This window comes from Lithobates pipiens, unplaced genomic scaffold (assembly GCF_037356315.1).
Source record: "Lithobates pipiens isolate NorthernLeopardFrog02 unplaced genomic scaffold, aLitPip1_a1.2 Scaffold_1, whole genome shotgun sequence".
Classification (NCBI taxonomy): Eukaryota; Metazoa; Chordata; class Amphibia; order Anura; family Ranidae; genus Lithobates; species Lithobates pipiens.
This window is the reverse complement of record NW_027507685.1, coordinates 191,883,217-192,027,395: the sequence shown is the minus strand read 5'-3', so window position 1 is coordinate 192,027,395 and position 144,179 is coordinate 191,883,217. Positions and strand designations below refer to the sequence as shown.

General features: G+C 43.1%; 1 protein-coding gene across 9 annotated transcripts; it reads left to right on the top strand.

Moving 5' to 3' along the window:
* The first annotated feature begins 35,847 nt into the window (after window positions 1–35,847).
* VSIG4 (V-set and immunoglobulin domain containing 4) lies at window positions 35,848–123,483 on the top strand. Of its 9 annotated transcripts, XM_077479247.1 has the most exons (12): window positions 35,848–35,981; window positions 47,239–47,589; window positions 55,545–55,595; window positions 60,123–60,179; window positions 76,671–76,736; window positions 78,807–78,875; window positions 83,074–83,145; window positions 83,430–83,495; window positions 110,846–110,977; window positions 117,240–117,341; window positions 120,394–120,415; window positions 121,988–123,483. In XM_077479247.1, the coding sequence occupies exons 1-12, from the start codon at window positions 35,909–35,911 to the stop codon at window positions 122,163–122,165; spliced, it is 1,239 nt and encodes a 412-aa protein (XP_077335373.1). In that variant the 5' UTR covers window positions 35,848–35,908; the 3' UTR covers window positions 122,166–123,483. The 9 variants fall into 9 exon arrangements, with proteins under 9 accessions (XP_077335373.1, XP_077335389.1, XP_077335406.1 ...); XM_077479263.1 differs by lacking the exon at window positions 55,545–55,595; XM_077479280.1 differs by lacking the exon at window positions 83,430–83,495.
* The last annotated feature ends 20,696 nt before the right edge of the window (window positions 123,484–144,179 follow it).

Below are 144,179 nucleotides of genomic sequence, written 5' to 3'. Positions count from 1 at the left end.
CGTGCGCTGGCAGAGGAGCAATTCCCACTGCCAGAGAAGTAGTTGCGGGTACCAATCCAACAGCGCCTGCAAGAAGAGGCCGGTTTGAAGATGTGTTGGTGACTTCTGATATGAGGTCATTCTTTCAGCCGACCCATCGACAGGTGTCATCCGGATCCAGCATCAGGGCACGCCTAGACCGCCAGGTGTCCGACTACATCGAGTTAACGGCCGATGTGGACGCTCTGAGGAGTGATGAACCCCTGGACTACTGGGTGGGCAGGCTTGACCTCTGGCCAGAGCTTGCCCAATTTGCAATCAAACTGTTGGCTTGCCCCTCGTCCAGTGTCCTGTCCGAAAGGACGTTCAGTGCAGCAGGGGGGATCGTGACCGATAAGCGTACTCGCCTAGCTCACGACAGTGTTAACTACCTCACATTTCTAAAAATGAATGAGGCATGGATCTCGGAGGAATTCAACACATGTGACCAGTAGACCATGCATATGTCTAGAAATTTTTTTTTTAATCGAGCACACAGACCTTCTTTCTTCATTTGGCTCACTTCCTTGTCCAAAAAAAAGCACACCGTACTATATGCCCGTACCCTCCTGTTTGAAGAGGTTGAGCGGTGTCATATTTCTACTGGGGCTGCTTATTATGAGGGGCTCTCACCATCCCTGTGCTGTGCTGACTTCCTCCTGGGGCTGTACCTCTGCTGTGCATATTATGAGGGGCTCCCACCATCCCTGTGCTATGCTCATTATGAGGGGCTCCCACCATCCCTGTGCTATGCTGACATCCTCCTGGGGCTGCTTATTATGAGGGGCTCCCACCATCCCTGTGCTATGCTGACATCCTCCTGGGGCTGCTTATTATGAGGGGCTCCCACCATCCCTGTGCTGTGCTGACTTCCTCCTGAGGCTGTACCTCTGCTGTGCATATTATGAGGGGCTCCCACCATCCCTGTGCTATGCTCATTATGAGGGGCTCCCACCATCCCTGTGCTATGCTGACTTCCTCCTGTGGCTGCTTATTATGAGGGGCTCCCACCATCTCTGTGCTATGCTGACTTCCTCCTGGGGCTGCTTACGGTGCGGGTGTCAGTGCTTTATGTCACGCTGCTGATGTCAGTGCTCTCTATCACGGTGCTGATGTCAGTGCTCTCTATCACGGTGTTGGTGTCAGATCACTTTATCACGTGCAGGTGTCAGTGCTGTATATCACGGTGCTGGTGTCAGTGCTTTATCTCACGCTGCTGATGTCAGTGCTCTCTATCACGGTGCAGGTGTCAGTGCTGTATATCACGGTGCTGGTGTCAGTGCTTTATGTCACGCTGCTGATGTCAGTGCTCTCTATCACGGTGCTGGTGTCAGATCACTCTATCACGGTGCAGGTGTCAGTGCTCTCTATCACGGTGCTGGTGTCAGATCATTCTATCACGGTGCAGGTGTCATTGCTGTATGTCACGCTGCTGGTGATCATCTCCTGCACCCTCTTCTTTGCCTACCCTGACCTTCCCTCTCCTCCATTGCCTTCATGCACTCCACAGTCCTGAATTGTCACAATTTCACATATAAAAAAAGAATGCTTGTAGTTGTCGATCCCAGTTTCACCTCATACATGTGTTATGCCATTGGGAATGTGGTGGGACTATGTGTGCACAGCTAGTAATTATTTTGTAGCTGCAAATATGACCTGTAGGTTTGTAAAGTTCGCCTCCCATTGAAGTCAATGGGGCCCGCCGCGAACGTTACGGTTCGCGAACTATCGGCCGCGTTCGCGGTTCACGAAACGTCCCATCGGAAGTTCGTCCATCACTAGTTAAGACCCAGATATCCCAACTTCCACTTATTTACATATAGGTATGCTTAGATTGCACAAATGTGCTTTTCATTCGCACAGTAGCAGGGTGTTTGGCTGATTTATACCTATGCTTGGTTCTTTCTACATTGTTACACTTGGGGATTGTATCTTCCCTGTTATATATAGTTACTGAAGTATCATTTTCTATCTGGCACACCCTCACATATTGCCTGCTGCGCCCAGTGCATGCCTGCTACTCGACCGCCCTTGGATGTGATCCTGCAATTTTTCACGCAAATATTGAGACCTCCCCCTTTTTATATACATTTATGTTATACATAGACGATTATAAACTGTCAAAATTATTGACTGCCTATTTCTCTCCTTAGAATGCTTATCAAGCTCCTGAAGAAGCGTTTTTTTGGCGAAAGCCTATGAGCTTACAGTGAATGTTATTATCTTTCTAAGTCATACATGTCTTATATGGCATGATTTTGACATGTAAAGTCCATATTAGAGACGCTTAGCTGTTGTTGTAATTAGTTTGCAGTGTTTTAAATGTTTATTGTTCTGTAGTAATTGTTAATAAAATATTACTGTTTATTTTTTTATGATTGGTGCCTGGAAAGCCCTTTTTTTTTTAACTTCTTTTATTCAATTAACACTGCTCACCTGCTGAAAGAGGAAGATAAAATAAGCATTGTATCATTCTGTTTATTAATTTACAGATCAAAGGTTTGAATTCGGTCTGCAAATTAAGTCAGTATAACCCTTTCGCCGCCAGGTCCGTAGCAGCCACCGAGATTGAGTGTGAAACCTTTTAGGTGAGAGCATTCAGGCGGCTCTGCTGCCGCATGATCGCTCGCACACACCCTCCATACCGGCACTCCCCCCCCCCACTACCGCCTGATCGCTCGCACACACCCTTTGTACCAGCGCCCCCCCCACCATGCTTACCGGGCTCCGCTTGCCCATGGCAGGTGGAGGGGAAGAAAAAGAGCGGACACACATTCGCTTTCCTCCCCTTCTTCTTATGATCTGGAAAGCGACGTCTCTGAAGTCACCTCCGGGTCAAGCTCTCTGTATTTCCAATGCGTCTTGCCAGGAAAGGATGTTTTGCAATGTGATCTGCATTGCAAAACATTTAGTGGAGTATATAGTTACATAGTTAGTCGAGTTGAAAAAAGACACAAGTCCATCCAGTTCAACCATAAAAAATAAAATAAAAAATATCGTACGATCCCATATACCCAAACCTATTCCCAAAGTTGACCCATAGGAAGGTGAAAAAAAAAACAGAAAAGCAGGATCCAATTTGCTACAGCTAGGGGAAAAATTTCTTCCTGATCCCAGAGAGGCAATCGGATTTTCCCTGGAGTACAGGGAAGACATGTAGAGTCTTTTAGACCCTGCATATCTCAATAATGAGAACCTGGCACCTACAAATCATCACATAGGGGACTATTTGTCCCCTATGTGATGTAAAAAAAAAAAAAAATATATATATATATATATATATATATATATATATATATATATATATATATAATTATTTTTTTTTTTTTTGCAATAAAAAGTTACATCCAAGCACATAAAATACCCCCTTTCCCAAATTTTTTGAGGCCCCCCCCACATATACACACACATGAATGTAAACACATGCGTCGGGGCGCCTACGCATGAAATCTTTTGATTGGGATACACATCTTACATATTGCCGCTTACGCTGGAGTGAGAGCAATAATTCTAGCACCAGACCTCCTCTGTAAAACTAAACTGATAACTATAGGGGGCTTCTGAAGCGTTGCCTATAGAAAATATAGGGAACTGAAATTTGTCACCATTTCACAGGCGCACATAAATTTGGGTAATTTATTGCATTTGTTTTCCTTAAAATAAATGTTAATGTGTTTTTTTACTTAAATTTAGCGGTTCCTAGACTTTTGTGGTGATATTGTTTGACATAAAAAAATTGCAACTACCACTATTTTATTCTCTAGGGTGTCTGCTTTCAGAAAATATATCATACTTGTGGGTTTTGTGTAATCTTCAGGCCCAAACTGATTTTTTTAAACGTGTGCAAAAAATTCAAAAATGGCTCTGCCAGTGAAAGGGTTAAAGTGACCTTGTCAAGTAGAAAAATATACTTTTTTTGGATTTTGTTCTTCTGTTTAACCCATTATTAACCCTTAATTTACTTTAATCAGCCTTCTTAAATCCTTATTCTCCTTTTAATTATTATTTTCCTGCTGATTTTCTTTGTAAAACTTTTGTTTAAAAGGGGACTTGAGAAGAAAGCCAGTACAGTGCATCCAGAAAATATTCACTTTTTCCACATTTTGTTATGTTACAGTCTTTTTCCAAAATGGGTTAAATTCATTATTTTCCTCATTCTACAAACAATACCCCATAATGACAACGTGAAAGAAGTTTGTTTTGAAATCTTTGCAAATTTATTAAAAATAAAAAACGAAAAAAATCACATGTACATAAATATTCACAGCCTTGGTTCAATTCTTTGTTGAATCACCTTTGGCACCAATTAAAGCCACAAGTCTTTTTGAGTATGATGCTACAAGCTCGGCACACCTATTTTTGGGCAGTTTTTCCCATTCTTCTTTGCAGGACCTCTCAAGATCCATCAGTTGGATAGGCAACATTGGTGCACAACCATTTTCAGATGTTCGATCTGGCTCAAATCTGGGCTCTGGCTGGGCCACATTCCCAGAATTGTCCCGTAGCCACTCCTTTCTTATCTTGGCTGTGTGCTTAGGGTTCTTGTCCTTGTGGAAGGAAGATAAACCTTCAACCCAGTCTGAGGTCCAGAGCACTCTGGAGCAGGTTCTCATCAAGGATGACTCTGTACATTGCTGCATTCATCTCTCCCTCAATCCTGACTAGCCTCCCAGTTCCTGCCACTGAAAAACATCCCCACAGCATGATGCTGCCACCACCATGTTTCACTGTAGGGAGGGTTTTTGCCAGGTGATGAGCAGTGCCTTGTTTCCTCCATTCAGGCCAGAGTTCACTCTGTTTCATCAGACCAGCGAATTTTGTTTCTCATGGCCTGAGAGTGCTTCTGGTGCCTTTTGGCAAACTCCAAAAGGGTGCCAATAATTAGAATTCTCGCTGTAGGCGCTGCATAGAGTAGCTTAACTCAAGAAATAAAGGAGCTCCCTAACTGGAACTTAAGCGAAACTGCCCAAGGGTATCTCCACTCAACACCGTCGAAAGCATTCGCAGGGAGAATACCACTGGCTCTGTTTCTCGGATTATCCACTGGTAACTGAACATTCAAAACAATCGTCTTATATTTAGTGCTATCGACCTAGCTGGTATGAAACCAGATTGGTCTAGGTGGATCAATCCGGATACCACTCTCACCAATCTTGTAGCGAGCACTCTAGCCAACAGTTTAATGTCCGCGTGTTTAGTAACTATATCAGTCTATAGGAGTCTGTTAACAATCGGGTCTTTGCCAGGTTTGGGAAGTACTACAATAACTGCTCCATTCATAGAAGGGGTAAACATTTACTTTGCGCAGCATCATTGAGAGTAGTTAAGAGTATGGGCAAGAGGTGTTTACTATATTGTTTATAGATTTCTGCTTGAAGGCAATCAGTACCCAGGGATGTGCTATTAGCCATTGCTGCCACCACCACAGTGCACTTCTCAGTTGTAATGGGAGCATTCAGCATCCTATAGTCCCTAGTTGACGATTTGGGGAGGGGACAATGGTCCAGAAATTGAACCAACGCCTCCTTCGTGGGGTCAACCTCAGAGGCATAGTCATCCCTAAAGTAATTACTAAAAGTAGAGGATATTTGAATAGAACCTATATGAGATACCCCTTGCTGTGAACGATAGATCACCGCTAATAAATGCCCTGTATTTTCTCCGTCATTAAAATAGTGCTGTTGCGTAAAAAAATTGCTTGTTTTCAGTAGTGGCAAAAATAAGCTCTGTTTGAAAGCAGGTGAGGGGTTTGTAATATTGGTCTCTTCTGTCTTTCTAGCATTGTTGGGTACTAACATTTCCCAATCTTTAGTAGCTGTTTTAACCCCTTCATGCCTAGGCAGAGGCCCTAGAGAATAAAATGGTGATCGTTGCATATAATGTGAAATATGATGTTATGCCAAGTTAATAGATACCTAACATGTCATGCTTTAAAATTTTGCACACTTGTGGAATGGTGACAAACTGCGGTACTTAAAAATCCCAATTGGTGGCACTTTAAAAATGTCTACGGGTTACTAGTTTAGAGTTATAGGAGGTATTGCACTAGAATTATTGCTCCTATTCTAACGATCGTGGCGATACCTCACATATGTGGTTTGAACACTGTTTACATTTGCGGGCATGACTTACATGTGGCCTAGGTCATCTTTAGTTTGAGCAATAATTCTTTTTTTCAGATCCTCAGAGAGTTCTTTGCCATGAGGTGCCATGTTGAACTTCCAGTGACCAGTATGAGAGAGTGAAAGCGATAACACCAAATTTAACACACCTGCTCCCCATTCACACCTGAGACCTTGTAACACGTGTCACATGACACCGGGGAGGGAAAATGGCTAATTGGGCCCAATTTGGACATTTTCACATAGGGGTGTACTCTCCTTTGTTGGTTTAGACATTAATGGCTCTTTGTTGAGTTATTTTGAGGGGACAACAAATTTACACTGTTATACAAGCTGTGCACTCACTACTTTACATTGTAGCAAAGTGTAATTTCTTCAGTGTTGTCACATGAAAAGATAGAATAAAATACCCTGTTTCCCCTAAAATAAGACCTAGTGTGATTGTCGGTGATAGCTGCAATAAAAGCCCTACCCCCCAAATAAGCCCTAGTTAAAGTCCTTGTAGGTCTTCTTTTCAGGCTAGGGCTTATTTGGGTGGTAGGGCTTATATTGCAGCCAACACCGACAATCACGCTAGGTCTTATTTTAGGGGAAACAGGGTGTTTACAAAAATGTGAGGGGTGTACGGACTTTTGTGAGATACTGTATGTGGGATATAGTTAACCAAGGTTAGTTTAAGTAGTGCCATAGAGTTGCATAGACAGAAATCTAATCATGATAGTCTGATTAACATTTCTTGTTTGGGCACTTATCCCTCCACACATCTCTCAAACCAAGCTCCAAGATCAACAACTTTTTTATTTAATGATTCAACACGTATCAATGTCTTTTTTTTCGAGATACCTTTTAAGTGTTAAAGCGGGAGTCCACCGGGACTCCGCGTTTTTTTTTTTTTTTAAAAGCCAGCAGCTACAAATACTGCAGCTGCTGACTTTTAAATAGTGACACTTACCTGTCCAGCGCGCCCGCGATGTCGGCACCCGAAGCCGATCGCTCGCTCGTCTGGCGGGTCCTGCCGCCGCCATCTTGGGTATGGGAATCAGGAAATGGAGCCTTTCGGCTTAATTTCCCGGTTCCCTACTGCGCATGCGCGAGCCGCGCGGCGCAATCCGGACGGTCCACGCTGCCTCTGGGAGCTGTGTGTTTCCCAGCAGGCAGCGGGGCACTTGCTGAAGGGGGCGGGCGCTTGCGGAAAGGGGCGTAACGTACGCCCCTTTCCGCAGAGAGCTAGCCCGGAAGTGGGTGCAGTTACCTGGATTATCCAGGTAACTGCACCCCCCTCCCCCCTGAAAGGTGCCGATTGTGGCGCCGGAGGGGGGGGGGGATTCCGATGAGCGGAGGTCCATTTTAGGGTGGACCTCCGCTTTAAGTAACAAAATAAGTGGCATCTTAATTATATAAAAAAATTATTTTTTTATGAAACAAAAAAAAAATATAATATATTTTTGTTTCTTTTTTTCACTAATGGAGGCATATTTAAAGTCCCATTATTGTGTATATTTTAAATATCTTTATATTAGGGATGATGCCTTTTATAGTACATTAATGATTGTTGTATTAGTGTGGCACTTCATCACCATTCTTTCAATGGAAACAGCAAAACCGGTGTGTCAGGTTAGTGGAAAGTGGTCCTATTGATTCTATTTATGTTTTCATATAATAGATCATTCTATTGTCATTCTAAAACCATAGATTGACATTACTATTGGCATCTTACCAATATGCGTGTTTGTGATTTGTGTTGCCAGGTCTTGAGGAAGTTAGATGGGTGTGAGCTCTCTGGATCTTACTAAAGCTGGTTGCTTCATTCTACTCTTGTGCCACTTTATATTTACAAATTCTATTTAACGTCATGAATATAGCCACAAAAAAGAAAAAAAAAGTGTTCCAATATATTCCTTTGTCTTCCATGTACTGGTTAGGGTAAATTAAATTAAGAGTTTTTATGTCTCTCATAATTTCAGCATAAATCTGAAGATTTTGCCAAAATCTTATTTTGGTAAAAAGCATTGAATTCAATCAGGAAGACGAAACTAGGACGGTTTTTGGTGGTTTGTAAGTGTGATATGGGTTCCCGGAAGCTCCTGGACCTGTTCTTTTACAAAAACAACCTGATGAGCCTCATTATTTTCTTTTTTTCTGACACAGCAAGCTAAAAAGAAATTGTGAAAAAAGTAGAATAAAAATTTGAAGGCTCCAGCACATACATAATGTTCAAACATAAATAAGAAAATAAAAAAACACAAATACAATATAAAACACAAAATAATTGCTTGGCACTTTATATTGAGACCAAGACCAGTAGGTCTTGTATCTCCATCCCTATCTAATGGAAACAACATGGAAGGAGAGGGACAATGGGAACAGGTGGGACTTAGTTGGTTGCTCTCTAGACTACATTTCTTCATACAAAGTCCCACCTGTTCCCATTGTCCCTCTCATTCCATGTTGTTTACAAATACAATATACACTAAATACAATAAGCTACCCTAGATGTCACCCCTTCACCAACAAAAAATCCAACAAAAATTCTATATCTTTTTCAAGCAAATTTAGCTTACACAGCTCCATGAGCAAAATCAGAGTTTTTTATTTGGTGAAACTATTCACCCCCTAGTCTTGCGTTGCTCTCAATTGTCAATGTTGTCAACAGTTTGACCTAACAGGCCTAAAATTAGCAAAAGACCTGAATTCGAACACCACCTAAATCAATGGTGATGGAATTTGGGTGGGCTGTTTGGCAATTTGAAAGATCCAATATACTCAGCCCTGCATGGAGTCCCTGATTTGATGGATCTCCCCTGTTCAGCTGTCATTGTGGCAGTGGCCATAAGGACACCTTAACTTTTATAATATTTCTATGGTTAGTGTTGGCCCTTCAGGGAAAAACAAGGCATTCGATTGGCAGCCAGGCCACTGACTTGCCAGGGCCCTTTCTAATGATTAAAGCTCTTTTAAACATACCATATTTTCCGGACTATAAGGCGCACCGGATTATAAGGCGCACTAGCAAATGGCTGCCTGCTAATGGGATATTTCCATATATAAGGCGCACCGGACTATAAGGCGCACTGGATTATAAGGCGCATTTAATGAAACAAAACTCTGAACTCAAAACTTTGGTAATCCCACGAAGCTGCACTGCTTGGATTGGGCATTACGGCCATCTTAGTCAGGAGGTGTGCGCATTCATTCGTTCATTTTCTACTTTCTACCCGCTGCCCCAAAAATGGCTCCTGTTAAGAGACATGCTTACGAAGCGGATTTCAAACTCATCGCTATCAGTCACGCAGTAGAACAACCTGAGAGAGGTTTACGGTACGTCGGTTTACGGTAAGAGACCGGGTGGCTTTTTCCACAAATCTCCATCCCTATTGATCTGTGACTCCATGCGCGCCCATCTGACAGATACTGTCAAAGCCCAAGTGAAGAAAACTTATTCGGTGCTTGCCATCATTCCGGGTGCATTAACCAAAGAACTCCAGCGATGTCAACAGGTCATATATAAGGCGCACTGCATTATAAGGCGCACGGTCGATTTTGTGAGAAAATTTAGGGCTTTTAAGTGCGCCTTATAGTCCGAAAAATACGGTACTTCTCCTGTGGGTCGTAGCAGTGCACTTGTTTCTGTAGTCCTATGACCCAGATTTAGCGCGGTGTCGGCTGACATCACAAAGCTGTTCTAGGCTCTCCAGGGAACTCAACAATAGTTTTGTGATCTGCCCAGAAGACTGACCGGCAGCTGGCTCAGCCTCTCTGCACCCACTGAGAGCCTGAGCCAGTTGCTCTCACCCCCTCCAAAATATGTTGCCAGTCCAGAAAGTAAAATGAAATCTCTGCAACATGGGGAGTATTCCTACTATAAGTTTTTCCATAACATGTGTCCCTAATTGGAGGCATTCTCCTTACCATATAGTAGAATTTTGATTTTCATGTTGCTTTCTCATTGACGGTGGTCACCAGTACCTATAGAGGGGATTAATCCTCCCTGTAGGGTCACAGATGGAAATAAAAACCTGACGTATATGAAACTACACTTTTCTAATTACATATTCCAATCCCATTGTGCTAGGGAGCCTGGGATAGGTGTTAATGGTTCAAGTTATGTTGCTATAGATCAGTGGTCTCCAAACTGGTACATTTGCTTTGCCTTGAGATGTTTTTCTTGCCACTCACAACAACAATGGGGCATAATTCTTGCTACTGACAGCAACAGTGGGGCACTATTCCTTCTACTGACACCAACAATGAGGTATAATTTTTTCTTGTTTACTCCCACTGTGTACAGTCCAGCCTCCCTTAGGTCTGAAGGACAGTAAACTGGCCCTTTTTTTTGAAAGTTTGGAGACCCCTGCTGTAGATTAACAAATGGATGGCCTATCAACCTGCGCCTTATGGAAAGGGACATTCTTATCAGAATAGATGGGTAGACATTTTGGACAAAGAGAACTGGTTCTCGAGAGGTACGAAAGAGGCTGTAACAACCATTCCTAAAAAAGATGTGGGGACCTCCAATGCCCTCTGTCACCCAAATATAATGTCATCTTAACATGTCTACCACAGGGTTTAGACCAAATGCACACCTCCAGCCATGTAACTCAACAATGATTTACTGGTACCATAGGGTTTCACACCTCCTGTCTTATTCTTGGACATCTGCCTTGACACACTCCATGGTAATTGTGTTGGGGTGACAGAATCACTAGTGTGGAAATACTGTAATTATTGGGGTATGTTACATAGTAGGTGAGGTTGAAAAAAGACACAAGTCAATCAAGTCTAACCTGTGTGTGTGCTTTTATGTCAGTATTGCATTGTATATCCCTGTATGTTGTGGTCATTCAGATGCTTATCTAATAGTTTTTTTTTAATTATCGATGCTCCGCGCTGAAACCACCGCCTATGGAAGGGAATTCCACATCCTTACCGCTCTTACAGTAAAGAACCCTCTATGCAGTTTAAGGTTAAACCGCTTCTCATCTAATTTTAGTGAATGGCCATGTGTCTTTTTAAATTCCCTTTCATGCAAAAGTTTTATCCCTATTGTAGGGTCACCAGTACGGTATTTTTACATTGAAATCATATCCCCTCTCTCTTCTCCAGAGAGAATAAGTTCAGTGCTCACAACCTTTCCTCATAACTAATATCCTCCAGGCCCTTTTATTCGTTTTGTTGCCCTTCTCTGGATTTTCTCCATTTCCAGTACAGCCTTCCTAAGGACAGGAGCCCAGAACTGGACAGCATACTCCAGGTGTGGCCTGACCAGAGTCTTGTAGAGCGGGAGAATTATCATTTTATCTCTGGAGTTAATCCCCTTTTTAATGCATGCCAATATTCTGTTTGCTTTGTTAGCAGCAGTTTGAGGAATATTTATAAAGAAGCTTGTAGGCGTCATCAGGGGCTCATGTGACAGAGGAGCAACACAGGAGCACAATTAGGTGACAGGAAAAACCTTATAACAGGAAATGCCAGAACAAGGACCTTCATGGCAGGATAACCAGGTATTATTTTAATGACAGTTGTAGATTTAGAAGGATTAACCACTTTGAAACAGTAGGACGTCCTTGGACATCCTTAATTTGAAGTGGTTATACCAGGATGTTGCCTGGGATCAGGGCCGCTGATAAGCCAGTACAACTGGCCCTGTTATACCGGGCCCGGCCACCAGGGCAATCTGAATAGATTGTAGAAAAAAGAAAAAAAAAGTCTTTCTCCAACTCCCCGTCCGCTCCTCCCTCAGCAGCTGTTCAACTGCTCTCAATGAGCACTCACTGGGGCTACACATCTCAGAGGCAGAAAGGTGGAGCCTGACTGTGAGATCTTGTAGTTTGAGTGGGCGCACTGTGCGTTCATGTGCAATTCACATGCAGGCCTGCGCAGTGCAATTTCAAGCTCATTCATTTTGAATGGGCTAAAATTGCAATGCACCAAAAGTAGTGCAAAAAGTAGTGTAGTGTATGCACTACTTTTTAAAATGCAATGCAACCAGATCACATGATCCAGGGCTGGCAGGGGCAGGGCAAACACACTACGTTTGCAAACCTGCGTTTGAGGTTTCATTGACTTTTCACTGACACCTGGTGCAGATCACAAAAGCAGTGCATTATTGCGTGCAGGTTGAATTTTACAGGAATCCACAGCACATTTCTTCGCAATTCAGATGCAGCCATGGTGTGAACCGCTCCCTTAGACATATTACTTCTCATTAAAAGTTTAGAATTTTTTTTTTTTTTTTTAAATGGGCTTAGCTGACATGGCATCTTCTTTTTTTTTTTTTTTTGTAGAACTGTTTGACTGTGACAAATTGGACAGTGCAGTTATGAACGCAGCACAGTATCATCTGCATCTTACACACAGTCATCTTAGACTAACCACACCTAATAATTAAGTGTAATTTAAACCATGTCCATTTTCCAGCTCCGCGTAAAGCATATTTTTAAATTAGCCACGCCCACCATTTAGCCTTTATGTATACCCAAGCCCCTTTATAGGGGCGGGGCCAGGGGTGGGGCTGAAGGAGGGACCAGGGGTGGGGCTGAAGGGGGCCCTGTCAGGTAGGCTGTACGGGGCCCAATGATTTCTATCAGCGGCCCTGCCTGGGATACAGGGATAATGGTATCATCCCGGTATCAAAATTTGCACCTGGCTGAACAACCACTTGATCACTTCTGCAGGTGGTGGAGGGAAATCCCCTACCCTGCTGCCGCTGCCACCGCCTTTCCCGGGCTCTGCCATCCATTCGTGTAGCCCGAGACTGAGCGAGGAACTGCCGTTGTGCTTTCCTCTTTGTGACCCCGAAAACCAAAAGCGACAAGGATTTCATCATTTCTGGTTTCGGCTCTTTGTTTACCTGGCCGGAAAAGCAACCAATCAGACCGATCTGTATCTGATAGGCTGCAATGAAGGACAGAGCAGAGATTCAGGGAATCTTATAGAGACCAGATTTCTCCGTAAAGAGAATGCTATTAAAGGGATGTTGTTCATCCCTTATGATAGCAATAAAGTTAATACAAAAATGAAATTAGGGACGATGTAAAAAAATATATAAAAAAGTTTGGGATAAAATACATTTAAAAAAAAAAAATTAGAGAGCACCCCTGTTCCTCCTGTGCTTTTATGCAAATTTGAACGCATTCGTAAGTCCCACACGCATATGTAAACAGTGATCACACCACACATGCGAGGTACTGTCGTGGACGCCAGAGTGAGAGCAGTAATTCTAGCACCAGAAGACCTGTGTATTTTTAAACTGATAACCTGTATTGATGTTTAAAGCATCACCTATGGAGAATTTTAAATACTCTAGTTTGGCACTATTCCATGAGCCAATGCAATTTTAAAGCATAACATGTTATGTATGTATTTACTCGGCATAACATATTTTATATTTTACAAAAAAATTGATATGATAATGTGTGTGTGTGTGTGTGTGTAATAAAATTCAATAAAATTAATTTTTTATACCCCCACCAGCAACAACAGATCCCCCCCACAGGCCGCATTACTAGACCCTCCAACAGCCAGCTACAATGGACTTTCTCAATGGTAAATACCTCCCAGCAACAACTGACCCCCGGCAACATAAGAACGACCCCAGCAATAGATTAATTCCACAGCATCAATAGACACTGTAGCACAACCCAGCACCCCTTACCATTACATACATTCGGTGTTGAAGGTGCCGGAATTGTGCTCCCCCACGCTCCCGCTGAAAAAAAGCCCTGTGTGTGTATATATATATATATATATATATATATATATATATATATATATATATATATATGTGTGTGTGTGTGTATATATATATATATATATATATATATATATATATATATATATATATATATTGTAGACATGTCACTGGAGAAGTGATCGAGGGGGTGTACATCTCACCTAGGTTGCTACACAGTGTGAGATGGTAAATCCAGGATGGATCAGTTTCTCAGCAGCGATGCTGCTGAGTTGTTATTTAATTTTGCCGGGCCTGGGTTTATATGGAATGGCAGGTAGGTTTGGTAGAGGGACCTGTCATTCCACATCCCCCGATCCAGTTCTGGGTTTGGGATCAGGTGAGCTTTGATCCTAATTAGCCTGGGACGCTAAAGGCACTGCAGGGTCTGCAGGTGGTTGCTCTCAGCCAGGGAATGAACAATCTGTGTGTTGAAGGAAGCTGCAAGCACAGCCACTGCTGGAGCTAAAACTCACCCTGCGATATCCAGGCGAAAGACGCTGTGTTTGTAAGTGTCAGATAGGTGAGCAGAACCTGTTAGTAAGCGCCCAGCCGGGCTAGGACTTTTATTTTTGTTGTACTTAGAAAGCACGGTGTTGCTGTATATTTTGTTTGCTGGACTGTTTGTACCACGAATAAACGCCAAGATCTGCTTTATAAATTCCAAGTCTGCTGTGAACTGTGTCCAAACACACCCTACCCCGGGAAGATCCCTTACAATTGGTGGAGGTAGCGGGCAACGCGGTTGCTAGGGGCAACGGTGTGGACAGACTTGGCTACAGCTGCTGATGTCCTGAGTGAAAGCTGCAACTACACTCCAAGAACAGTCCAGCAACATGGAGGAGATGCTGAAGCAGTTTATGCAAGTGAGTTTGCAACAACAGCAGGCTCAGACAGAGGCCAATAGACGACATGAACAGTCCATGGCTGCACAACAGCAGGCTCAGACAGAGGTCAATAGACGACATGAACAGTCCATGGCTGCACAACAACAACTTATCGAGCACCTGATAGCAAATCGAGAGGCGCCTGTGGTGATGGGAGCCGCTCCAGAGATTTTTTTTGGGAGAAGGACTGTGCAGAAAGCGCTGCAAAAGATGACTGCTGAGGACGATGTTGAAGCCTATCTAACAGTATTTGAGCGCGTGGCTGAGCGAGAGAAGTTACCAGCCGCTGAGTGGGCAGAGGTAATTGCGCCCTATTTAACAGGTGAACCTCAAAAGGCCTACTATGACCTCAGTGAGCAAGAGGTTAAGGACTATACTCGGCTAAAAGAGGAGATACTTGCCCGACTAGGAGTTACTACTGCAGTCCGTGCCCGGAGGGTACGCAACTGGAGCTACAGTCTGGACAAATCAGCGAGGTCCCAGATGTATGACCTAATCCATTTGGCAAGAAAGTGGTTGGAGCCAGACACTTCTACTCCTGCACAAATCCTAGAGAAGGTCGTGATGGATCGCTACCTCCGAGCACTTCCTACTGACCTGCAACGCTGGGTGGGACAAGGTGATCCTAAGAATGCCAACGAACTTGTCAACCTTGTGGAGAGGTTCCAGGCGACTGAGGACTACCTCCGTGATGTTCCTGCAGAATCTTCACCTCCCCGGAGCGCCAGATCTGTGCCGTCAGCTGGTAAGAGACTTCCATCTATTGGGGGAGTGTGGAGGGGTGCTGATGGAGGGAAAAGGGCTCAAGTGGTGTCTCAGGGACAAAAGACTGGTGATGGTCCCGGGTGGCTAAGGGGCTCTGAAAAGGACTCCTTGCCAAAGAGACCAGGCCCTATCCAGTGTTGGAGATGCCATGAGGCGGGACACGTGTCGGCCCATTGCCCTCTTACCTCTGAACCCATGGAATGTGACGCTAGCCGGCGTCAGTCGCTATTTGCGGAACCATCTTGTGCTGCAGTTCCTGGACTAGAGACTGAACCGCAAATCTGCGACATCACAATCAATGACTTTCCTGTTAAAGCGTTAATGGACTCAGGAAGCCTCGTAACCTTGGTGCATGCTAGCCTGGTGACTGGGGACTTAGAGTCTAAAAAGCATATGAGCGTTGTGTGTATACATGGTGATACAAAAGTGTACCCTATAGTGCTGGCTAAAGTCGGGACTGAACAAGGCACAGTCCAATATGAAGTGGGTGTGGTTAAAAACCTCATGCATAATGTAATATTGGGGCGCGATTTTCCTTTATTCTGGGCTCTCTGGGAAAAAAGAAAAATCCCCAAAAGGAGTGAGGATACCTCTAAGGGGGTTGCCTTGTCCACTGTGAATGATAAAAGTGTACAGGATGAAAATGATTGTTTTCCTTTGCAGGTCCTGGCTGGGGAGGAGGAGGCTCCTCCCACTGAGCAAAATATACTAGACTTAGAGGTGTCTAGCGATAATTTTGGGGCTGCACAATTACAGGACCCCACTCTCAAAAATGCGAGAGAGCAGGTGGCTGTTATGAACGGGGTACCTCAGGAACCAGATGCTGAAAAAAGATTTCCACATTTTTCGGTGACTAATGATCTTTTCTATAGAGTCAATAAGGTTAAGGATGAGATTGTGGAACAGCTTCTGGTACCTAAGCCGTACCGGCGTCAGGTGCTTGACATGGCACATAACCATGTTCTTGGGGGACACTTGGGGACTGACAAAACGCGAGAGAGGGTTCTCCAGAGGTTTTTTTGGCCGGCCATATATGATGACATTAAAAAATACTGTGAGTCGTGCCCCACATGTCAGGTTAGTGCCCCAGTGTCACATTTTCGCAGTCCTTTGGTTTCGCTCCCTATTATAGAGGTGCCTTTTGAGCGTATTGCCATGGATTTAGTGGGTCCCATTGTAAAGTCAGCTAGAGGACACCAGTATATTTTGGTAGTCCTGGATTATGCGACCCGCTATCCTGAGGCTGTACCCTTAAGAAACACTGCATCTAAAACAATTGCACGTGAGTTGTTTTATATGTTCTCTAGGACTGGGATCCCCAAAGAAATCCTAACTGACCAAGGTACGCCATTTATGTCGAAAGTAATGAAGGAATTATGCAGACTATTTAAAATCTCACACATCCGTACCTCTGTATACCACCCCCAGACGGACGGATTGGTGGAGAGATTTAATAAAACTTTGAAACATATGTTGAAGAAAGTGGTGGCAAAAGATGGGCGTGACTGGGATCATTTATTACCCTACCTCATGTTTGCTATTAGGGAGGTGCCCCAAGCGTCCACAGGGTTCTCACCATTCGAGTTGGTCTATGGTCATCACCCTAGGGGTCTACTAGACATTGCAAAAGAGACATGGGAGAATGAGTCCACCCCATACAAGAGTGTTATTGAGCATGTAGCACAAATGCAGGACCGTATAGCCACTGTAATGCCCCTGGTAAGGGAACACCTCCAGAGGGCTCAAGAGGCCCAAAGTAGAATTTACAACCGGTCCGCAAGAATCAGGACATTCAACCCAGGCGATAGGGTCCTTATACTAGTCCCCACTGTTGAGAGTAAATTCTTGGCGAAGTGGCAAGGTCCCTATGAAATTGTTGAAAAGGTCAGTGAGGTGAACTACAAGGTGCACCAACCAGGTAGAAGGAAGCCTTTCCAGGTTTATCACATAAACTTGATCAAGCCCTGGAAAGACAGGGAATCCTTGGTGGCGACAAATACTGTTAATAATTTGTCACCACCAATCCCTCCAGTCAAGGTAGGTGATACTCTATCAGTGTCACAGAAACAGGAGGCTCAGGAATTTTTACAGAAAAACAAAAACAAGTTCTCTGACCTCCCAGGGCGTACACACCTCATCCATCATCACATTGAAACTGAGCCTAGAAGCAGAGTAAACCTTAAGCCCTATAGGATACCCGAGGCACGTAGGGAAGCCGTATCTGCCGAGGTAAAACGTATGCTTGCTCTGGGGGTAATTGAGGTGTCACAGAGTGAATGGTCCAGCCCAATTGTGCTAATCCCAAAGCCCAATGGAACTTGGAGGTTCTGTAACGATTTCAGAAAGTTGAATGAGATCTCCAAGTTCGATGCGTATCCTATGCCCAGGGTAGATGAGTTGATTGAGAAGTTGGGTAACGCCAGGTACATAACCACCCTCGATCTCACAAAGGGCTACTGGCAGATTCCACTTTCTGGTGAGGCTAAAGAGAAAACTGCATTCTCCACCCCTGATGGGCTATTCCAGTATGTAGTGATGCCATTCGGGTTACATGGAGCGCCTGCAACTTTCCAGAGGTTGATGGACTTGATTCTGCGACCACATCGTGATTACTCAGCTGCCTACCTCGATGATGTGGTCATTTTTAGCCCTGATTGGGAAAGTCACCTCTGTAAGGTACAGGCCGTGTTGGATGCCATAAGTGATGCGGGGTTGACCATAAATGCCGAGAAGTGTGCTCTAGCCCTAGAAGAGGCCAAATATCTAGGCTACATTATTGGGAGAGGGTTGATTAAGCCACAGCTAAATAAAATTGAGGCAATACAGAATTGGCCTAAACCCCTGACAAAGAAACAGGTTAGAGCTTTCCTGGGTATTACGGGGTATTACCGTAGATTTGTGCCGAACTTTGCCTCAGTTGCTGCTCCACTAACTGACTTGACAAAGGGCGGAAAGACAGCAATGGTCACGTGGACCCCAGAGGCCGAGAAGGCTTTCCAAAGCCTTAAGTCGGCCTTGTGCCAACCACCTGTCTTAGTTACCCCCGATTTCAGGCGAGAATTTCTGGTCCAGACAGATGCCTCTAACACAGGCTTAGGTGCAGTACTCTCACAAGTAGTGAATGGTGAGGAGCATCCAGTGACGTACTTGAGTAGAAAACTAACCCCGGCCGAGAAAAATTATGCCATTGTGGAGCGAGAATGTTTGGCAGTAAAGTGGGCCCTAGAATCGTTAAAGTATTACTTGCTAGGCAGGAAATTCAAGTTGGTGACAGACCATGCCCCCCTAACATGGATGAAGTTAAACAAGGAGAGAAATGCAAGAGTGACTAGATGGTTTCTCTCCCTACAAAACTTTAATTTCACTGTGGAACACAGGCCAGGGAAATTACAGGCAAATGCTGACGCATTGTCAAGGGTAAGTTGTCTGTGGGGACAAAAGGCTCAGCCCTCCGGTCTGAAAAAGAGGGGGGGGATATGTAGACATGTCACTGGAGAAGTGATCGAGGGGGTGTACATCTCACCTAGGTTGCTACACAGTGTGAGATGGTAAATCCAGGATGGATCAGTTTCTCAGCAGCGATATGCTGCTGAGTTGTTATTTAATTTTGCCGGGCCTGGGTTTATATGGAATGGCAGGTAGGTTTGGTAGAGGGACCTGTCATTCCACATCCCCCGATCCAGTTCTGGGTTTGGGATCAGGTGAGCTTTGATCCTAATTAGCCTGGGAAGCTAAAGGCACTGCAGGGTCTGCAGGTGGTTGCTCTCAGCCAGGGAATGAACAATCTGTGTGTTGAAGGAAGCTGCAAGCACAGCCACTGCTGGAGCTAAAACTCACCCTGCGATATCCAGGCGAAAGACGCTGTGTTTGTAAGTGTCAGATAGGTGAGCAGAACCTGTTAGTAAGCGCCCAGCCGGGCTAGGACTTTTATTTTTGTTGTACTTAGAAAGCACGGTGTTGCTGTATATTTTGTTTGCTGGACTGTTTGTACCACGAATAAACGCCAAGATCTGCTTTATAAATTCCAAGTCTGCTGTGAACTGTGTCCAAACACACCCTACCCCGGGAAGATCCCTTACAATATATATATATATATATACACACTCTCGCTTTCTCATACTGGTCACTGGGAGTTCAACATGAAACCTCATGGCAAAGATCTCTCTAAAGTGTGCGTGCATGCACATGGCTATCCAAAGACACATCAAGAAGCACCGCCTAGCATGGAGAACATGTGACCATCAGGGTAAACCTGCTGTGGGCAGCCAAACGTAGTCAGTGTGAGAGGTAGGGTCACAGTGCAATGGAGTAAGGAGTGAACATCAAGTTATGCAACAAATTAGTGAAAACAGCGACAGAGATGCATTAAATTTCGGTGCAAGTGTACGGGATGGAAGCTGTGAGCAGAAAATGTGTTTACGACACATGTTCAAATGTTTTTGCAATGGGAAGCCATGTGCGGGTCGGCTGTCAACAAGCAGAACCCCAGACATGATTGAGCGAGTGTGACAAATGTGGGCACGAGATCAGAGACTGACGCTATGTGAGGTGGAGGAATCTGATGGTGTAGGAATTGGGCATGAGCAAGGACAGGGTGTGTGCTATCATCCACAAAGATTTGGGTAAGTAGAAGATCTGTTTCTGGTTTGTGCTGCACAAGCTAACAGATGAACAGAAAGCAAAACAGATTGAAACCTTTGGAGATTTCATTACCACGTGTGACCCAGATCCATCCTTTCTGTGAATCATCGTTGCAGGGGATGAGACCTGGTGTTACCAAGTGGCAATCGATGGAATGATGACCATGCTGACTTCTTTCTGTTTCTCTGCCTGCAGAGTGCCAAGAAATTCACAAGTTTTGCCGACATTGATCAAGTCCTAAGGAGGCCTTTACTGACAGTCTCCAGAAGCTTTGTGAATGTTGCCAAAAGTGTGTTGTGAAGGATTGCGATTATTTTGAAAGCCAATAAAGTTAATTTGCCCCTTTTGGCAGGTTTTGGGTACCCTGTAAAAACTTCATTTTTTGAATGGTTGTTATTGCCACTGCTTTTTGATATTGTTTAGTTATTGTCACAGTTATTTACTCTGCCAAGTGTTCTGTCCAAATTAACATAATTTCCTCCAGCCTTGGTGTGTCAGAGGGGGAAGTGTGGCCTTGAGGGTCATCATCAATAGGAACCAGTTAACACAACCATTCAGTAGCTGTTCAGGTAAAGTGTGGACAGCAGCCACATGCCCAAAAGCTATCACAGACCTCATCGATGCCACTGAGAGTTGTATGGAGCCAAATGGCCGGGTTCGGTTAAGTGTAGTGATCGACATCCCTAAAGGCATAGAAGAAGGAAAGATCCACCAAGCAGTTATGGCTTCAGCTCCTGAACGGTGGGTGTTCATCTTGGGCATGAAGATAATCTGAGCCACCTCTCACACACACTATGCATTACCGGAGTGGAGAAAGGGAATGATGGAATGCTTCAAAGGTGAGAGTTTTTATCTAACAGGTGGCGTTGAGGCATGACTGAGACATCCCAGCCCTCCAACAAGTTTCAGTAAGATGGCACAAGACACACAGAGGTGGTTACTACAGCCTCTGTAATTTCCTCTGGTCTGCCATCCGCCTCTTCCTTCATGAAGCTAAGGAGGCTGGTAGAGATCTTCGTGAAGAGTCTGTTGGTACCAGCCAACTATGACTACAAAAAGCTGCAAATTTACCCTCTGGAGCAGGACTTTGACAGCTGAATAGACCAAGCAATGCAGGTTGTGGAAGAATAGAAGGTGGTGAGCGTCATAAGGAGATAGCAAATACTTGAAAAACTTGAGATAAGCCAAGCATCACCTCTAAAGTAGTGTCGACCAGGGCCTGGCAACGAAACCATGGAAAAATTCCTGTCAGTGCTCAAAATATTACTGACTCTCCAGTGAAGTTGTGTGCTAGAATGCCATCTGATTTGATGGTTGGAGCCAAAGACTAGATTCCATTAGAGAAACTTTACCTGAGGAATGCCCCGATCACGCCTGAATGAAAGGGGAGTACCTATGCTGAATTCTTCAGATTGTGGACACAGTTTAATGTGGGGTGTCCAAAGAATGCCCAGCACCAAATCTACTTTCAGGAGGACAATACATTTAGAGAAAGATATCGACAGATTCCACTGGGTAATTTAGAAGACCTCTGAGAGCAGTCGGTGGGGTTATCCAAGAGTACCTGAGTCCTTATGCTTCTCCCATAATGTTGGTCCAGAAGAATGGTTCACTGAGGATGTGCACTGACTACCGCACCCTTAAGAGAAGGGCTATTTCCATCCGATATGCCCCCCCACAGATAGCGGATGGTCTGCAAGGCCTGATGACACCAGCTATGACAGACTAGGTGGGGTGTTGTATCAGCAGCACAATGGAATCCTAATACTTACCACTCATATGAGCCAGAGCCTTACCCCCCGGTGAAAGAAACTATGCCATGCACAAGCTGGAGTTCCTTGCCTTAAAGTTGGCAGTGGTGGACAAGTTAAAAGATTATCTGTATGGCACGGACTTCGAGATCAGCAAGATAATAATCTGCTCAGGTATATATATATATATATATGCTCATCACAGCCAAGCTGCTGCCACAGGACAGGTGTTAGCTGCTATATCTGGATTCCTGGCTGCCTGGGAGTTGGAAATAGGAATGCTGATGCCCTATCAAGGTGACCCTGAGTCTCTCAAAGAGCAGTGAAACTGACTAATGTTGGAAGGAATCCAAGCCTTATCAAGGGGTTTAGCATTGAGCCAAGGGAGCGATGGGGCTGAAGCCACTGCCACAGGCATCCCTAAGTTCTACTGTGACCTCACCCAAGTGAAAGGCAGTGACCCATCTATTGTCTCTAAGAAAGACCTAAGAAAGGATCATGCAGAAGACACCATATGTAGTCTGATCCTGAAAGCTCTGGAGAAAATTCACTCAGAGCTTTTGCTAGTGAGTTATCTAAAGGAGGCACAATTGGTCCACAAGGAATGGGATCTGTTACAGCTACAGTATGTGATGGGGTAGTCTACCAAAAAGGCCTCTTGAGTGATTGTGAAGACAAGTCTCGTTTGTTTCTTTGGATATAAATTATGAGGAAACTATGTTATCCGCTTTGTATGGTGACCTTGGTAACTAAAAAATGGGGAGGGTTTTTAAGCTAGGGAGAGATCCATAGCGTTAATGTGCATGAACTTCTTGTGTCTAGAGCTCGATACAAATAGATATGGTAATGTCCTGTGGTGAAAGACCATTTCTGTCACAGCCACTGCTCCTAATGTTACATCTGTGCAGGTGCACGGGCCCAAATGTACCCAGCATGAACGAGGCAATAAAAGTAGAATATATGCTCTTCACCTGATGGCAGCGCTCAGTTTATCTAAGGCTAGCAGTCCCGCTCTGACTTGCTAACAGAACATTAGAGCGGGACTGTTAGTTTTAGATAAGCTTTTTATTCGCCCCAGCCTCAGTATTGAGTGCACATGACGTACCTGCCATTACAGACTTGAGACTTGGTTCACAGTATACTACCCTCGAACCTGTTTATACAGATAGAAGATCTCAGCTCAGCGGTCTGTTATTGAGCATGTTGGTTTACATATGCTCTGTCATCAGGTGAGGAGACTACTCTTTTATATAATTGTTTGGCTACTCTTAAGCCCCATACACACTATCAGATTTTCTGCTGATTTTTGTCTTCAGATTTACCAAAACCATGTAGTGCAAGGGCCTGTCTGATTACATACAGGTTTGGCCTTATATTATATGGTTTTGGTAAATCTAAAAAATTTGCAGAAAATCTGATAGTGTGTATGGGGCTTTAGAAGCTCTCTCCTCCTTTTGTCTTTTAGATTTTCACTGTGTCTGTTCGATGTATCTGGTTGCAGCTGCTTGAAGATTAGAGAGTTGTTCACCTGAACCTACAATTTGAACTTGTGAGAATTACATTTTTTTCCTCTACTGTAGTCCCGCAGCTACCTTGCACTGGTAAGGTGATTTGTATATACTGTAGATTTTTAATTTTCTGTATACTATTTATTTAAAAGCTAATCTTGCCTGTAAATGTGCACATCTCTGTGATGTACTGAAATGCTGCAGCACTGACTTGTATCAAAAAGACAACTGTTGAAATTTGCAGATTACATTTTATTTCTGGCTTCCTTAAATAGTTGCCGACAGCCGGCCGTCAAATGACGGCCAGATGGCGCAGCTCTTGTCGCGGGAGGGCGTCATATGACGTCCTCCCATTTAAACAGGGAATGTGCGCGATAATGTTTCTTCGGTGGCAGCGTGTCACAGAGACACTGCTCGTCACCAAGAGGGGTGAACAGCCATTGGGTATGGCTGTTTACCACGTGATCGGCCGTGATTAAGTCACGGCCAATCACAGATAGTTCCACCCCCACTGTGCATGGCGCATGTGCGCGAGCACGTCTGTGGCGGTCCCGGGAACACTACTCGTCACCGACAGTGGTAAACAGCCATTGGCCGGCTGTTTACCCACGTGATCAGCTGTGATCCTTTCACAGCCGATCACTAAATGTAAACAAACCGCGGTAACGAGATGTTACCGGGTTCTCCTCCTCACACACCAATCGTGTATGAGAAAGAGATTGTGGTAACATCTCATTAGTGTGTGTTGGTGTACACTGTAGGCGGTAACGAGATGTTACCAGGTTCTCCTCCTCACACACCAATCGTACACCAACACACACTGATTGCCCCCCAATAAAGAGGACCTGTCAACACCCATCATAGTACCTGTCACTCACAGTCCATCAGAATACCTGTCACAGTCCATAAGAGTACCCGAGTACCTGTCACAGCCCATCAGAGTACCCGAGTACCTGTCACAGCCCATCAGAGTACCTGAGTACTTGTCATGGTCCATCAGAGTACCCGAGTACCAGTCACAGTTCATCAGAGTACCCGAGTACCAGTCACAGTTCATCAGAGTACCCGAGTACCAGTCACAGTTCATCAGAGTACCCGAGTACCTGTCACAGTCCATCAGAGTACCCGAGTACCAGTCACAGTTCATCAGAGTACCCGAGTACCAGTCACAGTTCATCAGAGTACCTGTCACAGTCCATCAGAGTACCCGAGTACCAGTCACAGTCCATCAGAGTACCCGAGTACCAGTCACAGTTCATCAGAGTACCCGAGTACCAGTCACAGTTCATCAGAGTACCTGTCACAGTCCATCAGAGTACCCGAGTACCTGTCACAGTCCATCAGAGTACCCGAGTACCTGTCACAGTCCATCTGAGTGCCTGTCACAATCCATATGAGTACCTGCGTACCTGTCACAGTTCATCTGAGTACCTGTCACAGTCCATATGAGTACCTGAGTACCTATCACCGCCCTTCAGAGTACCCAAATACCAGTCACCAGGCTTGAGAGTACCCGAGTACCTGTCACAGTCCATCAGAGTACCCGATGTTGCCTTATGAGGAGTTTATGAGTAATCTCCATTAGCAACTGGGAATATTTGTATTATAGATGTGTATATCTATATATATATATAAGTTTAGTATAAGAAATAAAGAATGATTATAGTAAATGTCAGGTTAACTTGGCTGGATGTGAGCAAATACATGAACAGACATTTGGCTTGAGTATGTAATTCAATTAACCAGTTCCTTTTGGCTTACAGGTATGCTAAGTGTGTGTTAGGGAGATGCCCTGCTGTTTACCTAACATGGTATTCAAATGCCCAGGAAAAGATACCATTTGAGTGTGTAGTCGGCACGGGCCGAATTCATTTGCTAGATAAAGGCTTGTGTATTCTTCCGTGCTAATCAACCATTTATCCATTTCAAAGGGTGTTTGATAGGCTTAAAATATTTCTTCGATCTGTTCAGGAATGGACAATTTACCCCGGCTATGACTGTGCATAGTTAAGTGCCCTATTCAAGAGAAGACTTCCTCTTTAATTAAGTTGGCTTTAGACCAACTTATCACTAACCAATTACACCCAAAAGAGGAGGTGCTATTGAGGGGAAATTAAGTTATAATTAAGTTATAAGGAAATTGACCAATCTTGGAAAAGATACGCCTGGGGGGAGGAGAGGGCTAACCAATCAGGTTGGTCCTGTGCAAGTCAATGAGAGATGGCCCTTTATTAGTGGGACTCACACAAAGATAGATGGTAGATGAAAACTAACCGGGGCCCCGGACCAGTAAGATAGGTAAATTATCAGATCATCTCCCAGCACTTAAAGGTATACCTGCTCGTCATATGTCTTGTTTTGTATTGTGATGAATATAATCTGTATTCATGTATTTTAACCTAATATTTTACTCCCTTGCTTAAGACTATAGATATTTTCTGTGTTTTAGACCTGTAACTTACTCTAATAAATGCTGTTATGTTAAAAATGTTCCTCCTTGTCTATAGAATTCTCATTTAACCCATATCATATCTTCTCATTAATAAATCAGAAATATAGATTTTTAAAGGTTAACACCAAGTACCTGTCACCAGCCCATCAGAGTACCCGAGTACTTGTCACCAGCCCATCAGAGTACCCGAGTACCTATTTGCAGCCCATGCCTCATAGAATTCTGGGTAATTCCACTGTCCTGGTGCTCCTGGACCTTCAAAAGTGTGATGGGTAGGAATGAAATGAGATGTATAATTTATGCTCCTAGCTCGCCTGAAGGTACTACTTCAATGTTCGGCCTCTCTATGTGGCCAGGCTGTGTAAAAGTATCACACATGTGTTATCGCCATACCCGGGAAGAGTAGCAGAATGTATTTTGGGGTGTAATTTTTGCTATATACATGCTATGTGTTAGAAATATCTTATAAATAGACAACGTTGTGTAAAAAAAAAAAAATGCGTTTTCATTTTCTTTCCACATTTTCCAAAAACTTCTGGAAAAAAATTAACTGTTCAACTGCTCATTCTGCCTCACAGATTATAAGTTGGGGTGTTTGCTTTCCAAAATGGGGCAATTTTGTGGGCAATTCCATTGTCCTGCTGCTCCAGGGCCTTCAAAAGTGTAATAGGTGGTTGAGAAATTAGATGTCATTTTTGCTTGCAGAATGCCTGAAGGTGCTACTTCAATTTTGGCCCTCTGTATGTGGCCATGCGGTGTAAAAGTCTCACACATGTGGTATCACCATACTTGGGAAGAGTAGCAGAATGTATTTTGGGCTGTAATTTGTTGTATGCTTATGCTGTGTGTGAGAAATAACCTGATAATATGACAATTTGTAAAAAAATTAATAAAAAATAAACAAAAACTTAATTTTGCAAAGAATTGTGGGAAAAAATTACAACTTAAAAAACTCACCATGCTACTTACTTAATACCTTGGAATGTCTACTTTCTGAAAAGGGGTCATTTGGGGGTATAAGTACTTTTCTGACTTGTTAGTGTCTCAAGAAATGAGATAAACCTGATGTACTGAAGACCTGATCAGATGTGATCAATTTTCAGTGATTGGCACCATAGTTTGTAGACTCTATAACTTTCACAAAGACCAAATAATATACACCAATGTGGGTTATTTTGGCCAAAGATATGTAGCAGTATAAATTTTGGCCAAAATTTATGAAGAAAAATTGCTAATTAGCAAAATTTTATGACCGAAACAAAAATGCTTTTTTTTTCACAAAATTTACGTATATTTTTTATTTATAGCACAAAAAATAAAAAAATACACTAATGATTAAATAACACTATAAAAGAAAGCTCTATTTGTATGGACAAAATGACGCAAGTTTGATATGGGTACAGTGTTGCATGAATGAGTAATTGTCATTCAAACTGTGAGAGCGCTGAAAGCTGAAAATTGGTCTAGTCAGGAAGGGGGTGTAAGTGCACTGTATTGAGGTGGTTAAAGATAATGCCTTTGTAGAGGATGGTTCAGTCTGGTGGACATCTGGACAGCATCACTCAGGAGAAGTTGATTCCGATGCCATACCTTCAATGGTCCTGTTTTTTTCTTTGGGTGGATCTGCTACGCCGGCAGACTGGACAGTTGTTTGCAGATGATGTAGGGTTAGGATCTCCACTGGTCAGCCATGCTTTCTGGGAAAACCCGAATGGAGCATTTGATCATCCAGCTATAAATTCTGAACTCTCACTCTCAGGTCAAAGTTCCTTTTGTCCAACTCACCTTGGACATCTGATGCAGCCTGGGACTTTTTGGAAGCAGTCTTTGGGTTCCTCCTTAGATGTTCCACATACCCTCTGCTATATGCAACAGATGTTTGATCTAAAGAATAAGGACAAACTCTAGCCCTAAGTTCAGACATATCTTCATATTTTAATTTACTAGGATTCACTGTTTATTTTGTGATATAATGTTGCCTTATTTTGTCTGTTTTAGTTTGTTTAACCCTTGAAGGCTTTCTGAGTAGTGAGCACGGTCCCTTCATTGAATTCTAAAGGGTTCACACAACACTTTTGCCCCTTCAGGAGAAGCTAAAAGTCATATATACTGTAGCAGCTGCACTTCTTCTGCATAGAGTACATGTGTGTATATATATATATATATATATATATATATATATATATATATATATATATATATATATATATACAGTTTTCTTTTGTTTTTAAGGAAAGGTCCAGTAACCTGTTCAGTCTTCACTGCCTGTCCAAGAAAAGGAGGAAGATAATGAGAAAGAAAATGTCTATACAGACTGGTTGTGGCCTCCTCAGCCATTGGACCTCCCTGAGTCCTGCTTTATATTTGATAAGAGGGAGGACAGGAGGAGTCTTCTGTTCTACAAGTCAGGGAAATAAGTAGAACCCTTGAATCTAAGGAAAGCCTATCATAACCCAAGGAGCAAAGAGGCAAAAGATAAAATGCTCTTCAAAAAGGCTGACATACGGCTCTATAGGCCAGAGTTTGGAAGAGACTGTGTTCACAGCCTGAAGGTCTCGGGGGTCCCCAAACATTATACTATGGCGCTGTTTAGACCATGTTCCACCTTCTGGCACACCATAGTTTCCGATGCCTGCTCCTTTTGCAAGGCAATGCCATAAAATTAGCCTGAACTTTTAGGGACAAATGTGGTTGGATGTAACTTGTTGATTGTTTTATTGTGAAGCTTAATTTTATTTTGTATCTGCTGTGCCTCTTTGGAGACTAAAGGGGGGGGGGGGGGGCGGGAGTATGAAGCCCCAGTCCACAGCATTGCAAGGACTGCAGCTGCACAGACTGGGCTGTTACAGATCGCAGAGCTTCTGTAGTGACTTTTCTCTCTCAGAGGAGAACATTGAAAGGCCACCTGAAGTCTCACCCATCACCCAGAAACACAGTGATGGACTTGGGGGCAGGAAAAGCCTGCCCGTGGAGCCAGGAGGGGGAATGCTGGGATCTAAAAAAACTGCTGGAAGCTTCAGGGACACTTTGAAATGTAGTTCCAGGATAAGCAACTCCTTTCTAGAAGGGACTTTGTGGAACTACAAATCACAGGAGAGAACCCTTCAAGCTCATTGAGAGGAGGAAAAGGGATAGGATGCCCGGATTGCAGACAGTCCTTACATAGACAGTGGTGCTGTGCAGATTGGCAGATGTGTTGCTGACCCTTTGGACTCTGCTAAGGTTAATGATGCAGTTGAATATCAATGGTACCTCATGCTTTCTTACTTTCTTTCAGAGGGACCATGCTTTGGAGCCAAGGGACTTAGTGACCCATGGCAGAAGATGGCTGAGTGCCCTGTTTTCACTCAAGAGGGTTGCTACAGTGACCAGAGTAGCTGGCATTGCCATTGTGAGAGGAAGGAGGCTCCTCAGTGGACTGCTGAGTGGCCACCATCTTTTTACCGTCCTCTTAAAGGGATAGTTCCATTGTAATTCAGGATTCAGTTTGAATTCCCCTTGTTTACTGTTGGGGGATACAACAATACTTTAAAAATGATCTGACGTTATCTTGGGCCCCAGCACTAGCTAAAATCAGGGCAGAAGGTGTTAAAGAGGCACTAAAAACTTCTAGCCTCTGAACAAGTAACCCATATATAGGACTCTCCTATAGTTCAGGACCTCCAAGATGTGGATTTTACACCCGTGAGCCAGGTTTCAAGTAACCATTGGGGGTGTGTTTAGTAATACTAATTTAAAATTGTTACCAGTGTAACATATCATTTTATTGACAATTACATTAACGTGGTTATTAAGCCACTGTGTCTTCTTGCTACAATCCCATCTGTTATAGTAAATGAGGTCCCCAGTGCATGCATTTTTATAAAAAGATCAGCCGTAGCTTATTTTATAGCGCCCCTCTGCACTCACGTGACTGGCGCCTCTCTCTTCTCTCGATCTGACAGCAAAGGGAGCGGTGCTGAGAATCCCCCACTGACGTCAGCTAGGAAGAGGAGAGGAGAGAGGCGGCCAATCACATGAACGCAGAGGAGCACCATGAAAAAGCTATACAGCAGCTTATTTTTTACAAACATATACACACTGGGTACATCATTTACTAGAACAGATGAGATTGTAGCAAGAAGACACTGTTATTTTTCCAGCAGGAGGGGAGGGTCAGGAGTGGACAGAGCTGACAGGCAGGGAGAGAGGGAGAGAGAAGTTACAGAGCAGAGCTACAGATGACGGAGGCATGTAAACTGACTATGGTGTCAGGGTCAGTTTACAGAGGGGAGGGCAGAACCAGGCAGGATGAGCAAGGTATTTCAGGTGATACAAGGGGCCAAATTACACAGCACAAGCACTGTGCTGTATAACATGCTTTAAAGAACCAGGATCAATTTATTTTTTATTTTTTTGAGTAACAGACTACAAAGAGCCAATATTTGCAGTGTTGGCCCTTCTTTTTCAAGACCCCTGCAATTCGCCCTGGCATCCTGTCAATCAACTTCTGGGTCACATCCTGACTGATGGCAGCCCATTCATGTATAATCAATACGTGGAGTTTATCGTAATTTGTGTTTTTTTTTTGTTCACCCGCCACTTGAGGATTGACCACAAGTCCTCAATGGGATTAAGGGGAGTTTCCTGACCATGGACCCAAAATTTGGATGTTTTGCTCTACAAGCCACTTAGTTAACACTTTTGTCTTATGGCAAGGTGCTTCATCATGCTGGAAAAGGCATTGTACCTCACCAAATTCTTCTTAGATGGTTGGGAGAAGTTGCTCTCCGAGGATGTTTTCGTACCATTCTTTATTAATGGCTGTGTTCTGAGGTAAAATTGTGAGTGTATATACAAAATAAAATAGCGCTAGTCTAAGGTCATTAGCAATTAATGCATGTGCTATGACATACTAAGTGTATATAAAACATAAAGTGCAAAAAAACTATGATAAGAACACTTCAAAGTCTCTTTATAAAGTGAATCTTTGTAATTGATATAAAAAGTCCAAGAAGAAAACTGATGTTCCATCACCAAGTGACGTGATATGGAGCCTTCTGTGGCACTGCACACACAGGGACTCTTACCAGATAGCCAGGACCACCTATCTCTAGGATGGTCAAACGGGCAGAATAACCTCTGCAGGGTAGCAGGAACTAAACCACTGGGGCAATCTGATGATAGATGGGTCCTGCAACATAACCTCCCCTCACAGCAGAACATCCAAATCATCCAGGAACAGGAGATGAACTATACAAAGTAAAAGCTCCAATAGTGTGATACTATTAAGGTAATTTTTTTGAGAGAAAAGCCAAATGGCTGCTTACAATTAACTAACAAGCTCCACCCGACATGTTTCATCACACGTGACGTCTTCCTGGGGCACTGTGAGAACACTCCCTTGGCTGAGAAGCCACCCCACACATGAATGGTCTCAGGATGCTTTACTCTTGGCCATGGGCGTCCGCAGAAGTTTTTTCAGGGGGGGGCATAATTTTAGGGTCACCCATGCGCCGCCCCTTTTCGACAATGTCATTATCACATTATCATGGTCAGAGACTGCAGACATAGTACAGTCCCTAGGATAAGTAATGGATAACGGCCGACAGACCCTCTTACCAGACCCAGCGAAACTACGGCAGTGATCCCTCCGGCTTGACGGGTTCCCCAGGGGCGACTCTGGTCAGTAGTGTAGTATGTCTGTTCCCTGGCAGTGGCTCAGTCTTTTTCTCTCTGGCGGTGCTGGGCAGTGTGCCTCTCTGGTGGCGCTGGAAAGCATGGCTCTCTGGTGGCATGGGGCGGTGTAGCTCTCTCTGGCTTCTGCCCAGCATACTCCTCATTCTTTTTCCTGTAGCGCTCTCTCCCTTACCTTTTTTCCAGGCTGCAGTCTCTCAATCTCTCTCTTGATCGAGCTGTAGCCTCCTCCCTGTAGAAAATGGGGCTGCCAATCTTTGGGACTACATGTCCCATGATGCTCTCCTCTCCTAGTCTCCTTTGATTGGCCCTCAGTTGTGGCCAATAGGGAAGGAACGGAGTGGGCAGGAAGCTGGGCGGAGAACCTGGTGAGAGCTGTCGTCTCTTCTCCCTGACAGGAGAAAGGGAGGGTGACCAGGGGAAACCTGACAGCCTGACAGCCCGCAGCTCGCCTTTCTCCTGTCACAGCGCCGCTGAGTTCTCTGCTGGACTGAGCAGGGAAAAGAGCCCGCAGTCACACTACACTGATAGGGGGGCTTGACAGCACCTTGATGGTGTCACCCTAATAGTGATGGAACTGTGCTGAAGTAAAGATCTGATCCCTGATTCCAGGGGGGGACACTTGACCCCCCTTGCCCCTACCTGCGGACGCCCATGCTCTTGGCATGAAACTGGATTTGATGGTAGCGCTCACCTTTTCTTCTCTGGACAAGGTGTTTTCCGGATTCCCAAAACAATCGGAAAGGGGATTCATCAGAGAAAATGACTTTACCCCAGTCCTTAGCAGTCCAATCCCTGTACCATTTGCAGATGTTTCTGATGTTTTTCCTGAAGAGAAGTGGATTCTTTGTTGCCGTTCTTGACACCAGGCCATCCTCCAAAAGTCATCTCCTCACTGTGCGTACAGATGTACTCACAACTGCCTGCTGCCATTCCTGAGCAAGCTCTGCACTGGTGGTGCCCCGATCCCGCAGCTGAATCAACTATAGGAGACGGTCCTAGCGCTTGCTAGACTTTCTTGGTTTTCTTTGCATTTAATTGAAATTCTACTGATCACTCTTCATAACATTCTGGAGAATATGCAAATTTCCATCATAAAAACTGAGGCAGCAGACTTTGTGAAGATTTATCATTTATGATTTAATTAATATTTGTGTCACGTCAGCTTTTTTATTCAAACAGAAGAATCCATTGTGCACATAGTGATTAAACTTGGGCCCAGTTCACACTTGGGTGGGCTCCGGTCTGCAGGTAGGATGGCCCATTCATTTCAGTGGTGTGTCCTACCCACAGAAACGTGCAGAAAGTCCTGGAAAAGGTACACTTTTTTTTTAATTTTAATGCAAAAAAAAAAAAAAATATATATATATATATATATATATATATATATATATATATATAGTTACATAGTAGGTTGAATAAAGACACCAGTCCATCCAGTTCAACCTGAATGAGTGTCTACAATTGTCCCTATCCCTGTACATTGCACACTCACATCGGTCCCTACCCTCAAGGAGCCCACAATCCAAGGTCCCCATTCATATACTAGGGCCAATTTTGGACAGAAGCCAATTAACCTACTGTGCCGTAATAAAAATAACCCAGTTTGTTTTGTTAAATATAAAATATGATGTCACGTTGAGTAAATAGATATTAAACATGTCATGCTTTAAAATTGCGCATGCCCGCACAACAGCGTCAATCAACATAAACTTTACTTTACATAGACAAAGCTTTTAAAACCTTTATAGGTTTCCACTTTAGATGTACAGAGCTAGAATTACTGCCCATGATCCGATGTTCACGACGATACTGCACATGTGTGGGATGATCGTGGTTTACATGCGTGCAGGACCAGATGCATTTGCCTTTGCGTACAGGGACGAGGGGGCACTTTAAAAAAAATTTTTTTTTAGATTATTCATTAATTGTATTCATTTTTTTTACATTGTTGCTTTGACTTTTTTTTTCGTTTTGATCCATTTTATTACTGTCACAAGGAATGTAAAAATCCTTGTGACAGCAATGGAGACGTGACAGGTACTCTTTATGGAGAGATCGGGGGGTCAATAAAATCTCAAATTCCTCCTTTGCACTTGACAGCATTCAAAACACCAAGATCTGCTTTTTTGAACACTTTTCATTTTCAGAAAATGGCGCCTTGAAGAATATCGGTAAAACGGAAGTGATGTCAAGTCATAGCAGGACCCGGTCAAAGCTGATCCTGTCTTTCTTTAGGTCTCCAATAAGCCGCCGGACGTGTTGGCTAGTAGCTTGGGTCTCTGGGATGGGAGAGCCTGAGCGAGCCATGGTAGGTGGTGGGAGGGGGAAAATGTCCCCTCCTGCTGCTTGTAATAATAACTGAGTGGCTGGGTAGCGGCTCCGGTTGTTATTGCAAGAGAGCTGAGCGAAGGCTCTAAAAAACGGTACCGGTGTGATGTCTGCCCCCCAGTACAACCACTTGAAGTCAAATAACATGAGAGGTACGTGATTTGGAGGCAAGTGGATATAATAAAGCTGAAAGCAATGAATTCTCGAATCTCAGGGTTGGAAGTATGATATTGAGGGATGCCATAGGAGTAGAAACTTTGCATGAGTGTACGCCAAGATAGTTGTAGGTTTTCAATAATGATATCTATTGACCGTTTTTTAACAGTTTCAAAACTTAAGCTGGCCGTACATGGATAAAAATTCACCTGGTTTAGCCGGGACCAGACAAATTTCACTCCATGTATGGACTCCCTAGTTTTACACAAGTTGATTTATCGATCAACTTGTGTATAACCAGCCAGTTGGGTCTTCCTATACAATTGGTGCCACCGGCTAAAGCCAGCAACACAAATCATTGTGTTCTGCTGGCAGGGAAATCTCCCCACCATCAGAACACAATAGAATAGTGGGAGGGATTCCCCCATCAACACTGACTGTGTTGATGGGGGAATCAAGCAATTTTCTTTCCTTCCACCAATGGTAGAAGGAAAGAAAATTGCATAATCTATGGCCTGCCCTAGGCTATGTTTACACTAGCTCCAAAACAAGGTGTTTCTCGAGGCTAGGTTAACATTTGTGCAGATGCTGCTGCTGCAGGACCCACATGAATACTGGCAGCCCGCAACCACCTACACAGAGAAACGCAGAACCTGTGGGTGGGTGCCATTAATCCTAATGGCACACCACCAGCACTGGAAACCGCCACTCGTACTGGGAACCTCGGTTCCCATGTGAGCTGCAATTTAGAAAAGAGTGCAGGGACTTCTTTTCTGCATGTTGCGGGGCACGGCAGCTCATTCAAATGAATGGGCTCTTGTGTTCGTGCAAACCGCAGCCCCTGCGGCCACGCAGGTGGGAACCTAGCCTGAGCATTTTTGAAGATCCACGAATGCCTGTCAAAATTGCAGCACACAGTGTTGTTCCTGGCCAGCAGCACTGATCAATAGGATGGTTGTACAGAAGCCACTAACCAATTAGGGAAAACCCAACAGGGTGGTTGTACAGAAGTCAACCAGTAGACCCTGCCCATACATTAATCAAAATTTGACCCCGTTCCTCATTCTGGCAGCGAGGGAGACTTCCCCACCTTCAGAATACATTGATCTGTGCTGCCAGCTATAGCCAGCCGCACTAACTAATTAGGAAATACCCGATAGGGTGGTTGTACAGAAGTCAGTCCGTAGACCCTGCCCATACAGTAGATGGCTCAAAATGTGATCCCCTTTCCTTGTTCCTTCATTGATCAGTGCTGCCGACTATAGCCAGTCACACTGGCCAAGTAAGAAAAATCCGACAGAGTGGTTGTACAGAAGTCATCAAATGGTAGATCAACTTCTGGACAGCCACCCTGCCCATACAAGGATCGAAACTTGGTCTGTCCCTACTGAACCAGCCAAATTTTGATCCATGTATGGCCGGCTTTAGAATGGGGAGTTTTCCAGGCTCTGACTTTCATAAGTTTTGTGGCTGTAAAAATTTGGACAATTATCATAAGCTCTAAGCAAAAAATATTGGTGATAGGTTTATTCAGCTTCTCTTGTGTGGTTTTTATTTTGAGGTTTCCAAAAAAGCATTTTCACTTAAGGTCAGCTTTCATTTATAAACCAAATTTTGTGATGCATATTGCACAATGTAAGAAGAAATGTACAGTACATGCAGTCAGTTTAATAAAGGTGAACTAAGCCTTGAACCCAAAATTGTTGAAATCTGTGACATTTTGAAACGCAGCTTTTTGCTATCTAGTAAAGAATCCAAAAAAGGAAGGAAACCATATCATGAGGTCCTAAACAGATGACATAAGAGAAAAACAAAAAAGGAAGCATTGCTGTGTTTGTTGTCATTGCAGCACAAACTTAGTTGGGAAGTAAAATGGCACATCGAAGCATGATGGGGCACGTCGAGTGGCTGTTTGTCTTTGTCTTCGTCTATGGATTTAGAAGTGGTGAGTTACAAATTCTTTTATCTACTTTAGTATAACATTTTGTTATCACAAATGGTGATGATCTAATTGGGAAATTGTCCATTTCGACTAAAGCATGTGGACCCCTCTCCAAATAATTGCGTTTAGGTGACTCTGGTGTTAATTCTACAATATACAAAGACATTTTAGACAATTTGGCTCTTCCACCCTGTGGTAGTAGTTTGGGGAAGACCCTTCCGCGTTGCATCATGACTGTGCCACTGTGTACAAAGCCAGCTCAGTAAAGACATGGGTTGATGAGTTTGGTGTTGAAGAACCCAAGTGGCCTGGTCTCATGTTAACCCAAAAATTGCTTGAAAATTTAAAAAAAATATATATTTTTTTATTTAGGATTTGGACGCTGCAAAGACATATTGGTAGGCAAATTAAATCCTGTCTTAATTGGCCCTAGTATGTAAGGTGGGGTCCTTGGACTGTAAGCATTTTGAGGGTAGTGACTGATATGAATGATACCATGTGTACATTTTGAACAAAAAATATCTGGGATCAATAAAAGGTAAGTGCATTTGGGGCAATGTTGTTTATTTAATGTAGTGTTTTGCATTGTTTTTTGTGCATTTGATTAGTATGCTACTGTTGCTCTACGTTTTTTGATTTTCCTTTTAGTTCCACTGTCTGTTTTATTTTTTTGTTTGACAAAAAATAATGAGGACATTGAGGGACCTTTTTGGCACAAGAAGAGGTTCAGGATAGATAAAAGTAGATTCATTTACAGTATATCACAAAAGTGAGTACACCCCTTGCATTTTTCTAAATATTTTCTTATCTTTTCATGTGACAACACTGAAGAAATTAAACTTTGCTACAATGTAAAGTAGTGCGTGTACAGCTTGTATAACAGTGTAAATTTCCTCCAACTCAAAATAATTCAGCACACAGCCATTAATGTCTAGTGAAAGTGAAAATGTCCAAAGTGGGCCCAAAGTGTCAATATTTTGTGCGGTCACCATTATTTTCCAGCACTGCCTTAACCCTCTTGAGCATGGAGTTCACCAGAGCTTCACAGGTTGCCATTGGAGTCCTCTTCCACTCCTCCATGACCGCATCACAGAGCTGGTGGATGTTAGAGACCTTGTGCTCCTCCACCTTCCATTTGAGGATGCCCCACAGATGCTCAATATGGTTTAGGTCTGCAGACATACTTGGCCAGTCCATCGCCTTTCCCCTCCGTTTCTTTAGCAAGTCAGTGGTCGCCTTGGAGGTGTGTTCGGGGTCGTTATGTTTTGAATACTGCCCTGCAGCCCAGTCTCTGAAGGGAGGGGATATTGCTCTGCTTCAGTATGTCACAGTACTTGTTGGCATTCATGGTTCCCTCAATGAACTGTAGCTCCCCAGTACCGGCAGCACTCATGCAGCCCCAGACCAGGACACTTCCACCACCATGCTTGACTGTAGGCAAGACACACTTGTCTTTGTACTCCTCACCTGGTAGCCGCCACACACACTTGACACCATCTGAACCAAATAAGTTTATCTTGGTCTCATCAGACCACAGGACATGGTTCCAGTAATCCATGTCCTTAGTCTGCTTGTTTTCAGCAAGCTGTTTGCAGGCTTTTTTGTGCATCATCTTTAGAAGAAGCTTCCTTCTGGGGTGACAGGCATGCAGACCAGTTTGATGCAGTGTGCGGCGTATGGTCTGAGCACTGACAGGCTGACCCCCCCACCCCTTCAACTTCTGCATCAATGCTGGCAGCACTCATACGTCTATTTCCCAAAGACAACCTCTGGATATGACGCTGAGCACGTGCACTTAACTTCTCTGGTCAACCATGGCGGGGCTTGTTCTGAGTGGAATCTGTCCTGTTAAACTGCTGTATCCACCGTGCTGCAGCTCAGTTACAGGGCCTTGGCAATCTTTTTATAGCCTAGGCCATGTTTATGTAGAGCAACAATTATTTTTTTTAGATCCTCAGAGAGTTCTTTGCCATGATGTGACATGTTGAACTTACAGTGACCAGTATGAGAGAGTGAGAGCGATAAAGCCAAATTTTACATGCCTGCTCCCCATTCACACCTGAGACTAACGAGTTACATCACACAGGGGAGGGAAAATGGCTAATTGGGCCCAATTTGGACATTTTTACTTAGGTGTATACTCCCCTTTGTTGCCAGTGGTTTAGACATTAATGGCTGTGTGTCAAGTTATTTTGAGGGGACAGCAAATTTACACTGTTATACAAGCTGTACACTCACTACTTTACATTGTAGCAAAGTGTCATTTCTTCAATGTTGTCACATGAAAAGATATAATAAAATATTTACAAAAACGTGGGGGGTGTACTCAATTTTGTGTGATATTGTATCAATGCAAAAACGGCAGTTTTTTCAGGAACAGTGATTTTTTTTTAATGCTTAAAGTGAAACAAGAAAATTGAAATATTCCTTTAAATATTGTGCCTGTAGGGTGTCTATAGTATGCCTGTAAAGTAGCGCATTTTTCCCATGTTTAGAACAGTACCACAGCAAAATGACATTTCTAAAGGAAAAATTGTCATTTAAAACTGAACACGGCTGTAATGAATTGTCGGGTCTCGGCAATATAGATAAAACTCATTGGAAAAAAAGGGCATGGTCCCCCCCCCCCCCAGTCCAGTTACAGGCTCTTTGGGTCTGGTATAAATATTAAGGGGAACCCTGTGCAAAATGTTAAAAAAAATGGCGTAGGGTTCCCCCTGTCTGACACCACGGGGGCTTCCCCATGGTGTCAGAGGTGGGCGAGGTCACCCTCAGCTATATAAGAACTGCCACAGAGAAGAAACATCAATTGGCGGGAGTCTCCCTTGGAGGCAGAATGGTCACTGTTTTTTTTTTTTAATCTTTTCAGTCTGTCGGGTGGCATGAATTACATCACAGGGACATTTTTATTTTTTAATTTTGTAATAAAGGACTTGTCCCAAGCTGTCTCTTGTCTTTTTTTACCATTATTGACACTTTTTTGTGAAATGGTAGGGGTACAATGTACCCCATTACCATTTCACATGGGGGGAGGCCAGGATCTGGGGGTCCCCTTGTTAAAGGGGGATTCCAGATTCTGATAATCCCCCACCTGCATACCCCCACAACCACTGGGCAAGGGTTGTTGGGATGAGGCCCTTGTCCCCATCAACATGGGGACAAGATGCTTTTGGGTCAGACCCCAAAGCACCCTCCCCATGTTAAGATCATGTGGCCTGGTACGGTTTGGGGGGCGCTCTCTCATCCCCCCTCTTTTCCTGCGGACTGCCAGCTTGTGTGCTCAGATAAGGGTCTGGTATAGATTTTGAGGGGGACCCCTACTCCATTTTTTGTTTATTTTGGCGCAGGGTTCCCCGTAAAATCCATACCAGCCCATTCAGTTCTGGTATGGATTTGGGGGGGGGGGGGCTTATGCCTTTTTTTTTTGTCCCAGGGTTCCCCTTAATTTCCACATCAGACCTGAAGGGCCTGGCCTGGTATGGATTTTTTTTTACATTTTGAATCGGGATTCCCCTTAATATTCATACCAAAGGGCCTGGTAATTGAGTGGGGGGGGGGGGGACCCAGGCTGTTTTTTTTTTAATGAGTTTAATCTATATTGACAATTCTTTACAGTTTTAAATGACATTTTTTCCTTTAGAAATGTCATTTTGCTGTGGTATTGTTGAAAATGTGCCACATTACAGGCATACTAAGGACACCCCCCCCCCCCCCCCCCCGCATGATATTTAAAGGAATATTTCATTTTTATTGTTTCACTTCAAGCATTAAAAACTTTTTTTGCACTGATACATGTCCCCTGGGGCAGGACCCGGGTCCCTAAACACTTTTTATGACAATAACTTGCATATAAATCTTTAAAATGAGCACTTTAGGTTTTTCATGTTAGTGTTCCATAGACTTTAACGGTGTTCCGGCGGCTTTCAAATTTGCCGCGAACACCGCATATTATTCTCTGTTCCGCGAACAGGCGAACACCTGTCTTGCGCTCGACTCGAACATCGGGCTCATCTCTAGTAGTTTTTAGCACTTTTGAACAGATGTAACAAAACACTTTCAATTGTATATTTAACAGACCAAAACGGAAGCAAATAAGAGAAGTTCATTGTTATGGTTTATATATGCCTTAATTATTTGGTATGCAGGCAGTATAGGACAAAAGTGAAGATAATGAATGTTCCTGCCTTAAGCGTACTTTTTCTGTTTCCTTCATACAATATCAGCTCTTTATCAAAAGACAATTAAAAGCAGGAAATAATATTGTAGAATTCCCCGAGTATTTCCAGTTTTGCTAGACATAGAACCAATTCATTTATAAACAATGCCCTATAGATCTTCATAGCTACATCCATTATCATTCTTTTGATGCCCTTAGTGTTCCCTGCAATTGCAATATAGTAAAAGGAGTTGATGGAACAAGAGCTTGGAAATAACTGGACTGGTTTTAATGAAGCAACTTGTCAGATGGTATATAGGGGTGAAAAAACAGAAAGTATTACCAAAAAAAGACTTTTTAATTTTTTTTAGGTAAAAACTCAGAGGCCATCAGTATTAAAATTAAATGAGCAGCCTTTGCTGCAATACTCGCCTTCTATCCAACATGACCTCCTCTTCACTATTAGACCCGCATCAGTCAGCCCACATCTTCTAACCCCAGGCTGATATGGATGGACCCTAGGTGCCATGACACTTATCTCAGAGTACTTATGCCTGGAGTTCTGCCTAAACAGCAAATGTATCAAAGCATTATTTAGGGTAAAAAAAAAAAAACTCAGGTACTGTAACATCTATGCAATACATGTACATTTCCCATGTTTTTACCACTTTATAGACCCTACAAGTACAGGAAAATACCTGTTGATTTTGCAGAAATGCTTCCAATTGTTCTATTGTGGGTTGACAACACTAAATGCTGCCAGCGCTGCCCAGTTGTTTTTTTGTTAAACTACAGAACCACCCCTACTCGTCTCCACAGAATAGGAACTATGTATTCAGTAGTCCAAGATAAGAACTGGATAGGGATGATCATACAGCTTGAGATAACATAAGAAGTGTGCACAAGACACATGCTATCTCTAAATATCTGGTATAATCAATAGGTATTCTGTTGCACTTACTTAACAAATATAACTAAACCTTTCAATGGTATATTTATATTTAAATATAGTAAACTTCCAGAGAAACTTTAATTTGTGAACCCCCAGGAGTTAATGTCATAATGCAAGTGCAGCGATGACACCCTTCCCTTCCCACTGTTCCGGGTCAATGCTGTTAACCAAGTTTAGGTTGCCCTTACTGGATCAAAAGGGTGCAAATAAGAGAAGTTCATTTTTAGGGCTTACATACACATTAACTTGATATCTGCAAAGGAGGGCATTTATAATAAATTAAAATGACTTCATAAAATTGTTCAGGGTTGTGGTAGGTTGTGCTTTTGATAAAAATTTAGAAGTGGGAAGTAGATGTGGCGTTAGGCCCAGCCAGTGTCAGTTAACATTAGATTGGCCGCCATACTGTCACAGTATTACTATGAGTCACTGATCACCACCACCATTACTCGTATAGCATCTATAGTTGCATAAATTCCAGTATATATAACATAGTTTGTAGACACTATAACCACTTAAAGACCGGGCCTCTTTTTCAGACTCGATGTTCACAAGTTAAAAACTTGCTAGAAAATTACTTAGAACCACCAAACATTATACTTGAGAATAAAATGTCGGTCATTGCAACACTTTTTGTCACACCATATTTGCGCAGCGGTCTTACAAGCACACTTTTTTTTAAAAAGGATTCACATTTTTGAATAAGAAAAATAAGACAACAGTAAAGTTAGCCCAATATTTGTTTATATTGGGAAAGATAATGTTACGCCGAGTAAATTGTTACCCAACATGTCATGCTTCAAAATTGCGCTGGCTCGTGGAATGGCGTCAAACCTTTACCCTTAAAAATCTCCATAGGCGACATTTAAAAAATTCTATTCAATGTCTTGAGTTACAGAGGAGGTCTAGGGCTAGAATTATTGCTCTCGCTAATGATCACAGCGATACCTCACAGGTGTGATTTGACAACCGTTTTCATGTGCAGGCTGTCATGATTATGCAATAGAGTTGGTCTGCTTACCTGTTTCCATGTGTTCATCTCTAGAGACCAGCCGACCCTCACCTGACTGCTTTTGTAATCCATCCTCTGACATGACTCCACCCTAGCTCCTATCAGAGAACTCTATATTAACGTGTGCACTGCAGGCCAACCTCGCTGATCAACCATTGTGTATTCCTTTGTGTGTTAGCTTCCTGTTACCTGCCGTGTGCTCTTCTGTTGTTCCGTTCCTTTGGCGTGTCTTTAACTATCCCTCTTTGCCTGTGATCCTGACCTTTTGGCGTGTCCCTGACTATTCCTGTCTGCTTGTGGCCCCGACCTTGGCTTTGTCCCTCACCATTCCTATCCTCCTGTTGTCTACTGTGGGTGTGAGCTGGGGGACCCTGGGGGTCGCGACCTGGAGCCAGTTGCAGCCAAGTCCATCCTCACCACTCAAGGCTCTGGTGAACACCTGCTGGCTCTTAGACTCCGCGCCCCAGGGAATCTTGCTCTCTAACCCCAGTGGGACCTGTCTCCCGTCTGCAGCAGTCAGCCTTAGGGTCCACAACCTTGCGGTGCACTCCTGATCCCTACGGTGTGCATCTGTCACCTCGCCTCAAGGTGACCTGACAGTTTGATCAGCCATGGACCCGGCTGACGTGCCGCTTCCTGCAGATGATCCATTGCAGAGCTTAGTTCGCAGACTTGAGACCCAAGAATTGCATCAGACCCAGGTGATGCGATTCCTTCAGGATTTGGCATCCCGTGTTGAACAGGTTCAGGCCTCATTAGGACCCCTGGTTCAACAACCTCAACCGCTATCTGCCGCTGCACCTATCGCATCAGTCGCAGCCACACATTCATTACAACTACCAGCTCCGGCTCGTTTCTCTGGGGACTCCAAGGCTTGCAGGGGGTTCCTTAGCCAGTGCACAATTCATTTTGAACTTCAGCCCCAAAACTTCCTTTCCGATCGGGCGAAAGTAGCATATATTATATCCCTCCTGTCCAGCAAGGCACTAGCTTGGGCTGTCCCTCTGTGGGAACTGAATGATCCAGTGGTTTCTAGCCTGTCTGATTTCTTGAAACTTTTTCAGAATATCGGGTCGCATCTCCTCAGCGGCTAGAGCTCTTTTACGTCTTCGTCAAGAGTCTGCTTCTGTGGGACAGTATGCTCTTCAGTTCCGTATCCTCAGAGCTGAATTGAGCTGGAATAATGAGGCCCTAGTTGCAACCTTTTTACATGGCCTCTCTGATAGAGTGAAGGATGAATTAGCAGGAAGATCCCTTCCTGCTGATCTGGACAGTGTCATCACCTTGTGTAACCAGATCGATATTCACTTTCAGGAGTGGGCCTTGGAAAAAAGATGCCAGCAGTCTCCGTTCTTTAGGCAGCCTGAGCCCCCAGTCCCTTCTCTTCGATCCAAGGAGCACCCCCTGCCTGCTGAGGAACCTATGCAGTTGGGCCAGACAAGGTTATCTCCCGAAGAACGCGCTAGGCGCAGAACTCTGGGCCTATGCCTCTATTGTGGGGCCAAAGGTCATTTCCGTGACACTTGTTCTCTTCGTCCGGAAAAACGCTCAAGGCTAATATATCTGGAAGGTGGAGTATTAGACCCTGAAATATCACCTTCACCTTCTCGTCTTCTCCTTTCTGTGTTGCTTCATGTCGGTGCTTCCTCTCGTTCGGTCTCAGCACATCTGGATTCCGGAGCCGCTGCCAATTTCATGGATTGGGAAACTGCATCCTCCATGAGACTTACCCTTTTGCCCCTTACAACACCATTGGTGGTCTTGGCGATTGGTGGCACTGTTCTCCCAGGGGGCCCTATCCGCTTCCAGACTCTTCCTGTTAAGATGTCAGTAGGGACACTCCACCAGGAGTGGATATCCTTCCGTGTCTTACCTAAGGCTTCATCTTCTATCATATTAGGTCTTCCTTGGTTACGGCTCCATTCTCCACACGTTGACTGGTCTGCTGGACAGATCCTGGCTTGGGGTCCCTCCTGTTCCTCGTCCTGCCTACTCAAGGGTACCTCAAAAGAGAAACTTCCTGTTACCACCATCCCAGTATCTTCTGCTCTTCCCGCTGTATATAGCGATCTCTGGGATGCGTCCTGCAATAGTCGGACTGATGCTCTCTCTAGGTCATGTGGTACTCTGGATGAGGGGCCCACCAATGAACCTGAGTCAATCATTCACTCCAGTTTGCATAACCATTTACCTTTGCCTGTCCCTGATCTCCCTTGGACGCACAGCCAGGCTAACTTGTCTGCAAGTTCCACAGTTGCTATGCCCTGTGATGAGATTGAGATGGTCGCTACACCTGACAATATTAGTCAGTCGGCCTCTGCACCAGTTATGCCAGTCCAGCCCATGCCCAATGATCTTCCTGCTTCTTGTTCAGGACCTTCTGTGACCTGGCCTCACCCTACTGCTACTACGTCCATTCAAACCCGTTTAAGAGGCTCAATCCATCCTTTGGATAGAATACCTCATTCGGCCAGGTGGGGGTTTCAATCTTTTTCTCAGGGTTCTCTGCATTATGTTTGTGTTTCAGCTATCCAGCTTGACTCTTGTGACATGTCACCTTCTAACCAACTTGTCCTCAGGGATCCACTGACCTCTGCCCAGTCTGGTGGTCCTGTTATGGATGCCCTGCTCATCTTTAAGGGTCTGGGGGACCCTGCTCAGGCTCCTGATCTTCTCATGCCCTTACCCATTCCTAAAAAGCCTTTAGTCCTCAAGTCCTCTTGTCCTCTTCCTACCTCGGTTTCAGTCCTTGAGGATAATCTAAAATACGAGGTTAGTCAAGTTTTGGATTCCCGGCTCCGTAAAGGCATTCTTCAGTACCTCGTACATTGGAAAGGGTTTGGCCCTGAGGAGAGGTCTTGGATCACTGCATCTGAGGTCTTTGCTCCTAGTCTGTTGAGGAGGTTCCATCTGGAGTTTCCCTTTAAGCCTGGACCCAAGCAGGGGAGGGGGAGGCCTCGTAAGAGGGAGGGTACTGTCATGGTTATGCAATAGAGTTGGTCTGCTTACCTGTTTCCATGTGTTCATCTCTAGAGACCAGCCGACCCACACCTGACTGCTTTTGTAATCCATCCTCTGGCATGACTCCACCCTAGCTCCTATCAGAGAACTCTATATTAACCTGTGCACTGCAGGCCAACCCCACTGATCAACCATTGTGTATTCCTTTGTGTGTTAGCTTCCTGTTACCTGCCGTGTGCTCTTCTGTTGTTCGGTTACCGACTTTGGCATGTCTTTGACTATCCCTGTTTGCCTGTGATTCTGACCTTTTGGCGTGTCCCTGACTATTCCTGTCTGCTTGTGGCCCCGACCTTGGCTTTGTCCCTCACCATCCCTATCCTCCTGTTGCCTACTGTGGGTGTGAGCTGGGGGACCCTGGGGGTCGCGACCTGGAGCCAGTTGCAGCCAAGTCCATCCTCACCACTTGAGGCTCTGGTGAACACCTGCTGGCTCTTAGACTCCGCGCCCCAGGGAATCTTATGCTCTAACCCCGGTGGGACCTGTCTCCCGTCCGCAGCAGTCAGCCTTAGGGTCCACAACCTTGCGGTGCACTCCTGATCCCTACGGTGTGCATCTGTCACCTCGCCCCAAGGTGACCTGACACAGGCGCTACTCATGTGCGCGAGCTCGTCGGGATGGGGCGATTTAAAAAAAAAAATTCTTATTTGTTTTGTTTGATTTTATTTATTTTTACATTGTTTTAAAAAAAAAAAATTGGGTTGCTTTTATTCCTATTACAAGGAATGTAAACATCCTTTGCAATAGAAAAAACATGACCTCTTAAATATGAGATCTGGGGTCAAAAAGTCCTCAGGTCTCATATTTGGACTTAAATGCAATAAAAGAAAAAAAAATCTTGTCATTTGAAAAAAATGTGCTTTTAAGACGTATGGGCGGAAGTGATGTTTTGACGTCGCTTTGGCCCTGCTATGGTATGGAGACGGGTGGGGGCCATCTTAGCCTCGCTCAGACCCAGCCACTGACAGGTCCTTATCGCCTCTACCGCTGCTGACGGCCTCAGTAAGGGGGGGTGGCCCCTCTCCCGCCGCCGATAACAGTGATCTCATGGCGAATCCACCACAGAGACCACCATTATCGTACACAGAACCGCTGGCTCCAAAGATGGACACCTCGGTTGTGGCAGCAGCTGCTGTCGTTACCAAGATATCCATCTTCAAAATGCTGACGAATATGTACAGGAGCAAGTGGATAATTTTCGCACAGACCAATCAATATACACTTATTGGGATTTTTTTTTTTTTTACCAAAGACATGTAGTGGAATACATTTTGGCTTAACTTTAAGAGGAAATTTGATTTTATTGGATGTATTTTATAACCAAAACTAGAAAATGTTTTAGTTTTTTTTTCAAAAGGTTGTCTTTTTTTTGTTTATATAATAAAACATAAAAAAACACATCAGTGATCAAATGCCACCAAAAGAAAGCTCTATCTGTCTTAAAAAGATGATAACATTTTTATTTAGGTAGTGTGGCATGACCAAGAAATTGCCAGTGTGATGTTTGGGGGTTATTTAGCTCAAGTGTAGTGCCTACTAGCGAGTACAGTCCACACCAAATATTTCTATTTCGGGGCTTGCTGGCCCACTTTTGTTAAAGAAAGTTCAAACAAAGTTCCAGGAGCAAAAACAAAGTTTTCCTTGCAGGGTTTTTTTTTCACTTTATGGGCAAATTCAGCCTCTTGGCTTACACATAACAGAAGTGCTGCTCAGGCCTTCCACTTCAGGCTCTCGTCTGTCTCCTACAGACCATTTCCTTACCAACACCGTCCATATAGATAACAGACATGCGTTGCTCTGACCCTCAGGCTTAGGTCTCTGGCTTTCTCAGTGCACACATGCACTCTTTGGCTTCTCCCTTGCATGCCATGACTCCTCGGGAGACTAGAGTCCAAAACCTTGCTCAGGTGTCTACAAAAAGACCAGCACACACCTGACCAATTAGTGTGTTGGCAGTTCTGAAAATCTGGACAGAATCCTGCATCAACATCACCCTAGTGGGGTGCCACACAAGGTAAAGTAGCGCAGTGCTAAACAGCAAAAAAATGGCCTGGTCATGAAGTGGGTAAAACCTTCCAGAGCTCAAGTGGTTAACAAATTTTATTTTATTTTCTCCACCCAGGTTTAAGTGACATCTCACTCACCATGGATAAGACAGTGACAGGCTATAGAAGGGAATCAGTGGTCATACCCTGCACCTATACAGCATCGAATAATGAAGACATGATCAAGATTGAGTGGGAATTTGAAAGCAATCTGGTCATATACAGGTCTGATCAACAAGACCATATCCCTCTTTCTAAGTACAGAAACCGTGCAGTAATATCAAAATCACCCTCTGGGGATGTGTCCTTGACCCTTCAGAGATTGGACATGGATGACAGAGGGAACTTCAAATGCAAAGTCACCGGGAGAGACAGAAATGGCAAACTGATAACGCAAGAACACGTAACTATACTTAAAGTCCTTAGAAGTAAGTGTGTACCTATAAACGTGGTAGCTTTCCTAAAGTGTATCTAAGACCAAATTGTTTTGTGCAATTTTAGATTGAGAGGCAAGAGGCTGGGACCCCTGTCGGGTTTGTATTGCTCTAGAGATGAGCGGAAGGAGCACGCCAAATGAGTCTCAAGCATCTCAAAAGTCTAATGATCTTTATTACAATCACAGGTAACAGGAGGGCAAAAGGGCAGCCAATGCAATTCAGGGCCAAAATCCCTCTTCATCAGGGCCTAAAACAATGTAGCACAAACTATCGATACTGGGCTCAAAATATAGCTCCAAGAAAAGATCACAAGCAAGAGCAATAGTGTACATATGATTTTGCCTGTATCCGTGGCCAAGTGATGTCACACGTCAATTGCCCATGGACACAGGCATGCTTATTTGTAACTATTGCTCCTATTTGAGACCCTCTACTGGAGCTATATTTCAGATCCAAGAGATCATTTTTGCTACATCATTTTAAGCCTTCATGAAGGTAAATTTTTGGCTCACTGACACATGTCGGATACCTTTGTCGTCTGTGATTGCATTAAAGTACATTAAACTCTTAAGATGATTGTTTGGTGTTCTTTCTTGGATCATCTATTCATGCATTTCTAAATTCAGGTGCCCCCTATTGCTCGGGAGGTCCCCTATTTTGTAGAACTGCCAAATCCAAGACATTAGACTGGACCTAAGGGTCACCTCCACTTCCCTTTGGAGGTCTGTATTGCTTGTCTGTGTCTCCGCTGGGAAGATTCACCCCTCTGTTTGTCTTTGTGGCCATTTTCATTGGAACTGAAATAAGGGGAAATCCAATATTTTTAGATTTTTTTTTTACCAGAACAGGAATAGCGGAGAAATGTGTAAGAAAGGAAGTTAAGACATGTATCCTTACTGGGACATAGATGAAGAAAATAAAATAAACTGACAGAGCGGGCCAACCACAAGCGCTCCTCCCCCACATTCCCTATGCCATTACTTTGCTGCTAGTAGAATAACCTCAGAAGACCTGAAGTAAAAGCCATCCTACAGTTTTTTTCCCTAGAGTGCGGATGAAACTACTAAATAAAATAAGAGACGGGAGAAACTCCAAATAGGTGCCATTGGAACAGACATCCCAGTTGGAAGATTTCCCATCTAGTCCTCCACAAATAGAAAGCGGGGACACGACAATAAAAGCTTGTCATCAGTCAACCCTTCCCTACTCTTATCCAAAACGAAAGAAAAATGTTTTACCTAGAACAGCCATTCACAACCAGGGTTCCTCCAGAGACTGAAAGGGGTTCCTTGAGCTGTGGCCAATTGACCTCCCATCAGGATGGCGCCTGCATAGTTCCAGGCCAACACCACTTTGCATAGTCAGTTGCATGACACTAATGATCTTTTTAGCTATCTATAGGAGTGGCATTCTTCCCACTGACCTCTAGCGTAAGCGCCATTTTTCTCTGTGAATACCAATATTAGGGGCATTCTTCTGACCACTAAGGGCCCTCCTTTCCACTGGCCACCAATAAAAGGGGCATTCCTCCCACTGGCAAACAATATATGGGGCTTTGCTCCCACTGTCAACCTCTAACCTCCCATACATTCTGAGAAGATCTGATTTCTACAGACAGCATTCATGTGCTCTGGCGGTTTGGTGTCGCTGTGAGGTATGGTGGTGGAGGTGGAGGGGTGTAGAACGACCTTCGGCAGTTGGGTGTTGCTGACAGCCAACTAGCACAGACTCCCAACTGCCGGAGGTCATACTACACCCCTCCAACTCCACCTCCATTCCACACAGCGACACCAAATGGCCGGAGCACATCCTTAGACTAAGAAAAAGTTAACCATTGAACCCATGAATGCCGTTTGTAGAAATCAGATCTTCTCAGAATCTATGGGAGGTGAGAGGACAGAAAGGAAAGCCAAACCCCCCACAAGACTGACAGAGACGGCGCATTAGAGTTCTGATTGGAGGTCCTAGGAATAGGCATTCACTGTTTGGATTCTGGAGACACCCATTATATACAAGCTCAACTAGACTTGTAGGGGTCTTCCTGTGAGGTGAGAGGCTAGAGCAAACCACAAGCACACTTCGGATGGTGGAAGTGGTTTATAATCTGGATGGATTGATTTCTTTTCACACCTGCAGTTTAATTTATGAACTTTTCTTTGACTGAGCACCTTGACGATTTGGATTAATCAATTTCTCTTCATACAAGCACTTTATAATTAACTTTTGTTTATTTGAGCACTATTATATTTATTGTGTTGCACTGTCACTTTAATATGGCACCTTATGGTGAGTAAAGTTCAGGTTATTTTGTGCACTTTGTGTATTTGAATATTATTAATTATAGTTATTTCCTTGATATTATTGCTCATTGAGTGAGCGCCACATTTTTCTTTTATCAAAGTGGCCACCTGTTGCTGTCAGTGGAAGGAATGGTGTCCTTTCATTGGTGTCATTGGAAGGAATAGTGTAAAAAATATATATAAACAGCGCTTGCAGGATATCAATGTAAACCTTGAAATATAAAAGACCTAACAGCTGTCACAAAAGGTACTAAACCTCACAATGTAAAATTGCAGTGATAATTTCAATATAGTATTAAATAAACATATTCAATAATCAAAGTGATAAGCTCCAAATCAACAGTACTTCACTATTAGTCCTTTCTCTTTCTCCCCGTTCCTTGAGTTTGGTCATTTTACTCTGAAAGTCCCAGAACAACTTTTGAAGAGGCTCCTTTGCATATCCATTCAGCATATACCAGATCTTATTGATCACAGCATTTTTTATATCAGACTGCAAAGCTGAGGGTCTATGATATCTGGTGAGTGGGGTCACAAGAGGTGAGTGTGGTGCATGGCACCAGTCATTGTCTTGGAACACAGATGTGCTTTATTTGGAGCACTTATCACTTTGATTATTGAATATGATTATTTACTATTATATTGAAATTTTCACTGTAGGGTCACAATGATTTATTCCTGTTTCTTGTCACTTGATTTTATATGTTTTCATTCTCACTTATAGTTATAATAGTTATTCTATAATCACTGTTTATATACCATTATTTACAGTGGGAGGAATAGTGCCTTATCATTGGTGTCAATGGGAGTAATAGTACCCCATCGTTGATTTCAGTGGAAGGAATAGTGCCCCATTGTTGGTGTCAATGGAAGAGTAGTGCCCATCATTGGTGTCAGTGGAAGGAATAGTGCCCCATTGTTGGTGTCAATGGAAGAGTAGTGCCCATCATTGGTGTCAGTGGAAGGAATAGTGCGCCATTGTTTGTGTCAATGGAATGGATAGTGCTCCATTGTTGGCGTCAATGGAATGGAATGGATAGTGTCCCACTGTTGGTGTTGGTGGAAGGAATAGTGCTCTATTGTTGGAGTCACTGGGAGGAATAGTATCCCATCCATAGCCCCCAACTGTCCCTATTTTCAAAGGACTGTCCCTGATTTGGAACCCGCTGTCCATCTTTCGTCCTTCATTTTGGTCTGATCTATATAGTTGTATATAAAATATACTATTTATCCTTCAAAATGTCTTTACAATGCTAAACATTTCATCCAGCTTCTGAATTGTTGCATTTGTGCATTTCAAAGCCAATTTAAATGAATAGTTGTAGTAAAAAAGCACTTACTGGTTTAACCAATCTTTTTTTGTATAATGCTCCTTTAAGGGGGCATGGCAGAGGGTGATTATTATGCCCAAATACTTTTACTAATAGTTGCCCCTCCTTCCCATCTGAAAAAATTGGGAAGTAAAGTTGGGAGATATGTCCCATCGTTGGTGTCCGTGGGTGGAGTAGTGCCCCATTGTTGGTGTCAATGAAAGGGTAGTGTCCCAACGTTGGTGTCAGTGGAAGGAATAGTGCCCCATTGTTGGTGACAGGGGAAGTAATTATGCCCCATTGTTGAGGCCAATCAGAGAAATAGTTTATAATTGGGAGGAATGGTGCTTCAAGGGCCAGGTAAATGCAAGCAAAGAGCCACATCCAACCCTCAGCCATAGTTTGGAGACCACTGATTTAGGTAAAGCTCTAAATGCATTATACCGTAACCATACATATCTTCATTATCTTACTGCTCTAAACTAATAAGAAAGCAAATTGATTTGTCTGGTACTAAACTTTTCCTCTCTGTAATCTACGGATTTTTTAAATAAACCCAATCATTAAACCTTGCCATCGTATTGTCATTTCAAGAGGTCTTTGTAATCGTTTTAATTCTGCAGCTTATTTTAAAATGATATCTGGCCTTGTTCAGGCACTTCCTGTTTAGGGTGACAACTCTCTATCTCTGTCTGCCAATTGTGTTCTTATGTTGTCACCCTATCCCATGGGCTTCCTATGGAACCTACAAGTGGTCATATCAATATACTTTACATATGACCTATTATTGTTGCGATCAGGAAATGCCATGCAGCCATCACTGGAGTGTCTGTAGATAGGAAATGGTTGAACAGAGGCTGCAGGAGATGAAAAAAAGTAGGGATCTGACTCAATGGCAGGATCAGAAGGTATTATTTAAATGAAAGCTGCGGATTTAAAAAAAAATAAAAACAAAAATTGATTTTTGAAATTACATTAACAAGCTAATATGACATTTTGTGATTTGTCTTACACCTATTTCAAGGGTTTGTTTACATGAGCAGCTAGGGGTCGATAAAAGCAGGTGGTTGAGCCATGGTTTTGCTGCCCCCAACCACCCACCTAAAACACAGAAATGTAGCCACTCAGTACACAAGCTGTGGCTGTGATGCTTTGCAAAAATCAGAGTATGTCTCATTCAGCTGGTGGTACTACAGCCGAACACGGCCCATTCAAGTAAATGGGGCCATGTTGCAACCACCTTGCCACTGTGAGGGAATATGTGGCCTCCTTACCTCCTGTCAAACGCCCTCTGAAAATTGATTCACTGTGGATTGCTTTTCAGTGGGGCAACAATAATAGCTGCACATGTGAATGAGCCCTAAAGCTGAACTCTGGGATAATCAAATATTCTTCCCTGAATCTTGGCGTGCTTTGTGTATTTCCTACAGATCTGTGCAGTAATCCAGTGTGAGATTTTTGTCCTTCCTGTAATAAAGACCGGTCTCTGCTGCGCTCTTTTTCCTTGTGCAGGGTGACTGGTCTTGACTCCACCCCTTTTGTAGTTTTCTGTGGAGGTTGAGGCCTGCTGAGCCCCTCCCACAGCTCTGCACAGGGTTATTTACAGCACAGTGATTATATCTTTGTTGCTTTACAAGGTAATACCAGTGTTTGCAAAGGGATCGGATGCACACAAAGTGGATTTACATCCTTTGCAGCTGTTAAGGAATACAGTGGCGGAAAATAATTATTTGATCCCCAGCAGATTTTGTAAGTTTGCCCACTTAGAAAGAAATGAGGGGTCTATCATTTTTATAGGTGTATTTTAAATGAAAGAGCCAGAATATCAACCAAAAATACAGAAAAACACATGATACAAATGTTATGAATTGAGTGGCAGTTCAGTGAGTAAAATAAGTATTTGATCCCCAAGCAAAACATGACTTAGTATTTGGTGGAGAAACCCTTGTTGGCAAGCACAGAGGTAAGACGTTTCTTGTAGTAGGGTACCAGGTTTGCACACATCTCAGGAGGGATTGTGGTCTACTCTTCTTTACAGATCTTCCCTAAATCCTTAAGGTTTCTTGGCAACGCGAAGATTCAGCTCCCTCCATACATTTTCTATAGGATTAAGGTCTGGAGATTGATGAGGCCACTCCATGATTTTAATGTGATTTTTCTTGAACCACTCCTTTGTTGCCTTGACAGTATGTTTTGGGTCATTGTCGTGACCTTTTTTTATCGGGACTGTGACATTGTGGCGGACACATTGGACATTTTTGACACTATTTTGGGACCAGTGACATTCATACAGCGATCGGTGCTATAAAAAGGCACTGATTACTGTGTAAATGACACTGGCAGGGATGGGGTTAAACACTAGGGTGCGATCAAGGGGTTAAGTGTGTCCTAGGGAGTGACTCTAACTTTGGGGGGGTGGGCTCACTACAACATGACACAGATCACTGCTCCCGACGACGATGACAGGGAGCAGAATAGGGAAATGCCTTGTTTACATTTGCATCTCCCCATTCTGCTGCTCCATGTCACAATCGGGGGGCCCCCGGTGGACATCGAGTCTGCAGGACCCGCAGGCACGCTCACTAGGTATGCACCAGGGCACCCGCACGCCCACAATGCTGCGTCATAAAGGGGACATACAGGTACGCCCATTTACGCAGCAGTGCCATTGTGCCAACGTACATCGCCATGCGCTGGCCGGCAAGTGGGTAATCAATGCCTTTTTATAGCACAGATCGCTGTATTAATACCAATGGACCTAAAAATATGTCAAAATTGTCCGATGTGTCCGCCATAATGTCACAGTCATGATAAAAATCGCAGATCACCGTCATTATTAGTAAAAAAAATAATAAAAATGCTATAAATCTATCCCCTATTTTGTAGACGCTATAACTTTTGCGCAAACCAATATATACTTATTGCAATTTTTATTACCAAATACATGTAGAAGAATACATATGGGCCTAAATTGAGAAAAAATAGCTTTTTTAAAAGAAAAAAAATGGGGATATTACAGCAAAAAGTACAAAATGGTGGTTTTTTTCAAAATTGTTGCTCATTTTTTGTTTATAGCGCAAAAAATAAAAACCGTAGAGATGATCAAATACCACCAAAAAAAAGCTCTATTTGTGGGAAAAAAGGACATCAATTTTGTTTGGGTACAACGTTGCACAACTGCGCAATAGTTAGTTAAAGCGATGCAGTGCTGAATCGCAAAAAGTGCTCTGGTCAGGAAGGGGTTACTGTAAGCCCTTGTACACACGGTCGGAGAATCCGTCGGAATGTGTCCTATCGGACCGTGTTGTCGGATAATCCGACTGTGTGTGGTATGCATCGGACTGTTTCCGTCGGAATATCCGTCGGACCAAATTTTCCAACTTGCTGGAAATATTTTCCGACAAACTGGTCCGATAGGACATACTCCGATCATGTGTAGAGAATTCCGATCGGACAAAGTGCCACGCATGCTCAGATCAAATTCCTACATCAAAGCTATATGCTACTAGCCTGAACGTAGTCCCATCGTAACGAAATTACGTCATCACGTTCTGAAAGATCGGATTTTTCGTCAACTTTGTCCGACCGTGTGTATGCAACAGTTTCGGACAAGATCCGACGGACAAAATCCGACGGATTTGGTTGTCGGAATCTCCGACCGTGTGTACAAGGGCTAAGAATGACACTGGCAGTGGAGGGGGTTAACACTATAGGGCGATCAAGGGGTTTAATTGTGTTCCCTAGTGTGTGTTCTAACTGAAGGGGGGGGACTGACTAGGGGAGATGACAGATCGCTGTTCATACTCTGTATGAACAGACGATCTGTCACTTCTCCCCTCAGAGAATCGGGATCTCTGTGTTTACACACAGAGATCCCAGTTGACGCCGTGCTATGAGCGAACGCAGGAGCCTGGCGGTCATCAAGACCACCGGACACTCGCATCGGCTCCGGGGGGCGAGCTGCAGGCGCCTGTTCTCGCCTCCGGCGGCGTGTGTGTGCCCCTAGTGGATGCCTTAAGGAGCGACGTAACATGACAGCGAGTCACCTACCTGTGCCATTCTGCCGCTGGTCGGCAGCTGGTTAAAATACACCTATGTTAACAATTATAGACCCTTTATTTCTTACTTTCTTTGTAAGTGGGTGAATCTGCAGGGGATCAAATACAAATAATTGTTTTTCGCCACTGTATACTTATAGTTATAGTTTTTTGTGCCCAGAGTTCAGCTTTTAAAATTGAATCACTTTTTTTATGTTCCTAAAAGTTTAACCAAATGTATATTTCTGATCTTAGCTACTGCAATAATTTTTAATAACATATGTGTTCTGGTATCGCAGAAAAAAATGAAAAGGGAGGTGTGGACAATGAAGAAGATGATTTCTGGACAAGTAATTCATTCCCTAGAAGGATATCCCTTGCTTGTGCAACTTTATATACTATGTGCTATTTGCTTAACCGCTTTGCTGCTAGACATACGCGTTTTGGGACGTTTGTTTTATTCTTTGTGAACTGTGGTAGAGCGGTGTGTGGTCAGTCATGTATATTTGTTACTCTGTGAAGGTTTGAATAAGCACTCCACCTTATGTGTCCTAGAAGAACGTTCTTGTGCATATGACAAACGTCAATTTACATAGTTTGTACATGTTTGTATATACTGTATGTACACGTGTTCACTGAAGCTTTGAATGTTCGTTTAAAGTGGACCTTTTATTAGCTTTACGAGTCTGCATGAATACATTTCTGACATGTCACAGTATACAGCAACAGTATCATTTTTAATACAGTTGTGCTCAAACGTTTGCATACCCTGGCAGAAATTGTAAAATTTTGCCATTAAAATTGAAAATATGGCTAATCATACAAAAAACTGTCTTTTATTTACGGAGAGCAATCACATGAAGACATTTATTATCACATGTTTTTTTGGATCATTTTAAAATCATAATGATAACAGAAATCACCCAAATGGCCCTGATAAAAAGTTTACATAGCCTGGAATCTTTGGCCTTGGCACAGACACAGGAGGTGGCACACACAAGTTAAAATGGCAATTAAAGGTTGATTTAAATCACAATTAGTGTCTGTGTATAAATAGTCAATGAGCTTGTTAGCTCTCACCTGGATGCACTAAGCAGGCTAGACACTGAGCCATGAGGAGGTAGAAAAGGACAGTCAAAAGACCTGCGTAACAAGGTAATGAAACTTTACAAATATGGATAAGGGTATAAAAAGGTATCCAAAACCTTGACTATGCCAGTCAGTACTGTTCAATCACTTAAGAAGTGGAAAATTTGGGGTTCTCTTGATACCCAGCCAAGGCCAGGTAGATCAAGAAAGATTCCAGCCACAACTGCCACAGGAACTGTTAGGGATACAAAGAAAAACTCACAGGTAACCTCAGGAGAAATACAAGCTGATCTGGAAAAAGATGGTGTGGTTGTTTTTAAGGAGCACAATACAATGATACTTGAACAAAAAAGAGCTGTATGGTCAAGTTGCCGAAAAGAAGCCTTTACTGCGCAAGTTCCACAAAAAAGCCTGGTTACTACATGCCTCATTAGCTTTTTGTTGCATTGGTGCAGTAAAGGCTTCCTTCTGGCAGCTCAACCATACAGCTCTTTTTTGTTCAAGTATCATTGAATTGTGCTCTTAAAAACAACCACACCGTCTTTTTGGAGCTAAGCATGTATTTCTCCTGCGGTTACCTGTGGGTTTTTACTTTCTTCCGCCAGTTGTGGCTGCAATCTTTGTTGATCTACCTGACCTTGGCTTCGTATCAAAAGAGCCCCTAATGTTCCACTTCTTAATAAGTGATTAAACAGTACTGACTGACATATTCAAGGCTTTGGATATTTTTTATATCCTTTTCCATATTTGTACGGTTTCATTACCTTGTTACGCAGGTCTTTTGACTGTTATTTTCTACCTCCTCATGGCTCAGTGTCTAGCCTGTTTGGTGCATCCATGTGAGAGCTAACAAACTCATTGACTATTTATACAGAAACACTAAAGCCCCATACACACTATCAGATTTTCTGCTGATTTTTTCCTTCAGATTTACCAAAACCATGTAGTAGAAGGGCCTGCCTGATTGCATACAAATTGAAACTCCTAAGGTTTGACCTCATATTATATGGTTTTGGTAAATCTGAAGGAAAAAATCATCAGAAAATCTGATAGTGTGTATGGGGCTTTGCACTCACATTGTGATTTAAAAAGCCACAAATGTGTGAAATTAACCTTTAATTGCCATTTTAACCTGTGTGTGCCACCTTCTGTGTCTGTACCAAGGCCAAACATTCTAAGGCATGTAACATTTTTATCAGGGCCATTTGGGCAATTTCTGTTATCATTATGATTTAAAAAGTATCCAGGCCCTTTGGGTCTGACATGAATTTTGAGGGAAAGTTTAAAAAATAAATGGCGTGGGATCCCCCCCCCCAAAAAAAAATCCATACCAGACTACCAGACCCTTATGCAAGAATGCAGCCCAGCAAGGTCAGGAAAGGGAGGGGTATGAACCATATCAGGCCATATTTAATAGGGAAACCGGCACCAAATATTAAATGAAATGAGATGATGATAATTATAATGCTGCACCAAAAATGTGTAAAAATGAATAAAGCATAAAATAGTGAACAAATGGGAGAAAAATACTTATACAGAAATCCCCAGCATAGCGTGAGTATAATATTAACCCTTTAATGTTCTGCTCCACCGTTTGGTAGCGTACATTTTGAGTCACGCTCATTGAAAAATGTAGACTTTAAAGGGTTAATACACCATTAATGAAAATGTCAAACCAGTCCAGCATGCATATAAATAAAACAATATAGTGATTCAAATCTTCTATAATATTTCTCCGACACAGTGCACTTTTAAGAGGCATGGTGTCGGAGAAATATTATAGATTTGTCAGGTCACCTTGAGGCGAGGTGACAGATTGAATCACCTTATTGTTTTATTTATATGTATGCTGGACTGGTTTGACACTTTCATTAATGGTGTATTAATATTATACTCGTGCTATGCTGGGGATTTCTGTATACGTTTTTTGCGCCCATTTGTTCACTATTTTAAACCAGGCCACATGCCCTCAACATGATGGTGGTTGCTTTTGGGCAAGGGCCTCTTCCCCACAACCCTGGCTGCATAAAGCAAGAGTGAATTGACATTTTCAGGATCGCATGCGGTATTTGAGAAAACACCTAAATACCACATGCGATCTGGTTCTGTGAATGGAGCCCACAGCACCATGAAAGCTTTCTAATTTTTTTTGAGTGGAGGAGGTTCCCACTAATGAGAGTTGAGTCAAGGAGGAAATACAAGGGCAATGACCCCTCTGTCTTGGCTAGTGTTGGCTTCAGGTTCGAGGAGGCAGCATTCACATTGGATAGGCCATAGTAAACCTATGGGTGATGTCACCACTCCCCAAGGCATTACCAGCCATTGTCGGTGCTCTCTCCTCTTCCCTGCAGCCCGCACTGGCTGACACGGAAATCATGTGACCAGACCAGAGTGGCCTTAAAAAAAATAGGTAAGTATAGAGATCTTTCTTACACAGGTTAGTTATTATAGGTGTTTGGGGGGAGCATTTTTTAAGATATATATATATACGTTATATATATCAAGGAATCCTATTTGAAAGTGGAACTAAACCCATCGATTTAATGGTTTACATTCTCAGCATGCCAGGAATGCTAACTGTCTCTTTTGCTTGTGCTCTCAACCAAACTATCAAACCATTAAATGGCTGGTGTCATAACTGACAACACGTGCAGCACCGCGGCAGTTGCAGATCAAACAAAGGCCAAGATGGCAGCTTCCTTGTCTGAAAACGATAGGAGGGTTTAGTTCCATTTTAAGTGTGGTTGAAGGAAAAGGGTTTTCGTATTTTGTACTTTGATATGGCCATAAGCCTCAATTCACAAAGCTCTGACACAAAGATAAGAATCTTATTTTGAGTTATGTGACTGTTATTTTCAAATCATTGGGCTAAAAATAACCATCCGTCTTTTAAAAATAAGCATCCACATCCTAATGAGACAGCTTATGGCGGGTTTCTGGCTATTAAAGCAGAGCTCTACCCAAAAGGGGAAGTGCCACTTGTACACACCCTCCACTGGCACATTTGGCACTTTTTGGGGTGGGGAAGCGGGTACCTAGTTTTGACAGGTACCCACTCCCAATTCCTGGTAAGATCGCCAATTGGTGCTCTATGACATTTCCAGCCCCTTCTCCTTTTTCCCACTGCCTTCTGGGACACACGGAGGTCCCAGAAGACGGCAGGACCATTCAGGAAACGCAGCACAACTCGCACATACACAGTAGGAAACTGCATGTTAAGTATAAAGGCTACACTGCCGGTTTCCCTTACTGACAATGCCGGCACCTGCAACCGAAGACAATGGACAAGTCAGCTTGGGTGCCGACATCACGGGATCCCTGGAGGAAGGTCTCCTTTATATTTAAAGTTAGCAGCTACAGTATTTGTAAATACTTTTAAGTTCATTTTTTTAATTTACCGACTAGAGCTCCTCTTTAATGCATATGAAGCTAATTTCTTTAAAATAAAGGTACAGTGCAGGCATACATTGCCTGTGCAGGCATACATTATTTCAGTATTTTATATGTGAAAAGTAGATGATGACTCTGCACAAAGATGGCACCGTCTTTCTGGAAAGATAAAGGAATTGTCAGGGAGAGTACTGTGATATTTGTCCGAGCGAATAAATACCTGGAAGAGCCACATTGACACATTACTTAAATTGCTGCATTAACATTAAAACAATATCTAATGATAGGTCCACTTTAAACTTGCTGCAATGTGGGTTTGATCGTTTGCTTTATATTGCTTTTAACAGTGTAGCACTACAAATGTTAAAATAATCTACATTTACATTTTATTATCTCAGCAAGACCACCTACAGAACCACCCAAAGTCACAACTGCAGAAGACAAAGTAACTACAAGTAAGTTTTTTTTTCTATAACAATATTTATTGGCAGAACTTTTATGGCAGTTATAAATCCTGAGCTCAGGCAATAGACAGGTCAGCCCTTTCATGGGAGCTTAAATTGGGGTGACAATTTTGCTTTGACAGGGAGAAAATACAAGTGAATAGGAGCACAAATAACTATGCTGCATTAGTGTTAAAGATGTCTTATTATAGCATCTTCAGTGAACCTGTGCTTTTGCCAGTGTAGATCAAAGAAAGGAAATTCCAGCTCCTCATTTATTTTTGTTTTTCTGCTAATTGGTTTGCCCATGTAAAGCAGCTTGTGTAGGCTCTACATTGCTAATGTAGCACCCTCCGAGGTAGGTGCTATAGAGAGAGTATAGTTTTGGGTTTCCCTGCCTACCAAGAAAGCTATTTAAATTTTTTAAATTTAGATGCTCTCTGCCTATCAGGGAGCAGTAATCCATTGACAGGGTCTGCTCATTGTGCTCAGATGCTGCTTATGTTGTCTGCCTGTTTCAAACTGGTCCAGTAGGATAAGGCATATATATTATACAGTGGGAGGAAACTTGACAAATGGAAGCATAGGCGTATTTATAGCTCTGGCCATTGTCAGAAGAAGGTCCCGCAAGGCATGCTGGGTGACTGTATATATGCCTAGAGCGCATGTGCACGGGGTCTTTGGCTGGAGAGCGGGGTCCTAGAGGAAGGGGGCTGCTGCTCCTCCTCTGTACAGCCTGCCATGCGGCCTCAGGTGGTCAACCTGAGGGCCAGAAAGCTGCAACCCAACTGTAGAGCTGACTAGGAGGGAGACGCATCTAGAAGGATCTGTTCCTAACTACTGTGAATACAGACCTGCGTCTAGGGACCTGTTCTGTGAGAGCCATCCCTTCAGTGAAGTCATTGGACGGTTGTCAGCCAAAGGGGATACTAGTTCGTGTCCTGAACAAAAGTGGTGCATAGAGTCTGCTGCCAGAGATAGCAAAGGACTTATCCTTCCACACAACTATAATGTGGTCCAGAAGTGAATCTGCTATCTGATTCAATTTACTGGGGTCAAGTGAGAGGTGTCTCTCACTTGACCCCAGAAAATAGGAAAAATAGGGCTTTAAGGGGGATATTTCACTTTTCCCAAACCCTGTGAACTGTACATGGATGTAGTGAGATTGTTGAGGACAGTGTTTTATGAGGACTCTGACAGTTTGTGATGAATGAGGTTTGTAATGCTCAAATGCCTGCACAAAGGCTTCAGATCACCAAAGACAGGGACCACTATAAAAATCTCTTATTCAAGGGTAGCCCTCCGAGACACTCCGAAACTTGCATTGTTTCCACAGTTGCAACTCAACTGCCACATTTTGAATGTTTGCTGCATAGTAAATCCCTCTTTGTGTCTCAGTTTGCCGTCTGTTCCTGGGCCTAAGCACTATAAAGGTGCTAGATGATATTTTCTGCAGCTGGAACCCAGCTGCCAGCATTCTTTTCTTTTTTCTTTTTTTTATAAGTTCTTTATAAGAATAGTTCTCACAGAATTAGTCATATATGAAATATGTATGGGAAGAAAAAAAAGTGAGCATATCGTAGTCAAATACATAAAACACACTGGGGGTTATTTACTAAAGGAAAAATCCACTTTGCACTGCAAGTGCACTTAGAAGTAAAATCGCTGCAGATCCAAGGGGGTCATGCAAGGAAAATAAAAAACAGCATTTTAGCTTGCACACGATTGGATGATAAAATCGGCAGAGCTTCCCCTCATTTCAGATCTACCCCTTAGACTTAGAGCGACTGCACTTCCAAGTGCACTTGCAGTGCAAAGTGGATTTGCCTTTCGTAAATAACCCGCACTGTGTTTAAATATGAAATAGTAGAGAGTAGGTTTTATATAAGTGGAAGCAACATGAAGCATTAATCATATTGTCATAAAAAAAAAAAAAAACACTTGTTTGTGTCCCATCAATGCTGTAATGAGGGACAAGGAAGTAGACATTAAAAAAAAGGGGGAAAAAGAAAAGGAAATCAGAGGGAGTTGTGTCAGGTGGAAGGGATTTCTCTATAAAAAGTAAGTGTAATATCAAAAAATCTTCAAAAAAGTCATGGGGAGATTTTTAAAGGTGTATCAAACGTCATTTTTTTTGTAATCAGTAGAGATGGAAAAGTCCAACCAAAGAGACCAAATTCTTAAGAAATCATTCTAAGTCCCTTTAAGAGAACTAGTTAAATCTTCCATTTGTCTGATGTCCTCAATGCGGAGATAGCATTGTCGAATTGTGGGTTTTATATGATTTCATTGAAAAGTCATTATGATGGAGAAGGAAAAAACCTGGGTCTCTGGGGATAATATGGTCTGTGAATTTTTGGGTTACTGTATGAATTTGGGTCTAAAAGTTATCCAATTTGGGCAATGACCAGAATATGCGGAGCAGGTCTGCTGAAGGACTGTCAGAGAAGCTGCCAGTATTCTAATGTTTGCTGCAAGAAAAATCCTGCATTGCATCTTGAAGGTTGTGGCCTATTGTGGTGATCAGACACTCAAAAATCTTTGTGGCTGTGGTTATCAGATTTTACACTCTAATGCCGCTTACACACGATCGGAATTCTCGTTGGAAAAAGCTCTGATGGTTTTCCCGACGGAATTCCGACGGAATTCGGCTCAAGCTGTCTTGCCTACACACGGTCACATCAAATTCCGATCATTTATAACGCGGTGACGTACAACACATACGACGTGACTAGAAAAAGGAAGTTCAATAGCCAGTAGCCAATAGCTTCTGTCTCGTAGTTGAATCTGAGCATGCGTGCTTTTTGGCGTGTCGGAATTGCATACACACGATCTTAATTACCGATAGAAAGTTTTTCCATCAGGAAAATTGAGAACATGCTATCAATTTTTGGCTGGCGGAAATTCGGACAGCTAAATTGCGATGGAGCATACACACGGTCGCATTTTCCAATGAAAAGCTCTCATCGGTCTTTTTCTGGCCGGAATTCCGATCATGTGTACGCGGCATAACATTTATTTAAAGAAAATATCTGCCTTATCTTTTCCTCTTAAATTGCGGCCTAACTAAGCTGCTTACATACTGTCCAGCTACTGTACAATATGTGTGTGTCAGAAACCATGAATCAGACTGAGACAGAAGTACAATTAAATCACACTTGTTTAGTAATAACAATAAAAAGGTAAATAGAAAAAGCGTAGTCAAGCATAGCCAGAGTCCAGTAGCCAGATCGGGTAATCAGCCAGTCCAAAGTTCATTAACCAGATCGGGTAATCAGCCAGTCCAAAGTCAGGGATCCAAGGAGAGCAACTGCAAGCAGGATAAGAAGCCAGGAAGGATGTCAGCAAGCCAGTCTTTAAACAAACAGCAGGAGATGGTTCCTTGTGATGTGACCAACGCGTAGGCAAAGGAGAAGTGAGCTGGAAGGCTTTAAAATATGCAGGTCAGACGGGCATCAGCGGGAACAGCTGGTAACTGTGGAAAGAGAACAGAGCTGGCAATTAGCCGACAGCTGAGCGGCTGGCCCAGAGGAGGAAGGGCTAAAGCCCCATACACACTATCAGATTTTCTGCTGATTTTTGTCTTCAGATTTACCAAAACCATGTAGTGCAAGGGCCTGCCTGATTGCATACAAATTGAAACTCCTAAGGTTTGACCTCATATTATATGGTTTTGGTAAATCTGAAGGAAAAAATCAGCAGAAAACCTGTGAGTGTTTCTTAAATAATACACTCTGTTTATTTGGAACTAAAACAAGGGTATGCAATGCAATTTCCCATCCATCAAAAGTCACAAATCATAACAAATGGGACTAAAGTGTGAGACTTCAGTTTGGCTTTAACAGTGTTGCTTCCTAAGTGCACTAAATGAGGATAAACTATATATAAATATATATATATCGTCACAGAAATCCTTATTACTACCAAACCTGTTGTGAGAGTTAGTACAGCTGGATAAGTAACTTTCACAGAGGACAATGTTTCTAGCAGTGATGAGCATGGGGAAATAATTTATTACTACAAAGATCCCACACGTTGTAACAGGTATAAATGCTTGCATGTGTGTGGCATTGTCTTTTCATTAAGATTTATTTCCCTTTCACACTGAGGCGCTTCTAAACTGCCAGTGAAATACTGAGTGCTTTTGAACAGCTTTTCAGGTGCTTTTGAAGAGCTTTCCATTCATTTCAATAGAAAGGGGCGTTTTTTCACCGACCTGCCAGCTCACTGCCCCAGTGCGAATGCATTCATTGATTTTAATGGAAATAGGTTTTCATGAGCTTTTCAGATGCTTTTTCTAGCGTGAAACCGCCTGAAAAGCTCCTCACTGTGAGAGGGGTTTAAGAGTTTTCTGTGCTTCTTCTGGAAATATACAACCTCAAATGCAAGATTCCACCCATCTGCGATACACAATAACAGAGGCGTTACTAGAACCTTCAGGGCCCGGTGCAAAGAACCATGAAAGGCTCCCCTGACCCCCCCCCCTCTCTTCTATCTCAGCCTCGGGCTTCCAGTTATGGGAGGGTATCCATGAACATCCTCCCAGAACCCTGCCTCCTGTGTGCCCTCCTTTGGACACAGCTGATCACAGTTCATGGTAAAGGGCAATTTACAGCAGCCCTTTACCATGTGATCAGCTGATCACATGTAAACACTTGCTGGTTATCGGCAGTCCTTTCCTCCCACGCTGTGTTTGTGTAAGGAAAGGAGAGCCGTTAACTGTCAGTACATTGTTTACACTGATAATCAGGGCACTGATCATCAGTGCCTATCTGTGCTCATCTACACTGCTTATCCGTGCCCATTAGTACCACATCTCAGTGCTCATCCATGCTGCCTATCAGTACTCATCAGTGCTGCCCATCAGTGCTCATCAATGTCGTCTATCAGTTCCCATCAGTTACACCTATCAGTACCTCTTCCATAGGACTCTGAGCTGAAAGTGTTTCTCTCATACAGCCCAGAGCCTGCACTGATAGTTTCCCCTCCCTCCTCCCTCGCATAGATGGGAGAGGAGAGCGCTGATCTGCTGCTGATCAATTTCAGCTGCTTAGCTTTACACTTCCCACAGTGCACACAGGAGGGGAGGGGTGGGAGGAGAAGAAGCAAATTGGCTGCCTCCTCTTCCATTCATGCAAAGGGAGGAAGGAGGAACTGTCAGTGCAGGCTCTAGTCTGTATGAGGGAGATGCTCTCAGCTCAGAGCCCTGCAGCCAGCAACCCAGTTGGAGCCCCCAACAGTGGCAGAACTCCAGCCCCAGTCGCAAGTGCTACCTTTGCGACTCTGGTAGTTTTGTCACTACACAATAAAGTGGACCTATCAGCAACCCTAGATCTCTACATTAGCCCTGACATGTCACAATATACAAGAACTGTATAGTTTTTCCAATATTTTACCAATATAAAGTTGTTATTGTGCTCCAGTTAGCAAATTTGCCTAAGCCAAGATGCTGTCATTCATCTACAGCAGGTCACAGAATATCCATCCACCTAGGAATAATGTCTGTCTACCTATGGATCTGGATTTATTTACTCCCCAGGTAGAACTAGGCTCCAAAATGTCTGCCTAACCAGATAAAATGCCCATTTACTGAATGCCTGCCATCTGATGCTGGAAGTATTGATTAAAGTTGACTTTTATTTACTCTGTCAAGTCTACATGAATAAATACCTAACATGACAATGTTTACTGCAGAGAAAATCCTGCATTGCATCTCAAAGTTTGTGGCCTATTCTCATGCTCAGACACTGGCTGAATCTGTGGCTATTGTCTATCAGATTCTACACTCTAAGCCCTTGTACACACGGTCGGAGAATCCGTCAGAATGTGTCCTATCGGACCGTGTCATCGGATAATCCGACTGTGTGTGGTATGCATTGGACTGATTCCGTCTGAATATCTGTCAGACCCAATTTTCCAACATGTTGGAAATATTTCCCGACCAACTGGTTCGATCGGACATACTCCAATCATGTGTAGAGAATTTTGATCGGACCAAGTGCCACGCATGCTCAGATCAAATTCCTACATCAAAGCTATTGGCTACTAGCCTGAACGTAGTCCCATCGTAACGAAATTACATCATCACGTTCTGAATGATCGGATTTTTCGACAACTTAGTCCGACCGTGTGTATGCAACAGTTTCGCACAAGATGCGACGGACAAAATCCGACAGACAAAATCCGACAGACAAAATCCGACAGACAAAATCCGACTGATTTGGTTGTCGAAATCTCCGACCATGTGTACAGGGGCTTAAAAGATATCTGCCTTATCTCTCTCCTAAATTGCGGCCTAACTAAGCTGCTTACATACTGTCCAGCTACTGTACAATATGTGTGGTTATTGTCTCTGAAATAATACACTATGTATGTAATGCAAATTCAAAAGTCACAAATAATAACAAGTGGGGCTATAAAGAGATAAAAAAAAGTGTGAGTCTTCAGTTGGGCTTTAACAGTGTTGCTTTTTAAGTGCACTAAATGAGGATAAACTGTTTTATATGTATATATATATATATCACCATAGAGGCCTTTGTTACTACCAAACCTGCTGTGAGCACTAGTACAGCTGGAGAAGAAACGTTCACAGAGGACAATGTTTCTAGCAGTGATGAATATGAGGAATCAATTACTACAAAGATCCCACGTGTTGTAACAGGTATCAATGCTTGCATGTGTGTGACATTGTCTTTTCATATAACTTTAATTCCCTAATGCCCTGTACACATGACCGGTTCTCCCGTTGGAATAAACTCTGAAGGTTTTTCTGACGGAATTCTGCTGAAGCTGTCTTGCGTACACACGATCACACCAAATTCCAACCATCAAGAATGCGGTGACGTACAACACATATGACGGGACTAGAAAAAGGAAGTTCAGTAGCCAATAGCTTCCGTCTCATACTTGCTTCAGAGCATGCGTCATTTTTGGTACGTCAGAACAGCATACAAACAAGAGGTCTTCCTGATAGGAATTGGTTCCATCGGAAAAATATAGAACATGTTCTCTTTCTAGGTCCGTCAGAATTTTCGATGTAAAAAGTCCAATGGGGCATACACACGGTCAGAATATACGATGAAAAGCTCACGTCTGACTTTTTCTGTTGGACATTCCGCTCGTGTGTACATGGCATAAGAGTTTGTTGTGCTGCTTCTGGGAATTTACAACCTCAAATGCAGGATTCCACCCATCAGTGATACACATTAACAGAGCTGTTACTAGAAACTTTAGAGCCCGGGTTCAAGAAACCATAAAGGGCCCCCCTGACCCCCCCTTCCATCCGAGCACCAGGATTCCATTTCTGAGAGGGCATCCATGGACATCCCCCCAGAACCCTACCTCCCGCATGTCCCCTGGGGCATGCATCCAGTGTCGTTTGGACACAGCTGATCACAAATCATGGTAAAGGGCCGATCACAATGGCCCTTTATCATGTGATCAGCTGATCATATATAAACAGTCTTCTGTCAGCAACCCTACAACTCTACATGAATTAGCCCCGACATGTCACAATATACAGCAACTGTATAATTCTTCCCATCTTTTACCAATAAAAAGTTATTGTGCTCCAGTTAGCAAATTTGCCTAGGTCAAGATGGTGTCATTGGTCTACAGCAGGCCACAGAATGTCCATCCACCTAGGAAGAATGTCTGTCTACCTATGAATCTGGTTTTATTTACTCCCCAGGTAGAACTAGGCTCCAGAATGTCTGCTTAATCAGATAAAATGCCCATTTATAGAATGCCTGTCATCTGATGCTGGAAGTATTAATTAAAGTTGACCTTTTAGTTACTCTGTCAAGTCTACATGAATAAATACCTAACATGACAATGTTTGCTGCAGAGAAAATCCTGCATTGCATCTCAAAGTTTGCGGCCTATTCTGGTGCTCAGACACTGGCTGAATCTGTGGCTATTGTTTATCAGATTCTACACTCTAAGAAGGTATCTGCCTTATCTCTTCCTCCCAAATTGCGGCCTAACTAAGCTGCTTACATACTGTCCAGCTACTGTACAATATGTGTGGTTATTGTCTCTGAAATAATACACTATGTATGTAATGCAAATTCCCATCAAAAGTCACAAAATAATAACAAGTAGACATGTGCAAAAGGAAAAAATTTGTTTAGTTTAGTTTCGTTTTAATTCGTTAATTCATTAATTTCGTTTAGTTATATTCGTTAACTTCCTTAAATTCGTTTTCGGATTTCGTTTCGTTTTCTACCGAATTCGAAAAATCGGCCACATTCGAAAATATTTCAACGAAATTCGAAAATATTTCTACCGGATTCGAAATGATTTCAACATGATTCGACATTATTTCAACCACATTCGAAAATATTTTGTGACCCGACTTTAGGGCCATGTATCTCGGGGTTACTTGGTGCTAGACACTTCAAATTTGGATATGTTGTAGTGCTAGTACCATTGTGTTTGCATACCACATTTGAGGTTTCTAGCTATAAGTGACCCCGAGATATGTGGCCCCAAAATTGGGTCGCAAAATGTCATTCTCTGCTCTAATAACATTTTGCGACCCGATTTTGGGGCCACATATCTCGGGGTCACTTATAGCTAGAAACCTCAAATTTGGTATGCAAACACAATAATACTAGCTCTACAACATATCCAAATTTGGAGTGTCTAGCACCAAGTGACCCCCAGATACATGGCCCTAAAGTCGGGTCACAAAATATTTTCGAATGCGGTTGAAATAATGTTGAATCATGTTGAAATAATTTCGAATGCATTCGAAATTATTTCAACATGATTCAATATTATTTCAACCACATTCGGAAATATTTTGTGACCCGACTTTAGGGCCATGTATCTCGGGGTTACTTGGTGCTAGACACTTCAAATTTGGATATGTTGTAGTGCTAGTACCATTGTGTTTGCATACCACATTTGAGGTTTCTAGCTATAAGTGACCCCGAGATATGTGGCCCCAAAATTGGGTCGCAAAATGTCATTCTCTGCTCTAATAACATTTTGCGACCCGATTTTGGGGCCACATATCTCGGGGACACTTATAGCTAGAAACCTCAAATTTGGTATGCAAACACAATAATACTAGCTCTACAACATATCCAAATTTGGAGTGTCTAGCACCAAGTGACCCCCAGATACATGGCCCTAAAGTCGGGTCACAAAATATTTTCGAATGCGGTTGAAATAATGTTGAATCATGTTGAAATAATTTCGAATGCATTCGAAATTATTTCAACATGATTCAACATTATTTCAACCGCATTCGAAAATATTTTGTGACCTGACTTTAGGGCCATGTATCTCGGGGTTACTTGGTGCTAGACACTTCAAATTTGGATATGTTGTAGTGCTAGTACCATTGTGTTTGCATACCACATTTGGGGTTTCTAGCTATAGGTGACCCCGAGATATGTGGCCACAAAATTGGGTCGCAAAATGTCATTCTCTGCTCTAATAACATTTTGCTCTAATAACATTTTGCGACCCGATTTTGGGGCCACATATCTCGGGGTCACTTATAGCTAGAAACCTCAAATTTGGTATGCAAACACAATAATACTAGCTCTACAACATATCCAAATTTGGAGTGTCTAGCACCAAGTAACCCCGAGATACATGGCCCTAAAGTCGGGTCACAAAATATTTTCGAATGCAGTTGAAATAATGTTGAATCATGTTGAAATAATTTCGAATGCAGTTGAAATAATGTCGAATCATGTTGAAATAATTTCGAATGCATTCGAAATTATTTCAACATGATTCAACATTATTTCAACCGCATTCGAAAATATTTTGTGACCCGACTTTAGGGCCATGTATCTCGGGGTCACTTGGTGCTAGACACTTCCAATTTGGATATTTTGTAGTGCTAGTATTATTGTGTTTGCATACCAAATTTGGGGTTTCTAGCTATAAGTGACCCCGAGATATGTGGCCCCCAAAATCGGGTCGCAAAATGTTATTAGTTATTAGAGCAGAGAATGACATTTTGCGACCCGATTTTGGGGCATTCGAAATTATTTCAACATGATTCGACATTATTTCAACTGCATTCGAAATTATTTCAACATGATTCAACATTATTTCAACCGCATTCAAAAATATTTTGTGACCCGACTTTAGGGCCATGTATCTCGGGGTTACTTGGTGCTAGACACTTCAAATTTGGATATGTTGTAGAGCTAGTACCATTGTGTTTGCATACCACATTTGGGGTTTCTCGCTATAAGTGACCCCGAGATATGTGGCCCCAAAATTGGGTCGCAAAATGTCATTCTCTGCTCTAATAACTAATAACATTTTGCGACCCGATTTTGGGGCCACATATCTCGGGGTCACTTATAGCTAGAAACCCCAAATTTGGTATACAAAACACAATAATACTAGCACTACAACATATCCAAATTTGAAGTGTCTAGCACCAAGTGACCCCGAGATACATGGCCCTAAAGTCGGGTCACAAAATATTTTCGAATGCGGTTGAAATAATTTCGAATGCAGTTGAAATAATTTCGAATGCAGTTGAAATAATGTTGAATCATGTTGAAATAATTTCGAATCATGTCGAATTCATTCGTTATATTTCTTTCGTATTCGTTGTAATTTGTTATTTTTTTATTCGGACATTCGGATGCATCCGAATGTCCGAAAGATGCAAAATTCGGCCGAATTTCGATTCGTTACGAAATGAATTGCACAAGCCTAATAACAAGTGGGGCTATAAAGAGATAAAAAAGTGTGAGTCTTCAGTTGGGCTTTAACAGTGTTGCTTTTTAAGTGCACTAAATGAGGATAAACTCTGTTTTTTATATATATATATATATCACCATAGAGGCCTTTGTTACTACCAAACCTGATGTGAGCACTAGCACAGCTGGAGAAGAAACTTTCACAGAGGACAATGTTTCTAGCAGTGATGAATATGAGGAATCAATTACTACAAAGATCCCACGTGTTGTAACAGGTATAAATGCTTGCTGTACAATATGTGTGGTTATTGTCTCTGAAATAATACACTCTGTTTATTTGGAGATAAAACAAAGGTATGTAATGAAAATTCCCATCAAAAGTCACAAATAATAAGATATAAAAAAAAGTGTGAGACTTTAGTTGGGCTTTAACAATGTTGCTTTTTAAGTGCACTAAATGAGGATAAACTCTGTTTTATATGTATATATATATATATATATATATATATATCGCCATAGAAGCCTTTGTTACTACCAAACCTGATGTGAGCGTTCGTACAGCTGGAGAAGAAACTTTCACAGAGGACAATGTTTCTAGCAGTGATGAGTACGAGGAATTTATTACTACAAAGATCCCACGTGTTGTAACAGGTATACATGCTTGCATGTGTGTGGCATTGTCTTTTCATATAACTTTAATTCCCTAATGCCCTGTACACAGGGCTCGAGTGCTGCGGGAACGCATGGGAACGGCGTTCCCGTACTATTTCCACAGCGGGAACGCCGTTCCCATTAGCTGTCTGAGCCGGGCTGAGGCTATGCAGCGCGTAGTCCGCGCCGCTCCTCAGCCGCCGAGTGACTGGTTGCTAGGCAGGGGCCGCTCCGCATCTAGCAACCGGTCACATGACTTCGGCCGTGCACGTGGGCACGCACTGGCGCGAGACCGTCAGTCAGTGTGACACACGCTGCGCGCCGGACTGTCCTCCCGCTCCCCTCTACCCAGTGCCTCCTGTTGCCACAGCCGCTGCACTTTTCAAGTTTACTTCTTCTCCTCCCAGAACAGAAGGGAAGAGAATAAATACCAGGAGGTCAGTCACTAGTGTGTAAGTAAGTTGCATTCTGCAATACCCTGCCAAATTGCCAATACTCATCCATACTCTGCAATACCCTGCCAATACTCATCCATACTCTGCAATACCCTGCCAATACTCATCAATACTCTGCAATACCCTGCCAATACTCATCAATACTCTGCAATACCCTGCCAATACTCATCAATACTCTGCAATACCCTATCAGTATCAATACTCTGCAATACCCTGCCAATACTCTGCACTACCCCGCCAATACTCTGCACTACCCCGCCAATACTCTGCAATACCCCGCCAATACTCTGCAATACCCCGCCAATACTCTGCAATACCCCGCCAATACTCTGCCAATAAATACCCTGCCAATACCCTGCCAATACTCTGCAGTACCCTATCAATACTCTGCAATACTCTGTCAATACTCTGCAATACCCTGCCAATACTCTGCAATACCCTACCAATACTCTGCAATACCCTGCCAATACTCTGCAATACCCTGCCAATACTCTGCAATACCCTGCCAATACTCTGCCAATACACACCCTGCAATACCCTATCAATACTCTTCAATATCCTGCCAATACTCTGCAATACTCTGCAATACATACCCCGCCAATACTCTGCAATACCCTGCCAATACTTTGCAATACATACCCTATCAATACTCTGCAATACCCTGCCAATACTCTGCAATACATACCCTATCAATACTCTGCAATACCCTGCCAATACTCTGCAATACATACCCTATCAATACTCTGCAATACCCTGCCAATACTCTGCAATACATACCCTATCAATACTCTGCAATACCCTGCCAATACTCTGCAATAAATACCCTATTAATACTCTGCAATAAATACCCTATTAATACTCTGCAATACCCTGCCAATACTCTGCAATACATACCCTGCCAATACTCTGCAATACATACCCTGCCAATACTCTGCAATACCCTGCCAATACTCTGCAATACATACCCTGCCAATACTCTGCAATACCCTGCCAATACTCTGCAATACCCTGCCAATACTCTGCAATACCCTGCCAATACTCTGCAATACCCTGCCAATACTATGCAATACCCTATCAATACTATGCAATACCCTATCAATACTCTACAATACACACCCTATCAATACTCTGCAATACATACCCTGCCAATACTCTGCAATACCCTGCCAATACATACCCTGCCAATACTCTACAATACATACCCTGCCAATACTCTGCAATAACCTATCAATACTCTGCAATACCCTGCCAATACTCTGCAATACCCTGCCAATACTCTGCAATACCCTGCCAATACTCTGCAATACCCTATCAATACTTTGCAATACCCTACCAATACATACCCTGCCGATGCTCTGCAATACTCTGCCAATACTCTTCAATACATACCCTGCCAATACTCTGCTAAACCCTATCAATACTCTGCAATACCCTGCCAATACTCTGCAATACTCTGCCAATACGTATTCCTGTTTGTGGGATATTTTCTAATGGGCTGTGTAACAGAATTTGGAACAGGGTGTATTTGTGGTAGAAATTCCCTGCGAGGGAAAGATCATCACCCATTGTGTTGATTGTTTTGTTTGACACGTTATTTTGTTTTTGTAAACTGGCACTTTACAATAAATGTTGTACTGTATTTTCTGTGAAGTATATATGCATATGAGCGTACCTTTTTTTTTTGGTGGGGGAATGGATCTTGGGTGGGAGTTCCCACACTTTTTTTCCCAGGACTTGACCCCTGCCTGTACACATGACCGGTTCTCCCGTTGGAATAAACTCTGAAGGTTTTTCTGACGGAATTCTGCTGAAGCTCTCTTGCGTACACACGATCACACCAAATTCCAACCATCAAGAATGCGGTGACGTACAACACATATGACGGGACTAGAAAAAGGAAGTTCAGTAGCCAATAGCTTCCGTCTCATACTTGCTTCAGAGCATGCGTCATTTTTGGTACGTCAGAACAGCAGAGGACAATGTTTCTAGCAGTGATGAGTATGAGGAATTTATTACTACAAAGATCCCACGTGTTGTAACAGGTATACATGCTTGCATGTGTGTGGCATTGTCTTTTCATATATCTTTAATTCCCCAATGCCCTTTACGCATGACCGGTTTTCCCATCGGAATAAACTCTGAAGCTGTCTTGCGTACACACGATCACAACAAATTCCGACCGTCAAGAATGTGGTGACGTACAACATGTACAGTGGGACTAGAAAAAGGAAGTTCAATAGCCAGTAGCAAATAGCTTCCGTCTCGTACTTGCTTCAGAGCATGCGTCATTTTTGGTACGTCGGAACAGCATACAGACAAGCGGCTTTCCCGATAAGAATTGGTTCTGTCGGAAAAATATAGAACATGGTCTCTTTCTAGGTCCGTCAGAATTTTCAATGTAAAAAGTCCGATAGGGCATACACCCTGTCGGAAATTATGATGAAAAGCTCCCATCTGACTTTTTCTGTCGGACATTCCGCTCGTGTGTACATGGCATAAGAGTTTTTTGTGCTGCTTCTGGGAATTTACAACCTCAAATGCAGGATTCCACCCATCAGTGATACACAATAACAGAGCCGTTACTAGAAACTTTAGAGCCCGGGTGCAAGAAACCATAAAGGGCCCCCCTAACCCCCCCCCCCTTCCATCTGAGCACCAGGCTTCCAGTTCTGGGAGGGCACCAATGGACATCCCCCCAGAACCCTACCTTCCGCATGCCCCCTGGGACATGTATCCAGTGTCGTTCAGACACACCTGATCACAGATCACAGTAAAGGGCCGATCACAATGGCCCTTTATCATGTGATAAGCTGATCATATATAAACAGACTTTCCAGTTATCAGCAGACCTTTCCTCCCACACTGACTGTGTCTGTGTGAAGGAAGGAAAGCCGCTAACGCAAGACTGTCGCTACATTGTTTACAGTGATAATCAGGGCATTGATCATCAATGTAGCCACATCAGTGCTGCTTATCAGTGCTCATCACTGCCGCTTAGGAGTGCCTTTTAGTGCTACCTCTCAGTGCTGTCCATCAGTGGCACCTATCAGTGCTCATCAATGCCACCTATCAGTGCTGCCCATTAGTGCCCCCTCAGCAGGACTCCAAGCTGAAAGCATCTCTCTCATACAGCCCAGAGCCTGCACTGACAGTTCCCCCTCCCTCCTCTCTGCACAGATGCAAGAGGAGAGCGTCAATCTGTTCCTGTTCAAATTCAGCTGCTTAGCATCACACTTTCTGCAAAGCACACAGGAGGAGAGGGGCGGGAGGAGAAGGAACAGATTGTCTCTCTCTGCTTTCATAGACTTGTACATGCGCTGCCTTCTTCCTGAATTGTGCTGTAATTCATGCTGGAGCTTCCATTGTTTGCTATGCTCCATTCATGCAAGGGAGGTGGAACTGTCAGTGCAGGCTCTGGGCTGTATGAGACAGACGCTCTCAGCTCAGGGCCCTGTGGCCAGATACCCCACTGGAGCCCCCCAACAGGGACTGAACTCCAGGGCTCGGCGCTACTGCTACCTTTGCGACCCTGGTAGTTTCGCCACCTACAATAAAGTGGACCTGTCATCAACTCTACAAGTTTACATGAAATAGCCCTGACATGTCAAAATATACAGCAACTGTATCTTTTTTCCAATCTGTTATCAATAAAAACCCATTCTTGAGCTCCAATAAGTGACTTTGCTTAGGCCAAGATTGTGTCATTAGTCTACGGCAGGCTACAGAATGTCCATCCACCTAGGAAGAATGTCTGTCTACCTATGGAGCTGGTTTTATTAACTCCTTAGGTAGAACTAGGCCCCAGAATGTTTGCCTACTCAGATAAAATGTCAATTTACCAAGGAAGAATTGTCATCTACTTAAAGAGCTGGTCTACCTAGCACTAATCTCCACAATGCCCATCTACCTAGAGAACGGGCTTTGCCATCTCCCTAGGTAGAACTAAACTTGAGATCAAAGGACACCACTGCTGACTCTATCTATCCTTCTACTGATGCTTTTAAATAAAATGACACATGAATTGTTTAGTACATTGTTTGATGTGCTTATGTCAATGTGCTTTTCTTTGCTTACTTTGACTTATACCCGAGTGGTTGACCAGAGTGCTACCAGAGTGGTAGCATTTGGTTTGTGGATCACCACTGGAAGAGGGACTGCCAGCTAAGAAAAATTGCAATATACTGTATCTGTATATAAACCAGCATGGTGACAGATGCATACTTCAACTATATTTTGCTATTTTTATCTCTACCCTTTTATGCCCATATCCTTTTAGTAGCCTATAAGTTTACCTGCCTTATATAATTCCAACAGGAAAGGTTTAATATCATAGAGGACCATAGTTCTAGCACTGAAGAACATAAAATAATTCCAATAATGAACTCATAAATTGTGACAGGTATAATGCTTCTATTTGTTTGGCTATTTTTTTATGACTTTATTGTCCATAAGCTATCCTTTATTTATTTTTGGCTTATTTTCTTCTCTGCAAATCTCTATTGTCAATCCGGCATGCCTGTAGAGCAGTTGGCACACAATTTGCTATTTGATGCCAGCGACAAACAAAATGTAAACTGTAGAGCTTGTAGCTTAAAGTAAGGCAAAATAGCCACAAAAGCATGTGAAATAAAAATGCTGTGAAATCTTTTTTTTCTTTTTATATACCTACTTATTGAATTCTTATAATATTGTTATCTTCTGCTTTGGTACCATAGAAAATATTGTTACTGAAACTCCCCATATGGAAACTGAACAAACTACACGGCAGGACGTTAAAACAAGTAAATATCGATAAATGGTGTCACTGTCTTTGCAGCTGCTGATGACACTGTTCAGTTGCACTTAGAACCTTCATAGACTTGTACATGCGTCGCCTTCTTCCTGAATTGTGCTGTAATTCATTCTGGAGCTTCCAATGTGTGCTATGCTATCAAAAACATGAGCTATATTACCTACAAGCAGTTTATCATGTGTTCCTTTATACGGCGTTTGGTGATTTTTGCTTGCTCTGGTGCTCAGCTTAGTGCTGCATTATTTAGCTTAGTTCTACCATGGCAGCTGGATTGGCTTCCTAGCTTTTTCCCTGTCCATCATGTGATACTGGAGGTATTAAAGCTAATCTCTGAGGTCATTCTCAAAATACCCCCAATCCCTTTCTCCAAACCCATCCCCAATTTAAAAAAATGTTCTAAGTCCACCACTCAGGACTGGAGACTGGGGACCCACCACTGCAGTCCAGGCCTCCTGCTGAGCAGTATTGTTGCCTCCTTTCACCATTACATCATCACATCCTACTATAGTCCTCAGGACCCCATGACGATGTCACTGACCCAATAGGAAGTGTCCAAATCCCCAGGCAGTGTTGTGGTCATCCACTAGGACAAGTCAGAACTTGGTGTGCTCTAAATTCAAGTCATCATTTGGGATGCTTACTTTTTTTTTTATATATATATATATACACTATATTGTCAAAAGTATTGTGCCGCCTGCCTCTACACGCAAATGAACTTTAATGGCATTTCAGTCTGTAAGATTCTATATTGAGTGGGCCCACCCTTTGCAGCTATAACAGCTTCAAATCTTCTGAGAAGGCAGTCTACAAAGGTTTAGGAGTGTGTCTTTGGGAAAGTTTGACCATTCTTCCAGAAGCACATTTGTGAGGTCAGGCACTGATGTTAAACAAGAAGGCCTGTCTTGCAGTGTGTGCTCTAATTCATCCCAAAGGTGTTCTAGTGGGTTGAAGTCAGGACTCCGTGCAGGCCAGTTAAGTTCCTCCACTTCAAACTCGGTCATCCATGTCTTTATGGACCTTGCTTTGTGCACTGATCCAAATAATTTGGTATAGGGGGGATTATGGTGTCCGGTTGTTTTATGGTGTTGGGCTTGGCCCCTTAGTTCCAGTGAAGAAAAACTCTTAAGGCGTCGGCATACCAAGATATTTTGAACAGTTTCATGCTCCCAACTGTGGGAACAGTTTAGGGATGGCACCTTCCTGTTCCAACATGACTGCACACCAGTGCACAAAGCAAGGTCCATAAAGACATGGATGAACGAGTTTTAGGTGGAGAAACATGACTGGCCTGCACAGAGTGCTGACCTCTGCGAGCCAGGCCTTTTTGTCCAACATCAGTGCCTGATCTCAAAATGTGCTTCTGGAAGAATGGTCAAACAATCCCCTAGACACACTCCTAAAGCTTGTGGACAGCCTTCCTAGAAGAATTAAAGCTGTTATAGCTGTAAAGGGTGGGCCAACTCAATATTGAACTCTAGGGACTAAGACTGGGATGCCATAAAAATTCATGTGCGTGTAAGGGCAAGCATCCCAATACCTTTGACAATATAGTGTATATATTGGGGCAGACCTAGAGGAGGGGATAATGGTTAATTTGGGAATTTGGAGGTCAGGGGTAAATACTGATAAACCACATCTTAGCTCATTTTATCATTTGATGGCACGGTTCAGTTGTGCTTAGCATCTTCATAGACAAGTATATGCTCCATCCTCTTTTTAAGTTGCCTTGTAACTCATGCCAAGGTCTCCAATCTGTGCTGTGTCACGAGTATTTTAGCTCCAAGTAGTTGCTGTGCGTTCAGTATGTGCTCGCCTAGGAGCATTTGCCTTGCACTGTGCACTGCTGGTTCTCCCTGCTTGCTCTGGTGTGCAGGTTGTTGCATGTGCGGGCGCTTAGGGAGTTGGTTTGCAAAGCTTTTTTTCTTGTCTTTCAAGCGCTGCTGAAGGGTTTCTTTAATATTGTGGTGTTTAATTCTGCCTAGTTTGAAAGTGTCCTTCCCTAAAAGCACTATATATATATATATATATATATATATATGTAACTGTTATCTTATCACAGGAATCTTTATTACCGTCATTCCTGATGTAAAAGTTAGTTCTGTTGGCAAAGAACCAGACTTAACTACAGGTAAGTTACTGTAGGTTCATCTTCTGTGTTATACTGAGTGAGTGCAGACCTCTTTTGCTCTAGGATTGTTAAAATTAAAGCTTATTCTTTATAGTCACTTTAAATTTTGAAAAGATAACAGAATTTGTATTGCACACATATTTATAGTTATTTATGGGCAGCAGTGTTGCTTAGCTGGTAGCACTAGTGCTTTGCAGCACTGGGGGTTCCGATCAGGACACTACCTGAATGGATAAAATGGGTTGAGATGCGGTTAAAGGGATTGTAAAGTAAAAATTTTTATTTTTTAAAAATAACAAACATGTTATACTTCCCTCCACTGTGCAGCTCGTTTTGCACAGAGTGGCCCCGAACCTGCTCTTCTGGGGTCCCTCGGCGGCTGTCTCTGCTTCCTCCCGCAGGTACTTCTCATGTTCATGCGAGCTCCCTCACATGGTGAGAAGAACCTGTGGGCGCGCTCTCGTAATACAGCTGGTGGCTATATCACATGGCCTTGCCCCCTGGCGCACTGCGTCATTGGATGTGATTGACAGCAGCGCGAGCCAATGGCTGCGCTGCTTTCAATCCATCCACTCCAGCCAATCAGCGGCCAGGCTAAGTGGTGAAGAGGACGGCGGGGGCGAGCGTGAGATTTTCGAGGGGTCAGGTAAGTAAAATGGGGGGACTGGGGGCACCGGCAGTGTGAGATGTTTTTTCACCTTAATGCATAGAATGCATTAAGGTGAAAAAACATTTACCTTTACAGCCCCTTTAAGGTCCATACACACAATCAGATTTTTTGACAACAAACATGCAAATTAGCAAATTTCTTTCTTTAAGGCAACATTCGACTGTGTATACGCTCCATCGGACAAACTTTTTCAGTTTTCATCTGACTTTTGTTGGCTGTGTGAATGGACATACTTTCCGGCAACTAAAGTCTCTTGGAGCAAAGTCGGATCATGTGTGCAGAAAACCATAGGACTTTTGTACAAAGTACAAACACGCATGCTCAGAACCAATGCAAAAGATAAGACAGCAATACAGAACTTGACCAAAGGTGGTGGTAAAGAGCAGAAAAACCACGTGATTTGGTGAAAGCTGGCTGAAAAAGTCCTGCCATGTGTATGCAATACAAGTTCACGGCCGACGCCCTTTGTACAAAAATCCACGGGAAAGTTTGTACAAAGTCCGATCGTGTGTATGAGGCTTTACACTATCAAAAGAAAAGTACCATAAACCAAGCAGTTTGATTCAAATAATTTATTTGTTGAAATCTGTGTCAGTGACACACTTCCTAAGGGCCGGTTCACACAGCGGGCGAGGCGACACGACTCGCCTCGCCTCGCTCCCGCAAGTCGCCCCCGTTCTGTACAATGGAACCGTTCTGAGAGGAGCGACTCGAGTCGCTCCGACTCAGAAAAAAGGTACCTGTACTACTTCTGGGCGACTTCGGGGGCGGCTTGCATTGACTTCTATACAGAAGTCCTCTGCAAGTCGCCGCTGAGGTCGCCGCAGGTCGCGGCGAGGCAAGTCGGAGACGCCTCGCCGCGCCTGCAGTGTGAACCGGCCCTTAATAGGACACCTTTATACGTTTAGAAAACATACAAGATATAAGAGTCTAATCATACAGGAGCAACTTTGAATCCGACTTGAAGTCGTCCCAAGTTGCCTCAAGTCGCCCAACATGATAAAATCAATGTAAGTGAATGAGAGCCATCTCAATGCACACTACTGAAGTCGCTCTGACTTCAGAAAAGGTTCCTGTACTACTTCAATCTGACTTCTAGGCAACTTGTACCCATTGATTTCAATGGAAGTTGCCTCCAAGTCGGATCCCCTGTCTTAACTGAAGCAACTTTCCAGGAAGTAAAAATAGTTTTCTAGGCAAACCCCTCCCTCCCACAGAGCTGATTATTATATGATTGGCCACTAGCAAAGTCTCCTGTCCTGGAGGCAACTTCAAGTTGCCTTGTAAGTTGCCTCAAGTCACGCTGTGATTCATACTCAAGTCGTGTCCAAGTTGCCTCCCAAAGTCTCGCTGGAAGTCGTGTTGCCCCTGTGTGAATGGACTCTAACATGTACAAAACATTGTTAAAAAGACAATTCGGATAATCAACCCACATGCTGGGAATTCTATGATAAAGATAAATATCAAAAAAACTATGGGAATTCCATTTTAGGACTATGCAAGGTAGCAAAATGCCAAAAAAATGTACTGAACACAAAAGGTTATCTTTGATTACCAAGATCAACTCATGAATGGCCAAAAATTGAGTAAAAAGTAAGCACTGATAATATCAAGTCTTAATGGAGGTAACGTCCATGTGTAACAGAGTAATATCTCCTTATAATCGTGTGTATTATAATCGGTCATTAATTTAAGGCAGCAAATATTTCCTCAATATAGAAATTGAATGGTTATGTAAAACTGCAAACAGTGTTGCAATTGCGTGGTACAGATCCTTCATTTTGGATTTCACAGCATAAGTAGCAATAGATGGTAAATCCTCAATTAGAGAGGACATGAACAGCTGGTGTAGAATCTTGATTTTATTTCCAAGACAGCTAATTTTTTCCAAGACAGCTATTTTCTTTGTTTTAATAGGTACATGTCACAATGTCAGTAGATATAACAACTTCACCATGGCTATGTTAATAAATCATCGTTTTTCCAGTCAAATCTCAGCAATTTCAGCGTTATCTGAAACGGTATAAATGGCCAATTGCCAGAGAAAGTACTCAATGTTACACTGTTGCAATGGAGCTGGGGTTCAATGAACCAAATCACAAATCAAAGATACCCTTTTGTCTTCAATTAATTTTTTTGGCATTTTTCTACCTTGCTCAATGTGCACTTATCCTAAATGGGAATTCCCATAGTTTTTTGATATTTATCTTTATCATAGAATTTCCTGCATGTGTGTTCATAATCCAGATTGTCTTTTTAACAATGTTTTGTACATGTTATATGTTGTATGTTTCCTACGAATATAAAGGTGTCCTATTTAGGAAGTCTGTCACTGACACAGAGTTCAACAAATAATTTATTTGAATCAAACTGCTTGGTTTATGGTGCTTTTCTTAATTTTTCTCAACCCATTTTATGCTAACCATAAAAAGCACAGCCACACCCTACAGGTTATTGGGTGGATACGCTATCTCTCTTTAAACAGTGTTCTGTTCTTTTTTTCTATTCCCTACCTGCATGGAGTTGTGTTCTTTTATATAAATCACCTGGGCAGGCCAGAACTTTTATTTAATATTTGGGAGCAGTAGCAGGGAGGACTACTACACCTTATTCCTTCAGCAAGCACAGAAAACCCTAGCCAATGGCTTGACAAAGGTGGAGAAGAGTAGAAATGCTTTGACTGGCTAATGTACATGTGTCCAGATGGAAGGAAGCAGTGAATTCAGTTTTCCCCATCAAAGAGAACCCTACAGCTGTCAACATTTAGCAGGATCCACAAATGGTGGACACTGGGAAGAGTTCTGTTACATTCCCACTGATGGCTTTGGACAACTCTTTCTGGTGTCCACTTTTGGTGCATCCTGCAAAATTTGCACGGTGGTAGGGTCCTATTAAAGGGGGAAACTGAATTCACTGATTACCTCCTCCTTGACACGTGTGCCTAGGCCAAGCAACACGTTTCAGAGTATTTTAAACCTTTGTCAAGCTTCTGGACAGAGTGCTCTTGGCTTGCTGACATCAATGGGCACCACTACTGGTGGGGATTTAGAAGAACTGTTGCCAATGTCTACTATTAGTGGATTCTGCACAATGTATACAGTGGTGGTGTCCTCTTAGATGGGGGAATGCTGATTGCACAGCTTCCTCTCCTTCTGGACATGAGTTTGGTAACCAAGCAACACATTTAGGAAACGTCTCCACTTGGGCCAGGGTGCTCTGGCCCTGCAATCATCAATAGACACCAGTACTAACTATTGCTTGTGAACTAAACTGTCACATAAATGTTAATATATTGTGAGATCCTTTGACCATTGAGTAAATGACCATGAAGTAGAGTGGTCTGTGGATCTCCACTGAAGAGCGATCGTCAGCTGAGCAAAATTGCAGTATATACCAGTCCCCCATGGTGGCATATGCATTTCAGCTATATTTTGTTATATCTGTAGTCACTTGCGCTCATATTATTGTAATATCCTATAAGTTTACCTACCATTAATACTACTAACATGAAATGTTTTGCTATCACAGAGAACCGAATTTCTAACATTGATGACCATAATAAGAAAATAACTCCTACAAAGAACTCACAAACTGTGACAGGTATAATGCGTAGATTTGTATAGCTTTGTTTTTGTAAAATTGTTGGCCCTTTTTGTTACTACTTTTTTTCTTCCCTATCGTCAAAAGCAAGGCCCCACCAATCTGGGGAGCCTGTAGAGCGGTTTCCCATGAGCGAGAAATAAAATGTGGAGTTAAAAATAATTTAAGGAAAAATAATTGCAAGGGCATCTAAAATGAGCTCTGTGCACTGAAATTTAGATTTTTTGTTAATACCCAATAAACGATTCCTTATAATAATGTTATTCTCTGCTTTGGTACCATAGAACATATTGTTACTGAAACACCCCATATGGAAACAGAAACAACTGCATGGCGGGACCTTAATACAAGTAAATATTAATAAATGGTGTCACTGTATATGTAGCTGTTGATGATGCTGTTCACTTGCGCTTAGCATCTTTATAGACATGTGCCTGCGCCGCCCTCTTCCTGAATTGTGCTGTAATTAAGGCCAGAGTCTTCAATGCATGCCATGCCATCAACAGGACTATACTGTATTAGCTCCAAACAGTTTCTGCGTGCCCAGTATGTGTTCAACTAGGAGAATTTACTGTATACCACCTTCTGCCCGCTCCTCCTGCTTGCTCTGGTGTTCGGCTTAGTGCTGCATTTTGTAACTCAATTCTACCGAGTTGGATTGTCTTCCTTGCTTTTTTCCTTGTCTTTTATGTGATACTGGAGGTATTTAGGCTCGTCTCTGGGAAATTTCTCAACATCTCTCCCCATTCCAGTGCCAAATCAAAAATCAATAAACCCATCTGAAGCACCATGAAGAGTTCATCATCACCTGAACCTTTATCGCACCTCTTCCAGGACGGAAGACTGGTGACCCACCACTGAAATCCATGCCTCCTGCTGACCAGTCTTGTTGATTCCTCTCATCATGACATTATCTCACCACTTCTCTAGTCTTCAGGGCCCCTATGAGGATTCCGCTGAATGATCTAATAGGAAGTGTCCATGTCACTAGGCAGTGATGAGGGCATCCAGGCCATAACCCTCCCACTCTTTATTCCAGAAGACAGAAGAGTCAGGGCCTGGCCTGTCACATGACCGCATTAAGCATTTGGTCTATTAAGTGGGATAGTTTAATGGAAGGGGGATAAGTACGGTATTTATAAATGGCATCTCCTCTCTTTTTACCTGTTGATGACACTGCTTAGCTCTGCTTAACATCTTCATAGGTAGGTACACACTCTGCCTTTGTGTTATAATTCACACCAGAGTTACCACTGTGTGCCATGCCATCTGCAGGAGTATGTTAGCGCCAAGTAGTTGCTGTGCATTTAGTGTGTATGCACTTAGATGCATTTCACTATAAGATGGTCAGTTGGCTTTCCCTGCTTGCTCTGGTGTTCATCTCACTGCTGCATTTTGTAGCTCAGTTCTTCCAAGAAAGTTGGATTGTCTTCCTAGCTTTACCCTTGTTCATCATGTGATACTGGAAGTTTTAAAGCCCATCTCTGGGGAAATATTTCAACATTCATCCCCATCCCCACATAAAAATAAACTCTTATGAAGCACCAGAGTACATCATCACCTTAGTCTCCATAGCACCTCTTCTAGGACTGAAGACCAGTGACCTAACACTGCAGTTTATGCCTCCTGCTGATCAGTCTTGTTGCCTCCTCTCATCGTGACATTATCACACCACTGCTGCATCCATGTCACTTGGCAGCAATGTGGGCATCCAGGATAAAACTTTCCCATTCTTTATTCCAGAGGACAGAAGAGTTGGAACTTGGCACGTGACCACAGATTCATGTGACCATTTGTCTCCTCTCTTTTTAGGAAGAATATCTGTTTAACTAGAGAGCTTGTGTACCTAAAAATAAGCTTGAGAATGTCTATCTACCTAGAAAGAATGTCCATCAACCTACAACTAAGCTGTAAAATGTCCATCTACCTAGGAAGCATGTCCATCTACCTAGGAAGTATGTCCATCTACCTAGATACAATTTCCAGAATGTGCTTCTACCTAGGGACCTAGTTTTGTCAACTCCCTATGTAGAACTAGGCTCCAGAATGTCTATCTAGGAAGTTGGTATAGTTAGATTTAAGCTCCAGAATTTCCTAGGAAGAATATCCGTCTGCCTGGAACTAAGCTCCAGAATGTCAATCTACATAGGAAGAATGCCCATCTACCTAGAGAGTTGGTCTACCTAGATATAAACTCCATAATGTATCTCTACCTATGGAGCTGCTTTTGCCAACTCCCTAGGTAGAACTAAATCATGTAGCTGCTGACTTTTACTATATGGACACGCACCTGTCCAGGAAACATGCAATGGCGGCACCCCAGCCAATGTTCAGATCGACTGTCGGGTACAGCCAACGCTAATTCCATGTAAGGGAACCCGGCAGTGAAGCCTTTTGACTTTATGGCTGGTTCTGTACTGCACATGCCTGAATTGTGCTGTGCTTTCTGTTTGGCCCGGCAGTGGAGGAAGGAGAAGGGGGCCAAACTTCCAGGAGATGGGGCTGCGGCCGGTCACCAGGAAGTGTGGAAGGACACCTTTCAAAGACAGGTCTCCGTTCCCCCCTCTCCCCTGAAAGGTGCCAAATGTGACACCGGAGGGGGGGGAGGAAGCAATTAAGTGGAAGTTCCACTTTTGGATGGAATCTGAAAAGCTTCAGAATGTGTGTCTACCTAGGGAGCTGGTTTTACCAACTCTCTAGGTAGAACTAAGCTCCAGAATGCCCATCTACCTGTCAGAAACCATGAACCAGACCGAGAGAGAAGTACAATTAAATCACACTTGTTTATTAATAAAAAATAAAAAGGTAAATAGAGTAAGCGTAGTCAAAGCATAGCCAGAGTCCAGTAACCGGATCGAGTAGTCAGCTAGTCCAGAGTTCAATAACCAGATCGGGTAATCAGCCAGGCCAGAAGTCAGGGATCCAAGTGGAGCAAGAGCAAGCAGGGTAAGGAGCCAGAAGGGAAGCAAGCCAGTCTTTAAACAGAACCGCAGGAGATGGTTTCTTGTGATGTGACCAGGGCGAAGGCAGAGATGAAGGGAGCTGGACAGCTTTAAAGAGGAAGTAAACCCTGATGAGTTTACTTCCTCTTTCATTCCCTGCAAAGGTAAATCATAATTGACTACTATGCATCGCATGTGTCAGAATTGACACAGGAGCCAGCGAAGTCACTGCTGTCCCCTGTAGTCCGGCGCATCCATCTTCTCGGTGGGTCTCGCTGATCCGCCACTGTCATTCGGCGAAGCCGCTATGACGTCACTCCCGCGCATGCACACGGGATCCGCCACTCGCGGCATATCGCCGTTGACCGCGGCGAGCTCAGTGCGCCCGCGCGCCGCTGTCTACGGCGCATGCGCCGTAGACAGCGGTGCCTGCCTTTCGGCAAATATCTCCTAAACTGTGTAGGTTTAGGAGATATTTCTTGGACCTACAGGTAAGCCTTAATCTAGGCTTTCCTGTGGGTCAAAGTGTGTTGTAAGGGTTTACAACCACTTTAAGTAGGCAGGTCAGACGAGTAGGATCAGGAACAGCTGTGTAACTGTAGAGAGAGATGAGAACTGGCAATTAGCTGACAGCTGAGCACGCAGCCCAGAGAAGAAAGGGCTAAGCCAGCCTTGACACTACCTAGAACTAAGCTCTATAGTTTCCATCCACCTAGAAAGAATGCCCATCTACCTAGATACAGTATAAACTCCAGAATGTATCTCTACCTAGGGAGCTGTTCTTGCCAACTCCCTATGTAGAACTAGGCTTCAGAATGTCCATCTACCTAGGAAGAATGTTCATCTGTCTAGAAAGAATGCCCATCTACTTAGGGAGTAGGTCTGCCTAGAACTAAGTTCCAGAATGTCCATCTACCTAGGAAGTATGTTTGTTTACCAAGGCAGTTGATTTACCTAGAACTAAGCTCATGAATGCCCTGTCCACTTAGGAAGAACGTCTGTCCACCTAGGGAGCTGTTTTTTCCATCTCTCTAAATAGAAATAAGCTCCAGAATGTCCATCATGTGATGCTTTAGGCATAAATATTTATGGGACTTTGGCCAATCCCTGAGAAGGTGCGCTCAGAAGGTGAAGAGAGCTCATAAATAGTCTGAGGCCTGAGCAGCAAGTGCAGTGTTCCTGGGCCCAGGAGGAGACCCCTGTGAGGGGGCGCTGCCCCCTGGTGTAGGACCCTAAAGGAAGCTGTGAAAAAAAACACTAAAGGTCCAAACTAGGCTTAGCTTGGGGGCCTATTTGCATATCTGTATCCAGGGATCAAGTTCGGCCTGGAGAAGCTCACTGGAGAGAGCCAGGAGGAAGTTGGTGGTCCAGTTGTCCTATGGTGGTATGAGTCTACATCCATCTCCCTCACTAGGAGGAGCCTGGTGGATATCAGCAGGATGCAACCGATGATCCTGTGGCTGAGTGAGAAGAGGACCCCAGTGCTGAAGGAAAGCAACTGTGTGTGGCTTTTAACTCTGGAAGCAGTACCGGTCATCAACAGCATAGAAAATCCGTGAGACATTTAACAGTTTGTGAAGTACAGCCAGAAATTGAATTGAGTCCTCAAGTTATCCAGTTTTACAGTTTCTGGATATCCCAAGTTCCCTCTCCATATCCCAGTTTATTGTTCCTGATAAAAACTCTAAAAGATCCCCTGGACTGTTTTCTGAGCCAGTGGAAGAATAAGGAAAATGCTGTGTGCCTGGCTATAGGTGCTTTAAGTGGGGGAATAGGACTGTATTCACCAGCTGCTCCTATGGGGGTGAGCTACATACATGATATGAGATAAAATAACTGCAAGTATATCTGGAATGAAAATGTGCAATGCGGGTTTTAACACCTAACCAATGACTCCTTCTTTTGCTTTGGTACCATAGAAAATCCTGTTACTGATAACCCAGATATGGAATGTGAGATCACCGCGCGGTAGGGTGATATCCCGAGTAATATATTGATAAATGGTGTGTTCCTACTATAACTTTATACCTCATTCATATACATACTGCATGACCAAATTTGTATGGACACCTGACCATCAAAGCCCTTTGAGCTTGTTTGACATTCAGTTCCAAAACCATGGACATTAATATGAAGTTAGCCCTCTTTTTGTGGCTATTCCAGCCTGTCACGTTTCTGGGAAGACTTTACACAAGATTTTGGAGTGTATCTATGGGAATTTGTGCCCATTTGTAAGGTTGGGTACTGATGATGCCATTCTAATTAATCCCAAAGGTTTTCAGTAGGGTTGAGGTCAGGTTCTGATGTTGGATTAGAAGACCTGATCCCAAAAGTGTTTAGAAGGGCAGAAGTCAGGTACTGATGTTGGATGGGAAGATCTGATCCCAAAGGTGTTCAGTAGTGTTGAGGTCAGGGCTCAGTGATGGCCACTCAAGTTCCTCCACTCTAAAACTTATGGAGATGGCTTTGGACACAGTCATTCTGGAACAGAAAATAGCCATCTACAAACTGTTCCCTTAAAGTTGAAAGAGCACAATTAATATGTCTTTTTATGCTGTAGGAGAAGTACCCTTCACAGATTCTTTAACAATTTGACAAGCTGTCAAAATATGTTTGGTTCCATAGGCGCACTGTAGGTGTGATGGTCAGGTGTTTACCAACTTTAATATACGTAGTATATACTGTGACATTCTATCAAAAGGTGGACATTATTGGCCACCATTTGCTCAGCATGTGTTCTCCCAGGAACATCTACTCCTGCATGCTGTTGTTTCCTTCCTACTTGGTCTGATGTACAGACTGAACTTTTTTTATTTTTGAATTTAGTTGAGAGGGATTGAAATCCCTGTCAGTTTTTATTGCGGTCTGTGCCCCCATTAGGTAGATTGATCCCTTTCTGTTAGTCCGATTTACCATTATCACTGAAAGAGAAAGTAAAGGAAAATTCAAAATTTTTGGTCAACATCAGAACAGTAAGGCCTTATATACACTGCTGCTAGTAAACGGATGGTTTGGAGCAGTTGAGAGTTTTTTTTAACTGCCCCTGAACTCTCCTGTTATCTTATCAGTACATGTACACAGGGTCGTTTACAGTCATTTCTAGGCAGTTGAGTTTAGAGGCATTTTTTGGAACGCAAAAAATGGCTTCAGAAGCTGAGTTAACAGGCATTTTAAGCGACAAATGCGTCTAAACACAGTAACTTGCGTTTAGCTGCATTTCGTTTTCATTATTGGCTATTTGTAAACACGGCAAAACTGAGGTTTTAAACATCGGTTACTATCTGTCAAGGTAAATCATTCAGGAGATGTAAAAACGCCATGTGTACATAAAGCCTAATAGAGGGGAAATCTTCTAATGGAGCCTCTAGTTCTGGTGATACTCCGGGACTTGCTAATTTTGGAGGGATTTCCTCTCACTTCATGTTTTGACTGTGGGACAGGAAGTGAAGGAAAATCTCCCCAATGGGACACAGATGGCAAAAAATGTATAAAAAAATACATGACAGATGTTATAATCCTCCCTTACTCTATCTCAAAATGAAAAGTTATGCCTTTAATGGCACTTTTTAATGCTACTTAGTTCTACCTGGTGAATTGGAATTGTTGCCTTGCATTTTCCTTGTCCACCACTTGATGGATATATCAACTAATCAAAAACAATACCTGTTCTGTGGATGTAAGTCTTTAGAAGTGGGCATTCCTGGGCAGGATGCATTTGTAATGCCCACATGTGATGGTGAGCCTCCATGATTGAAAGAACTGATATCAATGAATGAAATGGGTGTGCTGGATGTATGCTAGATGTCCTCCAGCCAGAAAATAAGATGAGCTCTATCTGACTTGCTGCAGCTTCTAATGCACATTGTGAGAAATTTACAGTGTGCAGTGAAATCAGAGTAATTAATTTCAGTACAAGACGCCTGACAATGGTGCAAGATGGAGGGGAAGGCTGCAGGTCAGTTTTAAAAGGAATACCCCAAGCTTTGTATGCCTCCTCCCTTTGTGCCGTGACATATGTTATCTAAATATGGAAAAAATGAATCAACTAGGAGGCCACAGATACACAGCTAAGAAGAAAGAAGTTGTGCATAGGAGAACTTTGGAATAAAGGTGCCATCTCTACAAAAAGAATCTCTAGACTGATTAAACCAAAATGTACCTTTTTGACTTTAGCAAAAAATGTCTGGCAGAAGGCTACCACGCCTCTTTTACACAAATTGGACAGTCCATTCAACCTTATGGACCGGTGGATGTAAACGGACTTGTGTCTGTTTACACCTGCCCACCTCTGGGACTGAGTTGGAGGTTGTCAGAAACCATGAATCAGACTGAGACAGAAGTACAATCAAATCACACTTGTTTATTAATAAAAATAAAAAGGTAAATAGAAAAAGCGTAGTCAACCATAGCCAGAGTCCAGTAACCAGATTGGGTAGTCAGCCAGTCCAAAGTTCAATAACCAGATCGGGTAATCAGCCAGGCCTGAAGTCAGGGATCCAAACAGAGCAACTGCAAGCAGGATAAGGAGCCAGGAGGGATGTCAGCAAGCCAGTCTTGAAACAAACCGTAGGAGATGGTTCCTTGTGATGTGACCAACGCAAAGGCAGAGGTGAAGTGAGCTGGAAGGTCAGATGAGCATCATCGGGAACAGCTGGTAACTGTGGAGAGAGAAGAGAGCTGGCAATTAGCTGACAGCTGAGCGGCCAGCCCTGACAGTACCCCCTCCTCAATGACCCCTCTCCCTCGGAGGGCCACCGGGCTTGAGGGGAAATCGTCTATGGAACTCACGGAGGAGGACAGGGGCATGTACGTCAGAGGATGAAACCCAGGAGCGTTCCTCCGGACCGTACCCCTTCCAATGCACCAGGTACTACGGGAGTCAACAATGGATTGTACCTCATACTCCTCATGGTTCTCAACCTGAATAGGGTGAGGACGTGGCACAAGGTGGTAAATCGGTTACAGACCAACGGTTTCAATAAGGAGACATGAAACACATTTGAGATGCGCATACTAGGAGGAAGGTCCAATGCGTAAGCCACTGGGTTAATCCTGCAAAGGATATGGAAAGGCCCAATAAAGCCGAGGTGCAAACTTCAGTGAGGGAACACGAAGCCAGAGGTTGGTAGGAAGGCGCAGGCAGGCGTCTGCGGTTAGCATGGAGTCTGTAGCTATCATTAGCATGATGCAAAGCCTCCTGGACTTGTACCCAAGTGGAACGAAGACCATGGAGATGCTCCTCTAACACAAGAATACTCTGCGGAACAAATGAGTCAGGCAACATGGAAGGTTGTAAACCATAATTCGCCATAAATGGAGACAATCGGGAGGCAGAATTCAAGGCACTGTTGTGAGCAAACTCTGCCCAAGGTAATAGGTCGGACCAGTTGTTATGATGGTCAGAAATATAGCAACGTAGGAATTGCTCCAAGGACTGATTGGCTCGTTCTGCGGCCCCATTACACTGCAGGTGATACGCAGAAGAGAACGCAAGCTGGATTCCCAACTGTGCACAAAAGGCTTGCCAGAAACAGGAGACAAACTGACTGCCCCTGTCGGAGACAATCACATTGGGTAGCCCATGTAAGCGAAAGATCTCCCCAGCAAAAATGGAAGCCAGTTCCTTAGAGGTGGGCAACTTCTTAAGTGGAATACAATGGCACATATTTGAGAACCGGTCAACCACCATAAGGATAACAATGTTGCCTTGGGAGTTGGGCAACTCCACAATGAAATCCATAGACAGGTGAGTCCAGGGCCTCTCTCCATTGGGTATGGGTTGTAGGAGGCCCACTGGAAGGTGTCATGGAGTCTTACTCTGAGCACACACGGGACAGGCGGCTACGAAGGCAGTAACATCAGCCGTAGACTAGGCCACCAGAATTGTTGGGAAATGGCCCAAATGAGTTGATTCTTCCCAAGATGGCCAGCTGCCTTGGGAGAATGGAAAGTCTGGAGCACAGCAGTACGGAGACTCTCTGGGACAAAGCAGCGGTCACAAGTTTTATCAGGAGGAGCATGGACCTGAGCAGCAAGAATTTTGTCACCCAAAGGAGAAGTAAGACCACGCGAACCGCAGCCAAGATACGATCAGGAGGAATCATAGGAACCGGAACCGACTCTGACTTGGAAATGGAGGAAAATTGTCGTGACAAGACATCAGCCCTTACATTCTTAGTACCGGGTAAGAATGAGACAATGTAATTAAATCTCGACAAGAAAAGAGCACATCGAGCCCTTCTGGGAGAGAGTCGCTTAGCCTCAGACAAGAATGTAAGATTCTTATGGTCAGTAAAAATAAGAACGGGCACAGTGGTACCTTCGAGGAGATGTCTCCATTCTTTCAGGGCTAAAATGATCGCCAACAGCTCTCTGTCACCAATCTCATAATTGCACTCAGCAGGTGACAATTTCTTGGAAAAGTAGCCACACGGATGCATAGCGCTCTCAGAGTTAGTACATTGAGACAGAAGGGCGCCAACTCCAGTCTCAGAAGCATCAACTTCTAGGATAAAAGGCAACATAGGATCAGGATGTGCCAACACAGGAGCAGAAACAAAGGCAGCCTTGAGAGTCTCAAAGAGACCAACTCTGTGGGTTACCGTCCTTTCTGGTCATATCAGTCAGAGGCTTGACCAGAGACATGAAGTTACGAATAAACTTCCGATAGTAGCTGGCAAAGCCCAGAAAACGCTGCAGAGGACGTAAACCCATGGGTCGAGGCCACTGTAGGACTGCCAACAGTTTTTCTGGGTCCATCGAAAAACCAGCAGTGGAAATGACATAGCCCAGGAATGTAACCTGTTCACGATGGAACTCACACGTCTCCAGTTTACAATAAAGATTATTCTCTCTTAGTTTCTGAAGCACACGACAGACATCTGTGTGGTGGCTCTCCAGGGACTTGGAAAATATGAGGATATCATCGAGATAAACCACCACACACAACTGCAACAAATCTCGGAGGACATTGTTAATAAATTCCTGGAAAACTGCTGGGGCGTTACAAAGGCCAAAAGGCATTACCAGGTATTCATAATGGCCTGTTCTGGTAATAAACGCAGTTTTCCACTCGTTGCCCTCCTTAATGCGCACAAGATTGTACGCCCCTCTCAAGTCAAGCTTCGTGAACACCGTTGCTCCCTTGAGGCAGTCAAATAACTCTGTAATCAATGGAATCGGGTAGGCATTCTTAATTGTTACACGATTGAGACCCCTATAATCTATACAAGATCTCAGTTCATCGTTCTTTTTCACAAAGAAGAAACCAGCACCAGCAGGAGATGAGGATTTGCGGATGAAACCTCGAGAAAGTGCGTCAGCAACATACTCCTCCATGGCCTTATCCTCCAAGACCGACAAAGGGTAAATCCGGCCACGAGGAGGTATGGCACCAGGTTGAAGGTCAATTGCGCAATCATAAGACCGGTGTGGAAGCAAACTACCAGCATAACCTTTATCAAAGACATTGCCAAAATCACGGTACTCCTCCAGCAGGGAGGGGAGTGAAGAGGTGCACAGGACCTTGGATACCTTCAGGAAGCATGTCTCACTGCATTGTGGTGACCAGGAGAGAACCTCAGCATGGAGCCAATCAAAAGAGGGGTTGTGCCTCTGTAACCAAGGATAACCAATAACCAGCGGAGACCTAGGTGAGGAAATAACTTGGCATTGGATTATCTCATGGTGAAGAGCCCCTACAGCCATGGACAATGGAACCGTCTCATGAGTCACATGGGCAGGCTGTAAAGGTCTCCCATCAAGAGCCTCAATGGCAAGTGGAGTGTCACGCAGCTGCAGCGGAATCGAGTGCTGCGAAACAAATGCAGCATCAATGAACAGGCCTGCAGCCCCAGAGTCGATTAGAGCCTGTATCTCGATGGACAACTCAGCCCAAGAAAGGGTGACCAAAACCAGGGGCTTATCCTTCTGGATAACTGGGGACGAAACAACGCCACCTAAGGTCTGTCCATGACAGGACCTCAAGGTTCGGGCGTTCCCTGGACGAGTAGGACAAGACTTCAAAAAATGACCTGCCTGGCCACAATAAAGGCCCAATCTCTCGCTCCTCCTAAAGGCTCTCTCATCTGCAGAGAGATGCGTGAAGCCCAGGTGCATGGGTTCATCTTCACTGACCAACTCTGTACCAGGAGGCATGGGAGATGAGGGAGGCATGGGTGGGACTACAAAGCTCGGAGGCAAACGTACAGGAGGCTTCCGCAAGCGCTCCTTAAGAGAAAATCTTTCTCTGAGTCTGGAGTCAATGAGGATGGCAAATGAGATCAAGCTCTCCAGCTCAGTGCGTATATCTTGGGCTGCTATCTCATCCTTGATGGAATCCGAGAGACCATGAGAAAAAGCAGCCATGAGGGCCTCATTGTTCCAAGCAACCTCTGCTGCCAGAGTACGGAATTCAATGGCGTAGTCGGCAACAGTTCTCGTACTCTGTTTGATGGACATGAGGCACTTGGCAGCAGAAGCGGAGCGCGTGGGAACGTCAAAAACCCTTTTAAAAGAGGCCACAAACTGAAGGTAACTCAAGACAACAGGTTTTTGCATCTCCCATAGAGGGTTAGCCCAGGCCAAGGCTCTCCCAGAAAGCAAAGATATCACGAAACCTACTTTGCTTCTGTCCGTGGGAAACGCCTGGGGCAGCATTTCGAAGTATATCTCAGCTTGATTGAGAAACCCTCTGCATTGAACTGGATTGCCCCCAAATCAATGGGGAAGCGGAGCAGAACCAGACACACCTCTTGTAGAGGTAATACTCGAGGCGGGTGCCTGCACAGAGACTGGCCTGCGACTCAGGTTGTACCGGAGCAGACACCATGGGGGATTCCAGGTGAGTCGTGCGATTCAGGAGCGTTTGTAACACCAAGGCAAACTGATCCATGCGGTGATCTTGCTCATCCAATCTGGAAAAAATATTACAAACAAGTGGATTGACTGTATCATCTGAATTCATGGCCTTCGCGTACTGTCAGAAACCATGAATCAGACTGAGACAGAAGTACAATCAAATCACACTTGTTTATTAATAAAAATAAAACAGTAAATAGAAAAAGCGTAGTCAAGCATAGCCAAAGTCCAGTAACCAGATCAGGTAGTCAGCCAGTCCAAAGTTTAATAACCAGATCGGGTAATCAGCCAGGCCTGAAGTCAGGGATCCAAGGAGAGCAACTGCAAGCAGGATAAGGAGCCAGGAGGGATGTCAGCAAGCCAGTCTTGAAACAAACCGCAGGAGATGGTTCCTTGTGATGTGACCAACGTGAAGGCAGAGGTGAAGTGAGCTGGAAGGCTTTAAGTAGGCAGGTCAGACAAGCATCATCGGGAACAGCTGGTAACTGTGGAGAGAGAAGAGAGCTGGCAATTAGCTGACAGCTGAGCGGCCAGCCCTGACAGTACCCCCTCCTCAATGACCCCTCTCCCTCGGAGGGCCACCGGGCTTGAGGGGAAATCGTCTATGGAACTCACAGAGGAGGACAGGGGCATGTACGTCAGAGGATGAAACACAGATCCCAATACAGCCAAAGTTACTGTACTGTGGTTTAAAACCAAGAAACCAATGTCTTAGCATGCATGCATGTATCAGGACACATACGGGTCATCGCAGGGCCCCTGCACAACCCAGAAGAAACAGCAACCAGCTCCCCCATGACATGAACATGATAGCGCAGAGCTGGGGGTGCTACAACGGATCCTGTGAGGACAGCACTGGATCACCAGGGGCGAGTATGTTGTTTGCGCACAACCCAGATGAAGATGAAGCGGTAAGAGGAAGGGGGGTAGTGGTGGGATTTGGGAAGGGGGGAAGGAGTGAAGTTTTCTCTAAGTATACAGCAAATGTGTGTAGTGATATATTCTAAATATAGTGGCGGGTAGATGATTAATTCGCTATTATAAGTACTCTTCCGCAGCAACCCCGGTTTGAATCCGGGTCACGGCACCAATGTAGTGATATAGTATATGTATAGTATGGGTAGATGATTAATTCGTTATTATAAGTACTCTTCCGCAGCAACCCAATTCTTCCAGAGAGATGCACTTTATTGACTTCCAATACAGAACAAAGTCTTGCAACAGATGACCCAATCCAACAGAGTAAATCTTATCAATATAGTAAATATTCAGATCCCCATATTTCCTCAGACCTTGGTGCCTTCACGACCACACACCCAGACAAGACTGACTGAATGCCAGCTTGAATGTCCTCTCAAGTACTGGTCTGACACGGGGGGGGGGGGGGGGGGGTTCTGCTAGGTCAACCAAATGTTTCCCATGAATACCTCCCTCCAATCTAATTACCATCAATAAATACTTTTTCTATGGTCCTACATCTTCCTTAAGTTAAAACAATGTATCCATTGAAATGTTCAATTTGCTTAACAGGCCATACCTCACACACCCAGGTAGACTTGCATAAGATTAACACATCAAAGGGTCTTCAGCTGTCCCTTTGATATGTTAAAAATGCAGTTGGCTTGGACAAGTCACTCAGTCAACTGAAATCTGGCCTGGTCAATCTTGTACTGTATGTGTCCATAACACCATATATAAAATACATGGACATACACACCCACACATATATATATATACACATATTAGAACATATAATATATATATATATATATATATATATATATATATATATATATATATATATATATATATATTACAACAATGTGTTTAATTAAACGGTAAATACATTGACTTTTAATTTAATTTTATTGTTAAACATTTATAGGTTTAAAACGTATATATGTTATATTAATTTTTACTGTTCATATATAAATTCTTTATTTTCCAAATAGGCATTTAATACATGGTGTACCGGTGACAATAGATACCAATCAGCTATAACATTATGACCAGCCACCTAATATTAAGTATGGCCCCCTTTGCTAAAACAGCCCTGACTCATTAAGGAATATACATCAAAGTAACATCCACATGATTAGCTGGACCCACAGTTTCCCAGCAGAACATTGCCCACTTTGACAAGTGCCAAATTGTAATGTCTGGAAGAGTGGGTCAGAAAAACTACCAAACTGCAGCTCTTGTGGGATGTTCCTGGTCTGCAGTGGTCAGAACCCACCAAAAGTGGTCCAAAGAAGAAAAACTGGCAAACAAGGGACAGGGTCATGGGCGGCCAAGGGTTATTGATGCATGTGGGGAGCAAAGGCTGGTCTGTAAAGCCTGATCCAATAGAAGAACTACTGGAGCTCAACTTGCTAAAAAGGCTAATACTGGTTCTGATAGATAGGTGTCAGAACACACAGTGCATCGCGGTTTGTTGTGTATGGGACTGCATAGCTGCAGACCGGTAAAGTGCTTTGTCCACAACCAAAATAGCCTGCAATGGGCACCTAAGCATGAGAACTGGACTACAGAGCAATGGAAAAAGGTGTCCTGGTCTCATGAATTGTGTTTTCTTTTACATCATATAGATGGCAGGGTGCGTGTGTGTTGCCTACTTGGGGAAGGATGCGCTATGTGCATACCGCCCAACTATTTTGGATGGGAATCTAAAAAGGCACATCTATTAGCAAAAGTATGTAGGCATAGGACATACCTCCTGCCAAGCTCTCTTAACCACTTAAGCCCCGGACCATTTGACTGGCCAAAGACCAGAGCACTTTTTGCGAATTGGCACTGCATCGCTTTAACTGACAATTGCGCGGCCGTGCGATGTGGCTCCCAAACAAAAGTGATGTATTTTTTTTCCCAAAAATAGAGCTTTCTTTTGGTGGTATTTGATCACCTCTGCGGTTTTTATTTTTTTACGCTATAAACAAAAAAAAGCGACAATTTTGAAAAAAAATTCAATTTTTTTTACTTTTTGCTATAATAAATGTAGCACTCACCCCTGAAGGAGCTGCTGGTTTTATTGGGCTTAGCGTTACCTCCTTGTTTGTTTCTCCATCTAGGGATTCCCATGGTAGATGGCCCAAAGAATGTGGAAACTGACACTGAATCTTCTTTCGGGTAATTTATTTGGAACAGAAAAAAATTTTTCAAGCAGAGGGGAAAAAAAAAAAACAGTCTCTATGATTGCTTTACCAATAAAAGTGAGGATTTGGCAAAGTTAGTGTTTTCCCTTTGTCATCCACAGTTGTGATAACGTATACTACGTTGTCCTTTCCCGGCCGGCAAAGGACAACTTTATCAGGGTATATGTGCCTTCCAAAGCTCCAGTGCTGAAGACACCCGGTGAAGCGTTCGTACATACTGGGGGAACATCCTTGTTTCCTAAAGGGCTTTGGTACTTTCAGGTAGTCCCACACATCACTAGCATACCAATGCTCTCGGTTTTTCTCAATTTCTTGCCTTATTTCCGTGGGAACATAGGGGAACTCCAAACCATATTCTGTAGCCACCCACTTATTCAGCAGCCGCTGGGATCGTATGAGCCTAGGCAGAGCTCGGGCACTTCCATCCCTGGGAGGCACACAAGAATTTGGCAATTTACGTACCATAGAAAAAGACATTCTCTTGGACTCTGACAAACTAGGGGTTCCCGCCCGAGGCGATGCACTCCCCGAATTCAAAGGTAACCAGCCAGATACATTGCAGGTTGCGACCACATCATCGGCATTGGCCCATAACATTTCCTGGGATAAAGTCTTGAACAGATCATCATCCCCTGACAAATCAGACAGAGAATCTTTCTGAGTCCTGCAACTCCTCTGCTGGCAAATATTTACATACAGTCCCACTCATTACAACAGTCTCAGAACACTCACCCGTATCTGCAGTGGATTCCTTGGAAGCGATCTCTTTCCCCCGATCCGATCCAGGCAATGTCTGATTTAGGCCTCTATCGCGGCCGTAGGAGGCTTTCACATACCCCACCTTCCTCTGAACAGGCGTAGGGATTGTGGTAATGGTAGATGAAGTAGTGTCCATGATGTCCGGAGTGGCTCCTTTCAGTGACGGTGGTGACAGCATCTCCCTCCGGGATACTGGTTGTGGTGGTCGGTATACAAGTTGCAGGCCTCGCCACAGGAGCATATACAGCAGACTCCTCAGTAGCGATGCCTGTGGCCCAGTCCATACGGTATGCACGAGGCGCAAGGGTCAGTTGCTCCACTTATAAAATTACTCTCCACATTTCAGGCATCGGACAAACGGCCGGGGACTTGCGACCAATCCCTCGCACTTGTTGCAGAGCATTCCCAGTGCCTCGACATCTCCTGTCGTATACAGTACAAAACGCCCCTGCGATCTACAGGTGAATTCCTGTATCCGTGAGCGAAGTCCCAGGTAATCTTACACTTGTGGGATTTCCCACTGAAGGCATCCTGGGTCCCACAATGGACGATGTTCCTGGCATCCGGAACATTTTTTCTCCTTAGCAAAGAAAACAAACTCTTTTCCTCTTTCTCCTACGATACACTCACGCGGTGCCTCGTGCAGGAAAAAAAACAGGCAAGGCTCCTCCCACTGGTTTCTCAGGTCACACAACTCACGGGCTTTTTCCAACTCCGCCCACAGTTTACACACCAAACAGTGGGCGTCAATCACTCCTTGTAAAATGGCGCAGTCCAAAAAACAAATCCTCTACCGTATGAAGTCCACACAGACAATTCTCTTAGTTGCGAGAGTTAACGGCAAATCCCAGACGAGCCCCCACATGTAGCACTCACCCCCGAAGGAGCTGCTGGTTTTATTGGGCTTACCGGTACCTCCTTGTTTGTTTCTCCATCTTGGGAGTCCCGTGGTAGATGGCTCAAAGAATGTTGAAACTGACACTGAACCTTCTTTCGGGTTATTTATTTGGAACAGAAACTCTTTCAATAGAGGGTAGAGGGTTAGGAGTAAGTTCAAGTACTTTAGACTGCCAAAACTAAAAGTCCTTATAGAAAATCCAGACAATAAAGACTGTTTCACAAATGGATTTTACAACCCCCAGATAGACCTCCTCTCACTAGGCCTAGCAGCCGGTAGGGTGTTCGACAAAGTCTCTGCCACAGACTTGTGATGTACAATTGAGCGTTACTGAGGGACATAGATGAATTTAAAGAGCTATCATACGGTACCAGGTTCTCTCAGCCGGTCCGGCGATACCGTACAAGTGTGGATCCATGTTGCGTCCTTCAACTAAGCCTCCAGGCTCTTTCAGGGAAGCCGGCCTTGCGCACAGCCTTCTCCTGAAGAGTCCTCCCCTGGGGTTCTTCAGTTGTTGGGCCTCTCCCTTCAGATGAGATGGCAACGGACCACCCTTGGATCAATAAGCCCCGAAATCCACTCGGGCCTGTCCCTGCAGTTGCGCTGCCTTGGGCCCTGAAACTCAGAATGCATGGTTCCGCACCCCAGGCCAGGAGGGCCACTAGAACCGAACAGACACCCCCCAGAATGCACAGCAGAAGAACACCCCCACTGGGCTGGTTCCGAAAGAATGGCACTAAATACACCCAGCTAAACTGCGTTCCTACTCTTGCCGGCGGTGACAGCTACACCTGTGGTCAAGGAGAACCCAGTGCAACCCAGCTGAGCTGGTACTGAAACCAGAACTGTGGTTTCAGGCAAATCAACTTTAGAAAAAAAACATTGCGCCTGCTCGTCAGGAGCCAGCGCTACATAAATATCCCCCAAAAATATATAAAAAAACAATTTTTTCTCTAGTCGTCTGTCCAGGACAGCACTAGAGATAGGCTCCACCTCCAGAGGCAGGAAACACAATCCAGATCTTTAAAGGGCGGTCTCCGTCTCTTCCCCTTCAGTCTTTGTGTTTCCTCCACCGGAGGAGGAGGCTGGATCAGGAGCTCTCCTTCCCCTGATGGTGGGAGGGCCCATAAGAGACGGGGAAGGAGTTCTGTGTACCTGTTTAGGTAGCAGACATCTGAGGTCCTCCGGTAGGGTTGTAAGCAGCTACAAACCGGCGTTCTCCTTCTGAAGCCCGGGGAGGGCTGGCATTCCCTCGCCTGATGATAGGTTCAGATTTGGGTGCGAAGTCAGGCGGGGGGCGGCACAGGCATCGAGTTCCAGTCTGTGGAAAGCAGGGGGACAGAGGACTTCCGGCAATCCACTTCCGGTTCCGGGTCGTGCGGCGAGCGTGGACGATCGGAACCTTGGCGGCTATTTTAAAAAGCCCCGGCCACATAACGATCATGCTGCATCACAAACGAAGGGAAAAGCTTCCAGGCGATCAGGCAAGATTCCGATTGGATATGGATGCAGTAGAGAGTGGCAGTGTAGCCGAACCAGCTCAGGTAGGCAAATACAGAGGTGTCTTGTACCTACAGGGCTGGGAGAGAGGGGGGGAGTGATGGACTAATCAATGCAAAGGCATTATGAAATGGTCCAGGTGTGTTTTTTCCTCCCTCCCTCTCTCAAACGGGATCCAGACTAAAGTGTCTTGTGAATCCTGTTAGCGGTTGGTGGGGTGCACATAGGTGTTTGGTGAAGGCATCCTATTTTTGCTAAGGTTTCGCTGATGTTAGCTTGTCTGTTTTTCCCTTCCTTTCTTCTCTCCTTCTCTTGTCTTAGGCTCTGCCCAAAGAGCCTGAGAGGTCAGGGGGGAAGAAGAGATGTCCTTCATGTATGAATAAATTAAAAGAAGGATGGTCTAAGCCCCTTTGTAAACCGTGCATAGACAAATTGGTCTATAAGAAAGCTACGGGGGCTTGTAAGGATTTGATTTCTGGGGTACAGAAAGAAATGCAATCCATCAACACAATGCTAGCGAACCTTGAGACCCCAAAACCAGCCGCAGTCCCCCCTGCTTCCACCCCAGAGGAAGGTGACGAATCAGGGGAAGAGGAATTCGATTCACTGGATGGCCTAAGTGAGACGGCATCATCCAGAGATATTCCTGCTCAAGGGACAAGCTCTCCCAGATACAGGCTCTCACTCGAGGAGGTAGATGCCTTACTGGGGGTGATTTATGAGATGTTCGAAATGAAATACAAGCCAGTCTCCCTGTCCTTACATGACCGGATGTATCAAACCCTAAAGGAAGATTCAGTCAGGGTTTTTCCGGTTCATAGCACACTGGTAGATTCCATCAAGAAAGAGTGGGAGGAGCCAGAGAAAAAGCAATTTTTTCCTAAAAGTATGAAGCGGAGATTCCCCTTCAGTGAGGACCCCACTTGCGTCTGGAACAAAGTACCTAAGGTAGACGCAGCTTTTTCCCAGTGTGCAAAATCAACAGACCTCGCCTTTGAGGACATGGGTGTCATTAAGGAACCCATGGATAAAAGGATGGAGGTGCTGCTGAAGAGGTCATGGGAAGTAACCATGACTAATTTAAAACCTGCAATGGCCACAACAATAGTGGCTCGCAATTTGGAGGTCTGGCTGGAACAATTGCAAAGCCATTTGGAAGGAGGAACCTCCAGAAAGGATATCCTGTATTCCCTTTCTATGCTACATAAAGCAAAAGGTTATATGGCAGATGCCTCTGCGGAGTCAGTCAAATTGTCAGCCAGGACCGCTGCCCTCGTAAACGCATCTCGTAGGGCACTTTGGTTGAAGTCTTGGTTAGGATACTCAGCCTCAAAAGTGAGGTTATGTGGCATCCCCTTTGAGGGAGACCTCTTGTTCGGGCAGGATCTTGAGAAGGTCCTGGACCGTACTGCGGACAAGAAGAAGGCCTTTCCTGTTCAAACCAAAAAGACTACAGGTAAAGGCTTTTTTCGTCCCCAAAAGCAGGGACAGTCACAAGGACAGACCTCTAAGGAGTCAACCCCTAAAAAACAGTGGATGGGAGGAAAACAGAAAAGTAATCTTTTTTCCTCTTCTAAAAAAACAACTAAATCCCAGTGGCTTGGTTCCTGTGGGGGGAAGACTGGGGCAGTTCCTCCCACAGTGGGAAAAGACTACCCCAAATACTTTTATTCTGAGGATCATCAGAGAGGGTTACAAAATACAGTTCAGACACATCCCACCTACAAGGATGTGTCTGACCAAGCCTCCCAAGGATCCTCAAAAAGCGCAAATTGGCGATTTAATAGACCAGAGGGTTCTAGTGCCAGTTCCATCACAGGAAATAAACCACGGTCTCTACTCGCATGTGTTTGTAGTGAAGAAACCGTCAGGCATATTCTGGTTAATTTTGAACCTAAAGTTACTGAACAAGTGGGTAACTTACAAGAAATTCCGGATGGAAACAATTTTTACAGTGAGGTCAATACTCCCTCCAAATTGTTTCATGGCCTCCCTCGATCTGAGGGACGCGTACCTACACATCTCCATTCGAGAGAACTCTCAAAAGTATTTGAGGATAGCGATTCTATGAGGAAGGCAGATCCAATACTTGAGATTCAGGGCTCTCCCATTGGGTCTATCTTCCTCCCCCAGGATATTCACCAAGGTCCTGGCGGAAGCATTGGCTCCCCTGAGACTGAAAGGGGTCGCCGTCATACCATACTTGGACGACCTTTTATTCTTCGCCCCCTCAAAGCTCCAACTGCAGGGAGATCTGAGGGTAGCCATCTCCTGCCTAAAAAGGCTGGGGTGGTTAATAAATGAAGAAAAGTCGCACTTGACACCAACACAGGCCATACAGTATCTAGGTTTCCTGGTGGATTTGGTGTCACAGAAAGTCTTCCTCACAGAGGAAGAAGTAGAAAAGGCGAAGGAGACGGTGTCCTTTTTGCAGACCAATCAGGCAATTTCCCTCCGCTCAGCTATGGCAGGGTTTGGCTTATTAGTGTCAACAATCTCTGCGGTTCCTTGGGCAAGGGCTCATTTCAGGTACCTTCAGGCCAATATTCTGAGCAGCTGGGACTGGGCACAAGAATCCCTGGATGGGATTATCCATCTATCCTCAAAGACCAGAAGGTCTCTATGGTGGTGGAGTAGAGAGGAGAACCTAGTACGGGGTCTATGGTGGTCTCCTCCAGTGTCTGTCCGCATCACTACGGATGCCAGTGCTTGGGGCTGGGGGGGCCCACTTGGGGTCGAAAGTAGCCCAAGGGTGCTGGGGGAAGACACAGTCCCAGAGTTCGGCCAATTGGAGAGAGTTGCAGGCAATCTGGGAAGCCTTAAGGGCGTTTGCCAGGGATCTGAGGGACCACCACGTTCAGGTGATCTCGGACAGCGTGGTGGCGGTTTCCTACCTAAACAAACAGGGAGGAACGAGATGCCCGTCCTTGATCAAACTAACAAGTATGATCCTGCACTGGGCCGAGGAAAACTTAGAGTCTGTTTAGGCGGTCCATCTAAAGGGGGTGGACAACCACCTGGCGGATTTTCTGAGTCGACACCAGGTGTACGAATCAGAATGGTCCCTGAACAGCGAAAGTTTCCAGCTGATAGTGCAGAAATGGGGTCTCCCGGAGGTGGACTTGTTCGCCAGGAAAGCAAACACCCAGGGCCCAGTATACTTCTCCCTAGAGAGGGTGGCAGGGGCAAAAGGGATAGACACTTTGGCACAAAACTGGGTGTTTCGCACTAGCTACGCCTTCCCCCCATTCAAGCTAATTCCTCTAGTCCTGAGGAAATTTATGCAGGAACAGACCACATTAATACTGGTGGTTCCGTATTGGCCGAAGAGACCGTGGTTCTCAATGCTGCTGGGCCTGACAGACGAGCCTCCCCTCACGCTGCCCGAGAGGGAGGATCTGCTGTCCCAGAGTCCAGTTCTGTTGCCAGAAATACAGACCCTGAAGTTATCGGCCTGGCGTCTGAAGAGAGCCTCTTGAAGTCTAAGGGGCTCTCGGATAGGGTGATTAGAACACTCCTTTCTAGTAGAAAGAAGGTAACCCAAGTTTTAGAAGGTTTTTTGTTCATGGTTAGACACTAAAAAGGTGTCTGTAAGTATCCCGACAGTCTTGGAATTTTTACAAGACAGTGCGGATAAGGGACTGGCCATTAGTTCCTTAAAAGTACAAGTTACAGCCCTGTCTGTTTTTTTGGATCAACCTCTGGCAGCAGACCCGCTAGTTAGTAGGTTCTTTAAGGGGTTGACCAGGATTAAACCTGTTCCTTTCAAAATTTTACCCAAATGGGACCTGTCAATTGTTTTACAGGGATGGGTAAAAAAAAATCACAGGAAGAAGAGCTTTCCTTGAAATGGATCACGCTCAAAACAGTGTTCCTAGTGGCTATTTCCACAGCCAGACGCATTAGCGAGCTTCAGGCACTTTTGGTGAAATAGCCGTTTTTGCAAATTTTTGAAGACAGGCTGGTGTTGCGCACGGACTTTGGGTTTTTACCCAAAGTAGTGACAAAGTTTCACAGAACACAGGAAATAGTTTTACCTTCGTTCTGTGGGTCCCCCACTAATCCTAAGGAAGTAGAGTTTCACCAACTGGATGTGAGAGCCTGTGTCTTGCAGTATCTAGAGATTTCGAAAAGCATTAGAAATTTGTTTTACATGCGGGTAAAAAATTGGGGTCACAAGCTTCAAAGAATACAATTGCAAGGTGGATCAAACAAGCTATTGTAGAAGCTTACAAAGTGATGAAAATGGAATGTCCTTTTCCCCCCATGGCTCACTCTACACGGGCACTATCGACCTCTTGGGCAGAGCGAGCTGGAGCGACACCAGAACAAATTTGTCGAGCAGCAACTTGGTCAAGCTACTCGACGTTTATGAAGCATTAAAAACAAGAAAAATACTGCGCTAGCCTAAAAGCCCCACCACAAAAAATTATTCGAAATATTTAGAAGCAGCAATTATTACGATGTGATACACATCAGATATGGACATAAAATAAAAAAATAACTGCGCTATCCCACAGAATAATTGTTTCTAGCTAGTAATTAAAGCTAGAATCTCCAGCAATGTTTCTTATGTGCATCAAACAAAATATTGCCAAAAAAGTGATCACTGTAAATCTGATGTGACTATTCTAATAAAAATAAATTACGATAAAAGCAAAAGAATAATGATAACAAATATATGTGATTGATACAAATAACAATACTTATCAGTCTCACTGGGAAATATCAAATAAATAAATAAATTCATTGTGAGATATCAGATAAATAAGTAAAAACATTAAAGAACTCAATAACGTGCTTAAAAAGAGAAACATGCAATAATCAATGAAATTAGATGAATATATAAATGTGATCAATAAAGTGCTCTAAAAGAAGAAAAAAAGAGAAAGTGCAACAGTCCGTTGGATTAAAGATAATCTTCCAGCAAAATTCTGTGTAGAGAAAAAACTTCCTTCACTACCAGTGTGCTGATTGGCAATCTGAATGCGCGCTTACCAGACCAAAAAGGAATTCCTAGCTCATAACACATGTCATTAGAGCTCCTAAGAGACCATCAGAATGGGACAGCAACAGATCCTTCTAGAACAGTGATGGCTAACCTTGGCACCCCAGATGTTTTGGAACTACATTTCCCATGATGCTCATACATTTTGCATTGTAGTTGAGCATCATGGGAAATGTAGTTCCAAAACATCTGGGGTGCCAAGGTTAGCCATCACTGTTCTAGAATTACCTCCACTGACGGGATCACTCCTGAGGAGCCTGAGCCACCACTAGGGGGGCGAACGTCCGCCATGTAAGGGAAGTAAGTGTCCTCGGTACAGGGAGGCGTCGGCCATTTTGTCGGAGCCCGGAAAACCTTGAGAAGGAATTTTTCCTACATAAAGAAATTTCCTGGAGGGGCTTTAAGGCTGGAGAGTGTGTGCCCAGTGAGGAGGAGTGATCCCGTCAGTGGAGGTCGTTCTAGAAGGATTTGTTGCTGTCCCATTCCCATGGTCTCTCTTAGGAGTTATAATGACATGTGTTATGAGCTGAGATTCCTTTTTGGTCTGGTAAGCGCACATTCAGATTGCCAATCAGCACACTGGTGGTGAAGGAAGTTTTTTCTCTACACAGAATTTCGCTGGAAGATTATCTTTAATCCAACGGACTGTTGCACTTTCTCTTTTTTTCTTCTTTTAGAGCACTTTATTGAGCACATTTATATATTTATCTAATTTCATTGATTATTACACGTTTCTCTTTTTAAGCACTTTATTGAGTTCATTAATGTTTTTACTTATTTATTTATTTATCTGATATCTCACAATGAATTTATTTATTTGATATTTCCCAGTGAGATTGATAAGTATTGTTATTTGTATCAATCACATATATTTGTTATCATTATTTTTTTGCTTTTATCGTAATTTTTTTTTATTAGAATAGTCTTATGCACATAAGAAACATTGCTGGAGATTCTAGTTTTAATTACTTGCTAGAAACAATTATTTTGTGGGATAGCAGTTATTTTTTTATTTTATGAAGCATTACAGATTGGACCTTATCTCAGCAAGATCAGGCATTTGGGAGAAAGGTCCTTCAAGCGGTAGCCCCCCCCCAATCTGGTAAATTCTCATTGATCCTCTCTAGTGCTGTCCTGGACAGACGACTAGAGAAAACGAGAGTTAGACTTACCGGTAACTCTGTTTCTAGGAGTCGTCCAGGACAGCATGGATTCCCTCCCTATATGCTGTTATAATGCTGGACAAGTGTTTTTGCTGTTACAGAAGCCGTTCCGGGGAAGTTTTCGGTTACAAGACTGAAGGGGAAGGGACAGAGACCGCCCTTTAAAGATCTGGATTGTGTTTCCTGCCTCTGCAGGTGGAGCCTATTTCTCTAGTGCTGTCCTGGACGACTCCTAGAAACAGAGTTACCGGTAATGTCGCGTACACACGACCGGACTTTTCGAGGGACTAGGTCCGGCGGTCTTTCCGACAGAGTTTCAGCGGAGTTCCGACGGACTTTCCAAATTAACAGACTTGGCCACACACAATCACACCAAAGTCCGACGGATTCGAACGTGATGATGTACGACTGGACTAGAATAAGGAAGTTCATAGCCAGTAGCCAATAGCTGCCCTAGCGTCGTTTTTTGTCCGTCGGACTAGCATACACACGAGCGGATTTCTCGGTCCGGTGGAAAAATTTAAAACATGTTCTATTTTTAAAGTCCGCCGGATTTTTGGCAAACAAAGGTCCGATGGAGCCCACACAAGATGGACCTTTGCTGTCAAAAAGTCCAGTCGTGTGTACGCGGCATAAGTCTAACTCTCGTTTTAACTCAGTTTAGGCCGATACGTATTCCTCTACATATTTTTGGAAAAAAAAAATCGCAATAAGCATTTAGTGATTGGTTTACGCAAAAGTTATAATGTCTACAAAATAGGGGATAGTTTTATGGCATTTTTATTATAAATTTTTTAAAGGCGGTCGGGAAGCGGTTAAAGGAGAGTTATACAAAAAAAGATTAGTTAAACCCTTAAACCCACAAGTGCTTTTTTATTTTTTATTTTTTTTAACACCACTATACATATATACTGGTGTTTAAAATGTAAAATGCAGAATATATATATATATATATATATATATATATATATCAGTGGGCCGGTTTCAGTGACAAAGTAATGGCTGCGTGTGGCTTACCCTCAACTTCACGCAGTGATGTGAGAAAGATGAGAAAAATACAGATGAGAATAAGTGAAATAATAAAAGAGGTTAGTGAGGACTCCTTATGTTATGCTACTTCTGTTTTTTTGCGTATAGTTTTATATACTGTTTTTGTGCTTGTTTGCAAAATTAAAGTGGGCTGGTCTGGATGAAGTCCAGGGCCAAATTTTTGTCCCAGTCCAGCCCTGATATATATATATATATATATATATATATATATATATTATATATATAGGTTTAGCACTGAGAAATTCTTTATGAAAGATACAAAGGGGTAGATTTACTAAAATTAATGCACTCAGAATCTGGTGCAGTTGTGCATGGTAGCCAATTGGCTTCTAAACTCAGCTTGTTCGATTAAGCCTTGACAATAAAATCTGGAAGTTGATTGGTTTCTATGCAGAAGTTAGCCTGGTTTTACACTCTTCAGCTTTAGTAAATAAATCCCAAAGTGCGTTTTACATACAGCTATATAGAGCAGACCAAAATGAGGGACAAATGAGGAGGACAGAGGGACTTTGTTCCAAATCAGGGACAGTCCCTCAAAACCAGAGACAATTGGGAGCTATGACTAAGGGAAGACTGCAAGCCAGCAGAGGCTGTGATCTGCTACTGACTGATACCTTCCAGATAACACATCATGCCTTCAGAGGTCTAGTGCACTTCATGTCTCGGCAGGTCAGAGTTGTTTTGGTGGGGAAAGGGGGACCTACTCAATATTAGGTGGGTGGTCATAATGTTATGGTGTGTGTCTGTATATATATATATATATATAGAGAGAGCGAGAGGAGAGAGAGAAGAGAAACTATTTTGGTATACTAGTGCCCTCTAGTGGTTTCAAAATATGCAGTCCTCAAACCATCAATTAGAGGTACAGTATGTCCTGAAAGGTGTCTCGAGATTGATACAAAAGTATCTGACAGAAGTGAGTACACCCCTTATATTTTTGTAAATTTTTCATGTAACAACACTGAAGAAATTTAACTTTGTTGCAATATAAAGTAGTGAGTGTACAGCTTGTATAACAGTGTAAATTTGCTGTCCCCTCAAAATAACTCAACACACAACCATTAATGTCTAAACTGCTGGCAACAAAAGTGTCATGTGACTCATTAGTGTTAAAAGGTCTCAGGTGTGAATTTGGAGCAGGTGTGTTCAATTTGGTGTTATCGCTCTCACTGTCTCATACTAGTCACTGGAAGTTCAACATGGCACCTCATGGCAAAATAACTCTCTGAGGATCTGAAAAAAAGAATTGTTGCTCTACATTAAGATGGCCTAGGCTATAAGAATATTGCCAAGACCCTGAAACTGAGCTGCAACATGGTGGCCAAGACCATACAGTGGTTTAACAGGACAGGTTCCACTCAGAACAGGCCTCACCATGGTGGACCAAAGAAGTTTAGTGCATGTGCTCAGCGTCATATCCAGACCTATCAGACTAAGGACATAGATTACTGGAACCATGTCCTGTGGTCTGATGAGTCCCAGATGAACGTATTTGGTTCAGATGGTGTCAAGCGTGTGTGGCGGCATTCAGGTGAGGAGTACAAAAACAAGTGTGTCTTGCCTACAGTCAAGCATGGTGGTGGGAGTGTCATGGTCTGGGGCTGCATGAGTGCTGCCGGCACTGGGGAGCTACAGTTCATTGAGGAAACCATGAATGCCAACATGATGTATTGTGAAATACTAAAGCAGAGCATGATCCCCTCCCTTCTGAGACTGGGCCGCAGGGCAGTATTCCAACATGATAACGACCCCAAACACACCTCCAAGACGACCACTGTCTTGCTAAAGAAGCTGAGGGTAAAGGTGATGGACTGGTCAAGCATGTCTTCAGACCTAAACCCTATTGAGAATCTGTGGGGCATCCTCAAACGGAAGGTGGAGTAGCTCAAGGTCTCTAACATCCACCAGCTCTGTGATGTCATCATGGAGGAGTGGAAGAGAACTCCAGTGGCAACCTGTGAAGCTCTGGTGAACTCCATGCTCAAGAGGGTTAAGGCAGTGCTGGAAAATAATGGTGGCCACACAAAATATTGACACTTTGGGCCCAATTTGAACATTTTCACGTAGGGGTGTACTCACTTTTGTTGCCAGCGGTTTACTCACTACTTTATATTGTAGTAAAGTGTAATTTCTTCAGTGTTGTCACATGAAAAGATAGAATAAAATATTTACCAAAATGTGAGGGGTGTACTCACTTTTGTAAGATACTGTATATATTTTTTTATCTCAATCTCTTTCTTAATATCTGTGAATATTTTCCTTTTTTTTTATTCTTTTTTTTTGTTTGTAGTTCTATAACTTCCTGCATTTTGTATGCACATATTGCCTTGTAACAGTTACATATGTTTTTTTTTTTTTTTACATAATAGGAGCTTCCAGTGAAGATGACTCAGCCATTGCCAGGACAAAACAACCCAGGAAGTTCCATTCAAGCTCGTTTCCGGCATACTCATTTACCACTCACGTTATACACAATAACCCACCAGCTGAAGCCATTAAAAGTAAGTTGAAGAAAGATATTATCGGTGTAATGGACTTTTATTAGGATACTTGTGTTGCAAAGACAGTGTATTTTTAAAACGGACTCCAGGCAAACCCCCTAAACACACATGAAATATATATGGGAGCCATTTTACCTGTCCATCCAGTCCTGAATTATACAGCTCTGCCACGCTTCACAGACAGATGGATGGCACTACTTTCACTGTTATAGACTGTAGATGGAGTTTAGGTGATGTCCTCTCTCCACACCTAGCCTGCTGACTGGATGGTGAAAGAGCAGCAGCAGAAAGATGACTGATGAGCTCTGCTGTATAGGAAATTTCAAGAGTCAAGTCAAATTCAGGAGCTTGCACTAGTTGTATTTAACAGAAAAAAAAAAAAATATACACATACACACACACACACACACACACACACACACACACACACACACACACACACACACACACACACACACACACACACACACACACACACACACACACACACACACACACACACACACACACACACACACACACACACACACGGTATATATACAGTACATACACTGTGTACATATATATACCTGGCTGTAGCAAGCTGTACCCATCATATGCAGCCACTGTGCCTAGCAAATACAGCCACTGTGCCCATCATATGCAGCCGCTGTGCCTAGCAAATACAGCCGCTGCGCCCATCAAATACAGCCGCTGTGCCCATCGAATACAGCCGCTGTGCCCCTCATATGCAGCCGCTGTGCCATCATATGCAATCGCTGTGCCCATCGTATGGAGCCACTGTGCCCATCATATGCAACCACTGTGCCCATCCTACGCAGCCACTGTGCCTATCAAATACAACCACAGTGCTCAGCAATTACAGCAAATGTGCCCATCATATGCAGCCACTCTGCTATCAATTACAGCCACAGTGCCCATCAAATACAGCCACTGTGCTCATCATATGCAGCCAGGCGCATTCCCTGGCTGTCACTTCACCAACCCCTCAGTCCCCCCGTGGCTGGTCCGGCGGCACTTACCGCTCATGTGGCCGGGCTCTGCTCCTCATCTGGTGTGACGGGGCTCTCCTGCAGCTCAGCTCCTCGGGCCTTCTCTGCCATGTCTCCTCCTCTTCCGCCAAAGCGTTAGGCATCCAATAGGATTGCCTAATGCTTTGGCCAGTTGGGAGACAGGTCTCACTGACCTGCCTCCTGATTGGAAGGGAGGAACATTAGTGTGAAAATTTTGCTATGTCACACAACAGAGTGGGAGCGAGACCCAGTGCTCTGCGCCCTGCTCCCACCCTGTTTTGAAGGAGATTAGAGCCTCTGGCCATAGCGCCTATCCCCCGCCATAGTATTTCCTGTGTCTGGCGTCCTGAAAGGGGCCAAGCACATGAATAGGGATGGCGGCGAAGGTGTTAGAGGGGGCAGCACGCGTGCGCCCACAATGCAAGGGCGGCCACTGCTTAGCACCCCCAAACATGATCTATATCTTTTAGCAGAGGCCTTAGAGAATAAAATGGTGGGTGCTGCGATTTCTTTATGTCACACCGTATTTGCGCAGTGGTTTTTCAAACACAATGTTTTGGGAAAAAAATACACTTTAATTAATTTCAGTGTACAAAAACACAATATAATGCCCAACTGTTGTGTAAAGTAGAAAAGATGATGTTATGTCAAAGAAAACAGATGCCAAATATTTCACGCTTTAACATTTCATATGCCCGTGAAATGAGAACAAACAACGATGCTTAAAAATATCCATAGGTGACGCAGCCTTTACAATTTAAAATTACACAGGAGGTCTGGTGCTAGAATTATTACTCTCTCTATAATGTTCATGGCAAAACCTCACACGTGTGGTGCGAATACCGTTTACATATGCGTATGGGACCTACATATGTGTTTGCCTTTGCATGGGGGGGGAACTTACTTTTTTTTATTTTACACTGTTCTTATCACTTCTGTTTTCTTAGACCATAGAGATTATCAGGGAACAGGGTTCTTGAGCACTTCCATGGTAAGCTAGCAAAATGGGAGAGCCCAGAAAGGCAGCAGAAGGTAAAGGGGATCCAGCAGCTATTTAGTCGCAAGGATCACTTTTACATTATAGAGCATCTTTGGCTGAAAAAAAAAGATACCAGGGTCATGACTGCAGCCATGGTCCCAGTATTACAAATTCAACTTGAGGATATGCAGACATGTCCTACAGGTAGTAAGTGGTTAACTGCTGACAGAGTGTAAGTAAGTGGAAAACTTGGTCATGAAGCTGCAGATGGACACCGGTGGCAAGAAAGCGCCCTGAAGAGATTCAGTTCGCATAGGTAGCACTATACAAGTCACTCATTCATTCATTATAGTACTCACACCAGTGTCATCAAAACACTTCAAAGATTGTGATGCTTTATTACTTTCCGGCATCTTATACTAGTAAAGAGCAATTTAAAATTTCACTGTAAGTACCTATACCTCCTTCCCTTTCTTCAACATTAATGTATCGCTAACACATATGACCAAGAGTTTGTGAGCATCTTGACCATCACACCTAAATGAGCTTGTTCGACATCCCATTCCAAAACCATAGGCATTAATATGAAGTTGTGCCCCCATTGTGGCTACAACAGTCTCCACTCTTTTGGGAAGGTTCCCCACAAGATTTTGGAGGGTGTCTGTAGGAATATATACCCATTATTCCAAAGTAGCATTTGTGAGGTTAGATACTGATGTTGGTTCAGAAGACCTGGCTTACAGTTGGCATTCTCATTCATCTCAAAGATGTTCAGTAGGGTTGAGCTCAGGGTTCTGCACCAACCACTCAAGTTCCTCAACACCAAACTAGTGAAGCCATGTCTTAATGGAGATTTCTTTGCACACCGGGGCACAGTCAAGCTACAAAAACAAAAGGGTCTTCACCAAACTGTCACCACAAGTTTGTAAGAGCACAATTGTCTAAAATGATCAGGCACACCTTAACTCAATCATTTGAGGGGGGGGGGGGGGGGGTGGCCACATAAGTTTGGTCTTGCATTATCACCTATAAACCAGAGATACATCAAAGCTTAACTTGTGTCTGTATGTAAAAAATGCTATCTGGTTGCACCTTCTACATATCATAGACTAGGTTAGGGGGTAAGGTATGACGTAAAATACTTACCTGACTCCTAGAATTTGCTGTGTTCCTCCTTGTTGTACAACTGGTCCCACAAAGTCGCCCACAGGTTGCAGACTCTCCAATGTCATCACCTTCAATGCAGCACCAGCAGTTGTGTACAGGGATGTGCCCAGTCATATTCAGATACTACAGTAGTCTGAACCCACTTGAGCTAGCCCGCCAGGAAGTTGCCACTGTGGACTTAAATCTTAAGCGGCCAAGGCATTCCTCACATCCGCATGTATACATGTGGCTTTGGGGAGGGCAACGCCTCGACTTCCTATGATTGGTGGTCTGCAATGGCAGCTTCCATGTGGGATAGCTCAGGGGGGTTTGAACTAGTATGCAAACAAGCCTGAGCTCATCCCTAGTCTTTTATAGCAGGTGAGGACTAATAAGGCCTGCCCACGGTGAAGAGTGGATGAGAGCACCAGCTGTGAGGAGGAACAAGGAATAAAACAATGTATTTCTTTTTATTCCTTCTTATTCCTTCATATTATTCTTCTTGTTTTTTCCCCCTAGAAAACATGTGTCAAACACAAGGCCCGTAGGCTGAATTTGGCCTGCCAGGACATTTCATGTGGCCCCCACACCCAGGGCTTTTTTTTTGAGCCAGAACGTGGGGGGAGATGGGGGCTGTGGAAGGAAGTATGTGTAGAGATGGCGAATGAGTGAGAGTGGTGCAAAGGTCAGAGCTGGAAGTGGTCAGGACGTGGACAGCCTATAAAAGAGCTGAACCATGAAAACTGTTCAAACCACATTTCTAAACTCTGCATTCTGTATTTAATGCACTCCTCAACCCTGCACTCTTGTCAGAAACCATGAAACAGACTGAGACAGAAGTACAATCAAATCACACTTGCTTATTAATAAAAATAAAAAGGTAAATAGAGAAAAGCGTAGTCAAGCATAGCCAGAGTCCTGTAGCCAGATCGGGTAGTCAGCCAGTCCAAAGTTCATTAACCAGATCGGGTAATCAGACAGGCCGGAAGTCAGGGATCCAAGGAGAGCAACGCAAGCAGAATAAGAAGCCAGGTGGGATGTCAGCAAGCCAGTCTTGAAACAAACAGCAGGAGCTGGTTCCCTGTGATGTGACCAACGCGAAGGCAAATGAAAAAGTGAGCAGGAAGGCTTAAAATAGGCAGGTTAGACGAGCATCATCGGGAACAGCTGGTAACTGTGGAAAGACAAGAGAGCTGGCAATTAGCCGACAGCTGAGCGACCAGCCCAGAGGAGGAAGGGCTAAGCCAGCCCTGACAACTCTATACACAGCACACCCCTAATCTCTGCACTCTGTATGTTGCACACCCCTTAACCTGCACTTTTGCATTGTACACAGTGCACCCCCGAAACTGCACTCCTCACACAGCACGCCCCTGAATGCTGCACTCTGTACACAGCGCACCTCTGAACTCTGCACTCTGTACACAGCACACCTCTGAACTCTGCATGCTGTACACAGTGCACCCCTGAACTCTGCACTCTGTACACAGTGCACCCCTGAACTCTGTACACAGTGCACCCCTGAACTCTGTACACAGCGCACCCCTGAACTCTGCACTCTGTACACAGCCCACCCCTGAACTCTCTACACAGCATACCCCTGAACTCTGCAGTCTGTACACAGCGCACCCCTGAACTCTGCACTCTGTACACAGCACAACCCTGAACTCTGCACTCTGTACACAGCGCAACCCTTAACTCTGCACTCTGTACACAGCGCAACCCTGAACTCTGCACTCTGTACACAGCGCAACCCTGAACTCTGCACTCTGTACACAGCGCAACCCTAAACTCTGCACTCTGTACACAGCACACCCCTGAACTCTGCACTCTATACACAATGCACCCCTGAACTTTACACTGTGTACACAGCACACCCCTTGACTCTGTACACAGTGCACCCCTGAACTCTGCACTCTGTTCACAGTGCACCCCTGAACTTTGCACTGTGTACACAGCACACCCCTGAGCTCTGCACTGTATACATAGTGCACCCCTGAACTCTGCACTCTGTACACAGCGCACCCCTGAACCCTGCACTCTGTACACAGCGCACCCCTGAACCCTGCACTCTGTACACAGCGCACCCCTGAACCCTGCACTCTGTACACAGCGCACCCCTGAACCCTGCACTCTGTACACAGCGCACCCCTGAACTCTGCACACTGTACACAGCACACTCCTGAACTCTGCACTGTGTACACAGCGCATCCCCGAACTCTGAACTGTGTACACAGCGCACCCCTGAACTGTGTCCACAGTGCACCCCTGAACTTTGCACTGTGTCCACGGCGCACCCCTGAGCTCTGCACTGTGTCCACAGCGCACCCCTGAACTCTGAACTGTATACACAGCGCACCCCTGAACTCTGCACTCTATACACAGCGGACCCCTGAACTCTGCATTCTGTACACAGCGGACCCCTGAACTCTGCACTCTGTACACAGCGCACCCCTGAACCCTGCACTCTGTACACAGTGCACCCCTGAACTCTGCACACAGCGCACCCCTGAACTCTGCACTGTGTACACAGCGCACCCCTGAGCTCTGCACTGTGTCCACAGCGCACCCCTGAGCTCTGCACTGTGTCCACAGCGCACCCATGAGCTCTGCACTGTGTCCACAGCGCACACCCCTGGGCTCTGCACTGTGTCCACAGCACACCCCTGAGCTCTGCACTGTGTCCACAGTGCACCCCTGAGCTCTGCACTCTGTGCACAGCGTACCCCTGAACTCTGCACTCTGTACACAATGCACCCCTGAACTCTGCACTCTGTACATAACACATCCCTGAGCTCCACACATAATGCATTCCTGGTATTTATGGCCTTTTTAGGATCTTCCCACTGTTGGTACAATTTGGCCACCCCCATCATTTGATGCGGTTTAGTGGGAATTGGGGCATGGTTGAGTTCCTGCACCCACTCCTGAGAAAAAAAAGGCCTGGATAAATGTATATAGTCTTACAGATACAGCCGGCCCTTCAAGGGCAACCATTATACTGATGCGGCCCATGTTGTTTAACGCCCCTACCCTAAAAGCTGACTGCCAATCCTCCTTAACATATTAGGGCAGAATATTAATAACTGAAAATGACCGTGTCTCTTTTGTTTTCTCTCGGCAGGTTCTGGAATATTTTTCTACATTCTTATTATTGGTTTACTCTGTATAGTATCGGTTTTAATCGTCACTATTGTTCTGATTGCCAGAAGAAGGAAAACAAAGAGTAAGTTGCTGTTAAAATGCTGTAGATGTGATGCATGAATAACAAAAGATGCAGTAATAGTATTTAAAAAAAAAAAAAAGGAGCAATGTATGTCTCAGCAACGACCTTTACATTGTGCGCATAACAGACCCCATTATGAATAGGATTTATGGTTTTCTGCACATGCTGATCAACATCATCGATGTGGAATTCACGTGTCAAACTGCGTTTCTGTAGATGTGACTCCTTTTTCTCCATAATGTATCTTTGGAGTACCATTTACTTACTGCTTGCATGTTCCTCTTTGTTATATTGTACAACACACATTGTGAATGCTGTCGCTTTACAAAGGATAGTTAATAGCAGTTATCCACATTTTACTGGTCTTGTCTTGCAATGTTGCACTTAGTTTTAAAGAGGAACTGCAGTCTGCTCACATAATTTGTAATAAAAACATCTTCGCCATTCTGAAGCTTCCCTCCAACCACTTTGCATATTATTTTCTATATACTGTAATTCTGTACTTGCCAAATATGCTGCAGAAATCTCTCTCCACTGAGTCTGACTGCACCCATTTAAACTGTGGTCCCCCCACTTTAGTGTCCTCTGCCCCTCTCCTCCCTCATCCCCCTCCCCCACTGTAGTGTCCTCTGTCCCTCTCCCCCTCATCCCCCCACTCCCACACTGCAGTGTCCTCTGTCCCCATTCAACCCCCCACTTTAGTGTCCTCTGACCCTCTCCCCCCTCATCCCCATCCCCCACCCCCTCCCCCACTGCAGTGTCCTTTGTCCCCATTCACACACCCCCACTTTAGTGTCCTCTGCCCCTCTTCCCCCTCACCCCCCCCCCACTGTAGTGACCTCTGACCCTCTCCCCCCTCATCCCCCACCCCCCTTCCCCACTGCAGTGTCCTCTGTCCCCATTCACACCCCCCCCCACTTTAGTGTCCTCTGCTCCTCTCCCCCCTCACCCCCCCACCACTGTAGTGACCTATGACCCTCTCCCCCCTCATCCCCCACACCCCTCCCCCACTGCAGTGTCCTCTGTCCCCATTCACACACCCCCACTTTAGTGTCCTCTGCCCCTCTTCCCCCTCACCCCCCCCCCACTGTAGTGACCTCTGACCCTCTCCCCCCTCATCCCCCACCCCCTTCCCCACTGCAGTGTCCTCTGTCCCCATTCACACCCTCCCCACTTTAGTGTCCTCTGCTCCTCTCCCCCCTCACCCCCCACCACTGTAGTGACCTATGACCCTCTCCCCCCTCATCCCCCACACCCCTCCCCCACTGCAGTGTCCTCTGTCCCCATTCACACCCCCCCCCACTTTAGTGTCCTCTGCCCCTCTCCTCCCTCACCCCCCCACTTTAGTGTTCTCTGTCCCCCCTCCAACAGTTTCCCCTCTGTCCCCTTCACACCCCCACCCCATACACAAATACACACAGCGCTGTGCAGGGAGCACTTCCTACCTGAAAAAATGAAAAATAATGAATGGCGCCCGGTGAAATCAGTGAACAAACATAATAGAAGCTGCCCCTTTAAAAGTGAACAGATACAAATAAATAGCAAGATAAAAGTCACAGTGGTGTAGTGGTTAGCACTCTCACCTAGCAGTAAAAAGGGTCGCTGGTTCAAATCCCATCCACAACACCACCTGCCTGGAGTTTGCATGTTCTCCCTGTGCCTGCGTGGGTTTCTTCCGGGTACTCCGGTTTCCTCCCACACTCCAAAGATATGCAGGTAGGTTAATTGGCTTCTGACCCAAATTGGCCCTAGCATGTGAATGGGGACCTTGGATTGTGGGCTCCTTGAGAGTAGGGACCAATGTGAGTGTACAATGTACAGGGATAGGGACAATTGTAGAACTGGATGGACTGGTGTCTTTATTCAACCTTACTGACTATGTAACTATGTAAGTCCATATGTGATAAATCTTACCACCAAGTTGTGAGGCTCAAAATCGGATTCCTAGTTCTTCACCATGAGCACCCCAGTGATGGGTGGCCACTCACCAGAGAATTATGACCCCTTTTTACAGGGCGCTTCTGGAATACCAATGGATTCCACTGACAGCCCCGATCCACTCCACCACCAACATATTGGTAGTCCAGCTTCTCATGGTCGATCACGATCAATGGCTTGCTGACCCCCAGCGCGCACCGTGGTGCCCCCTTTGTGAACAAGGCTTTAGAAGAGCTACTGTTGTTACCCACATCAAAGCATTAACATACCTCCCAACATTTTGAGATGGGAATGAGGGACACCTACTATAGGACACCTATTCATAGGACACGCCCCCTGCCACACCCCCTTAAAGGAAAATTAACCAAAAAAAGTTTAATTAAATCCACAAGGGCTTTTTTTTTTACCACTACCATTCCTTTATATTGGCTTTTAAAATTTACAAATGCAGCAATTTAGAAATTGGAGGAAAGGTTTAGCTCTGGGAAACACTTTTTATACAACTATAGAGATCAGACCAAAATGAGGGACAAATGAGGAGGAATGAGGGACAAAGGGACATTGCTCCAAATCAGGGACAATCCCTCCAAATCAGGGACAGTTAGAAGCTATGCATTCATATTATAGAACAAGACCCTAATGCCGCATATACACGATCGGACTATCCGGCTGACTTAGTCCAGCAGACAATCCGACAGACTTTGCAGCTGAGGTCCACCAGACCTTTCAAGTGAACAAACTTGGACACACAAGATCACTCCAAAAGTCCGGTGGATTCAAACATGATGATGTAGAATAAGGAAGTTCATAGCCAGTAGCCAATAGCTGCCCTAGCGTCAGTTTTAGTCCATCAGACTAGTACACAGACGAACAGATTGTCCGCTAAAAGCCAAGTCTGGCGGACAATTTTGAAGCAAGTCCTATTTCTAGGTCCGCTGGACTTCTGGGAAGAAAAAGTCCGCTGGAGCCCACACACAATTGTATTGTCCGGTGGACCAGAGTCTAAGTCCACCAGATAGTCCGATCGTGTGTACACAGCATAAGAAATACACTCTGTAAACCAGTCTGAAATTTGTGATAATGATTTCCTTTCCCCTTTTTTTTTTTTTTTCAGGTTTCAACTACAACCTACCCACGTAAGTTAAAGAAAATTAATTTATGTACTATTAAAAGAAACTGGTGTGTCAGACACTGTTTTTTTGATGACTAGAATTTGCCATTTTGTGGTAGGAATAGAAAATGATGGTAATTCTTGGTGTTTTTTAGGTATACACTGGACTTAATGTTCATTGCACTTTTTCTTTATTTCTTTATTTTTTACTTTTAAAACTTGCTTCATTTTTTTCTTATATAATTATTTTTTTTTTACACAAAAAGTTTAAAGTGGAGTTCCGTCCAAAAATGGAAGTTCTACTTTAAGCACTCCTTACCCCCTTCTATGCCACATTTGTCATGCCTTTTTTGGAAGGGGGCGCAGGTACCTAGTTTTGACAGGTACCCACCTAGGTGGCTCGAGTGGAAGTTTTCCTCTTACCCCTCTCTCCCTGCAAACTTCTGGGACACGTCACAGGTCCCAGTAGATTGTCCGGTCATTGAGGAGGCGTAGCGTGACTCGTCCATGTGCAGTGAGCATTTGGCTGTGAAGTAGGGTTGCCACCTGTCCAGGATTCACCTGGACAGTTTGGGTTTGGAATCATGCGTCTGGGATTCAGAATGCCTGAAACCAGGACACATTATTTAGACTGGACTGTGGCTTCTCAGCAGGGCTGCTGGCTGTAGTTGTCTAAGCTGAGAGTGTCTGTTATACTCTTTTGCACTGCCCAAAAGCCAGCACTAACAACCCCCCCCCCCCCCCCAAACACACACAGAGAGGAGAGGAGAGGAGAGAGATCTGCGCCTCTTCCCCCCACCCCTCTTTGTCTGTCCACACTCCAATCCCTGGCACTGTACCTCAGAATAGGAAAGCAAGTTGGTGCTAGAAATTGGAAGTCTAGCAGCATCAGATACATCTGAATGAGAGGTGCTGACTGCCAAGGGGTGAATGAGCTCACCATGCATCCCTGTCTGTAACTGAAGTCTCCCTCTTCTCTCTTAGTGAGTACACTAAGGCAAATCGGGGTTCTCAGAGCACCCCTTACATCAGAGTTCCCCTTTACACCAGAGGCCACAGTGTTTCCCCTTACATCAGAGTCCTTTTTGTACACTAGAATGCTCAGTGTTCCCCCTTAAATCTGGGTCCCAGAGGATCCCTTATGTTAAAGGCCCCAGAGTTCTCCCTTACTTCAGAGTCTGCAGAGTCCCCCTTTACAGTGTGCGGATTCAGATGTAAAAGGGGAACTTTGTGGTCTCTTATGTAAAGGGGGACTCTTGTTATTCATATGATTAGAAATGTTCATATGATTCATCATATGACTATAAATGTTGTTTAATAGCAAAATATATGTATAGTTTTTACTATTGCTAGTTTTTTACTATAAAAAAAATAGCTGTGAGCCGCTAAAGTGTTCGTATTTGACTTGAAGAAAAGGTGGCAACCCTAGTGAGAACCCAGATGGTAAAAATGGACCTTGAATCTTATTGCAAAGTCTGCTTTAAAATAGGACGTACATTTTTGAGATTATTACATACTTTTTAAATAATAGGAATACAAAAAATGACATGAAATAAATTCTAATTATTTCTTTTATGTTTTTTTTTTTAACCTGCAGAATGAACCAGCTGGCATTGAATTTAGAAGGACGTTCATGTGACGCAGCATCAAATAATTATGAGCCTGATTTTCCCGTGTCTCAGTATGAGAGCGTCCCAACGTGTTCTCATATGTATGAGCAGCTTGTTCTAAAAAATCCAGAAGCAAATGACAACCAGTGTCAAAGTTCAAAATGATGTGCACCATGCATCTCTGCTTAACCCATAGCTCACCATGATTAAAAAAAAAAAAAAATTATATAAAAAATGAATGACCATAATCGGCCTGGACATGAATGAAAGGATCGTTGACTTCTGCAATGACTGCAGGTGATCCACATAAACACTTGTGATGGAGAAAGCATACCCATACACCAATAGTACCTACATTATATGGCCAAATGTATGTGGACTCCCTCTAAATAATTGAGTTTAGGTGTTCCCAGCGAAGGGTTCTGTTAATACTACAAAGATATTTTAGACAATTGTGTTTTTCAAATACTGGGAAAATAGTTTGGTGAAGGCCCTTTCTGTTTCAGCACGATTGTGTACAAAGCCAGCATTATCAAGACATGATTTGACCAGTGGGGTATGAAGGAAGCTGAGTGGCCTGCATGAAGCCCTGACTTCAACCCTACTGAACACCTTGGGGATCGGGTCTTCTCATCCAACATAAGTATTTGACTTCAACCCTACTTAACACCTTTGGGATCAGGTCTTCTCATCCAACTTCAGAACATGACCTCAACTTTACTAAACACCTTTGGTATCAGGTCATCTCATAAAACTTTAGAACATTACCTTAACTCTACTGAACACCTTTGGGATAAGGTAATCTTGTACAACTTTAGAACATGACCTCAACTCTACTGAACACCTCTGGGATCAGGTCTTTTTATCCAACTTCAGAACCTATCCTTAACCCTACTGAACACCTTTGGGATCAGGTCTTCTCATACAACTTTAGAACATGACCTCAACCCTACTGAACACTTTTGGGATCAGGTCTTTTTATCCAAATTCACAACCTGTCCTTAACCCTACTGAACACCTTTGGAATCAGGTCTTCTCATACAAATTTAGAACATGACCTCAACCCTACTGAACACCTTTGAGATCGGGTCCTTTCACCCAACATCAGTTCCTAACCTCAACTCTACTGAACACCTTTGGGATCAGGTGTTGTCACCCAATATCAGTACCAGACCTCAACTCTACTGATCACCTTTAGGCTCAGGTCTTCTCATCCAGCTTCAGAACCTGACCTCAGCTCTTAAGAACATCAGGTCTTTTCACCCCATGTCTCTACCGAACCTCACAAGTGGACACAAATTCCTACAGACACAAATTTTGTTCAGAACCTTTCCAGAAGATTTGTGGCTGCTTGATTTCCAGAAAGCTCATATAGGTGTGATTGTCATGTGCCCACCAAAGTTTGGCCATATATTGTATGCTTTAATGAGCTATTGTTTACCATTGCTCCTGCTTGAAGAGTGTAATTTAATTATGATGGCAATTTTGTTTTTGTTTTTATTGCCAGTAATGTGCTGCATTGCCTATGCCAACTAAAGCTTATATCTCAGGAAATTATGTGATAGATAATAAGATATGTATCTATAGGCTGAGATCTGGGGGTCTACATATAAGAAATTATTTTTAAAAATGTCTCAAGCATTTGCAAAGCCATCACGAATAACCACCATAGTTTGACTTTGTATTAGCCTCCTGCAATCCCCTATACAGCGGCAGTCGGGGTGGGTCAGGACCAGGAGTGCTGAATGCAAATGTATTGACAAGAAGCATGTTGATAGGAGGAAATACCATAGAGAGCAAAAAGTTGACCTCAAGCTTCTGCTGCTGCTCCTTCATTGTCCAACCAGTAGACTAGGGATACACAGAGGTGTACTCTTTAAGTGTAAGTGGTACCATCTACCTAGCTGTGCTGTGTGGGTCTCAGGACTTAAGCAACAGAAATACAAATTCTTTGGAAAGAAAAAAAACGCCTCATACAGTATATGTTGTTTATCTACTGTATCTCCTATCGGCGCTTCTATTACTGCTATTGCTCTATGTGGCCTCTTGACATTGTGTCACCAGGGCTGGACTGGGACAAAAATTTGGCCCTGGACTTCATCCAGACCGGCCCACTCCAATTTTGCAAACACGCACAAAAACAGTATAATGCGCACTTGCACGAGAGTGACGTCATCACGGCCCGGCTAGACACATAGCAGGAGTATGCAAACTCAGAAGCCGACAGCACACTGCTGGTGATCTTTTATTTTCCAGCCCCCCCACCCCCTGGTGTCCCCCTGTCACCTGCCCGAAGTCTGGCTCTGCATTATATATTTTAAAATAAACAACTAATGCGCACACCTATTTTTGATCAACCGCAGTAATGAGAAGCTGCCAACATCAAACAGGTTTAAGCCCCTTTCACACGGGACGGATCAGTAATGATCCGCCCCGTGATGATCCGCTCGCTCAGCGGGGATCGCTCCGTTGTCCCCGCTAAGCTGGCTGCGGACAGGGCGGTCTCCGCACACTGTGCAGGGACCGCCCTGTCAGATCTCTGCTCTCCTCTATGGGGATCGGATGCGCACGGACCGTCTGTCCATGTTCATCCGATCCGCTGTGCAGACTGTTGCGGAGGCGGATGAAATCTGGTGTCTGCGGATGTTCATCCGCAGACACCCGCTATCCCATAGGGATGAATGTATGCCCGTATTTCATCTGCAAACGGATGGATGAAATACGGACATATCATCCGCATGTGTGAAAGGGGCCTTACACAAAGCCACAGATAAATTGAATATATAGCAAAGGATGTGATGCTAACCAAAATAACATAAAAAAAATCCATTTGGTGCAAATAATGATTCAAATAATACAAAAAATCCAACATAGCTAAAAGTACATCAAACGTGTCAATTAATATTGAAATGTGCATAAAAAAAATTTCAGCAAAAAATTCGTATATAAACGATGCTTATAATTAAAACCATTTTATCCAAACTATGTCCTTGGTATTAAAGTGCAAAAAGAGTGCAAAAAAAAGGGGGGTTTTTTAATTATAAGCATTTTTATATATGATTTTTTTGCTGAAAATATTTTTATGCACATTTTAATATTAATTGACAGTTTTGGTGAACTTTTAGCTATGTTGGATTTTGCATATTATTTTAACCATTATTTTCACCAAATGAATTTTTTATGTTATTTTATTTAGCACCACATCCTTTGCTATGTATATATATTTATATATATATATATATATATATATATATATATATATATATATATACATACACACAGCCATATTCTGTATACAGCTATATATATATATATATATATCTATATATATATATATATACAGCCATGTGCTATATACAGTATTCAATGGGCCGGCCGGTTCCTGGATGGGTTCCTGCAGCACCGCCATCCTCCAGGCTCCCTCGCCTGCTCCAGGGACTTCTCTGCCTGTCGGCTGCTCTCATGGCGGCCCCCGGCTCATTTAAACTCACAGCGTCCGTTACTGCGGGGGCCGCCGGAGTTTTGTTCGCTGTCGGAGAGGAGCAGGGCGGGAGAAGCCGAGCGGTGCCGGAAAAGGACGACTGTGGGCCGGAGGTGGCCGAAGATGTGTTATGAGAGCGCCGAGTGGGGGCGGAAAGAGCCGAAGTGCGCCGCGCTGTTCTCGGAAGTACAGCGGTGCTCAAATGAATGGCTGTGCGAGTAGCGCAGCCATTCATTTGGCTAGGCTGTCACTGAAACCGGCCCACTGAGCCATCGGCCCACCGGGAATCTCCCGGTAGTCCCGATGGCCAGTACATGCCTGTGTGTCACTGAAACAGGAAGTGGGGAAAATACCAATAGATCTGACTTGGAGCTCCCCAATCATGCTCAGGCTCGTGGGCCATATTGGATATCTGCAGAGAGACTACTGTTTCCTCACACAGAGCAATAGGTCCTGCCAAGGGAACAGGCGTCTTCATTTAGGCTGTGGCTGCATTCTAAAGATAGCAAACTTTGCACGCCTTTTTTGATGCACCCTGAATGTATGTAGTGGATAACTACTGAAAGTTCAGTTAACCTTTAATGCCAAATAGTTGTCATGCTATTGCAACAAACCCTTTTATATTGCCATTGTTGATATTTACCCATAGTCAGAATTGTTCACCATTCAAATACTAGTTTGGATGAAAGTAATACGTGTGGGCTGTGCCATGTGGCAGAGCTGTATACATCTTAGGACTGGATTGGCAGAAACACACATTATGTGGCATGTAAAATAGCTCAATATATATGACATTTATTTTGCTTTCCTGATATTTAGCTTTATAGTGTTACTAAACCCATAACCGTACAATCAGTCTGTATATGCAATAAAGCATGCTTGTTATACTCACTGTGGAACCTAAGGGGTTAATCCTTTGCATTGTGTAAAAAGACTGCTTGATCCTGTATGCACAGATCCTCCCTCCCCTGCACTGTCCCCTGGACAAGGCAGAGTCTATGGAGTCAGGCTGCACATGCGCAGTTTGGTGTGTATTGCTAGAGAGGGTTTTTTTTTTTCTTGGGAGAGTGGCTCTGTGCTGATCACATGCAATCAGCACTGTCCAGTCAGAGGGTCAGGGGTCCTGCATCCTGATAGGACAGCTTAGTGCAGTATGAAAACACCTCTTACAAGCATCACCAGGAACTGATAGAAGTCACAAGACTGCTATAATACTGCTGATGAGAAAAGGTATTTAGCAGTTTATATTTACTAAAATAATTGCGTTTCCATGTTCTGTGGGAGGCCAGATGTAGTGCATGCATGGTCCTGGGTTTAGTAACACTTTAAATCAGCTATAACATTGACAGAATTAAACCCAGTATACTTTTTAATTTTCTATTCCTTTTAAATATTTTTATTTTTATTTTTTTTGACAGTGTGTTTTAACTTTTCAAAATAGAAAATGCATATATTTTACTGAATAGTTTTTTTTTTTTGTTTTTTTTAAATAGTGCAATTTTTTATATGTATGTTTTTAGCTCTTATATGTATATTTTGTTGTCTACTCCAGAAATGAATAAAGAAATAACAATGTAGCGCTGAAAAAAGTAATATGTATCATTTTATTTCAAACAATGTGACAGCAATGATTCACAAGTGAGGGTATTATATTTCATTTATACACAAAAGGGCGATAGTTATAAGTGGGCGTATTTTTATTTTACAATTTTTGTGTTCAATTTTCTATTAACCCCTTGCCTCCCGGGTACTTTCACCCGATTCCTGCCCAGGCTAATTTTCAGCTTTCAGCACTGTCACACTTTGACAATTACTCAGTCATGCAACACTGTACCCGTATGAAATTTTTAGAGCTTTCTTTTGGTAGTGTTTTGTCACCACTGTTCATTTATTTTAATTTTTTTTGGTAAACAAACAAAAAAAAGACAGGAATTGAAAAAAAAAAATGTTTTTCTTAGTTTGTTGCTGCAATGATGATCACTAATGAGGCTGCATTGATGATCACTGAGGCTGCACTGAAGATCACTGATGAGGCTGCACTGATGATCACTGATGAGGCTGCATTGATAATCACTGATGAGGCTGCATTGATAATCACTGATGAGGCTGCATTGATGATCACTAAGACTGCACTGATGATCACTGATGAGGCTGCATTGATGATCACTGATGAGGCTGCACCGATGATCACTGATGAGGCTGCACTAATGATCACTGATAAGGCTGCACTGATCATCACTGGTGGGCACTGATGATGTGGCACCGATGAGGCTGCACTGATGATCACTGATGATCAGTTGGGTTGCTGACAGCGCCAGGAAAGAAAAGCTGATAACTGGCTTATGTTTACATCCATGATCAGCTGTCATTGGACACAGCTGATCACGTGGTAAAGGGTCACTGTGATTAGCCCTTTACCCTCCGATCTGTGATCAGCTGAGTCCAAAGGACTCCGTCATCCCAGAGCACACTGCCCATATGCCACATGGGGTGCGCATGTGGCGCGATCATGGGAGGACGTAAATAGACGCCCTCCCGGCAAAGTAAGCCTGCACTGTAGCTGTTATTCAGCCATAGCACGGACAGGAAGGGATTAAAGAATTGTAAGGACTCGCACGACTGCGCAATTGTCAGTTAAAGCGATGCAGTGCCGAATCGCAAAAAGTGCTCTGGTCTTTTGCCAGCCAAATAGTCCAGGGCTTAAGTGGTTAAGACCCCATACCACTTTTAGATTTTCTGCAGGTTTTTGTCTTCAGATTTATCAAAACCACAAGCTAATTTTTGTCCCTGTAGACTTCAATGGGAAATGTACATTCAACATGAGTGTTATTTTAAGTGTTTTCAGCTCACACAGCAGCTCTCCTCCCCTTTTAGTTCGAAAATTCTTAAAAAAAAATAAAATAAATAAAATAAAAAAAAAAGCTTTAAGAACATGCAACAACAACTTCAGCTCCGGAACGATCTGAATCTTAGGACCTCCCTAAGACCCCATACACAATATTAGATTTTCTGCCGATTTTTGTCTTCAGATTTACCAAAACCATGTAAAATGAGGTCAAACCTTTATGCCGCGTACAGACGATCGAACATTCCGACAACCAAACTGTGGATTTTTCTCCAACGGACGTTGGCTCAAACTTGTCTTGCCTACACACAGTCGCACAAATGTCAGAAATTCCGAACATCAAGAACGTGGTGATGGACAACACGTACGACGAACGGAGAAAAATGAAGTTCAATAGTCAGTGCTGCTCTTCTGTTTGTTTCCGAGCATGCGTGGACTTTTGTGTGTCGGAATTGTGTACACACGATCGAAAATTTCCAACAACAACTCTTGTTGAGTTGTTGTCCGATGGAGCATACACACGGTCAGAATTTTATGACAACAAGCTCAAATCCAACATTTGCTGTCGGAAAATCTGATCGTCTGTATGCTGCATAAAGCCCCATACACACCATCAGATTTTCTGCTGATTTTTTCCTTCAGATTTACCGGAGCGGCGCACAGCTTTTTTTAGAGACAAAAATGTTCAGAAAATCTAATAGTGTGTATTGGGTTTTAAGGCTCATTTAAAAAAATAAAATAAAAATAACAAACATGTCATGCTTACCTCCACTTTGCAGCTCGTTTTGCACAGAGTGGCCCTGATCCTCGACTTCTGGGGTCCCCCGGCGGCTCTCGTGGCTCCTCCCCACATCAGATAACCCCCTAGGAGAAGCGCTCTGAGAGCGCGTCATTGGATTTGATTGACACAGCAGGAGCCAATGGCTGTGCTGCTATCAATCTATCCAATCAAGAGCCAGGACCCCGTGGAGAGAGGGACAGAGTGTCCTCGCCGAGGGAAATACTGGGCTCAGTTAGGTGGTCAGCTTTTTTTTCCCAGCAATTTTGAGCATTTTTTTTTTTTTACAAATATGTCAGGCATTTTTCATCTAGCCGTTTTGTTTTAGCCAATGGAAATCACTGGGGGGTGGAGCTCAAAACAACGCCTGAAAAATGCTTAAATCAAGTCTTTTCAGGCATTCCCATTGAAGAAAATCACTCAATTCTGCCTGAAAAGAAGCGCATGCACTTTTTGAGCGACAGGCGTTTTGCTACAAGCGTCAGAACGCTCAGATGTGAACAGGGAGCTTTTTTGAGCTACAAGCATGAATGGGACCTTAGTAAGGTCTACTTACCCTGCTGCTAGTCGGCAAGAAGTCAAACAAGTTAAAATCAGTAAATTAAAAAAAAATACAAGTTAAAAAAAAAATCATATAAAGGCACCTTGTGAAGCATCACTGGTCTTCTCTGTTTGGACCCTTTACATAAAAAAAAAAGGCATAGTATCCAATAGAAACCTGAATATAATAATCAACGCAGCCTTTTCATTGTGAATAGTACTTGAAGCACCATTAATGTTAAATGAAAGTATAAGTTACCTGAAATATAATAAATATATATATATATATATATATATATATATATTTTTTTTTTATTTTTATTTTTTTATGTGTGTTCACCTTATATTAATTTTTTTTTTTGGGACAATTACATGCTCCTAAATTTGTGGGAACAGTTTAGAGACAGACCCTTCCTGTTCCAACATGACTGTGCACCAGTGCACAAAGCAAGGTTCATAAAGACATAGATGAGTAAATTTGGGGTGGAGGACCTTGACTGGCCTGCACAGAGTCCTGACTTCAACCCGATAGTACACCTTTGGGATGAATTTGAGCGGAGACTACAAGCCAGGCCTTCTCATCCAACATCAGTGCCTGAACCCACAAATTCTAGACGAATGGTCAAACATTCCCATAGACACACTCCTAAACCTTGTGGACAGACTTCCCAGAACAGTTGAAGCCTTTTATAGCTGCAGAGGGTGAGCCAACTCCATATTGAACCCTACAGACTAAGACTGGGATGCCATTAAAGAGCATGTGCGTGTAAGGGCAGGTGTCCCAATACTTTTGGTAATCTAGTGCATACCTCCCAACAATCCCTGATTTTGGAGGGACTATCCCTGATTTGGAGCAATGTTCCTCTGTCCCTCATTCCTTCTCATTTGTCCCTCATTTTGGTCTGATCTATATAGTTCTATATAAAATGCACATTTTTAAAAGTGTTTCCTAGTGCTAAACCTTTCATCTGATTTCTAAATTGCTGCGTCTGTAAATTTTAAAAGCCAATATAAAGGAATAGTAGGGGTAAAAAAAAAAGCACTTGTGGGTTTAACTAATCATTTTTTTGGTATAATTTTCCTTTAAAGGGGGCGTGGCAGTGGGTGTGTCCTATGCCTACATTCTGTTGTTAATAAGCTTCCCTCGTTCCCATTATAAAAAGTTGGGAGGTGTGCTAGTGTATGTGTATTTTGTAAATCAAAGTCTCCATCAGTTACTTCTTCCATCTGAAGTACCGGTTGATCCTGTAGTCATCTTTCTTCCTTGTTCTAAACTGACCACACAAAGTACAGAAGCTGATCTGTGTTAGTGTGGTCAGTATACATTCTTTGGCTGACCATTCATAGGTGCAGACACACAGCATGGTTGTATTGGGCAATTTATTCACCCATCACCACTCCCCCCCCCCCCAACCAACCAATCATAACCCACCTCTGCCCCCCCTTTTTTTAATTACACTATACCTCTTAATTATGCCCCCCTCAAGCTCAAGCACCACCAGCATCTTGCTGCCTTCTGAACAGACTATGAAATAATGCAGACATGCCGTGTGTAGAACTTTTTAACCTTGTAAAAAAAAAAAAAAAAAAAAAAAAAAAAAAAATATATATATATATATATATATATATATATATATATATATATATATATATATATTTATGTGCCGGCACAGTTATAACTGTATTAGAGATTGTCTAAATCATTGTATGTTCACAATTACTTTATGGATAGGCTATAGCATGAGGTGGGCAGCCATGGGGCGGGCAGCTGTTGTGGAAATAGCTCTCCCATAAGGCATTGCAAGACTGATGGTTACAAGCATGACTTCCAGAAGCAGAAGCATGATGGGAAGACTAAGGCTGGCCATATATTATACAATTTTGGGCAGAGCTAAACACTTTCAATTGGTATGCAATCAGGCACTGGATAGTTGAAGGTAAATCTAAAGGAAATTGAATAAGAAAATTGTATAATGTATGGCCAGCTTGACAGTTACCCCCAAAGCCAAATGCATGGGGGGGGGGGGTCTTGGGCAGTTGCCCACCTCTGGGCTATAGGCTCCATTCACTAGACTTTGTTTTGAGCCATGTGATGTTTTTTTGTTTTGTTTTTTCTAATTCCATTGGACTGAAAAAAAAGTCACATTTTGAACCACCCTATGTTTCAAACCTCATACAATTTTTACATATGGACAGTATACACGCCCACTGTAAATAATAATGCAATTGTAAATGTAGTTCTAGAAAAAAATACAAATAACTTTTTATTAATATATATAAATCACAAAACAAAAAAAAACATATGATCAAAAAAACTTGGCCAAGAAAAAAATATTTAAAAACAGACAAAACCATTTTTCTTATCCTTGGCCAAGCTTTTTAATCATGATATGATTTTTATATATATATATATATATATATATATATATATATATATATATATATGAAACACTAAACAGTTGAAGGTAAATCTAAAGGAAATTGAATAAGAAAATTGTATAATGTATGGCCAGCTTAACAGTTACTCCCAAAGCCAAATGCATGATGGGATAGTAGTTCTACAACAGTTGGGGTGGGGCAGGCGCAGTTGCCCACCCCTGGGCTATAGGCTCCAGTCACAAAACTTTGTTTTCAGCCATGTGATTTTTGTTTTTGTTTTGTTTTTTCAAATTCCATTGGACTGAAAAAAAGTAAATTTTTGAAAAATGTGGACCCTTATCTTGATTATATTGTGCTTTGTGTGTCAAGCCTAATGTATAAGTAATAAGAAGATGAATAGATCGACCAAAAAGAATAAAAACCTGATTGAGACTCAAACAACCACCCTATGTTTCAAACCTAATACAATTCTTACATATGGACAGTATACACGCCCACTGTAAATAATAATGCATTTGTAAATGTAGTTCTAGAAAAAAATGCAAATAACTTTTTATTAACATATATATATAAAATAAATCACAAAAAAATAAAAATAAATCATATGATCAAAAAACTTGGCCAAGAAAAAGTATTTAAAAACAGACAAAACCATTTTTTTTTAATCCTTAGCCAAGCTTTTTAATCATATGATTTGATATATATATATATATATATATATATATATATATATATATATATATATATATATATATATATATATATATATATATTTACTTATTTATTTATCTGTATTTTTCTAGATTTGCAGTTGCATTATTTCTGGTGGGCATGTACACTGTTCATAAATAAAAAGTAAAAATGGTATAATGGTTGAAACATAAGGTGGTTGTTTGACTCTCAGCCAGGTTTTTGGTGGATCTATTATTACATTTACTGGTGACCCCTGGACATGTATACTGTTTTGGGAACCTTAAGAATATTGAGAAAATTTTTTTGTGGGTAAGAAAATAAATATCAGTCATGGAAAGTAAAATCTGTTTAATATAGATGCACAATTTTAACAAGGAGGAAAAAAAAAGGAGAGAACTGGCACTATGAGTAGAAATCCGGCTCCAGAGTTTACTTGTGCCCCGAGAGGGTAACGGGTTGAGTGTCGGTGCCTCACTTGGGGTATTTGACAAACTGACACTGTTATGTTGAGTGTCAAACTCAGCTTGTCAAATACACTCAGTGCTGCACCCAAAAACTGACCCTCGTCTTCACTCAATGCAAAACTGAAAGAAAACTGTATAGTTATACATACAAATGCATACATTTACATTTTTTTTTTTTTTTTATACATGTGGATGACTAAAGAACCCTAGATGTAAGCTTACCTCCATCCCATGGCCACAACCTGCAATTTTTACATTCATTGGGGAAAATCTTGCATACTTTCTGTAGATTTTTTTTATTTATTTCAGATATTCATATAATTTAGTTATTAATTGACATTATTATTAATTATTATATCAATTAATAAATAAATTATATAAATACCTCAAATAAATCAATAAATTATTAATTTATATAATATATACTATATTGTTAAAAGTATTGGGACACCTGCCTTTACACGAACTGTTATAGCATCCCAGTCTTAGTCCGTAGGGTTCAATATTGAGTTGGGCTACTCTTTACAACTATAACAGCTTCAACTCTGGTGATCCTGCTATGAAGGTCCTTGTTCAGGCACTACCGGTAAGAAACATAGAAAAGGGATGGCAGAAAAACGTAAATTGAGTCTTGCCTTTTTTTTAATTTATACTTTTTTAGATTTTTTTTTTTTTTAGATTTTTTTTTTTTGGTAAGCTTTTGTCTGAGTTGTTGGAATTCCGGTGGGATTTCGCTCAAGCTGTCTTCCATACACACGGTCACGCCAAATTCCGACCCTCAAGAACGCACTGCCGTACAACACGTACGACGAGACTAGAAAAAGGAAATTCGCTACCCAGTACCCAGTAACCAATAGCTTCCGTCTCGTAGTTGAATCTGAGCATGCGTGAGTTTTTGCGCGTCGGAATTGCATACACACGATCAGACTCTCCGATAGAAAGTTTTTCCATCGGAAAAAAATTGAGAACATGCGATAAAATTTTTGCTGGCGGGAATTCGGCCAGCTAAATTTCCGATGGAGCGTACACATGGTCGCATTTTCCGATAAAAAAGCTCTCATCAGTCTTTTGCTGGCCGAAATTCTGATCATGTGTACGTGGCATTATAGGGTGACGACGCCCTGTCTGTGTCTCCCTTTTTTGTTCCCAATAACTATGCAGTGCAAGATCCTGCCCAATAGGATACAAATGAATTGGATCGTTTTGGGGTCGTGCTCAAATTATATTGTTTTAGTAAATCTAAAAGAAGTTTATACAGTTAGAGTGCAATGTGTATGGAGAGCTTACGACCAGAAATTTAGTGAAAGATGTTAACTGGACAATTGCATTGTTCTGAGAAACAATTACCAACCATTCCAGAGCGAATGTTTTAGTTAAACAGTTGCATTACAAGAAAATATGAAACCCTTTACGAAGCCTCACTGACAGGCGCATTTTTGATAAAAAAAAAAATAAGAAATAAAAAAAATCCTAGCAAAATCGCCTCTTACATTGGTGGTCAACAGGAATAAACCCCACCTACGGTGTTGGACCGGATGTGGCTCCTACAGACATGTCATGCTGCTGGCTTTGCCAAGCGGTGTTGGTTCAGAGTCAATCAGCTAAAGTTCAGGGAACCCCCTAGAAAAATTTAAGTGGTTTCTGATCATTTTAACATGAGTTTTAAATTTGGTCTGAGAGTTACATAAGCTTCTTTCAACTATCCTGGGCCCGTGTTTGCAAAAAAATAAAAAATACCCATCATCATTAGCCTTAACTTTTAAGTTGTTTTTTTTTTTTTAACAGAGTAAATCAGGCAAATACAAAAAAATATATAATTAAAAAATTAATTAAAAGTGGCAGTACACAAATAATTTTCAAATGCAGAAAATTGTAACACACAAAAAAAAAAACGTAGATTTATTTTTCAAACAAATTTTGCCAACATCATTCCACTCATCCTCTCAGCCAGAGCCAGTACATCAGGAGACTCATACCATTTTCTTGCTAAACAAGATATTGGCGGAATATATTTTTGCTTAACTTTGCAGAAGATCATAATTAACAGACATCATAGCAGAAATAAAGAAATGTGTAAAAGGACTCTGAAAAAAAAAGAAAAAAAAAAGCAAGAAAAGGGTGGGGGAGGGGGGTAGAGAGAGGGAATGGTAGAGAGCGCGAGAGAATGGGAGAGAGAGAGAGGAAGAATGGGAGAGAGAGAGAGACAGAATGGTAGAGAGAGAGAGGGAGAGAGTGGCAGAGAGAGAGGGAGAGAGACAGAGACTGGTAGAGAGAGAGAGACTGGTAGGGAGAGAGAGTGGTAGAGGGAGAGAATGGTAGAGAGAGACTGGTAGAGGGAGAGAGAGTGGTAGAGGGGAGGGAGAGAATGGTAGAGAGAGAGAGAGAGAGAGAGAGAGAATGGTAGAGAGAGAGTGGTAGAGGGAGAGAATGGTAGAGAGAGACTGGTAGAGAGCGAGAAAGAGAGAGAGAAAATGGTAGAGAGAGAGAGATAATGGTAGAGAGAGAGGGAGAGAGACTGGTAGAGAGAGAGAGAATGCAAGAGAGAGAGAGTGAGAGAGACTAGTGTAGAATGGTAGAGAGAGAGAGAGAGAGAGAGCGAAAGAGAGAGAGAATGGTTGAGAGAGAGAGAAAGAGACAAAAAAGAGAGTGAGAGAAAGAGTATAATATAGAATAGAATATAAATATAAAAATAAATATTGGAAATAATAATAAACGTAATAATAAATGTATACATAAATAAATGTAACAAATAAAAATTGCAATGTGTGAAAGGATTATTTCTAAAAAATAAAAAAGAGAATATAAATACATGTAAAAAATAGAACTAAATGTAAACATAAAAACATAAATAAAAGAAATAAATATATAAAATATTTTAAAAAAGCAATGTGTAAAAGGTTTATTTAAATATCTATCTATATATATATATATATATGAGATAAAATAGATATAAATAAATGTGAAAATTTTTTAAATTAAATAAATACATTAAAAAGGTAAAAAAATAAGAATGAATGTACAAAAAAAAAAATCTGAAGAGACCTGAGACATGTACGTTATATTAGGGATCATACAATGTACATGTAACAGGTAACTGGAGGGAAGGTTAGAAGGGGATACAGAGGTATAGTTACAGAGCACGAAAGGGACGATGCAGGTTCACCAGACAGGAAATCCAGGTCCCGGGGCCCCCGAGGGACCGCTCTCCCCACCATGTTCCAGCAATCATTGTGCCTTTTAGCAGGCAGGCCTCTCAATAAGAAGGGTGCAGAAGTTCTTAAAGAGGAAGCTGACAAAGAGGAAGATAAGTTTGAGGTTGGCCAGCAGGAAATATCTGGATGTAAAATGACAAAACAGTATCTGTGTTGCGAAAGACATGACTTGCTGATCATTTAATGGCAAAAGACGCTGTTGCTGAACCCTGTGAATTGCTCCATGTCTTGTTGAACTTTCTTAGTAGGTGCTGAACTATTGTAATTCTGAAAATGGATTAAAACTCATCAGACTGTTGGTTATTTAAAAGCTGGCTATTACAGCTCAAGCCCTTAAAGTAGATGTAAACCCAAATGTAATGATATTTATTTTGCTCTGTGTGCTGTCTACAAGAAACAATTGCCCTTTTTAAAGGCAATACTTGTTTTTGCCTTTTTTTTTTCCAACCTGAGCTGATCTCCTGCAGCCTCTTTGCAGCCGCTTTCTGTCTACATGCACTCCAGCAATGGCAGCATGACATTTTTCAAGGTGGGTTTTCTAATTGTGAGACAGTGGACCATGCTTACATAATTTAGCCAACACTAGAAGCCCTTGTGACAGGTTGACAATGCAGGAGACGGGGACAAAGCGTTGTCATCCCATAACAGGACGTGTCTGAGCTGGAACTTTCTTGGCAGGATCACCAGCTATCAGTTTCATGAAAGATGCAGAATAAAAATGGCTTTAACATGTTGGGGGCCTATTGATAAAGCATTGGCTTTGACATTCAACAGATATTTACTGGTGTTGAACCAACCACTGTCATTTAAAGTCCATGAACCAGGTAGATTCACCCTGCAGTGAATGTTTGGTGACTGTCAGATGTGCTGCTTTTTACAGCCATAGCCAAAAGTTTTGAGGATGACACAAATATTAGATTTCACAAAGTCTACTGCCTCAGTTTTTAGGATGACAATTTGCATATACTCCAGAATGTTATGAAGAGTGATCTGATGAATTGCAAATAATTGCAATGTTCCCCTTTGCCATGGAAATGAACTTAATTCTATAAAAATACTTCCACTGCATTTGTGAAGAAGACTTCAGGACGACCCAAAAAGGCCACCAAGCGACAGGACCGTCTCCTACAGTTGGTTCAGCTGCGGGATCGGGTCACCACCAGTGCAGAGCTTGTTTAGGAATGGCAGCAGCCAGATGTGAGTACATCGGCACACACAGGGAGGAGAAGACTCTTGGAGGATGGCCTGGTGTCAAGAAGGGCAGCAAAGATGCCACTTCTCTTCAGGAAAATTATCAGGAACAGACTGATATTCTAAAAAAGATACAGGGATTGGACTGCTAAGGACTGGGGTAAAGTCATTTTCTCTGTTGAATCCCCTTTACAATTGTTTGTGGCATTCCAGAAGAAAAGGTGAGCGCTACCATCATTCCCGTGTCATGCCAACAGTAAAACATCCTGAGACCATTCATGTGTGGGGTTGCTTCTCAGCCAAGGGAGTGGGCTCACTCATAATTTTGCCTAAGAACACCTCCATGAATATGGAATGGTACAAAAACATCCTCTGAGATCAACTTCTCCCAACCAACCAAGAAGAGTTTGGTGAGGAACGTTGCCTTTTCCAGCATGATGGGGCATCTTGCCATAAGGCAAAAGTGATAACGAAGCAGCTTGGGGAACAAAACATCGAAATTTTGGGTCCATGGCCAAGAAAATCCCCAGACCTTAGTCCCATTGAGAACTTGTGGTCAGTCCTCAAGATGCAGGTGAACAAAAAAAAAACACAAATTCTGAAAAATTCTAAGCATTGAATGTTCTGCCATTGGTCAGGATGTGGCCCAGAAGTTGATTGACAGCATGCCAGGGCAAGTTGCAGAGGTCTTAAAAAAGAAAGGTCAACACTGCAAATATTGGCTCTTTGCATTATCTTCATGTATATTGTCAATAAAAGCCTTTGACACCTATAAAATTCTTGTATATATATATATATATATATATATATATATATATATATATATATATATATATATGTATGTATATGTGTTAGTATATCATAGTAAAATCTGAAAAAAATCTAAAAACACTGAAGCAGCAGACTTTGTGAAAATGTATATTTGTGTAATTCTCAAAATTTTGCCCATGGCTGTAATATAGCCTTGTCATCTCAAAAGTCTTTTTTTTTTTCCTGGTATATGCAAATTTAGTGATTGGGTTTGCATCTATGTAAAGGGCAGTGAAAGTGAAACTCAGAATGAACAAGCTGTATTTTTATTTATTTGTATTTGTATATTCTGTATTACAGAATGCATTCCTGTCCATGTTTTTGTAGTTTGCGTCTGGATGTCAGCTTTAAATATAATCAAAAATCTATTCCTCAGTAGCTACAAAGGAGATATATATATATATATATATATATATATATATACAGGTCCTTCTCAAAAAATTAGCATAGTGTGATAAAGTTCATTATTTTCTGTAATGTACAGATAAACATTAGACTTTCATATATTTTAGATTCATTACACACAACTGAAGTAGTTCAAGCCTTTTCTTGTTTTAATATTGATGATTTTGGCATACAGCTCATGAAAACCCCAAATTCCTATCTCAAAAAATTAGCATATTTCATCCGACCAATAAAAGAAAAGTGTTTTTAATACAAAAAAAGTCAACCTTCAAATAATTATGTTCAGTTATGCACTCAATACTTGGTCGGGAATCCTTTTGCAGAAATGACTGCTTCAATGCGGCGTGGCATGGAGGCAACCAGCCTGTGGCACTGCTGAGGTGTTATGGAGGCCCAGGATGCTTCGATAGCGGCCTTAAGCTCATCCAGAGTGTTGGGTCTTGCGTCTCTCAACTTTCTCTTCCCAATATCCCACAGATTCTCTATGGGGTTCAGGTCAGGAGAGTTGGCAGGCCAATTGAGCACAGTAATACCATGGTCAGTAAACCATTTACCAGTGGTTTTGGCACTGTGAGCAGGTGCCAGGTCGTGCTGAAAAATGAAATCTTCATCTCCATAAAGCTTTTCAGCAGATAGAAGCATGAAGTGCTCCAAAATCTCCTGATAGCTAGCTGCATTGACCCTGCCCTTGATAAAACACAGAGGACCAACACCAGCAGCTGACATGGCACCCCAGACCATCACTGACTGTGGGTACTTGACACTGGACCTCAGGCATTTTGGCATTTCCCTCTCCCCGGTCTTCCTCCAGACTCTGGCACCTTGATTTCAGAATGACTTTCTAAATTTGCTTTCATCCGAAAAAAGTACTTTGGACCACTGAGCAACAGTCCAGTGCTGCTTCTCTGTAGCCCAGGTCAGGCTGTTTCTGGTTCAAAAGTGGCTTGACCTGTAGCCCATTTCCTGCACGGTGGCTCTGGATGTTTCTACTCCAGACTCAGTCCACTGCTTCCGCAGGTCCTCCAAGGTCTGGAATCGGTCCTTCTCCACAATCTTCTTCAGGGTCCGGTCACCTCTTCTCGTTGTGCAGCGTTTTCTGCCACACTTTTTCCTTCCCACAGACTTCCCACTGAGGTGCCTTGAAACAGCACTCTGGGAACAACCTATTCGTTCAGAAATTTCTTTCTATGTCTTACCCTCTTGCTTGAGGGTGTCAATGATGGCCTTCTGGACAGCAGTCAGGTCGGCAGTCTTACCCATGATTGCGGTTTTGAGTAATGAACCAGGCTGGGAGTTTTTAAAAGCCTCAGGAATCTTTTGCAGGTGTTTAGAGTTAATTAGTTGATTCAGATGATTAGGTTAATAGCTTGTTTAGAGAACCTTTTCATGATATGCTAATTTTTTGAGATAGGAATTTTGGGTTTTCATGAGCTGTATGCCAAATCATCAATATTAAAACAAGAAAAGGCTTGAACTACTTCAGTTGTGTGTAATGAATCTAAAATATATGAAAGTCTAATGTTTATCAGTACATTACAGAAAATAAAGAACTTTATCACAATATGCTAATTTTTTGAGAAGGACCTGTATATATCATGCAATAATCTTATAAATATACTTTGTGTGCACCCAATCTCTTTGGAAACCCAGATATTAGTTTGTAAAAGTAACAGTGACATCATCACTGTGCTGTGCATAGCCTGTGCAGCGAGCAGAGTTGTGGGAGGGACCTAAGAGAGGCAGACCCCACCCACTACAGGCTGCCTGAAGAAAAGTACAGGAAGGGGGCAGAGACAAGACCATTCACACTGCACAAGGAGAGAGAGTAGAGCTGTGGGAGGGACCCAGCAGGCTCCACCCACTACAGGCTGCCTGCAGAAAAATACAGGAGGGGGCGGAGACCAGACCAGTCACCCTGCACAAGGAGAGAGAGCAGCAGTGAGCGGTCTTTATTACAGGAAGGAAAAGTCTCACACTGGATTACTGCACAGATCCAGAAAAAAAGACACAAATCACACGAGAATCAAGAAAGTGCTTGAAACCTCTGTGACCAAGCCAGAGCAGCACTGGCTTGGTGGCACACAGTAAGATCCACTTCTAAAGCATCTGCGTCTCACCTTGAACAAGATTCAAGAAAGAATACACAGGACGATGATTGCTATCTTGGAGATCAGTTACTCTGTTTCGTTTATCTGCAGATCAAAGGCATGAGCTTCAGTCTTCCATATGCTGTCAGTTAAAGTGGTTGTAAACCCTTTACAACCATTTTATACTACAGGTAAGCCTATAATTAGGCTTACCTGTAGTTACACTGGATTTGGTCCTAAACCTGCAGGGTTTAGGTGATATCCCTGTATGCACATGTGATGACGCAACCTGAACATACTGTGCTGTTACATGTGCGGGAGTGACATCATCTCGGCTCCAGGCCAATCACAGCGCCAGAGCCACGATACATGGAAGTAACCCCCCCCCCGAGAGATGTTGGCCGCTGGAGCAGTAAATGAGGACCAAATGAGGACCGCTGCGGGGGCTTCGATCTCAAGCAAGCAAGCTATGCATACTAGCTCCTTATGCCTTGCAGGGGTTTTTTTTTTTTTTTTTTTTAGGGATTACAACCACTTTAAAGGAACTTCAAAAGAATTTTTTAAATAAAGCTTGTTGATATTAACACTGTTGTTATCCCTTAACTTATCCCAATCAGTCCTGATTAACTCTTTCTTCCCCTTCTCCCTTTAACAATTGTTTTCCTGTTTTTTTTTTATTTGTTTATTTCTATTATAGCATATATATATATATATATATATATATATATATAGATATATATATATATATATACACACAGTGCCTTGAAAAAGTATTCATACCCCTTGAAATTGTCCACAACCAATTGTTACAACCAAAAACGTAAATGCATTTTATTGGGATTTTTGTGACAGACCAACACAAAGTGGCACATAATTGTGAAGTGGAAGGAAAATTATAAATGGTTTTCCATTTTTTTTACAAATAAATATGCGAAAAGTGTGTGTTTGGGGGGGATTTCTATGGCGCCCCCCTGAGTAAATAGTTTGTAGAACCCCTTTCACTGCAATAACAGCTGCAAGTCTTTTTGGGGATGTCTCTACCAGCTTTGCACATCTAGAGACTAGAGAGGGACATTTTTGCCCATTCTTCTTTGCAAAATAGCTCCAGCTCTGTCAGATTGGATGGAGAGTCTGAACAGCAATTTTCAAGTCTTGCCACAGATTCTCAATTGGATTTAGGTCTGGACTTTGACTGGCTCATTCTAACACATGAATATGCTTTGATTCTAAACCATTCCATTGTAGCTCTGTCTGTATGTTTAGGGTTGTTGTCCTCCTGGAAGGTAAACCTCTGCCCCAGTCTCAAGTCTTTTGCAGATTCTAACAGGTTTTCTTCTAAGATTGCCCTGTAGTTTTGTTTCATTTGTAAATAACTTTGCAAAGCCTTGTTCCAGAGTCAGAATTTCAATGTCGATTTAAACAGAGCATATTATAGAATAAAATGCATATATTTTTTTCTACGTTCATTTTTTTCAAACTAGCACTGGCCAAAGTAGAAAATTTGGTTTATTTTTTAGTTTTCTTTATGTTTTCTCTCTATAGAAGGGGTGTCCAACCTTTTGACCTTCCTGGGACACATTGAAAGAAGAGGAGTTGTCTTGGTCAGCACATAGAATACACTAAAAATAAGGATAGCTGATGAACAGAACAAGTTGGGCAGATGACAAGTTAACGATCATTGATTTTTTATTATAAAAGTAAAAGTGGGCACCATAAAAACAATGGAATTTTTGACACTGTTTTTGATAAACTAAGGCATTAATATCTGGTTCAAAGGATGGAGTAGCAATTCTCAATTAATTCTCAAGGTGCTCATCAGGTATTTGGTTCTAATCTTTCTCTTCATGAGCTGCATCCTGAAAAATAGTTGCGCACAAATATAGTTGCTGCCGAAAAAAGGACATGAATAAGCTTGCTTGTGAACAATGGGACATTTTTTTTGGCAAATATAAAACTCGTAATAGTCCAGTAAGGAGACATTGTCAAATTTTTCTTTGTTCTGTGTTCTCTTAAGTGTAAACGCATTTTTTACAAAAAAATTCCGCCCCCCCAAAAAATCAACATTTTAAAGTAAGTTTATGATTTTGTGTTGGGCCGCATGTAGCTCGTGGGCCACAAGTTGGACACCCCAAGTCTAGAGCTTGTACAAAAAAATATTTTTGTTTACAAATTTTTTACTTTACTTGAAAGTAAATTCAATAAAGATAGCATTGTTTTTCCTAAAAAATAAAATATTTTATGTAAGAGAATTTCATAACTATAACCTTGTTTTTCCAAATCAACATTCAAGTACGTTTATGACACCCCTGGTCTATAGATTATGAAATTGTCTTACAAAAATTATTTTATTTTTTGTACAATGGGTGTCCAACTTACTTAAAAATTTTAAATATTGAAAAACAAGGTTATCTTTATGAAATTCTCTTACATAAATGTTTTTTTTTGCACAAAGATAACCTTATTTTTCCGATAAAAACAAAATCATTAATGTAACAGATTTTCATAAAGATAACCATGTTTTTCCTGAAAAAAAAATTAAAATGAAATAAAATAAAATAATTTATGTAACAGAATTTCATAAAGATTTTTTTTCCAGGAAAAAAAAGGTTAAAATCAAACCATGTTTCATAAAGAGTAACAAAGGTAATATTACTTATGTTAACTAACTTACAGTACTTATGTTAACTTATGTTAACTAAAAAATTCTTTATTTTCATTTTTTTATATTTTTTGTCATCTTTTCTGAAATGCTCTTAATTTTTTATTTTTTTTTGGAAGAATAAACAGACCTATAGCAGAAATGTAAAAATGTTTCTGGTGTAAGGGATGTATCGGGAGTAAGGGCTGTTGTAATTAATAAGCCATTCACCCCATCTAGTTTTTTTCTTCTATTATATTTATTTGATATATTATCAGAGAATAGTGTATAGAGAGGGTTAAGCATAGTGACGGTTTTTCTTTATTATCTGCTTCCACCCTGTACTAAAAAAAAAACTCTGCTATCTCCTCTTTGTTTTAAAGAAGCCTTTCATGTTATGTGGTTGGCTTAGATCACTCGCACCAGCTTTGTAACCAGCACCAGAGTAGGAAACTATATTTATCGGACATCTGTGCATGGTGCAGGAACTATTTCGAGCCAATTGCACCCTTAGCACCTAATTCACTTTCATTTCATTAACTCAATTGCATTTGGCCAAAATGGTGAATTTTGCCAAAATTTCCTGATTTTGCCAAAATGTTGGTGAAGCAAACCACTCTGTTTCACTCGTCCTTAGTAGCTGGAGACCATATTTG

Bases quoted from the DNA above. Each gene is read 5' to 3' on its own strand.
- VSIG4 (XM_077479247.1), top strand. From the start codon at position 35,909: ATGGCACATCGAAGCATGATGGGGCACGTCGAGTGGCTGTTTGTCTTT. The intron at 76,737-78,806 runs GTAAATATCGAT...ATCTTATCACAG, and splicing joins ACGGCAGGACGTTAAAACAA to GAATCTTTATTACCGTCATT. The intron at 117,342-120,393 runs GTAAGTTGCTGT...TTTTTTTTTCAG, and splicing joins CAGAAGAAGGAAAACAAAGA to GTTTCAACTACAACCTACCC.